Source organism: Trifolium pratense, linkage group LG4, assembly GCF_020283565.1.
Source record: "Trifolium pratense cultivar HEN17-A07 linkage group LG4, ARS_RC_1.1, whole genome shotgun sequence".
In the NCBI taxonomy this organism is placed as follows: Eukaryota; Viridiplantae; Streptophyta; class Magnoliopsida; order Fabales; family Fabaceae; genus Trifolium; species Trifolium pratense.
The window spans coordinates 12,146,864-12,268,759 of NC_060062.1; the positions used below are offsets into that span (position 1 = coordinate 12,146,864).

Sequence of the window (121,896 nt, forward strand, 5' to 3'; positions counted from 1 at the left end):
CTTATAAAGTTATAATTTTCACTAGTGTGAACTTATAAAATTAAATAAAACCTAATTTATATTGTATAAGATGTTTGCATAAGGTCTAAGAAAAGTTGAGTCAAACGGAAATGGGAATATCAATTTATCAATAAATTGTTTAATCTAATAATAGAATTTATTTAATAAAACTTTTTAATTACCAATAATTAATTGGTTCAGTAATGATTATCGCTAAATTTATCGCAACTGCGATTAAATGATATTAATACCTCTTGATGCCACAACTAATTCTTGAACCAAATTAAAATCGACGGTAAAAGCCAAAAAATGAAATAAAGAAACTTGTTAATTATTTGAGCCGATAATAGATTTAGAATAAAATAATATTATTGAAAGATATGATATTTTTATACCTTTTTTATGAAACTTATATCAAAATACGTATAATTGCATATTTAATGGCTTATGTTTATTTTAGGTTTTACATTTGTCTCTAATGTTATTTTTGCAAAATAAGTTCGTCATTTTTGTTAAATTCTTAATTTTTTTTCTAACTTTTTGTCAAAATTTTGAGTTAGTTTCTTCTAAAAATTTCATATAGTACCATCTTAAGTTGCCCGCATAAGCAAATCCAGTAGTCACGACGATTTAAACAAAAATTTGACTAAAATAACCAACTTGAAACTTTTCAAACATAGAAAATCAAATTAAAACCTAAAATAAACATAAGAGACCAAATAAACTCACATAATAATTATTAGTATATTTTAATATTTTTAATAAATGTAATATTTATTTTTTATAATTTGAGACAGCGAGAATGTTTTATTACTAGTATTAATTTTAAATTATGGCTGTGGAGTTATCTAATTCTAATGTGCTACCGTTTCATCGTCGGTTAGGAATTAGGATTAAATAAATGGTGTTTTATTTTGGGTATATCTGTCTGTCTGTATAGAGATTTTACTAGAAAAAAAGAGAGAAAGGGGGTCCACTTTTTGGAATAATCTCGTGGCCCAAAGGTGGTTGTAGTAATTGTTGCGGATGATGTAAACGCAATAATAACTTAACAACAAATTTCAAATATTACTCGTCTCTCGAGAAGTCACTTGGTTGAAAAGTAAATTCTCAATTTCAAGGAACTTGGTTAGAGACCTGACACCGAAAGAAGAAATCAGAAAGGGGAAATTCAAATATTACTTCCATAAGAAAAACAAATTCAAATATTACTCAAAAAAACAAATTTCAAATATAAAATCTCTAGTACTTTTAAAAAGTTCAATAATAACTTTCTAGTACTTTTTTATTGGAGATTTTTAAAGATAATATTGCATTCTTTTATTTTTTTCGATAAAAAATTTCGAGTTGCGTAAAAAAAAATAAAAAATTTCGAGTACTTCAATTTTATTTTTCATACATTTTTTCTAAAACATTCAAAGTTAATAATTGCTGTCTTCGTACCACGATATATGTCACATTGACATTTTTATGCATATTAAGAAATATAATTAATGTTGTATGAAGAAAAAAAATTAAGAGTTAGTTTACAAAATTATCCTTCATTAATTGTATGAGAAAGATAAATTGAAGAATTGAAAGAGAATATAGTAATAAATAATTAATAGTATAATAGGAAAAAGAACATTCAATATTTCATTGATATTGTAAAACAACATATCATCTGGTACACATTTTTTCTTCAAAGTAACATATAATTTTGTACGGAGGGAGTAGTTGTTAGTATTAATTTTCACTTCGTCCAGATTTGAACTTTGGACCTTTACTCCTTTTACATTTTTTCCATACATAATTTCATTATTTGTTCTCGTTAGCATAGTTTGATTAGTAAGAACATCACATTATATATGTAAGAGTCTCGATTTGAACTCGAGATTCTTCAATAATTCATCTCAAAAAATGAATTTCTAGCTAATGAATTACTTGACAAAAAAACCTATTGTCTTCGTGAGAAATAATCTTATTCAAAACACATTAAGGTCCCATTTGGATTAGCTTATTTTTGAGTTTATGCAAACAACTTATGCAATTTTTATATATTATTATAAGTTTGTCAAGGTAGTTTATGATAAAATAGCTTATAAAAATACAATTTTCACTAGTGAGAACTTATAAAATAACATAAAACCTAATTTATATTGCATAAGCTATTTACATAAGATAAAAAATAAGCTAATTCAAACGGGTCCTAAATTGTAGATATATTTTACGAAAGTTTGAATATTAATTTACTACGTTATGAAAATGTAGTTCTATTTGCTAAATTTATCTTTGGCTTAAATGCACTTTTGATCCCCCTATTTTTAAAAAAATGAAGTTTTGGTCCCCCTATTTTAAAAACCAACTTTTTAGTCCCCCAATTTTAACTTTTTTTGAGTTTTGATCCCCCATCCCATTTTAGGGCTGTTGTGAATTCGTCTTAAAATCACACCAATAAAAGAACTTGATGTGTGGAGCAATAGAACGGCAACCAATAATTAAGTGGAATAAACAATAATAATAATAACCGATAAACAAGATAAAGGAGAAGAAAGAACACGATATTTGTTTACCCAGTTCGGTCCAATAATGACCTAGTATGGGGGAGAGAGCAGCCCCTCCGTTCCACTATATCAAACGAGTAACTTTACAAAGAAATTCTCAATTGGGTTACAAGAATTAATCATAATTCTACCCAAATCCCGAATCTCTTCCCGTGGCCAAGAGACTCAATTTGATAAGTGTTTCCCAAGGTGTAATCAATCCTTTTTGCCAACCCTAGAGTTATACCAAGAGACAACCCCTCTTGTTTCTCTCTAAAACCCTAGCCTTGTGTCGGCGGCAAATCCTAATTGAAAACCCTACATTGTTGCTCCCTTTCTCTCTCAATTTTTCTATGAATAAAGCACTCCCTATTTATAGAAAAATAATATGCCAAAAAATTAGTAACAAATCTGTTTTAAAATAAAACAAATCCAAGTCAAAGTATCTTCCAAGAAAATATATTTTTTCCCAAAAAATCTTCAAAACATAAAAGATGCAAAAAGATTCAACAAAGATTTTTCTGACTTCTTGTAACTGAGATTTCAAGACATATTCAACAAGGGCTAATTTTGTTGATGTGGCATTGTCATTAATGCATATCAGCGTCCATGTGGACAAATTTAATATCCATGTCATTATTTATTTTTAATTCAATAAAACTTGAAATTCTGGCACACTAGTATTAAGATGTTGTACTCAACGCTTCACCACTATAGTACACTTTTAATGCGTGAATCAATGATCCAACATCCAACCGCGCATACACAAGGAATAATAAACTAAACAAACTGAAAGAAAATTAACACAGTAATTTGTTAACCCAGTTCAGCATAAGCCTACTCTGGGGGATACCAATCCAGGAGTGAATCCACTATGATAGTATTAGTTTGAAGCCCTCAATAAACCTCTCGTTTATGACTTCTAACCTAATCACCACCCGTGCTATATTCTACCTAAGTCACACCTAGGTATGAGAACCTCCGCTCAACTCCTCTTAATCACAGCCACTGTGATCGTACACGTTACAGTTTACAGATGAAGACACACTTCTTAAAACATCCACCAATTCCGTACTTCAAAGCTTAGGAATGGTTCATACACACTATCTCCTTGCTTAGAAGCTCTGGAGATATTACAACACAGTAACACACAGTCCTTAATCTTGCATCAAGGTACTACAAGAAGAGGAACACAATTAACAACACTAAAACCCTAAACACACGCTTTGTAAAACTCAATTACGGCTTCAGTGAGTTGCACAAGGGTTCAGTCTTCCTTTATATAGCACGAGCTAGGTCTTGAATTGGGCTTCAAAAACGCAGCAGGTCCAGAAGTTACTTTAAGGAATATTCTTGAATCAAATGTTTTGTTTCCATAAATAGTTGATTCATTCTGAAACAAAACTAGGTCATGGTCGCCTTCTAGAACATTAGGAAAGGCGTGCTGCTTGGTGCAAAAGTAAAAAGGCGAGATTTCCATAAATAGAACTCCACGCGAGATTAAAAACATCAGGCCCGGCCCACTGGATGTGGTATCCAATGTTGAAGCATTCCATGCAACATCTTGCTTGAACTTGATGGTGAAGCATTCTGCTCCACATCTGGCTTGAATATTTGTTTTAGCAAAATGCGGCCAACTTGAAACACCAACAATCTCCCCCTTTGGCAATTTTTGGCTAAAACAACCTAAGATCATTTCAACCAATCTAGAGAGATACATCACCTACCTTTCTTCAAATCAACGTAAGCACACAGTCATGAAGTAAAGTAGAACATCTTCAAATGCAGTTTTCAATAGAACTTCTCAGATGAAAATAGCAAATAGACGTATCACACAAGAATAACAGAGGCATGCAACAGCGGAATAGTGAACACAACTTGCCTCACAGGAAAACGCCAATGGAGTGAAAAATATTCTCATAAAAAGAATCACAGGGGAAAAATAAATTCCCTCATGGCTGAGAGAAATAAACTCTCAGGAAGCAAGATGTTCATTTTCAACAGAGCATCAGGTAACATGATTCAACACCGATTAGAACATCTAACATTGCGCCACAGAAGGCAACCCACAACTCATAACACTACTCTTCACAAATTCTGTAGACAATCAGCAGTACATCAGGCACACTTACCTCTCCCCCTTTTTAGCCACAAAATATGCCAAACAGAAGAGTATCAAAGAAATCCATAGTGCAGAGTATCAGAGCATAACTGATCCATATATTAGTATCTAGCAACCCGTAGTCTTGTAATAGCAGAAGCATTACTTCACATACAAAAATGTAGCAGCATTGCTATACGTAACATATACTACACTCCACAACAGGAAGGGCAAATGTCTCAACATTAAGCACCACATCATGAAACATCAGATAACTACTCCCCTTCAAGACATGCATAACAGAGTATCAAAACATCACACACCACTCATGCAAAGCACATTCAGAACATATGCAAAGCACATACATCAGATACATCACATACTGCTACCGTGCCTACAACAGATGTTAGAGCATCTGTTAGCACATCATGCTCACTAAATAATACTACTCCCCCTCAATATCAGAGATGAGCAAAAATTTAATCAAACATTTTTACTCCCCCTCAAAAACAAGGATGAACAAAAATTTAATCTGGCATTTTTACTCTCCCAAAAAAAGAGTGCATATCAGAACAAGGTATCTGAGTACCACATGCATATCAAAACTTACTCCCCCTTAATTCTTGCAGAGCAACCATAAGTACTACGACACATATCAACATCAGATAGCACATCAACATACTGCACACTACTAACTACCAACTACTCCCCCTTTTTTAGACAAAATAGGGTCTTCATAGAAAAAACAGAAAAACCAGAGACATAGTGCAGAATATCACAGTCCAGATGCACACAGGGTGCTTAAATTTAGATCATAGCCCACACATGGAAAATAAATCCAAAAGAAAACATTACACAGAGGCACTGTCTTGGGGAATCATTTCCCTCATCTTCAACCTCAGAGTCTTCTTCCTCATTATCACCACCTGCACCAACACTCAGATTCTCATCAACACCTGCGTCAGTTGCTTCTAATGCAGCTTCTTCAAGCTTCAGATCATGAATCATTCGCTCAAACTACAACTTCTTTTCATCCAGCTAACTAGAGGTTGTAAAAAGCATATCTACTACCTCCATCACAACAAACACATAGTCAACATTCAAAAAATAGACATTTCCCCTTGTTTGCATAATATGACAAGGGCATAAGAAAACATTGTTCCAATCTCCCAAGAACAGTCTTTGGCTGAGGTTCATCCAAGAAGTCAACCTCATCAAGATCAATCATCTCTTGTTCTTCATCTACTATCTTTTCAGACTCAGTATCTTTATCACCAAGAGAGACAACTTTCTCTATACTTTCCTCTGTTTTAGAGTCTTCAATAGCATCAGCAGGAATATCACAGCTATCACCAAAAGACTCAGTGATAGTGGTAGCATTTGGATTAGGCTGGACAGAGGATGTTCCAACATCCTGTGCAACATCAAGGGTAGTAATGTTCTCCTTGATAGAAAAAGTAACAAGCTCAACAACAGAATCAGAGATGGACTTATCAGATGGAGCCACATGATCATTCACAACTACAAATGGTTGTACAGTAGCATCAACAGTATTATCAGAGTTTGACATGGTGGTCTGATTGAAATAAAATAGTTTTTGATTGAATTGAACTTCAAACAGAGCACAATCAGTGGGACAGTAGGTGAAAGAGAGTTGATTGCATGTTATGACACAGTTATGGCAATTTTGATATGATTGCCCGAAATTAGCGTGCATCACTGGTGGGATCGAAGTGAAAAATGTGGTTGCACGCTCAAAACTCCTTAACTGCTACAATTCCTTATGTAGGCAAATTCTTAATTTGCCCCTTAGCCTTTCAAACTCAACAACATCCAATGCTTTACTGAATATGTCAGCCACCTGTTCTTCAATAGCAACATGATCAAGCTTCACAATATTTTCTTCAGCTAAATCCCTGATAAATGGGACTTTGTTGACACGGGCAGGTTCTGATTTAGGATTAGTAGATTCATTGTTAGAACCTGAAACTTCATCAAATACAATATCATATGACTGTTGAATGGATGATTCAACATCTGCTGTTTTGGTTGATGATGCATCATCAACTACCACATTCATTAATTCCACGGTAACTTTAGTTCTTGAGTTATAAACTCTGTAAGCTCTGCTGTTTATGGAGTATCCAAGAAAAATGCCTTCTGATGCACAGGAATCAAATAATTTTGCATTCTCAAATTCTTTGCCACGATCACTTCTTATTCTTACAATAACAACCTCCTTTTCTCTTTGAAGTTGTAAGCATAAGTTTCTAAAAGTTTCAAAGCTGTCTGATTTTTCTCTAAGGAAATCTATCCAAGTGAATCTAGAAAAATCATCTTCCAAAGCAAAAACATACCTTTTAACACCAAGATTTTCAGTCTGCATAGGTCCCATCAGATCTATGTGTAATAGTTCAAGTGCTCTAGATGTAACCGGATGTTGGAGCCTCGAATGTGCCACCATGGTTTGCTTGCCTATTTGGCACTCACCACATATAGTTCCTTCCTCAATCTTGAGCTTTGGATTCCCCCTGATTGCTTCTTCTGCTATGACCTTCTTCAAACCTCTCAGATGTAAGTGACCAATTTCTTGATGCCACGGCTTCACTTTATCCTCTTTGCTTAAGAGACAAGTGGACAAGTGATTTTCTTCTTCAGAGACCCATAAGTAGCAGTTGTCCTTTGACATCACACCCTTCATCAAGAGTTTTCCTTCTTCATTTGTAACAAGACATTCTGACTTTGTGAAGTTTACTTTCATGCCTTGATCACACAATTGACTAATGCTGATCAAGTTTGCTGTAAGTCCCTTCACTAACAAAACATTGTCTAAGTTTGGTAACCCATTGTCAATTAGGTTCCCAATTCCTTTTATTTCTCCCTTAGCTTCATCTCCAAATGTCACAAAACTTGTGGCATAGGATTTTAAGTTGGCAAGATATCCTTCCACTCCAGTCATGTGTCTTGAACATCCACTGTCAAAGTACCAATCTTGTCTAGATGATGCTCGTAGTGATGAGTGAGCTATCAGACATACATCATTCTCCTTTTCTTTCCACTCTTTCTTAGTCTTCACATTTTCTGGCTTTGGTGCAGGTGACCGGAAATTCTTTGGGTAACCATACAATTTATAGCAATAAGGCCTTATGTACCCTTTCCTACCACAATAGTGACATCTCCAGTTCCTTCTCCTAGATTTAGGTCTTGACCAATTATTCCGATGTGGAGGAGGATGTTGAGGCATCGATCCAGTCTGTGCAGGAGGCTTAGGTTTGGGTTTTAACCAAGTGTCGGTTCCCTGGTGTGTGAGAGGATGTGGTGGTAAAAAGCCAGCACTGACAGGAAAAGTCTTCTCGATGGGAGTACTGATTGTAGCTTTGTTGTATCCCATTTGTTGATCAACAATCTCATAGTCAAAGCCAATTGGTTTCTTTCCTGCACTTTGTTTCAACAACATGGCTTGAAATTTTTCTTCTCCTGACCCATAAACTCTGACTTGTTTTCTAGCATGCTCCAAGTCACCATTCAGTTTTTCAATTTCTTTGTTGAGAGTATCAATTGTTACCAGACATTCATTCTTCTCAGCCTGCAGTTGACAATTCGCCTTCTTTTGTTTTTCCAACGCTTTATAAACTTCATTGCTTCTGATGAACAGATCCTTATAGGTGGTAAGCAGTTCCTCATAAGATGTTTCATCACATGATTCAGCATCAGACTCACACAGACCTGTCAGCGCATTGACATGTCTTGCAGATCCACTTTCAGTTTCCTCCTCTGAGTCATCCTCATCTGACCAAGTGATAGCCAGACTTTTCTTTTGTCTCTTCAGAAAGGTAGGACATTCAGCTTTGATGTGTCCATATCCTTCACATTCTTGACACTGGACCCCTTCTGACTGACTGGTTTTCTCATCACTTCTAGCCCTTCTTTGATCATTGGTCTGTTTGTTGATGTCGAGCTTGATGCTTGGCACATTGAACTTAGACTTTTTGTCCATTCTTTTCATGATTCTGTTGAATTGTCTTCCCAGCAAGACCATTGCTTCTGACAAACTTTCATCACTCTCCAAATCTGATTCTTCATCTTCTCCAGTGTTGGAGGCAAAGGCTAAACTTTTATTTTTCTTTTCTTTTCTTTGATTCATGCCTAACTCATAGGTTTGAAGTGAGCCTATTAGTTCATCCACTTGAATGTTGACCAGATCTTGAGATTCTTCAATTGCTGTCACTTTCATGTCAAACCTGTTAGGTAGAGATCTGAGAATTTTGCTCACAAGCTTTTCTTCTGATATGGGTTCTCCCAAGGCATCAAATGAATTTGCAAATTCTAAAATATTCATGTGAAAATCATGAATAGTCTCTTCTTCCTTCATACTCAGATTTTCAAAGTTTGTGCGAAGCATCTGAAGTTTGGACAACTTTACCTTGTTGGTTCCTTCATGTGCTTTCCTAAGTATCTCCCACGCATGTTTAGCCACAGTGCATCGTTTGACAAGTCTGAACATGTTGATGTCCACCCCATTGAATATGGCATTTAAGGCTTTTGAGTTTCCTAGAGCTAAGTCATCCTCGTCTTTAGAATAGTCTTTTGTAGGCTTGATTTCACTGGTTTTCTTTCCATCCTTATCAATGACCACTGGGGGTTCCCAGCCATTTTCTACAGCTTTCCATGTTCTGCTATCAATGGATTTAAGAAAAACCATCATCTTAGCTTTCCAGTAGTCATAGTTCTCAGGCCCTATCAGTAGGGGCGGTCTGGAAATTGTTCCTCCTTCCTTGTCCATTTCACCAGAAAGTATTTTCCCTGGAGCTCACCCTAAATCCAGAACAGGGTGCCTGCTCTGATGCCAATTGAAATTCTGGCACACTAGTATTAAGATGTTGTACTCAACGCTTCACCACTATAGTACACTTTTAATGCGTGAATCAATGATCCAACATCCAACCGCGCATACACAAGGAATAATAAACTAAACAAACTGAAAGAAAATTAACACAGTAATTTGTTAACCCAGTTCAGCATAAGCCTACTCTGGGGGATACCAATCCAGGAGTGAATCCACTATGATAGTATTAGTTTGAAGCCCTCAATAAACCTCTCGTTTATGACTTCTCACCTAATCACCACCCGTGCTATATTCTACCTAAGTAACACCTAGGTATGAGAACCTCCGCTCAACTCCTCTTAATCACAGCCACTGTGATCGTACACGTTACAGTTTACAGATGAAGACACACTTCTTAAAACATCCACCAATTCCGTACTTCAAAGCTTAGGAATGGTTCATACACACTATCTCCTTGCTTAGAAGCTCTGGAGATATTACAACACAGTAACACACAGTCCTTAATCTTGCATCAAGGTACTACAAGAAGAGGAACACAATTAACAACACTAAAACCCTAAACACACGCTTTGTAAAACTCAATTACGGCTTCAGTGAGTTGCACAAGGGTTCAGTCTTCCTTTATATAGCACGAGCTAGGTCTTGAATTGGGCTTCAAAAACGCAGCAGGTCCAGAAGTTACTTTAAGGAATATTCTTGAATCAAATGTTTTGTTTCCATAAATAGTTGATTCATTCTGAAACAAAACTAGGTCATGGCCGCCTTCTAGAACATTAGGAAAGGCGTGCTGCTTGGTGCAAAAGTAAAAAGGCGAGATTTCCATAAATAGAACTCCACGCGAGATTAAAAACATCAGGCCCGGCCCACTGGATGTGGTATCCAATGTTGAAGCATTCCATGCAACATCTTGCTTGAACTTGATGGTGAAGCATTCTGCTCCACATCTGGCTTGAATATTTGTTTTAGCAAAATGCGGCCAACTTGAAACACCAACAAAACTTATTTTATAAAATATCCTAACTGAGTATTCATTCTTTGACCACATGTGATTGGAGCATCCAACGTCCATGACTCAACACTCCACCGAATCTCAACTTCCACTAGCACCTCCGCATAATAAAGTTGTTGTTTCAGAAGTAACCCGAGTATTATTACCACCGCCTCTCCAGGCCGACCGTCTTCGCCATCTCCATTAACTCTTTATCTTCGAGGCACCGGATAACAACACTCCATGTTTTACCCATCATCCCGAACATTAAAATTGCTTCCATCTTCGCTTTCCACAATTCCAAATTGCTTTCGGAAAGTCCCTCGATATCCCACTTAGAAACCATGGTGCTCACTTCAAATTGTTCCGATTGCCCCACGGTTGGCGCCAATTGTTGTGAATTCGTCTTAAAATCACACCAATAAAAGAACTTGATGTGTGGAGCAATAGAACGGCAACCAATAATTAAGTGGAATAAACAATAATAATAATAACCGATAAACAAGATAAAGGAGAAGAAAGAACACGATATTTGTTTACCCAGTTCGGTCCAATAATGACCTAGTCTGGGGGAGAGAGCAGCCCCTCCGTTCCACTATATCAAACGAGTAACTTTACAAAGAAATTCCCAATTGGGTTACAAGAATTAATCATAATTCTACCCAAATCCCGAATCTCTTCCCGTGGCCAAGAGACTCAATTTGATAAGTGTTTCCCAAGGTGTAATCAATCCCCTTTGCCAACCCTAGAGTTATACCAAGAGACAACCCCTCTTGTTTCTCTCTAAAACCCTAGCCTTGTGTCGGCGGCAAATCCTAATTGAAAACCCTACATTGTTGCTCCCTTTCTCTCTCAATTTTTCTATGAATAAAGCACTCCCTATTTATAGAAAAATAATATGCCAAAAAATTAGTAACAAATCTGTTTTAAAATAAAACAAATCCAAGTCAAAGTATCTTCCAAGAAAATATATTTTTTCCCAAAAAATCTTCAAAACATCAAAGATGCAAAAAGATTCAACAAAGATTTTTCTGACTTCAAAACAATTATTATTTCAGTTGAATATATAATTCTAATAATTAAAATATTTTATAAATAAAGTTTTATTGAATTTAAAAATATATAATAATGACATGGATATTAAATTTGTCCACATGAATGTTGCCACATCATTAGTTACAAGGCCACATCAACAAAATTAACCCCAAAATGGAATGGGGGATCAAAACTCAAAAAAATGAAAATAGGGGGACTAAAAAACTGGTTTTTAAAATAGGGGGACCAAAACTTCATTTTTTTGAAAATAGGGGGACCAAAAGTGCATTTAAGCCTTTATCTTTTTTTAGTATGCCAAAAAAGTAAGTGAGATTATCATTTATTTTTAATAATTTAACTATGCTAACGTTTGTTACATAGACAAAATAATAAATTATTGAAAATTCACACATAAAGCGGAGGGATTGAAATTCAAACTCATGTCATGATGTCTGATTTAATAATTTTGACATTTATGCTAGTTAAACTAGAATTTGTAGACTGTAACTTATTTGATTTAGTTGTATCGAGCTTTAGTTGTATCGACCAATGTTAATAATAATTGTTAAGTTGATGATCAGTGGCATATCCATAAATTTTTGCTGGTGGGGGTTAGAAAATAATATAGATACTTGGACTACGAGGATCATGATACATAAAAACCTATATAAATTACAATTAGTTTTCATATTCGGAAAATGTTCGATGATATTTTTACTATCAATATTATAAAATTTATCACATGTAACTAAACCATCATTTAAAGGAAGTAAAAAATAAAAGACAAAAAATGGTTGGGAGAGTAAAAAATTGATACTTCCAGCAATTAAGAGTAAAATTAAGAGAAAAAGTGTGTGAAAATTGAAAAATAGGAGCAGTGGAAAAAAAAAAAAGAGGATAAATTTATGGTGAGTGGAGGCTTAAACATAATATTAATACTTTTTGTGGGCTTAAAAATAATATTAATACTAATTTTAATGTAAACTTATTTCTTTTGTCTAGGTTTGGTTTAAGATGAATAATTCTTTTAACCCATATCTCAAATAATGCTGGTGAAATTAATTAATTTTTAGTTAAATTGAACTATTGAAGTATCTTTAAAATAATCTATTTGAGTAGTATTTTATTTATATAATATTTGAGTCATATTTTCTATTCTTAAGGATCGGTTAGTATTTATTTTATAAAAATTAATAAGACCATCTTCAATAATAGTACATATTTAAATAAGAAATGGTATCTATTAAATACTATAATTGGAGCAAAACATATTTGAGTACTTAATATGTACTAACCTTTATTATTTTTGTATGACAAAATAATTTGGATATATTTTTTTTTTCCTTACTTTTGGCTTCTTTTATTATAATTATATTTCAGTATCTTTAATTGGAATTTTTCGTTTTGAATGTAAATTTAAAATCCAAATTATTTTTGGATAAACTAATGTTTTTCTGAATTTTTTGGTTGACGGTTGTTACCAGAAAATGTTAAGTGTTGTTTTTTTTAATTCAAAGAGGAAGAGGATTTGTATCACATTTTTTTCAGATGTAGCATTGTTAAGCAGGTTTGGAAGAGTATCTTTGTATGGCTAAACACTAACTATATCCACTTTGTGAGAGTACCAGATCACTTCTCTCGGTTTGGAGATATAGCTAAAGGTACTAATAGCAAGCGATTCCGATATATCATTTAGTTGGCGACTATGAGGAGTATTTGACGCACGCGTAATAATATTGTTTTCAGAGGTGATTGTATCAATATATCCTTTTTGAGTCAGGATCCGTTGACACCAACTAGTTTGACACCAAATGTTACACCTCTCAATAACGTTTTAACCGATATAAATTTTATAAAATCCACCGTTGGATTGAAAGTCTACATCATATAGATCATTTGTGTAAAATTTCAGACAAATCCAAAATCATTTGATATGCTATTGAGACACATAAAGATTAACGGCATTTAAAAAAATACAAAAACCGTTAATTTTGATGTATCTCAATAACATATCAAATGATTTTGGATTTATTTGAAATTTTACACAAATGATCTATATGATGTAAACTTTCAATCCAACGGTGGATTTTATAAAATTTATATCGGTTAAAACGTTATTGAGAGGTGTAACATTTGGTGTCAAACTAGTTGGTGTCAACGGATCCTGACTCATCTTTTTTAGTGAACCATATTATTTACATATCTTAGTTATGGTTTATCGGCCGTTTAGGGAGTAACGTTAATTTAGCTTTTCCTGATTGGTGTAATAACTTTTAGTTTGCTTTCATTCCATCTAAAGCAATTTTTTTTTTGAATTGTAAGAATTAACTATCACTTATACTCCTTATAATTGAATTTTTCTTTAATTTTAAATAGCATTTTCACAAATACTAAAAAAACAAAAAAGATTCAGTAATTTTTGTTTTATTTAAGCGCTAACACTATGACCTCCACCAGTCACACTCCAATCACCATTATGTCCACCTACAAACATCATTCTATACACATTTGATCTCCTTACCACCATCAACTACCATTATGACCACTACTCCAACCACGGATAGGGGTTCAGTGAATTCACTAATATACTGACTGCAGTGCAGTCAGCTACATCTAAACCGTCTGATCGAGATCGGACGGTTCAGATTTTACAATCAATTTTATAATTAAAATCTGACCTTAAAATCTGAGCCGTCTGATTTTGATCAGACGATCCAAATCTACTGACTGCATGCAGTCAACTTCACACAATCCAAATCCCTCCAACCACCGTCAATCACCATTTTGACTACCTTTGATCACTACTTCGACCACTGCCAATGAACACTTTTTTTTTTTATAAAACATTAGCGTGCACATGCATCACATGATAACTATGACATCCCAACTATGTTGGCACTCCATAATCATCACATATCATTTGCAGCACCCTAATAAATTTATTAAAAAGAAAGAAAAAAGAGACAAACTTGGGGGGACTAGACCAAAACCCAAGGAAACAAAAAATACAAGGAACCTGCCAGTCAGTGTCTCATTAAAAATCTTTCCTGGAAATCCCCAAGGGATAAAACCAAGGATAAGGGAAAAAGAGTGCAATGAATTTAATGAAATCTAAAAGACGGAATACTCATTAAATTACTAATATAATCTCCTTGAACACTAGGCGGAACATTATCCCACCAATTAAAACCATCAACATTGATGCCTAAAGCAGCCATTTTATCTGCACAACAGTTCTCTTCACGATAAATGTGAGTCACTCTAAAATACATGATTTTAGTCAACTCCAAGTAATTGAACCATCTATTACGGAGCTTTCAAAGGAAAGTGAGGGAGGACTTAAAAGCTAAATTAACACTGCCAATGAACACTTCATCTAACTTGATCACCAATCCAACCACCATCGACTACCACTTTAACCAACACTCAAGCCACCACTCTTACCACTATTCCGACCATCAGAAACCACCACTGATCACCACAAATGATCACAACTTGAATCACTAACACTATCAACTACCGCTCTAAACACTCTAAACTGAACCTTAAGTTTTTATCTATTAGATTTTTGTAATGACTAAGTATCAATGTTTTTTGTGTTGCTAACTGTAGTCATAGTCATCTTTTTTATAAGAAAAAAAATAGTCTTCCTACGAATTTAGAAGATTCACGGATTGGCTTTGTTTCAATAAAATTCAGATACCAACTTATTTTATACCAACTTAATACTTAATTTAATCTCATCCGTGATACCCATGGACTTTTCATTTCATTATCATTTACCAAAAATACATTTCCAAGCAATTTCGTTACAATTGACTTTTCATTTCCAATCCAACCAGGTTGTTTCCTTCGTTGTTCCATTAATCCTACCATCTCATCATCTATTTTGTACCATTAAAAAGAATAGAACAAATAAATGATTAAAAATTAGTAAAAAAAGTAAAATAAAATCGGAACACTTGGTGAGGTTTTTCCGGTGTAATAACCAAACCGAATTATGTTTTCGATATTTTTCATTGAACAAAAGCAAATATTAATCTAGGCGGGCAAAGGTTCATAGATCCTTAAAACAAGTTTATGATCACATCCAATATTAACATCATTTCCAAAAAAATTCGATTAATAATAGACGTGACACATTTTAACCTCTCAATCTATAGTGAATAACCGACAAATTTCTTAAAATAGAAGCTAGCCAAATACACTTCCTACTCTAGTGCTCTTCAAAGTGTATACTATTAATCTAATTCTTATAAATTTTTTTTTTTTTTTTTGAGAAAATATATTAAATCATACTATAAAAGAAACAGATAGAGTAATTTAAAAATGACCTTATATTTTAACACGATTTTTTGTCAAATGTGTGTTTATATCTAGGGATATAGGGACTACTAGGCAACTTCACCATTTTCCCTCATTTTAATTTTGTAGACCCACTTCACATCTATTGGTCTCTTTGCTAACTTGGTTTATGCACGATTTGGATCCTCAGCAGCGGCAACCTCTGCTGCGGTGCCTGCTGCTGGATCCTGGCCCTTCATTTCATCCACCTGTTAGTTCTATATTAGTACATATTAATATATAAAGCAGGTAATTAAACCTTCTTACTCAGACCAGCAACCTCTGGTTTTTGTCTCATTCATGCAATAACATAGATAGATATACAGATAAGAGAAAGCATTTGCAAAGACCACGAAGACCACTCTTGTGCACTTTATATCTTGCTCTCCAATTAATTTCAAGTTTCAACTGTCTTATTGAAGATTGCATGTTATGACATAGTTAGGGTATAGTGTTCTTTAATGGTGCCAAATGCTTAGTTTTCATCCAGCGCCATGTTCTCTTCAAACAATTATGTATAAAAAGCTGGATTTATCTCACTGATATATAAAAAACACATAATTTCATTTTTTTCTTTTCCAATCTTGTAATAAAAATTGTGAAGAGCTTTGGCGGTGAGAATTTTAATTCTTTGCGAAAGAGGATTGGAAAAAAGCATAGATTTAACTGTGATTCCATTAATTATTGGGGTGAAACCAATTATCATAGCATATGTACAACAAATCGGTGCCAAAGAAGATTGGAACAGAGCAGATTGGACTAATAGGTGGATGAAAAGTTGCGGCGTGAGCGTAAAACTTTCCCCGGAATAATTAGTTTAATTACCTGCTTCCTAATAGGTTTAATTACCTGCTTTATATATTAATATGTATTAACAGGTGGATGAAATGAAGGGCCAGGATCCAGCAGCAGGCACCGCAGCAGAGGTTGCCGCTGCTGAGGATCCAAATCGGTTTACGCATTAGTAAATTTGTTAATTGTGAATGTACCAGAAAAAAAAAATGTTAATAGTGATTAATGAAATATTACATTTTTTAATATGATTGATACGTGTAAGTTTAACATTTACGTGACGTAATCCAAAATATAAAAATATAGTCAACTAATATTTTCCTTCCACTAAGAGAGATCACATGCTAGAGCATTATTAGTGAATTTATAATATCATCTATTCAACAAGATAAACAAATCGAAAATATATGTATAAGGCCATTTCCTCATATTACATATAGTACTTGTCTTGCACGATAAGAGTTGACTTTTATTTTTAATCAACAACTTATAAAAGAAAAAACACATATTTAAGAAGGTAAACACTAGCAAACTAATTACAAAGAAAAGAATGGATACCACAAAGGAGTAAGAGTTCAAAATATATTTCATTCCATATTAGATATTAATTATGCTATGGATGTAATTAAGTTACATTTAAACTCTAACTTGTGTCTAATATTTGCAGTCATCAAAATGTTGTTACCTTAGATGTCCATGCTGCCAAAAATTTGTTACATTCATCTGGTTACAATTATCTTGATGTGAGGTAACAAAGGATTTAGTTTCTTCAATTTCCTTATTCAATTTTAATTTTCATATGAACAAGCCTAACAAACCTTTTAAAAGAAGAAATTGAAGTCCTTTTTTTTTTTACCTCTTTACCCCTTTGAATAGGTCAGTGGAGGAATTCAATAAAAGTCATGTTGAGAATGCTATTAATGTCCCCTATATGTTCAACACAGAAGAAGGTAATTATAGGGTGAATTTAATGGTTGGTATACTTCAATTTCTGGTGGAACAATTCTTAACTAGACTTTTCTTACATCGCAGTCGAACTTTGAATTACCGAACACTCTTCGCTTAAAATCCAGAGTCAATACCAAACAAACAAAAAAAATACAATTCTCTCCTCCTAAAAGCAAAGACCACTTTCTCCTCCTCTTAAAATAGGAACACACCTAACATACCTTTATAAGCAAGGTTTTTTTATGGTTTGTTTGTGATTTCTTTAATTTATTCATTTTTGTGGCTTTTCTCCGGTTTTAGATTTTCCACGTTATATTCTTGTGTTGTTGATTGCGGTCTCTTAATTTTCTCTATGCCTATTTTTCTCAACATTCTTACTCATACGAATCATTTCAATCAAATGATCCAACAGGGCGTGTGAAAAATCCGGATTTTGTTAACCAAGTAGAAGCAGTATTTAAGAGTGATGATCATTTAATTGTCGTAAGAACTTTATAATCTTTTTGTTCTGTAAATTATAAAACAATATGCACATATACATCAAGATACATATCAAATTGATTAAAAATTCAGGCTTGCAATTCTGGAGGAAGATCAAGTCGAGCTTGGGTTGATCTCAATAATTTTGTAAGTCTAACCAATTTCAAATTCTCAATCTTGATTAATTATTGTTACCACTTACTTTATTTAGTTCCCCTATTTTATAAGGTTCGCATTCTAGGATGCGATCTATTATTTTTTTTTATTTACACACTCGCATCCTACGTTACAAAGGGGGTAGAATTGGAAGATCAGAAGGCACGTGCAAGACTCAGGGGACGCGAAAAGAAGAAGTCTTATATCTTAATAACCTATAAGAAACATAAGGCCCAACATAAGCCCACAAACAACTATAAGGCCCAATAAAGCCCACAAACATCACATACTAGAAGGAGAAAAGAAGTAGCATTATACAATTCTAATTAGATTCCACTAAAGAAAGAGTAAGGTTAGGTAGTATGAATAGTCATTGGGAATAGTTTAGGTATCGAAAAATATTATTTGATTTATAAATTGTTTATGTTATTAAAAAAAGTCTTAATCTTTTCTGCAACACTTTTGTCTAAAATTAATCTATGGCATGCAAAAATGTAATTACGCAGGGATTTAAACATATTGTTAACATGGGAGGAGGCTACTCTGCATGGGTGGATGCTGGATTTGCAGGTGATGACAAGCCTGCAGAGGAACTTAAAACAGCTTGCATGTTCCGTCCATAATTTTATTTTGTATTTCCCACAAAGCCTACTATATATGGAAATCATGTAATAATTTATATATATAATATCTCTGCCTGTATTTTTTTGTGCTTTTTACAACTAATATTTCTGTATGCAATATAATTTTCGTATTTAATTTATATTTTTTTTTTTATTTTTGGTGGCCAACTCAAACTATTTTCCTGGTTTCGCCACTAGTCATACTATCGAGTTACAACACGAATTTGTAGTCTCTGATCATATCCATTGTAAGTCTACAAATGGTAGTCGGAACAACATGTATTTGCTCCCAAATGTACTCATTTCGTGCAGGCCATATATATGTTCCATAACACAACAACAAAACGAGCACAAGAGACATCATCCAAGCTTGTGAGAACGGACAAAATGATATTTGAGAAGCTACCTACCACTTTTGTCTTTGATGATGCTCCACTTTATGCCATAAATTAGTTTCCTTCCAATCTAAAAATAAGTGCACTTCATCTTCAACCTCGTTGCTACACAATAAACAATCAAGTTATCTAACATGTGGTACTCCTAAGCGGTGAAGGTTGAACCTTGTTGAATGACAATTATGTAGCGTTCTCCAACAAAAGTGCTTCAATTTTGGATACCGATACTCGTCCGATACTTTCCAATACACATATTTGAGAAGTATCGAAAATTAATATTATTTTTTTAAATAAAATATAACCAATACGTGTCGGATACTTCTCCGATACGCGTATCGGAAAAGTATCCGGCAATTAATGTTCTTTGATGATGAAAATGTAGGAGAGAAAACTGATACAAATCGTGTTTCCGCTATAAGTATTGAATGTTAGAGTATGATGTTACCAACTATGTTTTTTTTTTGCGTAAAAAACACTGTCTATTTTTGGTAGTACTAAACTTAAATATGTAATTGTCACTTGTTTGTTCAATTTAAGTAATTTAAATGTTAATTTTTTTATCATTTATCGATTTTAGTTATGTTTATATATTGTGCATTTATATATTTAATTTTAAATTTAATTTTTAAATAACGTATCGCTACCGTATCGTATCGGAAATTTTGAAAATTTTCACGTATCGCCGTATCGGTGTCGTATCGTATCAGTATCGTGTCACGTATCGGGTCTTCATATATTAAAAATATAAAATACGCACTCGTTGGGGAGGTCAACCCCTTAAATAAATCTCAGTTACCTCGATGAAATTAATTTCTGCAATTGCGTGCGGAGTATACCTTTGTTTTAATTTTTTTTTTAAAATATTACGTTAAATCCCAATCAAATTAGCAGAAGTAATTAATTAAATTAAAATAATATAACTATTTATAGGTAATTATATATGAATAAGTGAGAGTGTGAGACGTTGTGGATCTTATATTAGGAGTTGGGATTGGGATCCTCGTAGTCCCTTCGACGTTTTCTCTGCATCTAATAGCAGAAATCTTGATTTCTCCACTTTTCTCTCAAACAAACACAGAGGACTCTGACTCTCGGATTGTTCTTTGGAACGTTCACCATGATGGTGGCGCGTGGATTGGGATCTCGAAGATGGATTCGGATTGTTCTGTTCTATGTGTATGTGTAGAAGGTGAGTTTTGCAGTAATCTTTTAGGCTTAATATTTAAATGTAATAATGTGAAACATATATTCTCATGTACGAAATAGGAAAATGTAAAAATTGTATTTAGACATGTTTTTTTGATAGAATTGTACTCCCTCTCCAATCCTTTTTATAAGAAATAAAAGTGAAAATATTTGTGGTCATTTGTAAATGTATTAGATGTTTAATTTTATTTGTGCCTTTATCAATGAAACACGAAACTCCTCAGATTAGCTATGCCGTGTCAGAGTCACACGACAGTGACACTTAATTATGTTATTTTCTCATACTATTATCGGTGTCAACGTCGTATCGGTGTTCGTTTGTGCCTGATGTCCATGTTTGTGTCCGTGCTTCATAAGCCCTTGTTTATCATGAGATATATCATATAATATTAAAAGTAAGTTAAGGAAATTAAGAGCATTAAATAAGAGTATTTGTGGAATAAATTTAAATTTATAGTAGTATTAAAAGAAAATAACTATTTACAATGTGTTTTCTTGATGTTAATGATTTATATTTTTGTTTCTTATAAAAAAGATCGGATCGAAAGGAGTATTATCTTACGACGACAAAGAGAAAGAGATGGGCCAATGTGCTCTTGGAGGTAGGTAACACAATTCTTATATGATTTTGTTATATAATAAAAGGTCATTATATTTTCTAATTGTTAACTTTGACCTTGCAATGTTGATGTTAGTGTGCAAGTTAATTTCATCTTGGAATATAAAGATGGGAATAACATCCTCAAGAAACAGGTTGCCAAAACAACAAGAACATAGCATTGGTTTGCTCAGCCATCAAGTTGAAGTTGATATTCCTAGCATCAAACAAGAAACATACCAAGAATCTTCATTGGTTAAGGTTGACATTACAGTCAATACAGATGTTACTGTTCTTACTAATGCACCTGACACGAAAACAACTCACATAAGGGAAGAAACTCCGACCATCCAAAATTCCGATGATGAAGTATTCTTTGAAACATTAAAGGTTTCTAATGCATCACAATTGCTGTCTTTGCCGCGCAACTTGCTAAGCCTAAGAATTAAGGGATGTGAATCATTGGATGTCCTTCCAAATGATTTGTTTGATGGATTAACCTTTCTTAAAGAGTTGGAATTGATCGACTGTTCTTCTCTAATATCCATCCCTTACCCTACTTCCTTGACTACACTTAACATACGCAACTGTAGAAATTTTGAATTGCTCCCATCCTTAGAATCAAGGAAGAGGCTTTCCTCTATTCACACTTTGTCCATTGGGAACTCTTGTGATTCCCTCACTACATTGTCTTTAGATTTTTTCCCGAAACTCAAAGATCTTTCTATAAGGCATTGTCCCAATTTTTTATCTTTAAATGTTACAGGGATATATACGGGTGATCTTGCATTAAAGTCTTTACAAATCATAGATTGTCTAGGATTCAATTCTTTCCCAGATGAAGAATTCCACACACCAAACCTAAATTCCATCATCCTTTACGATTGCCAGAATCTTTACAAATTCCCTGATTTTGTTAAATCTCTCGCATCTCTCCTTACATTATATGTAGTTAGATGTCCGCATATTTCGAATGCGGGTTTGCCTTCAAGCTTAACTTTCCTCTCTATTGACAATTGTGACAAACTTACATCACAAAAGGATTGGGGATTGGAAAATCTCAAGTCTCTCACTGCTTTTAAGATTAGAGGTGGATGCATAGGCATGAAGTCATTTCCAGAGGAGAAGCTGCTTCCCAAAACCATCACGTCTCTATGCATCACTGACTTAAAGAGTCTTACAAAGTTGGACGACAAGGGGTTTCAACAACTGAAAGCTCTTCTTAAACTTGAAATTTATTATTGTGATGTGTTGCAGCACTTGCCTGAGCAGGGCCTTCCTTCCACCTTAGTTTGTCTCAATATATATGGATGCCCAATGTTGACTCCAAGCCTTAAACCCGAGACAGGAAAGTACTGGCGCATGGTGGCTCATATCGAAAGTATAATAATTGATAATCAGAGAGTTCGGGAATAAAAAAGCTAAGTGCTTGGGTTTTTGTATTAAAACACCAAAACTAGGCAAAAAAAAATTTGTTACTTATGTATTATGTTATATGTATTTCTTTTCACTGTGATTCTGACACTAAAGAATTGATTATTCTAAAGTTCATTTTCTCTACACAACTATGTTAGTTCATGACAGTATTTTGTGCATTACCTCTCTACGATACCTCTGTTCATTTTCTCTACGCAATTATGTTTGTTCATTTTCTCTAAAGTTCACTTCACTATTCAAATTCAATGGATTCACTACTAAATTTAATGGAGAGGTATCGTTGCATGTGATCTTAGAATAATGTATGTTGTGTAATTATAGAGATAACACCCTTTATTCTATTAAATGTAGTTTCCAAGTGTGCTTTGACACACAACAATATATAGATTATTGTATCTTGCGAAGGTGAAGATAAGCGGGAGTCTTAAGACTGTATGCAAGGGTACGTTCTTAGAGTGACTTTTTACTACAAAAGTTTTAGTTTTCTTGTGTTTTCAGATTTTCCATGTTATTCCTGTTTATAAGCATGTGTAATTCTTTGCTTATAAGTATATGTGATCTGCTATAGCATTCTGATTGTAGAAGGGGTGTAGAGTGCATTTTGAATTTCTTATAGACATAAACATAGTAATGCAAACTAAAACTTTTAAACAGATCTTTAGTGCCTAGGCTATACATATGGTGCCTCTAAAAGTGGTTAGTTCTACAGTTATTCCTTCATATACAGTTCAAAAGCCACAATAAATGTAGTTTTTGGAGTGTCTAGAGATTTATACAGAAGCAATATTATATAATCCATCTATCTTTGTCATATCATTTTAATTTTTCGTCTTTTAAGGATTTCAGAATTTCCAGTTGATGATTTTTTTTGTGTTTTCCTTCACTGTTATGGAAAGTTGTGTCCACTGCTGCAACACACACAGGCAATAAGCTTTAAATAGAGTGAAAAACCTCACTTGACTGCACAAACTTACAAACTAATTGGCATTTGGATCCACTTTGAGAGAGTTTTGAATTGTCTTAAGGTTGGTGCTATCAAAACACATTTCATTTGTTGGTTTTCAAATAGCTCATTGTACAAGCTAGGATTAAGGCACCCTGATTATAGAAATCCTCCATGCTTTTGAATAATTTAAGTTTTTTCAAGTAGACATAGATCTAACCTTTATATGAACTTTTAAAATTATCTTCCAAAAGATATTTACCATCTTCCATTTGGAGAAGGCTGAATGCAGCATGCATTTTGAATATGATATCCTTAACTAGGGTAGGAGCACTTTATAAAAGTTGCCCTACATATGAACTTATATATCTGTTAGTCATCTGTAATTTTCTTAAAAAAATTACATCAAACCTCTAAGTTGGTGCAAGAGATTGAAGTTCACACATTCAACTCATTTAGAAAGAAAAAAATCAATAGAACCTCAAACAGAAAATTCTAACAATAGCATCACAGGTATTGTAAGCAACATTTATTTTTATTTTTTTTTTGGTTTACAATGTTGGCAACGAGGATCGAACCTAAGACCTCATGCATACGACCCAACTTGGCTTTGTAAGCAACAATTTTAAGCCAACCGACTGATAAAATTATTTATCTTATATTCTTTCTGTATATATTTTTTAGTGAAATTACAATGAAAGATATAAAATTTGCAACGTTATTAAAAGTAATAAGGATAATTTAGGAACTTTGGTAGTAATCGATTTTAATATATTAGTAATAGATTTTTTTCAAAAGTTAACATGTTCCAAATGTGGTTTTTTTATGACATGTCATTATTAAAACTTTAAAATCTCATTAGTTTAGTATTTTAACTATTTAATTTTTAATTTAACAACTTAAATTTTAAATTGAAGTTATAGATAATTTTTTTTGAAGAAGCCAAATAAATATATTGAGAATAGGTTAAGCACAAAATGTATCTAACACTATGAAAGTACACAAAGTTTACAAAGTAAAAACACCCAAAACTAAAGTGTAAAACAACACGCTTCTTTAACAATTAACACGATTACCTAAACATACCAAAGGATTAAACCACCATGAATTCATGCAATATTTGCGAGAACTACAATTGGATGCATGAACGACAATTGGAAGGAGTAAATTTTGTGTTGGACTCGAAAAGGATCGTTGATTATTTTCACAAAGGCCAAAATGATGTTCCAAAATCTGTATTTTGAAAGTTCTCTTGTTGAGTTTGATAGGAGACAAACAAATCAGACAGCTCATGCTCTTGCGAGAGTAGCCACATCTTTAGCTAGCTCTAATATTTTTATTGATGTACCGTACAGACATATATCAACCATATTATTATGAATGAAATGCTATAAGCATTTTAAGTCCAAAGAAAAAAAAAACTAAAAATAAACCATATTTTTAAATCATATATTTGAGTACGGAACACATTCTAAAACTATTTTAAATAGAGATATAAATTATAAATCATAATAATATATTTTTTTTATAGAACATAAAAATATCTGATTGATATCTTATTTTTAAATTTAATATATACTTAAATGTAAATTTTTAATAAAGATCTAAACATATTATTTGCGACATATACTCTACCTTTTTCTTTGACAAAAGTCATATCGATCTCCACTTCTTTATTTTGTTTTTGAAAGAAACATGGTCATCTCCACCGATTGCGAAAAACTGGTTTTAATTTTAAATAAATTCCATCACAACCCACAAGAAAATAATAATAAAATCACGGTTTAAATGTAGTTTTGGTTTCCTAAGTTTTATGATAGCTTAATTTTGTCCTTCAAATTTCAATTGCTTGATTTTAATCCTTTAAGTTTTACAATTGTTCGATTTTAGCCTCAAGTTTTAATTGCTCGATTTTGGACTCTCAAATTTATCCTCTTTTGCATTTGTTATCCCTTCGTTAACTTTTTTTTGACTAAAAATTGCTTATGTGAAATTTTAAATTTTTAAAAAAGATATTGTCAAACAATTTATTTTTTTGAACGAGAATATTTTCAAACAATTGATGGTTTTTTGTGTTTGTAAAATTATATGATATAAATTTAAAATTGTAAAAGAAAATAATTTTTTGAATTATATTATTTAAATAAGAAACGAATCTTAAAAATATTCTGAAGAGAAATATAAATTATAAATACTAACAATATCTTTAATGATATGTTATTTTGAATAGAAAATATATTTAGATTTGTTTTTGTTTTTTGAATTTGTATTTTAACTTTGTTATTTTGTTTTTATAAATAGGAATAGTGGACGATGTTTGGCGTTGAAAAAGAAAGTTTGGTTTGGGGAAACCTTTGAGACATGGAACTTGAGCATTTGATTCAAGAAAAAAAGAATGAGTACAACGCACTTCTCCAAGAACTCCAATTTCTTCAAAATTCTATAGACCAATGCCGCATCAAGAGACGAGAAGAAGAAGAACTATTGGAATTGAAGCATAAACAACTAGCTTCCATTCGACACAAGTTGAACTTGAGTTACCAAGATGTCGACTCTAAGAATAGAGAGTTTGATTCTCTAAGAAGGTCCATGAGAGAAACATACAATGAATTTGATAAGAAAGACAGAAGACTTAGAGAAAAGGCTAAAGATATTGAAAATCAAGAGAATGATCTCGAGCGTAAGGAGATGAATTATCAAGTGCGAGTTAAAGTGCTTGAGATAAAAGAAGAACGCTGCAAAGCAATCAAGTCGAAAGAGAAGTTGTTTGAAGAAAGAGTGAAGGATCTTGATTTAAAGGAGGAGCAATATGAAGAAAAAGTGAAGGAACTTTATTTGAAGGAGAAGAAATTTGTAGAAGAACAAGTGAATGTGCATGAAGAGCGAGTAAAGGACCTTGAGTCAAAAGAGAAGCGATTTGAAGAAAGATTGAACGAGCTTTATTCAAAGGAGGAGGAACTAGTAAAGGTGCATGAAGGGCGATTGAAGGATCTCGAGTTGAAAGAGAGGCAGTTTGAACAAAGAGTGAAGGATTTTGATTCAAAGGAGGTGCAACGAGTGAAGGCACATGAAAGACGAGTGAAGGATCTCGAGTTGAAAGAGAAGAAGTTTGTAGAAAGAGTGAAGGATTTTGATTCAAAGGAGGTGCAACGAGTGAAGGCGCATGAAGGACGAGTGAAGGATCTCGAGTTGAAAGAGAAGAAGTTTGTAGAGAGTATGCAGGAGCTTGAATCACAAAAGGAGGGATGTGAAATCGAACGGAAGGAACTCAAATCAAAGGAGGAGCAATTTGAGGGAAGAATGAAGAAGCATGAATCTAATGAGAAGGAGTTTGATGAAAGAGTGAAGGTGCTTGTTTCAATGGAGAAGCAATTTGAAGGACAAATGAAAGATCTCGATTTGAAGGAGCGAATTGATGGAAGAATGAAGGATCTTGATTCAATGGAGAAACAAATTGAGGAACAAATGAAGGATCTCGAGTCTAAAAAGAATCGATATGAAGAGCAAGTGAGGAAACTTGAGTCACAAGTAAAGGAACTTGAGTTAAAAGAGAAGCAGTTAAAACTGCAAGTAAAGGATCTTGAGACAAAACAGAATCAGTTTGAAGACAATATTGAGAATGTACAATTTCTCAACAATCTTGTCGAAAAACATGAGTTGATATGTAGTCAGATTTCTGATGTTCTTCAAACATCGCCTGATCCTGCTAAACTGGTGTTGGATACAATAAAAGGTTTTCGTCCTTCTCAACACGAAAGAACAAAACGAAATCTTTTGGTGGATGAACTAAACAAAACTTCATCAGTAATTAGTTTTCAAGTGAAAGAAGAAGCAATAAAATTTGCAAGTGAGTGGAAGGCAAATTTAGTTGAAGCTGCTAAGGATTGTTTGGAAGTTCTAAATTATTTCAAGTTTGTTGCTACTTATGACATTGGTTCATACTGCCAAGTCCCCCAATTCCTCAGTGGTACAGGTACACAAAAACTACCTCTAGTTTGTTGAAACAATTTTCATCTCAAATTTTTTCTTTCACTATATTTCTATTCACCTAATTTGTGTTTGTTTGAAAAATCTCTTGATGCAAGTTAAAAAGAATTTACGATTTTCCGCTGAACTAACTAGAATCTGTCTTAGTCAAGTTAGTCTCGGCTTGATTTTGAACTTGTTATGTTTTTTTGTGTATTGTGATGTTCGAATTAACTAGAAATTTGCATTTGCTCTCAGAATTGAATGGCAATGGCTTTTTAGTTCATCTGCAAACATCATCAGATCCAGCCGAACTTGTTTTGGAAATGATTCAGAATCCTATGCTTCGACGGGATGAAGGCATAATTATTGATAAGGGCCATATCTGTCTGTTGGATCAGCTGATGAGAATCTCGCCGCAAATTAAACCCCATGTACAAGAAATGGCTATGAAGCTAGCACTTGAGTTGAAAGATATCGCGTCAAGAATTGCTGAAAGTTCTTTGGTGATTTTGGGTTTTCTACTGCTTTTGTTTAATTATAGATTATTTTCTCGTTTTAATTTCGACGAATATCAAGTTTTGAACCTTTTTGAGTTTGTTGCTCATCACAAGGAAGCTGTAGAGCTGTTTCAGACATTTGGTTTTGTTGACAAAATCTCTGGTATGTTCATTAAAGATGTTCTTTTTTTTTGTTGTCATTAGACATGTTTTCATTTTCTAAATAATCTTAGATGTTCTATATTTGACTCGATGAAATTGTACCAGATTTTGTTGAGAATCTTATTACGAAGCAACGGTATATTGGAGCTGTTAGATTCATTTGTGCATTTAAGTTGGCTGACAAGTTCCATCTAGTTAATCTCTTGCTGCGACAACATTTGGAGTATACGAAACTGAAGGTTCGTTTTTCCTATTCAAATTCTACTACATTACATTATTATCATTCTTCATATAGTTTAAAATCATTTATATATCAAATGTAATTCATCAGGTTGTGGCCAGAGATGTGGAAATTGCTAGTCTCGGGGATATTCTTGAGTGCATTTCGGATTACAGCCTTGAATCTCAGGATCTAGTAAATGAGATTAGGGCACGGATTTTTGTGTTAGAACAAGAAAAACAGAAGGAAAATATTGTTGACATTGCATCAAGCAGCACGAGTCAAGTTAGAGTGCAAAAACCTCAAGAAAAGAAACGCGGCTATGAGGCAGTCCTAGCCAACAACAGCAAGCATCCTAGGATAGATGTGCCTTCGTCTTCGTCTTAGGTCCTCAATAAAATATACTAGTTATTTTAAATTTTTCAAGTGTGTATATTTGCCTTATAAATTATTTTATGTTTTCGATAAAATTTTGGGAGCTAACATAAAATTTCAGATGCTCATGCAAGGGATCGGCAACTCAATTTGCTTGTCTCCTACAAAAATGAATCTTATATTTTTTATTTTGAATCAAAAAATTCCTACACTGCCATGAGACAGATACTAACTCTGTTACAAAATTATGGTTTCCGTAGATTCCATCCACCGCCGACTTACAGTATAATTCAATGGTAACTTTATGGAAAACCAACTCTTGCAACCATGTTAGCGCTTATAAAAGTCTCAGCTTCTGCTTCTAGAGGAGTGACAACTCCATGTTGTTGGGACAAGTGTGAGTGGTTAAGTCCCACATTGCTTAGAAAAGTGGAGGTTGAACACTTTATAAGGTTTTGGGTAAGAGTGTGGTGTCCAACTCACTTGTGAGGTTGTTCTTGAGCCCAATGTGGATGATCCCCCAGCTGCCCCCTCGTGATGACCCAACACATGTTTAATCACATTTTAGATTGCACAAATTTCTTGTGTGATTCTTAATATAAATACATGTACCATAGCAATGCTAGTCTGCAAAAATTGTTATGTCTACGTTACATTTTGAGTTCATTTCGATCAGGTTTTACGCACTTCTGCCTGCGCATCTTTGCACCCGAATTACTATTGCGATCTGATCTGATTAGCGATCTGTCGCAATCCTCCAGAATTTTGTTTGCTTGCATAAGAGGGTGGCATCCCTATTAGGCTATTACCTCCTGAATTATATCGCAAATTTCTGCGGGTCTACACCGAGAGACTTAACAGAAGCCGGAAAAATAGTTCATTGAACTCGTCAGCCACTAAAACCGCATCAACAATAACAGTCCAGATTTCAGCTTCTCTACAGATTAATTCAGCATGCTCACAACCAAAAGATAAATGTCACTCGCCCTTATCTTCTATTTGATCACATAAAGTACATCGATTTGGACAATATACGTGCTTACGAATACCATCTGAACTCTTGCTCCAAATCAATCCATGCTCCCCCTCAATATGTAGTGTCAAGTACTGAATAAGCTACACTTGATGATCACTAAAAAGCTCCTCCACTAGGTCCATATTCCAATTCCTCAACCAAGGGTCAATCTACACACTAACAATACCATTGTGAATGTTACATCATACAAATGGTACTCCTCTAGGCTCTAACAATACCTCCAATTCGTGCGAGTTTTCAATAATTTGTCATTTTGTTGAGAAGAAATTTAAATAAAGAAAACAAAGTAAATTTTGTTCAATATTGACCTAGTACAAGGAGAGTTCAACCTATACCTACAAGTCTACAACCCCAACAATAGACATATTCTCGTTGACTAAATAAGTTGCACAAATACGTATTGTACAATGGTTTTGTTAGGAGTCTAAAGTAAATAGTATGATTTTTTCGAAGTTTGAATTCATTATGTTAGAGTGAATTTTAGCCCTTTTAATTAATTGGTCAGAAGTTTGATTTCTAACTCATGTGTGTGAATAAAATTGATTGATATTGATTGTAAAAAAAAAAATTTGATTGAAATTGATTGAAAGGAGAAAATTTATCTTGCATGCCACAAAGATTTGCCGACGGAGTTTAATTACCGCTAAACGGCAGTGGAAACATCATTCTTATTGTTCTGCCGCAAACAAAACTAAATGATTGAGAGAGATGTAGTTCATGTATGGTGAATCACGTTAGCATTCTAATGCTTAAGTCAGTATATGATTGAGAGAAAAAGAGAGAGACGTGAAAAGTTGATGGTTGAATCGTAAAAGGAATAGTCCTGGTTTGGCTTCCTTAATTGTGACTTCTTTCACCGGCCGCCACGCGGCATCATAGATCGGTCACAAAGAAATCTCCCAACGAGGCACCATCGGAGCTCCACCACACACCTCCTCCTGTCCATCATCAAAGTCAAAGGAAAAACCTTCCTCCTCTCCTCACCTCCATTCAATGACAAATTGACAAGGTCTTCACTAGCCATTTTGGAAAATCAAAGACAAGGCAAACTGTTGAATATTTTGGCAAAAGAAAAGCAATTACAACTCAAAATTAAGCTCTCACTAAAGAGAGATACACGCAAGCTCCCAACTAAGAGAGAATTTTTAGAGAGAAAATCTTTATAATCTTTTTCATATTTAAGAGTTAGAAATTTTTATAATCTTTTTTTTAGGAAAATCTTTATAATCTTATTCTCTTAAATTTTTTTATTGACTAATCTTTTTATTATTTCAATTTTTTAATAATTTTTTTACTAAATTCTTATGATTTTTTTATTGTTTTTGTTTTGTTCCTGGACTGGGCAATGGGCTTAAGAAAATATCCAATAAGCCCAATTAGAGTAAAAAGGATGATAAGCCCAAAGCAGGTAAAACACAAGCAGGCGATTAGAAGCTAGGGCGCGACCATCAATTCTAAGACAACGCCAAAAAAGGATTGGATTCTGCGCTACTGAAAATATCTCCTCCTTCCTTGCATCAACCGCTAACTTAAGAAGGAAGAATTAAACTTCTCGCAACTGCCATAGCTTGGAGACCAAGGTCCTCATCCCTATTTTCACGCCACACCACCGAAGAAGATGCTAAGGACCGGATTTTTAGGAACCCTTGCTTGGAGAAGAAGACTAGAAGCTCTATAAATAGCTCCATACTCTCATTTGTAAAAGGATCGAATGCTGAATTATTGAACTCCCAGGGTTGTTGGGAATTGAACTGAGTGTAATCACACCATTTGATCAATAATACAAACCCCCTTGTTTTTTACCAGAACATTTTGGCGCCCACCGTGGGGCTGCGGTAAAATCATTTGATCCCAGCCTATCACAGCAACTAGACGAAAAATCAAACATCTTCACATGGCTGGAGAACACGAAAACAACGACAACTCTAACGTTAACACCCTGCAAGCCGCCGTCGTAGAGATTCGGCGCTTACAAACTCAGATTGCGGCCATCGAAGCCGAAAGAACTAATGAGAAAGAAAAAGCGAAATTGATTTTGGAGGAGGACGAGGGAGAGGGCGTCATGGACGTACAACCCTTAGCACAGCACTTGTGGGATGCCCAAGTGGTGGAAACGATCAAGGTTCCTCACCTTCCTACCTTCGACGGGAAGACGGATCCAAGGGAGCACCTGATGGCAATTGGGACACAAACTGCCATAATCAATGCTCCGGAACATCTAAAGTGTAAATTACTAGCCGGCACCTTCAAGGATGTCGCCCTGCGTTGGTACATGAACCTTCCAAGAAACTCAATTGAGAGTTATGCTGACTTTCATAAAAAATTTATTCACCAGTTCGCTGGATCGAAACACGTGAAAGTCACATCAACCAGTCTTTTCTCCATCCGCCAAAACCATGGCGAGTCATTGCGTAACTTCCTCGCCAGATTTAGCGAAGCCACCATCAAAGTCTCAAATCCAAATCAGGAGATGTTCGTGGCAGCCTTCCACAATGGGCTAAGAGCGGGACATTTCAATGAGTCCTTAGCCCAAAAGCCAGCCTCGTCGATGCAAGAGGTGAAAAAGAGGGCGGAATGTTATATTAAGGGCGAAGAAAGTAACGCCGAGAAAAGGCAAAGAGACGTTAAGGAGAAGGAATACGTGGGCCGTGCCACTAGAGCGCCCGAACACCCACGACCAAAATCGGGGGGCCACCAAGGAGACCCATGGCAAAGGCATCATGGGAAGCCCTACCGCCAACCGCTCAGAAGAGAATTCAGGAATCATCCCGCCAATGAAGACCTCACGCCATTAAACGCCTCAAAGGTTTACGTCTTAAATGAGATTCTGGCCACCGGTTTGGCAAACCTCCCCCCAAGGAGAACCAGTAATATCCCCATGGGGCTGGACGATAACGCCTGGTGCGCATATCACAGGTGCAGAGGTCACTCCACAGAAAAATGCTTCCGCTTAAGAGATTTAATCGAAGAACTAATAAAAAGCGGACACCTTCGCAAATTCATTGACGACGCCGCCCAAGGGCGGGTTGTCGTGCCAAAAGTTCCCCGGCAGGAGCCACGAGACCCTCCTGGGCCAAACAGAGAGCCTCCCAAGGGGAGAATCTCCGTGAATACAATAGCGGGAGGATTCTCAGGCGGGGGCGAATCAAGCTCAGCAAGGAAAAGGTATGTACGCCGAGCCATCTCGGAGATATACCTCGTAAGTCAACCTCAGCCATTAGACGTACCGGATTTGGCATTCACGGCAAAGGATGGTTTGGAAGTAGCACCCCATGACGATGATCCCTTAGTGATACAAGTCCAAATTTTGAATTGTGATGTAAAAAGAGTACTGATAGATTCGGGGAGTTCAGCGGACATTATGTACTGGGAAGCTTTCAAGGCCATGCAGTTAGCAGAGGAGCAATTGCAACCATACTCCGGAACCCTGGTTGGGTTCTCTGGCGAACAAGTGGACGTGATGGGTTACGCCTCCCTTCTTACCACGTTTGGAGAAGGCAGCAACGCCAAAACTATCAAGGTGCGATACCTGGTAGTTAAAACTCCTTTTACCTCCTATAATATTATTATAGGAAGGCCCGCCTTTAACACATTAGGGGCGGCCATGTCCACTCTATACCTAGCAATAAAATACCCCCTTGAGAATGGGGGAGTAGGAACAGTAAGGGGCGACCAGATTCTCGCCAAGAAGTGCTACGAGTCTAGCTTAAAGATACGACACCGAACTTCCAGCGCAAGCGGGAAATTCGAAAGAAGACAAGCCGCAACTCCAGGCGGCATAAACATCATAGAGAGCGCAGATATGGATCCGAGGGAGGAATTCCAAGATCGAAGGGTAAGCCCTATAGAAGACCTAGAACAGGTTCAAATTGGCGATCACCCTCACCAGACAACCAGCTTGGGAACAGCGTTGCCCAGCGAGGAGAGGAGACGAATCATCAAAATCTTGAAGGATAACGCTGACCTATTCGCATGGAAGCCTTCAGATATGCCAGGGATTGACGAAGGGGTGATAACACATAAACTTTCAATATCACCCAGCACAAAACCAGTCTCCCAAAGAAAGAGAAAGGTAGGAGAAGAAAGACGAGTCGCTATAGCGGAAGAAGTGGAGAAGCTAAAGGAGGCTGGATTCATCGAAGAAATAAAATACCCCTCATGGTTGGCAAATGTCGTCATGGTGAAAAAGGCCAACGGAAAGTGGAGAATGTGCGTGGACTTCACAGACTTAAACAAGGCGTGCCCCAAAGATCCATATCCCCTACCCAATATAGACAGGTTAATCGATGGCGCCTCGGGATGCAAGATGCTGAGTTTTATGGACGCCTACTCCGGGTACAATCAAATAAAGATGAACCCCTCCGACGCCTGCCACACAGCCTTTATGTCGAATACCTGCAACTATTTTTACAATGTCATGCCTTTTGGATTGAAGAATGCGGGAGCAACATACCAAAGGTTGATGGACAGGGTTTTTGCTGAACAAATAGGGAAGAATTTAGAGGTATATATCGAGGACATGGTAGTAAAAACCTCCGAGGGAAGTCGCCATGATGATGATCTGTTGGACATCATGGGGTCAGTAAGAAAGTACAACATGAGACTAAACCCAGCGAAATGTTCCTTTGGAGTACAAGCCGGAAAATTCTTAGGATTTATGCTCACCAGCAGAGGAATAGAGGCTAACCCCGAGAAATGCCAGGCCATCATAGACATGAGGAGCCCTACATCCGTGAAAGAAGTACAGACCTTGACAGGCAGAATAGCGGCACTATCCAGATTCCTATCATGTGCGGGCGAAAAGGGTTTCCACTTCTTCGCATCTCTTAGGAAAAATGAGAGATTTTCCTGGACGCCAGAATGCGAAGAAGCCTTCAAACAACTAAAAGAGTTCCTGGCATCACCGCCCATCTTGACACGCCCATTACCAGGTAACACCCTTTACCTATATCTCGCAGTTTCGGATAGAGCTTTGAGTTCAGCTCTAGTTCAAGAAATAGAGGGCGAAGAAAGACCTATATATTTTGTAAGTAGAACCTTAAGGGGAGCAGAAACAAGGTATCAAAGAATAGAGAGGTTATCTCTCGCGGTAGTTGTCACAGCCAGAAAGTTAAGGCAGTATTTTCAAAGCCACCAGGTAGTTGTTAAAACAGATTACCCTATCAAGAACGTCCTCCGAAAGCCAGACTTGGCAGGAAGGATGGTGGCGTGGTCCGTGGAATTATCGGAATTTGACATCACCTTCTTACCTAGAGGGGCCATTAAGTCACAAAGACTAGCTGATTTTGTATTGGAGATGTCTACTCCGCCAACAACAGAGAAAACGGCGTTTTGGACACTCTCAGTTGACGGGGCCTCCAATGTGCGAGGAAGTGGAGCCGGAATAGTACTGGAAGGACCGGATGGCGTGATGATAGAACAATCACTACGTTTCGCCTTCAAAGCTAGCAATAACCAAGCAGAATACGAGGCTTTGATAGCAGGAATGAAGTTGGCAAGCGATATGGAGGTAAAAGAGCTAAAGGCCATGAGTGATTCCCAACTGGTAACCAACCAAGTATCAGGGAAGTTTCAAACGAAGGAGCCGCAGTTAATCAAATACGTGGAGAAGGTGCAAAACCTAGCTAAGCATTTCGATTCGTTCGAATTAGTTTACGTTCCCCGCGAACAAAACATGAGAGCAGATCTATTGTCAAAGCTGGCGAGCACCAAAAAACCAGGAAGCCATAGAACCGTTATCCAAGAAACCATAAAAACTCCCAGCATCAACGGGGAAGAGGTAATGATGGTAATAGAAGAAGAAGACTGGAGATCGCCCATTATCCGGTACCTCCAAAAGGATGAGCTCCCGAAAGAAAGGGAAAAGGCTTTTAAATTGAGGAAAATGGCGGCATGGTATTCAATGGTAGGGGATAAGCTATATAAGAGAGGATTCGCGTCCCCCCTCCTCTTATGCGTCAGTACTGAAGAAGCCAAGCGCATCATGAATGAAGTACACGAAGGATCATGTGGTAGTCATATCGGTTCAAGAGCATTAGCAGGAAAGATATTGAGAGCAGGATTTTATTGGCCAGATATACATGATGATACCGCCATGTATGTAAGAAACTGTGACAAATGTCAAAGACACGCCAACCTGCATCACGTTCCGGGGGAGCCACTAAAGTCAGTATTATCCCCTTGGCCCTTTTTCATGTGGGGTGTAGATATCGTTGGTCCATTTCCGGTTGGCTATAAACAAGCGCGATGGATCATCGTCGCCGTAGACTACTTTACAAAATGGATTGAAGCAGAGCCGGTATCCAGCATCTCGGCGGAACAGGTAAAAATCTTTTATTGGAAGAAAATCATCTGCAGATTTGGATTGCCCAAATACATCGTATCCGACAACGGTACACAGTTCGCCAGCGAAAAGGTCGTTGAATTCTGTCGAAGCAAAGGAATCAAAAACACCTTTATATCAGTGGAGCATCCACAAGCTAACGGACAAGCAGAGTCAGCAAATAAGGTGATACTAAGAGCCTTAAAAAGAAGGCTAGATAGTAAAGGCGAAGCTTGGGTAGCCCACATCTCACCCATCCTCTGGTCGTATCACACCACTCCGCAATCCTCGACAGGAGAAGCGCCATTTACAATGGTCTATGGTTCGGACGCGATGATCCCGGTGGAAATAAATCCTCCTAGTTGGCGCAGAGAAACCACGACGCAGGAAGAGAACGACAGAGCTTTGGAAGAGAACCTAGACATGATCGAGGAAAGAAGAGAAAGAGCGCATTTCAGAGAATTCGCCATAAAGCAAAGAGCCGCTAGGCGTTATAATACGAGAGTCAAACAAAGGAGTTTTCAAGAAGGCGACCTGGTGCTGAAAAGACCTATGGGAAAGGATAAAGGAGGAAAGTTCGCAGCAAACTGGGAAGGCCCCTTCCGGGTGCAAGAAGCTTTCGAAGGAGGAGCATATCGCCTAGAGACCATGGAAGGAAAAATCCTCCCCAGGACGTGGAACGTAGCAAACCTAAAGTTCTATTATAGCTAATCACGGAGCATCACTTTATTGGTGGAAGAATAAGTAAAACCATTCTCTTCTTTTAGCAATATTTTTAAATGATGTATAAGAACCGTTTTCATAAATGAATAAAAAACAATGAGACACTCTTTTCCCCTGTTTTAACTGGGGTTTTTATCGAGGCTCATTGAATTTCAAAATTCTAGTAGTTTATATCTTCCTGCATATTTCAAAATATTTGCATCAACCTGATTAAGTTACGGGATCTGAATCAACAAAAATGGTTATCTCAAACTTGAGCTCTGAATCTTTATGAAAGATCAACTCAGATGTGAGCGCTGAACCAAAAACAAGGTTGAAAGACCTTGGCGTTACCTGTAAGTCTTACGAGTTGGGTACGTCAGAAAAAGCAAAATTAAAAAGGTTGAAAGACCTTGGCGTTACCTGTAAGTCTTACGAGTTGGGTACGTCAGAAAAAGAAAAATTAAAAAGGTTGAAAGACCTTGGCGTTACCTGTAAGTCTTACGAGTTGGGTACGTCAGAAAAAGCAAAATTAAAAAGGTTGAAAGACCTTGGCGTTACCTGTAAGTCTTACGAGTTGGGTACGTCAGAAAAAGAAAAATTAAAAAGGTTGAAAAGCCTCGGCGTTACCTGTAAGTCTTACGAGTTGGGTACGTCAGAAAAAGAAAAATTAAAAAGGTTGAAAAGCCTCGGCGTTACCTGTAAGTCTTACGAGTTGGGTACGTCAGAAAAAGAAAAATTAAAAAGGTTGAAAGACCTTGGCGTTACCTGTAAGTCTTACGAGTTGGGTACGTCAGAAAAAGAAAAATTAAAAAGGTTGAAAAGCCTCGTCGTTACCTGTAAGTCTTACGAGTTGGGTACGTCAGAAAAAGAAAAATTAAAAAGGTTGAAAGACCTTGGCGTTACCTGTAAGTCTTACGAGTTGGGTACGTCAGAAAAAGCAAAATTAAAAAGGTTGAAAGACCTTGGCGTTACCTGTAAGTCTTACGAGTTGGGTACGTCAGAAAAAGCAAAAATTAAACAAGGTTGCAAGGCCTTGGCGTTACCTGTAAGTCTTACGAGTTGGGTACGTCAGAAAAAGAAAAATTAAATAAGGTTGCAAGGCCTTGGCGTTACCTGTAAGTCTTACGAGTTGGGTACGTCAGAAAAAGCAAATTTAAATAAGGTTGAAAGGCCTTGGCGTTACCTGTAAGTCTTACGAGTTGGGTACGTCAGAAAAAGCAAAATTAAATAAGGTTGCAAGGCCTTGGCGTTACCTGTAAGTCTTACGAGTTGGGTACGTCAGAAAAAGAAAAATTACGAGGTTGCAAGGCCTTGGCGTTACCTGTAAGTCTTACGAGTTGGGTACGTCAGAAAAAGATACAGCAAAGAAAGGCGAGATTATCAATACCGCCAGAAGAAGCTTATACACAACCAAAGCAAGGCGATTCATTATAACGCCAAAAGACAAAAGGTATAAAGTTATTTTTATTGATTTACAATTATTATAGAAAACCGAAGATGTCGCAGGTGCAAGGATAAAGTTTCCTAGGCGAGAACGACAAAAGGCGGTACCTCACAACGTAATGCAAATCCATAAAGTTATGAAGAGAAGAAATCAGGCAAATAAAGAAATTTATAAAGGACCCAGCCAAGGGGTAAATTGTTCAAAGCCACAAGAAGGGCATACAAAATAATTACAAAAAGCCACAGAAGGGCAGAAACAAAATCATTACAAAGAGATCATTCACTGAGGAGGAACATAGGGAACGAGCTTGCCGTCAACAATTTGATTCATTGCATCAGCTTCGCCAAGGCGCTTAGCATCGAGATCCGGAAAAAGAAGCTTAACCTGTTCTATAGCAAAAGAAAAGCCCTCGTCATATTGGTTGGCGGCATAGAGCTGAAGCTCTGTGACATCACTCTCCAATCTAGCTTTCTCATCAGCTAAGGTCCCTACAGACTGTACCGCTTCATCCTTCTCCTCGGATAGCTTGGAGAGTTTCTCAGCCTGGGCAGCAGCATTCTCTTTGAGTTTGGCCTCCGAAGCGGCATAGCTTTCTTTAACTTTGGACAGCTTTTCCTCATACTCTTTCTTCAGTCTCTCTGTCTCGCCCTCCTTTTCTTCCTTCAACTTTTTAATGTCACCCTCCAGCTTCGCCTTGGTTTCAGAATACCTCTTCTCAATATCAGCGAGGTTATCATCAACCATCTTCACTTTCTGCCGCGCCTCCATGACCTCTTGCTCCTGGCGGTTTGTCAACAGATAATTAAGAAGAGTACCCTTGACTTCATACTCTAAGGCTTTCTTCCTCAGGTCGTCCGTCGAAGTGTTGGTGAAGCGAGTCATGTCACCCACCATGGTTACCCCTCTCTCAATAAACTCCAGAGGATCGAAGGAGCTCCAGGAAAGAGGCGCAGCGGTTTCAGCGTCTTGAGAAGGAGGCTGAGAAGAACTGGAAGCCGCACCTTTGCCCTTGTCAGCGCCCCCAGCCTTCTGAGTAATCTTCTCAACTTTTTGCTTTTTGGGAGGAGGAGGAGCAACACCCTCAGTCTCCTCTACTCCAGAAGCCGTCTTTCCCGGGATCTCGACACGGATACGCCCCTCATGCTTCTTCTTGCTCCGCCCTTCCTTCATAGCAGCTTCCTCCACTTGCAGCTTTTTCAGTGGATCAGTCACGGCGACAACAGGATTGGCCTTTTGCTGGCGAGCCTTAGCCAAGAATACCAGTCTCTCCTCATTAGAAATAGTCCTCATTCTCTCTGCAAAAGTAAAAAGAGACACAAAAAAAAAACACAAGAGTTAGTAACGAGGCGAGATCAACATTAAACAGAAGTAGAAAAATACCAAATGCGTTACTTACGTAAATACTCTGTCAGGGCTTCACTATTACCCTCAAACCTAAGAATATCGGCGGTATCCATAAGAGCATAGGAGTCAAGGAAGTTGACGGTATCTTGCTCAAAATCGCTTAAGGCTTCAAAGATAGCACCCTTGATAAGCCTAGGGTTATCAGTCCAGTAAAAAGGGAATATAGGATCATCAACCTCATCATACATCAAGTCAGAAAATTCCCCAGCACTACGAACTCGAAAGAAAGAATTCTTAAAGTTCTTGAAGTTGGAGGCATATAAATTCAGAAGGCGACGGTTAGGTTGACTGCTAAGAGAGACCAAAGTTTGCGGCTTCAAGTTCTTTATGTGGTAGAAAGAGAAAAAAACGCCAATTGAAGGCTCCAATTCGAAGCCAGAACACATTACCTCATAGGCTTTGATAAAGGCCCAACTATTAGGATGGAGTTGGGTGGGGGCGACGTTGAGAACCTTCAATATCTCCGCCTCAAAGGAAGTAAAAGGTAACCAAATGTTGAGGGGTTGTATTACGCCGGTATAAAGATAGAAATAATGCGGCGGGTTGTCATTCTTGGAGAATACAAACTCGTCCTCTCTGACGGGTTCGGTTATAATAAGGTCTTCATGAGAGGGGTCTGAAAGCTTGACGGCTTTCCTAAAGCTCCTCACCATTTCCGTGTTGGTATACTTTGAAAAAACTTCCATGGTGACGGGAGTATAACCAGCAACAACCAGATCTCGACAAGGATTCTTCCGCTTTCCTGTGAAAGAGGAAGGGGAGATTATGACGCAATCACTGTCATTACCACTATCAACACTACTACTATCACTATCACTATCACTACTACTACTCCCAACATCAAAACCCCACAATTCCGAGTAAAATCCTCGGCTATTAAGTACACCGTTAGCCCTAGTATAATGGGCGCGAACTTGTTGCGCCCATTCGAGATAACTAGGAGCAGAAATAGGAACCCTCCCCTCATTATCGTCTAACTCTCTCAAAATAACCATCTTTCTAAACCTAAATCAGAAAACTAGGGTTCCTACGCAACACAGGCCAAATCGGCGAAAAGGAATAAGGTATAAAAGAAAGAATACCTCAAAGAAATTGACAAAGCTGGGAGCGTCCTAACACGTAGCGTTGAACAAAGGCTTGCTGGAGAATCGAAGAAGGATGTGCGAAAAAGAGTACGGATTTGCGAGAAGAAACAAGCAAAGGGAAGGAAACAGAGGTACTATTTAAAGAGAAAAACCTTTTCGGTTGTTCGAAGTCCAGAAGTTGAAGCAAGAGGTAACGCACGCGTCGTCGGATTAAATACGTGTCAAAGCGCGTATCTCGAGAATAAACCTTAGAAGATTTATCGTCAGATAACTAAATACGACGCCTACAGGCGGGGAAAGTGGCGCCATTCTTTAAGCGGTCACGCCAGGACTAGTTATCCCGCCAGATAAAAAGTTTGATTCGCCTTAGGGGCGCAACAAAGATATCCAAAACAACGCCAAACGAGAAAAAGCCAAAAATCAAGGAAAGACAAGACATAAAATAATGCATTCTACTCAAAGCAAGAAAGAAAAATCTTTATTATTAGCAGAAAATGGAAAGTACAACGAGGAGAAACCAAGGTTACATGGAGAAATCCTAAAATCCTATCAATCAGACTCCGAATCCTTTTGCACAGGCTCAGGGAAAGTCATCTTGGATTCCACGGTGACCCGGGACCCCCCTTCTTCACTGGACGAGGAAGCACGAAGCTCAGGAGGAACATAGGTCTCCAGAAACGAAACGTAATCCTCATCACCACTACCAGAATCGGAGGTATCCGAGGAAAGAACGATAACCTCCACCTTTTTGACATCCTTAGACCTTCGGGAGCGAGTGGAGTTAGAGGTTGAAACCTCAACTCTTTTCTTCCTCCGCTGAGGCGGAGTACTTCTGGCAACAGGTTTTTTCGCATTTTTATTTTCCATAATAAAGATTCAAAATAAGTTGATGAGAATAACAGTTGATATTTATAGCCAATCTTGCCCAACCCTAACATCGTTATTAACGGCCGTAATTAATGCTTGGACGGTCGCAACTACTTTGGTTTGACTGTCTTGAGAACCGTTATTTTTATCTTTCCAAAGAGTCAATGTTTGACCCATTTAAGTTAATGGAGATTTTAGAGGAGGGCGATGAAGTAGCAAAGTTTTTTCACAAGAAAGGGGGGTTTGAATTGTGAACCTTTAAAAATTGTCCTTTTAAAAAATTAGATATCAAAACATATGTTAGAATGATCTCAGAATAAATAGTATAAGTTAAGAGAATGATCTTAGAACGATCTCTGAGCTGCAAACAAAACAATAAGTGATTTGTGTGTGTTTGTGTTTGCATAAAATTAATGTGAGTTTAAGGGAGAGAAGAGACACAATAATTTTATCCTGGTTCACCCCTTAATAGTATGGGCTACTCCAGTCCCCACGCTCCTGTGAGATTGTCCACTAAGAGATTCTACCGATCTCAAGATACACTTCTTCTTTGATCTAATCCAAGATCACAATCTTCCAAGCTTCACTTGCTTGATCTACCTAAGTCTTTCCTAGACTTTATGAGGTGTCACTCAATCAATAGTTACGTATTGACTTGAGCCAATCTTTACAATTTTGATAATGGTTTGGATCTTAAAGCTTTCTCACTCAAACTAAGTTGAAAAGCTAGTTACAATAAAAACTCTCTTTGTTCACTCAAAATGGATACTGATCCTAGTATGATATTACAATATATGGAGTGAAAGAGATCTTCAAAGAAGAGCTTGAAAAACTTGTATCACAAAGACAAGTAGATAAATTGTTGTAGCTTAAACTCTTGCTCTTCAATGTTGCCAAAGCCTTCCTTTTATAGTTGAACCTTGAGTCTTCAGTTCCTTGGTCCCAAAGGAAGTTCTCCAACGGCTAGTTGATTCAAAATAGACAGCTCATGCTGAGTTGTTGAGTGGATAAGCTCAAACTGATCTTTCTCAGAACGTTCTCCCTGCTGTTCTTCATATTTTCACTTAAAAGGACCAAAATGACAGCTTGCAATGGGCTGTAGATAGTTGTTCATTGCTTCCTCACCAAGTATATCCGTTATAGACTAATTAGGCACGTTTTGGCCAGCTGTAGATGAGCTTGCAACTTCAAAAGCAAAGGACAGTCATTCTCAGCATCATTCTGAGATCGTTCTCCAATCTGGGCGATTTTTGCACTTGATCTTCAAATTGTAGAATGATGCAGACATGTGGCCAGCTGTAGTGTGAAGGGAATGCAGCTGTGATGTCCTTGCATAACTATTCACTTGTCCTTTCCATGTACTTCCTTTTCTTGATTAAGAATTAATCTCTTGGAGAATGTTCATTAAATAATGACATTGAAGGTACATGACAACTATGAGTTGAATGTGTGTTGTCTCATCCTTATTGGTCTATGTAATTCTTGTCCAAATATTCTTGATACACCTGATTAGATGATGCCTTGAGAAATTATCATGTTGCACATGCTTGATCATTAACTTTGTCCAAAGAGGAAAGTCACTTTCTTTCCAACTTATTCCTTGCCTTAATTGTTCATGAACTGTTATGATCTTGTGAGTTAAAACCAAGATAAAGTGCTTCTTTGTCTTGTATATGGTTGACTTAATGAAATAAGTGCTTTTGCATTTATTCTTGTTCATGAGGAGAATGTTGCACTTAAACCAGAGATCATTCTCAGACTGATCCTGAAGCTTCTCTTTTTGCCAAAACATAATGAATATCATTGAGATTAGAAGCTTAATTGTTCCTGACTAATTAAAACACTCAAGAGCACTTGTTAGATAACAATGAGATCAGAATTACATTTAAAATATAATTAAGATGTTTGTTATCTTTAAAACATCAAATTGGGATTTTGCATTTTGCCTCAACAATCTCCCCCTTTTTGATGATGACAAACTTCTTGAATTATGTTTTAAAAATGGGATTCTGATATAATCAATTTAGTAAACATAAATAATTTGTTTAGTGTTTTAATTTTCAAGCTCCCCCTCAATTCAAGCATCCAATTTTCATAATTGCTTAAGCATAAAGAATTGAGCAAAAACACATAATATGAATCAAAATAGATTTCATTAATCATCAAGCTCACAAAGTGAGAATCCAACATGATTTCTAGTTCATGATTAACACATAATGATTCAAGCAAAAGATAAAACATAAATCCTAGTTTAGAAAATAAAAACATAGTAGGAGAAGTTCTTATAGCAGCAAAAGGAACTTCCCAAAATATCTAATCCTCTAAACAGGTAAATTAAAACATGATTAAGCATTCAAAAAGACAAGTTCAATCTCCCCCTCATTTTCTCAAATCATTCTCCCCCTTTGTCATCATTGAAAAGGGTAGAAAAAAGAGGGTTGCAGCAGAAGTTTATTCAGGAATGGTGGGGCTGGAATCATCAGAGGATGTGGAGTTTTCAGGTTGTGGGAATGGCTCAACAGGTGGTGGTGGATTGGGAGGTGGTGGGACAATCTGAAGAGGAGTGCAGACACATTCATTTAGCCAATTTCGCATGATCTGAAACTCAAGCATAATGTACATAAGCATGTCATTTTGCATTGACATTCCTCTTATCAGCTGAGTTAAATCCTTTCTCATCTGTGACACTCTCTTTTCAATTTTGGTACGTTTGGGAGGCCTGGGATCAGTGGAAGTACCAGCCTCATGTTGAAAATTTCCTTCAAAACCAGCAGGCATAGACCAAGTAGCAGCAGCAGCAGCATTTGCAGAGGAGCAAAAAGAGTCCAAAGTTGCAAAAGAATTTGGTAAAGATGGTAGTGTACCAGCAGAGAAGATGGGAACAGGTATTTGTGATGGATCAGGGCTGTTGGAAGTCATTAAATTCCTTACAAAATCAGTGCTAAACATGGATTGCAGACTTCCATGAGATGATGACATAAGTGGTGAAAACACAGAGGTATTGAATGGAGCAGTTGTAGAATGAAATCCTTGGAGAATCTTTCCAGCTTGTTGAGATGAAGTTTCTACTTCATTTGAGAAAGTTGGTCCTAAATTCAATGATGTATTCAAATTGATTGGCTGTGTATCAGAGATGGTGGTGTGAATATCCACATTTTCACCAGTTGGGAGAACATTCTCAGATTGTTCTCCAGATGCTTTAGCAAGCATATCCAAATTGTTATCAGGATCAATTCTCTTTCTTTTGTTTCCAATATCAGTCGAGGTGTTGCCAGGAGTGATTTCCTTTTTCATGTGACTCAGATTTTTTGTTCCAAAAGTAAACCATTGATTATCAAAGAGTTGTTTAGACTCATCCACATGGTTATCTCTAAAAATCCTAGTGAGTAACATTCCATAAGGTAAAGCTATCTTTTTGATTCCAGAATTTGCAATTGTAATCATGTGTTGAAGAATCAAATAAGGTAAATCTAGTGGAATACCTTTAGATAGATGATACATGACAAGTAGATCATTATCAGTTACCTTATCTTTGCTTCCTGTCCTAGGGAAGAAAGAATGTTGGCACATGTTGTGGAAGATTTTAAACTCCTTCTTAAGCAGAGATGATGGTGGTTGTTCCCTGTGAGCTCCTTCATCAGTAAACATCTCAACGATCAAAGCATCTTTGCTTATGTTTTGAGCTGCATACCAGTCTTTCCCATACAGAGTTTCTCCATTTCTCTTCACTTCAAGTAGCTTACTAATTGAGTCTGCTGTAACATGGATTTCAACTCCTTTGATGTTGGAGACGATCAAGTCTTTGTCAGGATGTACCTTGGCATTGAAATAGAATGCTTGTACTAACAGAGGCATTGTGGTATCTTTCATCTGGAAAAATTTTGTCCATCCTTGTGGTTCCACAAACTTCAGCAAGTCTACTCCTCCCTTAGCAATTTCTTCAAAATCATAAACTCTTCCAGAAGCAACAGGTTTGGTTTTCCAATATTGATCAAACTTAGCTTCTTCTTCTTGATGAATGAGTGGAACTTCAAGCAGCTCTCCTTGAGGTCTTTTCCTTTTAGGTAAGCTCTTTTTCTTAGGGGCTTTGACAGCAGTAGCAGAACCCTTTTTGATTGAAACAGGTGAATGTTTTGCAGGTACAGATTTTGATGAGGTGAGAGGTTCAAGCACAATTTTTTCAAGTTCAGAATCTGAGATGGTTTTGTCAGAATCTGAATCATGAATGGTGTGTACAGTGTTGTCAACAACAGGTTTCTTTCCTGTACCAATTCCAGACATAATACGAGATGATCTTCTGATTTTTGAAGAATCATAAGATTTGGCTTTCTTAGATTTGAAAATGATTGGTGGAGTTTCAGCTTGACTTGGTACAACAATGGTAGGTTTAGGAGTGGTGGTACCATCCGTTTTAGGGTTAGGTTTCTGGGTAAGTTGAATGGATTCTTCTTCTGAGGGATCGTTCTCAGAAGGTTCATCAGCTTGTTCTACAGGAGGTTGAACATTTGATTGTGAAGGAGGTTCAATTAATTTGGGTGGAAAAATCTGAGAAAGAGGTTGCAGATCTAAGGGTTCATTTGGATCATAGAAATTGGATTGATCAAAGGTTTGAGGGTTTGAGGAGTCAGATGTTTCTGATGAAGATGAAGAGTTTGATGAGGATGAAGGTAGAGGTGGAAATGGAGCTCGTGTACTTCTTCTTCCTGGATTCTTAGTTCGTGCCATTTTTGAAGAAAGAAGAAAAGATAATTGATTGAAGGTGATGTGATGAAATGATGAGTTTAGGTGAGTATAAAAAGAGGTGGAAGCTTGGGAAGGAGGAAGAGTGTAGTAGGCTAGGTGTACTTGATGGTAGAGATGAATAGTGAGTTTTTGTACTTGATTTTAGAAAAGAAAAGAGGAGAAAGAGAAACCAATCGTGGTAAGCCAATGAGAGGAAGGAGAACATATCTTCTTTAATGCTTATCATAAATTTAAAAAGCAAAAACCAAGGAAAAAGCCGTTTGAGAGTAAATTCAAAAATTTACTTAAACGCAGATCTGAGAACGTTCTCAGAAGGTTGCAAAAAGACTAAGTAATTTAATATTTCAAGTCTGGCTTGGATTTCTGATGATTTTTAACTTTTCCTTGATAAAATTGAATCGTTCCTCAACTAATGGCTTAGTAAAAATATCAGCTAACTGATTTTCAGTATCAATAAAAACTAATTCAACATCATTTTTGTTAACATGATCACGAATAAAGTGATGTTTAATTTCAATGTGTTTTGATCTAGAATGCTGAATGGGATTTTTTGACAAATTAATAGCACTAGTGTTATCACATAAGATTTTAATTTTTGTGTACCTTAATGAGAAGTCTTCAAGTTGATTTTTGATCCATATTACCTGAGAACAACAAGTTGCTGCAGATACATATTCTGCTTCAGTTGTTGAAAGTGCTATGGTGTTTTGTTTTCTGCAACACCAACTTACAAGAGCTTCTCCAAGAAATTGACATGCTCCACTGGTGCTTTTTCTCTCAACTTTGTCACCAGCATAATCAGCATCACAAAATGCTTTTAACTCAAAATGTGATTTATTTTGGTACCAAAGACCAACATCTGGTGTACCAACTAGATATCTGAAGATCCTTTTTACTGCAGTTAGGTGAGATTCCTTTGGTGATGTTTGAAATCTAGCACATAGACCTACTGAGAAGACAATGTCTGGTCTACTTGCAGTTAAATATAGGAGTGATCCAATCATTCCCCTATATTCTTTTTCAGATACATCTTTTCCCTTTTCATCTTTGTCCAAGCTTGTTGATGGATGCATTGGTGTTGACATTATCTTGGCCTCATTCATCTTGTATTTCTTGAGAAGATCCTTTATATATTTTTCTTGACTGATGAAAATTCCATTTTCATGTTGCTTGACTTGTAAGCCAAGAAAGAAACTAAGTTCTCCCATCATGCTCATCTCAAATTCACTTTGCATAAGTTCAGAAAATTCTTCACATAACTTTTCATTAGTAGCACCAAATATAATATCATCAACATATACTTGTACAATAAGCAAATCATGTTTATCAATTTTTCTAAAAAGTGTAGTGTCAATTTTTCCTCTAGAAAAACCATTTTCAAGTAAGAATGAGCTTAATCTTTCATACCAAGCTCTTGGAGCTTGTTTTAGTCCATAAAGAGCTTTGGTTAATTTAAAAACATGATTAGGTTTTTGTTGATCAATAAACCCAGGAGGTTGATGTACATAAACTTCTTCATTTAAAAAACCATTTAGAAAAGCACTTTTCACATCCATTTGAAAAAGTTTAAAACATTTATGTGAAGCATATGCAAGTAAAATTCTAATGGCTTCTAATCTAGCCACTGGAGCAAAAGTCTCATCATAATCAATACCTTCTTGTTGATTATATCCTTGAGCTACAAGTCTTGCTTTATTCCTTATTACCTTACCATTTTCATCAAGTTTGTTTCTGAAGACCCACCTTGTTCCAATGATTGAGTGGTTTTGTGGAAGTGGTACTAGATTCCAAACTTCATTCTTTTCAAATTGCAGGAGTTCTTCTTTCATGGCTTCAGTCCAAGATTCATCAGTGATAGCTTCATTTATTGATCTTGGTTCTATCTGAGAGATCATTGCCAGATTATTCTCCTTGTTTAGTAAAGCTCTTCTAGTTCTTACCCCATCTTCAGTATTTCCTATAATTTGTTCTGGTGGATGATAACCAACAGTTCTCCAAGTCTTTGGAGGTCCTTGAGCTGTAGGTTCTTGATTCTCATCATTTCTTTGTTCATTTCTTACTTCTTCCTCATCATTAAAGATATTGGTATATGATATATCTTCATATTCATCAAACTTGACATGCATGCTTTCTTCTAGAGCTTGTGTTTTCAAATTGTATATTCTATAAGCTTTTGAGGTTAGAGAGTAACCTAAGAATATTCCCTTATCTGATTTTGAATCAAACTTACCTAAGTTGTCTCTGATATTCAAAATATAACAATAACATCCAAAGATATGAAAGTAGGAAATATTTGGTTTAATTCCTTTCCAAAGTTCATAGGGTGTCTTATTTAAAATTTTTCTTATGGTAACTCTGTTCAAGATGTAGCAAGAAGTATTGATGGCTTCAGCCCAAAAATATTTTTCAACATTTGATTCATTTATCATAGTTCTTGCCATTTCTTGTAAAGTTCTATTTTTCCTTTCAACAACTCCATTTTGTTGAGGAGTTCTTGGACAAGAAAAATTATGAGATATACCATTATTGTTTAGGAATGACTCAAAGTGAGAGTTTTCAAATTCTCCTCCATGATCACTTCTTATAGAGACAATATTGGTACTTTTCTCATTTTGAACTTGTAAACAGAATGTTTTAAAAGCTTCAAAAGATTCATCTTTATGTTTTAAAAATAACACCCAAGTAAACCTTGAAAAATCATCAACTATGACAAAACCATAATTTTTGCCACCAAGACTAGTAGTTTTGACTGGTCCAAATAAATCTATGTGAAGTAGTTCAAGAGGTCTTTTTGTTGAAACAAAATCTTTAGGTTTAAAACTACTTTTAACTTGTTTACCTTTTGCACAAGATTCACATACTTTATCTAGGTCAAAATTAATGTCAGGTAAGCCTCTAACTAGATCAAGTTTAGAAAGTTTTGACATAGTCTTCATACTTATATGTCCAGCCCTTTTATGCCAAATCCATTTGTCTCTTTCAAGGGAAACAAAGCAGGATTCAGTAGGTAGTTCATCTAAGTATATGACATATACATTCTTTATTCTTGATCCATAGAAAAGAGTTTTGTCAGATTGTTTTATTTCACATGTATGAGATCTAAAAATAACTTCAAGGCCATTGTCACATAATTGACTAATGCTTATTAAGTTATGTTTAAGTCCTTCTACATAGTGAACATTTTCAATTTTTGCAGAGTTATTCTTACCAATAGTACCTTTACCTTTTATACTAGCTTTTTCATTGTTTCCAAAGGTAACTGTTCCTCCTTCCTTCTCTTCAAATGAGAGAAAGCTTTGTCTATCTCCTGTCATATGTCTTGAGCAACCACTGTCCAAGTACCAAGGCTTTTTCTTCATTGCTAGATGACATTCCTATATTTGAATTTAACAAATTCTTAGGTACCCATAATTTTTTGGGTCCTTGAAGGTTAGTACTCTTATAAGGCATCTTCTTATATTGATAAGATGATCTCTTATAAGGAGGTTTTGAATAAAAATTTTTTTTTAGATTGTTCTGAGAATGTTCTGATCTATAAAGAGATTTCTTTTTAAAACAAAATGGTTCAAGATGTCCATCCTTGTGACAGAATGAGCATTTATATTTTTGAAATCTTTTTTCTTTATGAGGAACAAAAACATTTTCAATTAGTTTCTTATTTTGAAAAGGTTTGTATCCCAATCCAGTTCTATTATATGAATTACCTTGTGATCCTAAAATATTTTCAAAAGTTTCTGTGGTGCTGACAAACTTTGTTAAATCTTTTTCAAGTTTAGACACTTTTTGTTTTAAAGTGATATTCTCTTTTTGAATCATAGAACATTCTTTCATTTTATTATTGTCTCTAAGTTCTTTAATTTGCTTAGAAAGTCCATCATGTGCAAGTTGCATATTTTTGATTATCTGTTTCATTATATCATTATCAGATTTATATTCATCTCTTTCTTTAGTTAACTTAGTGACTTCATCTCTAAGTTGACCATTTTTAGAATTTAGAATTTGAGAGTCATATAAAAGATTATCAAAGAGATGTTCAGTTTTTTGACATGATGAGCAAGGGTCTAGAGTTACCTCTTCAATGTTTGCATTTGTCATGAGACACACATTAGCTTCTTGTTCTTCTTCTGCTTCTTGTACTTCATCCAACTCATCCCAGGTTACCATCATGGATTTGTAAGGAGAGTTCTTTTGTTTAGGACATTCATTCTTGTAGTGTCCAAATTGGTTGCATCCATAGCATTGTATTTTGCTGATATCCACTTCTGGTTTAGGTCCATTTCTTCTTGGTGGAAAGTTCTTCTTAATCTGATTTCTTCTCATCATTAGCTTTTGTATCCTTCTAGATAAAAATGCTAACTCTTCTTCATCATCTTCTTGAAGAAACTTGTTGTCTTCCTCCACTGCTTCTTTGTTCTTAGAACGTTCTTTAGTCTGTGAATCTAATGCAATCATCTTGTTTTTCATAGGTTTGTCTTCCTGAAGAATGGACTCATGAGCTTTTAAAGATCCAATGAGATCTTCTAATTTAACCTCAGTGAGATCTTTTGACTCTGTGATTGCTGTTACTATGTGTCTCCAACTCTTTGGTAAACATCTAAGCACTTTTCTCACTCTTTCATGTATAGAGAATTTCTTCCCTAACGAGTTAAGTTCATTTATGATGATTGTGAATCTTCCATACATTTGATCAATTGATTCATCTTCCTTCATTTCAAATAGCTCAAATTTTCTAACACCAATGTCAATTCTTGTTTCTTTGACACGACTTGTTCCTTCATGGTGAGTTTGGAGTGTTGTCCACATTTCTTTGGCCGTTTTGCATTCCATGATCCTGTCATATTCTTCCCTACACAAAGCACTTTTAATAAATAATTGAGCTTTAGTGTTTAGAAGTACCCTATCTGCTTCTTGAGTTGTCATTTCATCTTTTGTCTTTGGAGTAGTAGAGTCTTTTACTAATGGAAAGTAATCACCAACTTCAATCACTGTCCACATGTGTGTATCTTGTGATCTAAGAAATAGTTCCATCTTGTCTTTCCAATAGTAGTAGTCATCTCCTTCAAATAGTGGTGGCCTATGTGAAGATCCTCCCTCTGATATAAACTTTGCGCTTTTATTCATTACTTCCTTCCTGAATCTTTTCCTCTAGCACTTGTTAGATGCTCAACCTTAGAGGCAGAGCTCTGATGCCAATTGAAGTAGCAAAGTTTTTTCACAAGAAAGGGGGGTTTGAATTGTGAACCTTTAAAAATTGTCCTTTTAAAAAATTAGATATCAAAACATATGTTAGAATGATCTCAGAATAAATAGTATAAGTTAAGAGAATGATCTTAGAACGATCTCTGAGCTGCAAACAAAACAATAAGTGATTTGTGTGTGTTTGTGTTTGCATAAAATTAATGTGAGTTTAAGGGAGAGAAGAGACACAATAATTTTATCCTGGTTCACCCCTTAATAGTATGGGCTACTCCAGTCCCCACGCTCCTGTGAGATTGTCCACTAAGAGATTCTACCGATCTCAAGATACACTTCTTCTTTGATCTAATCCAAGATCACAATCTTCCAAGCTTCACTTGCTTGATCTACCTAAGTCTTTCCTAGACTTTATGAGGTGTCACTCAATCAATAGTTACGTATTGACTTGAGCCAATCTTTACAATTTTGATAATGGTTTGGATCTTAAAGCTTTCTCACTCAAACTAAGTTGAAAAGCTAGTTACAATAAAAACTCTCTTTGTTCACTCAAAATGGATACTGATCCTAGTATGATATTACAATATATGGAGTGAAAGAGATCTTCAAAGAAGAGCTTGAAAAACTTGTATCACAAAGACAAGTAGATAAATTGTTGTAGCTTAAACTCTTGCTCTTCAATGTTGCCAAAGCCTTCCTTTTATAGTTGAACCTTGAGTCTTCAGTTCCTTGGTCCCAAAGGAAGTTCTCCAACGGCTAGTTGATTCAAAATAAACAGCTCATGCTGAGTTGTTGAGTGGATAAGCTCAAACTGATCTTTCTCAGAACGTTCTCCCTGCTGTTCTTCATATTTTCACTTAAAAGGACCAAAATGACAGCTTGCAATGGGCTGTAGATAGTTGTTCATTGCTTCCTCACCAAGTATATCCGTTATAGACTAATTAGGCACGTTTTGGCCAGCTGTAGATGAGCTTGCAACTTCAAAAGCAAAGGACAGTCATTCTCAGCATCATTCTGAGATCGTTCTCCAATCTGGGCGATTTTTGCACTTGATCTTCAAATTGTAGAATGATGCAGACATGTGGCCAGCTGTAGTGTGAAGGGAATGCAGCTGTGATGTCCTTGCATAACTATTCACTTGTCCTTTCCATGTACTTCCTTTTCTTGATTAAGAATTAATCTCTTGGAGAATGTTCATTAAATAATGACATTGAAGGTACATGACAACTATGAGTTGAATGTGTGTTGTCTCATCCTTATTGGTCTATGTAATTCTTGTCCAAATATTCTTGATACACCTGATTAGATGATGCCTTGAGAAATTATCATGTTGCACATGCTTGATCATTAACTTTGTCCAAAGAGGAAAGTCACTTTCTTTCCAACTTATTCCTTGCCTTAATTGTTCATGAACTGTTATGATCTTGTGAGTTAAAACCAAGATAAAGTGCTTCTTTGTCTTGTATATGGTTGACTTAATGAAATAAGTGCTTTTGCATTTATTCTTGTTCATGAGGAGAATGTTGCACTTAAACCAGAGATCATTCTCAGACTGATCCTGAAGCTTCTCTTTTTGCCAAAACATAATGAATATCATTGAGATTAGAAGCTTAATTGTTCCTGACTAATTAAAACACTCAAGAGCACTTGTTAGATAACAATGAGATCAGAATTACATTTAAAATATAATTAAGATGTTTGTTATCTTTAAAACATCAAATTGGGATTTTGCATTTTGCCTCAACAGGCGATACTAGCAGAAATAGAAAACAGCGTATAACGGAAAAGGAAAGATTGAAATTCAAATTACTTAAGGGAAATACAACGAAAGCAAAAGGTATGAAGAACAAACAAGGAATGTCCTAAATGCAAAAGCAAATTACAAACATGCAAAGAAAAAAGCGTAAAGGAAAAAGTTGGCGAGCAGGAACTTCATGGCATGGTGGAACCCCCCAATTCACTGGCATCGGCGACGGCGATACGATGCATCTCCTCCAACGCTCGTTTCACCCTTTTCGCCTTCACCATGTTTTCTTCAATAGGCTTCAAATCCTCTCTCAGTTCGTTCTGCTTGTCCAATAGGTCCACCAGGGAGTGACGCCTAGAAATCAGCTTAGTGACATCGTCCCTGATCTCGCCTTGAAGAGCCCTTTTTCTCTTCACAAGCGGCTTCATCTCCTTGTTCAGCAGCGCCAAACGATTGTCCACTCTCCGCTCCTCGTTGAAGCATATCCCTAAGATCTCCTCCTGCACACCCATGGTTTCTTTCGTGATCTCTATCTGACTGTCGACAGCTTCGACAACTTCGGCGTGGCATTCTTTGACATTCTCCACAGCAATCACGAAGGATGCACTATCCTTTAACTCCTTCTCTAGACGCAGCACACTGTCTAGAAAACGCTTCTCTTCCTTGGTCAGCCTCCAGCAATAGTCATTAAGCTCTTTGACAAATTCCGAGAATTCACCAAAATCGTCCATTAAGTCCTCCGTACTCAGGGTCAACATACGGCGGAGCCGCTTGATGACGGGGGAAGCAGGGGATTGACCACATTCAAAGGGAGGATTTTTGGGAGACATACTGTAAGAAAGAAAACTGTTAGGTAAGCAGGTGAAAAGGTGATGAGCGGATCCTATCGTCGAGTGATCCATTTTATAGAGGAAATATCTGATCGTGTCATCAGTAAATGGAGAAATGGTTGATAGATACGGCATAGGAGAGCGAGATCGTGCATCAGAAAGTGGGGAAAAACGTGATGAAACCGTTCCCGCGCTACAAATTTTAGAGGGAAAATTCGAATCATACTCAAGCACTTCACCCCTTTGGACTTCGTGCTTGGGGGGCTGTGGACTGGGCAATGGGCTTAAGAAAATATCCAATAAGCCCAATTAGAGTAAAAAGGATGATAAGCCCAAAGCAGGTAAAACACAAGCAGGCGATTAGAAGCTAGGGCGCGACCATCAATTCTAAGACAACGCCAAAAAAGGATTGGATTCTGCGCTACTGAAAATATCTCCTCCTTCCTTGCATCAACCGCTAACTTAAGAAGGAAGAATTAAACTTCTCGCAACTGCCATAGCTTGGAGACCAAGGTCCTCATCCCTATTTTCACGCCACACCACCGAAGAAGATGCTAAGGACCGGATTTTTAGGAACCCTTGCTTGGAGAAGAAGACTAGAAGCTCTATAAATAGCTCCATACTCTCATTTGTAAAAGGATCGAATGCTGAATTATTGAACTCCCAGGGTTGTTGGGAATTGAACTGAGTGTAATCACACCATTTGATCAATAATACAAACCCCCTTGTTTTTTACCAGAACAGTTCCTATTTTTATGGATAGATTGATATTTTTATTTTGTTCGTATTTTGATGCATATTTTATTAATCGATTAAAATCTCCTATAATATAAGAAAGGAAATGTATGATTAAAAGCCTTTTTTGTCCAAGTAATCAGTGGATGACAAGTGTTATTTTTTGCATTGTTGCAATGTTGACAAGTGGCAATACTTGGTGCTTACACCTTTGTGTTTTTTAAATGTAACCATGTGATTAGTAATAGAATTTCTTAAAATCATCAATATATATATTTGAATTAATAATACACCTATAAAAAAATTATTTTTTTGGGGTGGGGGAGGGCCGTGGCCAACCTCAGCCCCACCCTAGTACCGCCACTGACATTAGTACAAATGAATATTGTTGGATATCAATACATAGCACCATGGTAGAAATACGCTCAAAGATTGAGTGAAAATGTCAAATATTAAGATTTAGAAATGAGTAGAAAAAGAATGTGGGGTGGTGGTTATAAAGAGTGAGAGTGAACCTATTAGTCACTAAACTTTCTCATTTTATAAGTTATATTTGGAGGAATGTAAAATGATGCATACAATTATGATGATTTTTTTGGTTACTCATACAATTATGATGATGCTAATTTAGTTTTTTTAGATTTAATTTAATAAATTAAAAGAAATAAGTAAAAGATTTTAATAGAGATTAGAAACATTTTCTTAGAGTGACACATCATCAAAATGTTTGCCTATGAGCAATTCAACCTTCCTTTTACTAGTAAAAGATTAGTAATAAAAAATAGTAGTAGTTTCTTAAAAGACATTTCTGTAACTGATATACAAAACTAATAAAAAGAAGATGTAACTACACTCTCCTATTGTAACTTGATGAAGTGACTTTCATATGCAAAAGTACAACAACTTCCAAGAAAAAAACATACTCCGCAATCCGCATAAATCAATTATATCTCATACATGCTTTATTTGGATCTCTTCTTTCTCTTTCTCTTCCAACCGGAGACAACAAGGAAAAAGGAAGAAAGTCCTCTAGGTTTTACTCTTCATCTTCATTTTCATTATTCATCAAGTTCCAATTATTTTCTTCTCTAACTTTGTTTTTCAATTTCATGCAGTTCAAGCTAACGCATATCGACCTACAACTTCAACTTCCAAAATCTGTTTTGGTTAGAGGTTAATTTTCTTTGTATAATCATGAATCTGTATCACTTTTTAAGGTGTTGGTTTGGTAATTTTTTTGGTTTTGAGTTTGTCTGGGTTGGAAACAGGCTACAGAATCAAAGAAATAAAAGGTGGAATTTTTTTTTAGCAAAATAGCTGGAGAATTTTGTTTTTGAGCAAAAAAACTGGAGATTTATTTTTTTAGCAAAGTAGTTTGATTTCATATTTTAATGTTTTTTAAAAATTGGGGATTTCAATACATCCGTGTGACTTGCACTATCATGAGTTGTTTGAATTACCATCTTCAATCATATCAATTGTTCAGTGTATTATCGGTAAATGCATGTGACTTATACTTTCTCCAGTCATATTTATAAGCAAAAAAAACACTTCAATTTTTTGTCACTATTATAAGTAAAAATTAACTATTTTTAACTATTTAATATTCTTATTTCAAATATACCCTTATTTAATTAGACTATTTTTTGTTTAAGCATTTTATTACATTATACTTTTTTTAAAGGTGCATGTTATTTCCAAGTTAAATAGTCTTCTTTTTAAAGATCAATATAGTAAATTTATCATATTTTATATTAATAAAAAAAAATTACACTTAACTAAGTTCTTTAAACATCGCGTAAGTAGTTTTTTTTACCTATAAATGTGACCCAAGAGAGCGAATGTTCGATGCTCTAATTAATGCATGAACAAACTATATATTACCGTAAAAAAAACATGAACAAATTATGTCCCACATTGAATATTAGCTCTCTTAGACGACAGAATAATAATGACCAGCATGTTTGTGTCATATATTGTACTATCAATCACAGCTTTAGTCAAAAATAAAATGACCAGTTCTGGAGATGTACAACTTTAATATATGATTTTACTTCAAAAACACTACAACAAGCAAACTTCAAATCATCAGAAACTCCAATATATATACTAACAAATAATATTTTGTACATTGAGTATTTGATTCTTTACACTTTTATCTACTCATTGATTCCTTACAATTTTAACTACTTCTACACGATATCTAACTACAATTAACTTCTTTTAAAAAAAAATGACTTGACAAGTCACGATAATTTACTCCATCCGGTTTCATATATAAGCAAAAGTAGCTTTTCTAGATTCATTGGAAAATAAATGTATGTAGTCTAAAATAAGACTAAATTTAGATTAAATACATTTATTTTCCAATGAATTTAAAAAAAAAATCTATTTTTACTTATATATGAAATCGGATAAAATACTACATATTGAATACATTGCTTAGTAACTTATCTTATTTTGAACAGATGCAATAATTTAGAAGAAGTCACGCGCGTGACAGCTATCACTATTTAATGCCATTGAAAAGCAATGCTTACAAACTTTATTGTTTCATCTTATAATAGGCATAGCTAAAATTTTGAACCAAGTAAGAATCTTTTCTTACAAACTTCAGCCAACACAACGTTAATTATAAAACTATCACAATTAATACATCCTCCGATCTTAAATATAAGAGAAAATATACTTTTAAGATACTCCCTCCGTCCCAAAAAGAATGACCCATTTTGAATATATGCACTATTCATATATATTGTTTTGACCATATTTTTCTACTAATAAATAAAAATAAATATTAACATATAAGATGTTGTTAGATTCGTCTCGATGAGTATTTTCAAAATATCAATTTTTTATAATTTTTACTATTATACAATTAAAGATATTAGTCGCCAAAGTTATGCATTGGCATGCGTGTTTCGGTCAACTGGGTCATTCTTTTTGGGACGGAGGGAGTATATTGAGAATCTAATGTATTTAGCCTATAATACTGCCTCTAGTCCTAAATACTGATAATGAATAACCCATCTCCCAACAAGTAACAAGCTAAGTAACAATTAAACTGCCACGCTGTCACGTGATTTATTTTATGTTTCAATTTGATCCATTATATTTAAAAAATATTAATTTAGTCCATTATATTTCTACGTTATTTATGTTAGTTTGAATTTCTACACATTTCAATGTGTCCAACTGTAATTTTTTATTATCAATAATTTAAATAATTTATTACTTATGGATATGATCGATACATACATGTGAACTTTTGTTTCTTGGGTTACTTCCATTTCCATCTTCAATATTTTCACTTGCATCTTATCTTTTTCAGACTTGAAAGAATATCAATCATTAAGTGTGTGTTTGGTTTAGCGGTGGCTAAAATTGAGTTCTGTAGAATTGAGTTTGACAAAATTGATTTTAGTTAAAAGTGAGTTGATTAAAATTGATTTATGTTTGGATACATTATCTAAAAGTGATTCTCAACCTTTAATGTTATTTGGTAATTTGAAATTAAAATTGCTTTTAAACTTGGAAATTACCAATAGGGTATAATATACAATATCAAGATAAATATGAAGACCAAGTGAAATTCTATACATGTTTAATTTGATTAAACCTGACAACCACTTTGAGTTTATCTAATTAATTAAAATCAATTTAAAAAAGAAACAAGAATTCTCTATAACCATTAATCAAAAATATAAAAAGAATTCTCTAGATCCCCATATAAAGATGAAGAAGACTATTTGTATCTCTAAATTAATCCGATGCAAAGATGAAGAAAATTATTCTCGGTCTCAAAAATGAATTTTTTTTTTCGGTTTATGTCGTTTGAGTAGTTTGAATCAAAATTGATTTTAAATATATAATTACTAAAATAGATATTAAATTAATATATGTATTTGATTTTATTTATTTTCTGAAAAATATGTATTTAAAATATTAGATTTCATTCTTTTTGTACACCATTTTTAATTAAATTAAAAAATATTATACATAATGGGTTGAATATATGTGACTTTATTAAATAAAATATTGTCAAATAAGTTTTACTTTTTATTACTATTGAGTCGTATCACTCAAATATACTAATTATTTGATAAAAAAATGAAATTATCCAATTTTTATTCTCTTCCCTAACCTTTGGATAAGTACAAAACGCAGTAAGGAAGAAGAGGGTAAAGTAGGAAACTATCATGTGACGTCCCTAAACGTGATTTCAGCCAACGCAAAAGCTACAAGGAGCAGCTTCAACTGGAATCGATTTTAAACGGAAGAATCACGTTTTTAACTAACTGCCAAACATCTTACAATATTGGAAAATCACGTTTAAAAGGGATGGACGTGCGTTAATGGGTTCTCAACGCAGAACCAAACAGAGACTAATACTTTTACAAGAATCTCAAATGTAGAGGATTCCCTCTATTATTTCCATAAAGCTACTCCCTTCGGTCCTTATTATAAGAAGAAATTTTATTTTTAGTTTCATAGAATATTAGATGTATTTGGTCCATATTATTGACTAAATACATGCAACATTCTATGAATCTAATTGAGAAAACGTGATTGTCACTTCACTTCCATAAAGCTACTTTTATCGTATTGTCACTTCACTTGTATAATTACAAGACAAAAATTTTGGTTTTCAAATAGTATTGATATATTCTTATGAATATTTTACTATATAATACTTCTACATAACTACATCAATTCAATATCGCAAAACATTACACAATCCTACGTCATGGTTTTAACAAATTTGTTTGACATGGAACACATAGCAAATGTAACAATTATAAGACTATCATCTCAGGTAATATAAAAATAATGTTTCCACTTTCTCTTTATATGTCAATTTCCTTAAACTATTTTACATCAAATTCAATGTTTAATTTAACTAAACTCTTTTTTCAAGGTTATGTTGAGATTGATCCATCTTTTGTAACATAATATTTTAACCAGCTGAAGAAAAAATGGTTTATCTACAATAACCAAGAATCTTTTGATATTGTTCAGTTCAATAACAACTACGAAAATCCACTTATATCACTTGGTTTGATCAAGCTAGCTCAATCTCTTGAACTTTACCTCTAAATATTGACATAGATTTATCCTACTATGGCAAAAATATGTTTGAAATTGTAGCTATTAGGGAGGCAAGGTCAGCAAGAACAATAAAATCATTTCATAGTCGAAGCCTTCATCCGGTGCTAACAAAAACATTTGACGTTGTCCTCAACACTACTAGAATTGACACTCCAAATTTGGTTAACATACTTAATTTTTAAAATTTAAATATTTTCGTTTTTTTTATTCTGTCATTTTTTTCATCTATAAATAGTATGATAATGTCATTTTTCTTTTTTAAACAGACTCTCTCATCTGCTTTTGGAGATTATCTAAAGGATAATAAATACAATCATTTGTTGCTATGTGGAAATCATAACAAAAAACAACTGTTCACCGTGTTGACAAATGAAAATCCTGTCACAACAAAACTTGGACAGCATCAAGAAGAAACTTGGATGAATTTTTGCAGATACAACAACTTTTTTGAAGGAGATAAAATCCGTTTCAAATTTTTTGTTAATGACTCACATATGAGATGTCATGTTTTCAAGCCTACTCCTTTTTAATAAGCCACTTAAGTATCTTATATTTATTCATCTAACAAAATGCTTCATTTTTTTACAAAACATCAAATTGCCATTAAAATTTTAAACACTACTAAAAACAACTCTAAAGAATAACCCCGACAAATCATAAAGCACGGAACGCGCGACCCAGCACGGGTATGTTACTACTTAGACCAAGTGCAATGGGTATGTTGAATATGAATTCAACACATAAAATGTATGCAATGGGGTGTTGATAGTAGTGTTGAAGGTGAGTTGGAGGAGAGAGGAGATGAATGGATTCAACACAGTTGAAGGATGACAAGGGGGACCACGCGGCTTCAATTTTGTGGCTGAAATGAGGCGCGTGTAACGCACGCGCGCAGGAGGCAAGTGTGGCTGCTTGCACGCGGAGAGAGAAGAGGTGGGTGATAAGATTCAGCCACGTGGCTGACTGTGATTGGCTGGCTGGATTTTTATCCATTTAATACTTTGAACTCAATTATTTCGTTGCAAATTAATTTTTTATTTTTTCACCAAAATTCATGATTTTTTTTTGTCTATAAATAGAGACTTGGTTCATTTGATTTGGACACAGAAAAAAAATCGATTTTTTCACTATATTAATCTTATTATTATCTTTCTATTAGTGTTAATCTTGAAGTATTAGTCTTTTTTTTTTTTGTGAAATGGATCCCAATAATCATTTCAACAGCCAAAATTCTTCTAATTATCCCAACAATTATCAAAATCCCAACAATTCTTCTAATTTTTTGTGTGTTGTATTTTAAATTAAGTTAAGATGATTTATATCGTATAATTTCATTAAATAAATTTTGTTTTTATTATAAAAAACTAAAAAATAAATCATTAAGTGTTAATTATCTTAATTTAATTTTAATCGATAATTGTAATTTTATGTAATCATAAAAACAAAAATATATCTTTCATTCTAAGACCATGTACAATGGTAAACAAAATTCAATATCACTTTTTCACTTCCCAACACTCCACATCATTTTCTCTTTCTTCCACCTAATCATTCAACACACATTCAACTTTTACCCTCTCCAATAGTTTTTTCATTCAACACTCTACCCCACCACTTTCTCTATCCCACCACTTTTTATTTCATATTCTTATTTAAATTTAAATTTTTGTTTTTATGATTACATAAAATTACAATTATCGATTAAAATGAAATTAAGATAATTAACACTTAATGATTTATTTTTTAGTTTTTTATAATAAAGGGTCTTGCTAACGAGTGCCCCCGGGGCACTCTTTAAACATTCCATTGAAAGAAATTTTTTATTCAAAAAATTAAACACTCAAATTTCCAATGCGTTGACTTTACGCATTTTCATAAAAATTCTATAAAAAACTTACTATTTAAGGACTTAAAGAGTGCCCCGGGAGCACTATTTAGCATTTGCCTTTGAAATATTACTAAAATAAATAAGAACAAATTAGTAAATTTAATAGTACTAATAAATTTTATTATATTAGAAATAGGGGGCTCCCTAAAAATAGATACACAAAAATTAATTGTATTTGAAATTACAAATCATGCAACAACAAAAAAAAAACACATAAAAAGAATGCAAATAAATTTTGTACTATATTTCAATCCAAAATATATTGCTTCCAGAATATTGCAATTAAATACGCCAGCAAGAGAAATTTGATAACAAATCTATGATTACATATTCTTTCTTTCCTAACAAAAGTGAAATATGAGTATTAAAACATTCCAGTAAAAAGAAAAGAATAAAAAAAAGAAAAATAGAGTGAATTTAATTTGCAACACTTATAATAATACACATTTCTACAATAAGTTTTTTTTTATTACTATTGAAGTTTTCATTGTCGTAAACAAACAAATCTTCATTGAAGAATGAATTATACAAAATGAATTCTCTCCTTCAAAATAAATTTTCTCATACACATAAGCCATGAATTGAAAATTAAACTATCCATTTCAACCAATCGTTAGTTGGTTCAGTGGTGATTGACGCTGAACTTGATAGAGAAGATCACAACTGCGATCGGGAGAGAACTGAAACTATTGATGTCAGAACTGACCCTAACCATATTAGGCAGTCCGGATATTGGTGGTGAAAACAAACGATAGCAAAAATATATTCATTTCTAAGTTTCTTTTTTAAGCAATTTCTATAATAAGTTTTTTTTTTATTGACGGATTCTATAATAAGTTTTTTTTTTTTGATCAAACGGATTCTATAAGTTTTTTTTTTTATCCTTAACTAGTGTCCCAGAGCATGACCCATAAGTTAATAACAACAAAAAAACAACTTTTAAAACACAGAAGTGAGATTTCTGACATACACACCTAAAGCAGCGTACTCTTCAGACGCCATAACAAAAACCCGACACCGAATAAACTCTGGAAGAAACAACCAAAAACACGTTGCAAAGAAGAATCCAACGGTCAACGGCCCAGACACAAACCTCGGCAACCGCCACCTATCGGTAACAACCTTCTTCAAAACAATCTCCACCGTCAAACAAACTCCATGAAAAACAAAAAAACCAAACATCTTAAACGTTGGTTCCAATCTTCCCAAATAAAACAATATAAGCTCATGCATCAAACCAGAAACCACAAATGTTCCAAACACAGCTACTAGTGTGGCCCACTTAAGACCAACGAGATTCTTTGCTACTTTTAACGTTGGTTCATAAACTGTTGGTCTCATGATGCTTGTGACCATTAGGTTCCATCTTCTTCCCCAGAAATCTTGAAGTGATGTTGAGAGAATTGGATTGTTAAACTGTGGCTCTAATTCTAATCCCAAAATTGTTCTAGCCATTGTTGCAAAAATTACTAAGATTATCTCCAACATAAAATAGATTTGAAAACAATACATAACTAAGATAACTTTTGGGTGAATATTTTCACTGTAATCATAAATCTTAACCAAAATTCCCAAAAGAATAATCTTTATGGGATATTGAAGAAATGGGGTGTTACTATTTGTTTCAAAATTGGATCTTTTTGATCCATTTGTTAGATCTGGAATTGAGGTTTTATTAGTTTTACTATTTTGTTGGATCTTGATTGGAAGACAAGAAAGAACTATAAAACGTGGAAGAGAGATTGATGACTGAGAGGATAAAGGGCCTTTGTTGAAAGATAAGAGTAAGAGTTTGAAATTTGCAAGCCAAGCAAAGAAGAATCCTAAGGTACCTGTTAAATGTACAGAGGTAAAAGTGAGAGGAATGAAGAGATTGAGACAAATTATGGGAAGAAGACAGAGGAGTCTTTTTGTTCCTGGTTGGATAAATGTACGAATCCAATAAGAGTAGGTTAAGGATATGATAATTATGGGACAAATCTTGATCAAATTGAATATGTTACTTTCCATGGTTGTTCAATCTGTTTGATAGAGTAATGTTTGAGATAGTAAATGGAGGTTCATGGAAAATCGGAAATATATAAAGTTAGACACAAACTGTGGGGGTTGGCTTGCTTGACTTTGAACACTTCAAGTGGTGGCAAGGCAATGGCATTGACTTAAGAAAACTAACAGACCCATTAAGTTTTTTTCGTTACAATTTAAATGTACAAAGTGATTTTTATATTTAAATTTATTAAAACGTATACTAGATATATTTAGTATATTTAGATAAATTTTCAAGTGATTTTTAGTATATTTTTTTGTTACAATTTAAATTTACAAGTGATTTTTAGTATATTTAGATAAATTTTCCCAAATCAATTTAATAAAGTTAAATTGTAATCACCATTCACCATTGAATTAAACACACCTTTAAACAACCATACGTGTAACTATAAGGTTCTGGGTTTGATCACTGACTTAGACATTACTCGAGAGTAGGGACGGATCTAGAAATCAATCACACGGGGGGCCGAATTTCTTTTTTAACAATAAATAATAGAGTTAAATATATTTTTTATCCTTATAAAATAACGAGTTTTTATGTTTAGTCCTATTAAATTTTAACTTAAAATATCCTTTAAAATATTGCAGTTTGTTAAGAATAGTCCCCATTTTGAAATATTCTTACAAAAAATTGATACTTTTAGTCCTCAAAATAGTCCTATAAAATACAAATATGGACTAAAAGTAAATTTTTTGAAGGACAAAACTTAAAAACTCATAATTTTATAAAGACTAAAAATATATTTAACTCAAAATTATTAAATAAAATCACAATAATTTATTTAAGAGGTGTCATTAGCAACTATATGTATGTGGGAGGGGGGGTTGAAGCCCCTGCTTGCCCCCCCTTCAGTCCGTCCCTGCTCGAGAGATTAGTCTCTGTCATCGCAACAAGAGATTACACTCAATATGATAAATAAAGAAATGATTGGATATTTTGAGAGTATTCAAATTATATCCGTAACTAAAACAATTATTTATCATCTTATCGAATCTTTGATCACTTGATTAAAAAACCAATACATTTTACCACCGGAACAAATTCATTGATGATGATAATATATTTTTTTGAGTTACCATGTTATAAGTGTTCTTGACTGGGTTAAGACCCAATATACGCCAAACACTTTAGATCCAACCCAATGTTATTCCCCTGCGGAATTCTTCATACGCCAACAGCAACAGACATATGGTAACAACTACTGTACACTACCTTCTCTCTCTCTCTCTCTCTCTCATACAACTTGAAAATTGGAATGCTAACGTGTTTTGCAGGTATTTTCTCCACCGTGATTCACCATACCTGAACTTCATCTCCATGTAACTACCTCAAGTCTCGCCATAAGAATAATCTAGTTTTGTTCGCGGCAGAACAATAAGAATGATGTTTCCACCGCTGTTTAGCGGTAACTAAACTCCATCAACGAATCTTTATGGCACATATAAGATGAGTTGTTTCCTCCCAATCAATTTTGTTCATACACAAGAGTTAGAAATCAAATTTTTTTTTTGGTACATTATAGAAATCAAACTTCTAATCTATTAGTTAAAAGGCCAAAATTCATTGTTAGTATATATCACCTTTATCTTTATTTATCTATGATCAAATGCATGCAATAACCAAAATCATTATGAAAGCCGGTCAATCGTAATGCAGTATAAACCTATTGTAGTGTAAATATTTCACTACAACATAAGCTTATAAAATTCATACTAACAAAACCATTGTACAATATTTGTGTAATTTAGTTAGGCAACGACAATATGTCTATTGTGGGGGTTGTAGTCTTGTAGACTTGTAGGTATAGGTTGAACTCTCCTTGTGGTCAATATTGAAAAAAATTTATTTTGTTTTCTTTATTTGTAAATGATAATTATGGAGCACATGGCTAAGTATTTACTATTTAATACCATCTTCGTCCTGTATAATTGGCAATAATGTCTATTGTGGGGGGTTGTAGTCTTGTAGGTATATATAGTTTGAACTCTCCTTGTGGTCAATATTGAAATTTTTTTATTTTGTTTTCTTTATTTGTAAATGATAATTGTGGAGCACATGGCTAAGTATTTAATACCATCCTCGTCCTGTATAATTGGCAATAATGTCCAGAAATAATAATCACTTTAAATTTTAAATCGCTCCTTTGTTAATTTTATTTTTAATTTATTATTCTCCGCTTTATGTTTACGACAATTAAAATATACCAATGGTTAAAAACTTAAAATATTTTATTTGATTGTCGTAAACATAAAGCGCAGAATAATAAATTAAAAAATATATTATCATCATCAATGAATTTGTTCCGGTGGTAAAATGTATTAGTTTTTTAATCAAGTGATCAAAGGTTCGATAAGATGATAAATAAGTGTTTTAGTTATGGATAAAATTTAAATACTCTCAAAATATCCGATGATTTCTTTATTTATCATATTGAGTGTAATCTCTTGGTGCGATGGCAGAGACTAATCTCTCGAGTAATGTCTAAGTCAGGGATCAAATCCAGAATCTTATAGTTACACTAGAAGTTCGGTTGTTTAAAGGTGTGTTTAATTCAATGGTGAATGGTGATTACAATTTAACTTTATTAAATTGATTTGGGAAAATTTATCTAAATATACTAAAAATCACTTGTAAATTTAAATTGTAACCAAAAAATATACTAAAAATCACTTGAAAATTTATCTAAATATACTAAATATATCTAGTATACGTTTTAATAAATTTAAATATAAAAATCACTTTGTAAATTTAAATTGTAACCAAAAAAACTTAATGAGTCTGTTAGTTTTCTTAAGTCAATGCCATTGCCTTGCCACCACTTGAAGTGTTCAAAGTCAAGCAAGCCAACCCCCACAGTTTGTGTCTAACTTTATATATTTCCGATTTTCCAGAACCTCCATTTACTATCTCAAACATTACTCTATCAAACAGATTCAACAACCATGGAAAGTAACATATTCAATCTGATCAAGATTTGTCCCATAATTATCATATCCTTAACATACTGTTATTGGATTCGTACGTTTATCCAACCAGGAACAAAAAGACTCCTCTGTCTTCTTCCCATAATTTGTCTCAATCTCTTCATTCCTCTCACTTTTACCTCTGTACATTTAACAGGTACCTTAGGATTCTTCTTTGCTTGGCTTGCAAATTTCAAACTTTTACTCTTATCATTCAACAAAGGTCCTTTATCTTCCCATTCATCAATCTCTCTTCCACGTTTTATAGCTCTTTCTTGTCTTCCAATTAAGATCCAACAAAATAGTAAAACTAATAAAACCCCAAATCCAGATATAAAAAATGGATCAAAAGGATCCAATTTTGAAACAAGACCCACTTCAAAAACACCAAATAGTAACACCCCATTTCTTCAATATGCCATAAAGATTATTCTTTTGGGAATTTTGGTTAAGATTTATGATTACAGTGAAAATATTCACCCAAAAATTATATTAATTATGTACTGTTTTCATATCTATTTTATGTTGGAGATAATCTTAGTAATTTTTGCAACAATGGCTAGAACAATTTTGGGATTAGAATTAGAGCCACAGTTTAACAATCCAATTCTCTCAACATCACTTCAAGATTTCTGGGGAAGAAGATGGAACCTAATGGTCACAAGCATCATGAGACCAACAATTTATGAACCAACGTTAAAAGTAGCAAAGAATCTCGTTGGTCTTAAGTGGGCCACACTAGTAGCTGTGTTTGGAACATTTGTGGTTTCTGGTTTGATGCATGAGCTTATATTGTTTTATTTAGGGAGATTGGAACCAACGTTTAAGATGTTTGGTTTTTTTGTTTTTCATGGAGTTTGTTTGACGGTGGAGATTGGTTTGAAGAAGGTTGTTACCGATAGGTGGCAGTTGCCGAGGTTTGTGTCTGGGCCGTTGACAGTTGGATTTTTCTTTGCAACTTGTTTTTGGTTGTTTCTTCCTGAGTTTATAAGGTGTCGGGTTGATGCTATGACGTTTGAAGAGTATGCTGCTTTAGGTGTGTTTGTCAGAAATCTCACTTCTGCGTTATGATGAAAGTTATTTTTTGTTGTTATAACTTATTATAGAGAATTCACTTTTTGTTTTTTCATGTTTTACACTTTTACTATCATAATTCTTGTTAGGAAAGAAAGAATATGTAATCATAGATTTGTTATCAAATTTCTTGTATTTTCTGTGTTTAATTTTGCAATATTCTGAAAGTATTTATTGTAGTAAAATCATGCGACCAAACAGGGTCCGACCAAACAGTGTACTAACGTTAAAACTTAAAAGTAGCATCTTCAGTGGGCCGGTGGGCCCCACTAGTAGCTGTGTTTGTCAGAAATCTAACTTCTGTAAAATGAAAGTTGTTTTTTGTTTGTTTATTAGAAATTAGAAATGGATTTTTTTTTTTTTGAAATTTTTTAAATTAATTAGGAATGGATATTAGTATATAGTAAGTGTTGCAAATTAGAATTCACACTTTGTTTTTGTTTTTTTACTGGAATGTTTTATTATTAAGGATGGAATTTCTAGCCACTTATTCACTTTTATTTGGTTCGAAGGATAAAAGTGGGAGGAAAGAAAATTACGCATATTAATGAATGAATTTGGACTAAAGTTAGTCTAAGTTAATTCATTGGTTTGTATAATTTTTTTTCTTTTCATCGTACCAAACGGATCATAAGGGTGAAATTTCAACCACTAAGCTATCTAAAAAAAAAAAAACTAAGCACAAGGTACTTAAAAAAAATCATGTTATTTCAATTAACTTAACAGAACATGTCTACCAAGTACCAACATTATTATACTCGGAAGATCTCAGTTTTGTTGAATTTTGAAGTTAAACAAATTTAGTTTGATAGATCACACTATAATAAATAAAAACTTAAATGATACTACAATAGATGACTATTAACTGATACTATTAAAAAAAAAATTCTCATATAAAAAATTAGTCAACGAGGAAGCTTCCTAACTAATATTTCATCTCTTCTTATATATAAGAAAAATTATTTAAATCAAATATATCATCCACCATTCTCTTATATTTAGAATTCAAAATTAGTCAACGAGGAAGCTTCCTAACTAATATTTCATCTTTTCTTATATTTAGAATTCTCTTACATTTGGGGGGGGTGGATCAATGTTATTTAATTGTAGGAATATTTAATGTTTGTCTTCTTCCATTTAAGCCAACTAAGACTCACATGATATGGATTAAATTACACCATAAAGGTTACTTTTGTGGTACACAACAAACAAACCTTAGTCATATGTCAAAGTTTAGTCATTTTGATTTTGCAAAAGTAATGCCTATTTTATTGAGTTTTGTTTATTTTGAGTAAACAAATTAAACCTTGGTCAGTATATTGTTGATGCGGACAATTCTAATAGGTCCACAAATAGTATTTTAATATAAAAAAATTAATAAGCACTATTTGTAAACTTATCACAATTGTCCATATAAGCAAATGTACCGGTACACATTAAATAAAATGTGTACCAAAGAATTCACCTTTTAGATATAGGTATTACATAGAGATCTTTTATTAAAACAATCAATTGTTGTGTATGGTACAGTTGATGTTAAATATTTGGCCTATGCTTTGGCATTTGAATATATATTACCAGTTATTATTAAATTAATACACGTACATCATGGTAGATTTGAATCAAAGTGGATCCAAATGCCAATTAATTTCTAAGTTTGTGCAGTCAAGTGAGATTTTCACTCTATTTAAAGCTGCTTGCCTGTGTTGCAGTAGTGTACGTGACCGATCTTCACTTTTCTGGGAGGAATCGTCGTTGTCGTTTTGATTTTTGCGTGGAATCCTCTTTGACAAAGCTTTCCATTTTGATTCAAATACACAAGCTACAATGGCGAAGGAAAACACAACAAAAATATCAACAGGCAGTTCTAAAATCCTTAACAGACCAAATATAAAAAAGATATGACATGTAATTAAACACAGGAAAACAAAGATAGATGGATTATATAATATTACTAGGTATGGGCGTATGACTTCGGGGTGCAAAGGTGCAGAGAGAGATTAGGGCCTGTTTATAATGTAACAGTTACACATGAAAGGCTTCCTAAATTAGCAATCATGTATAATGCTTAACAGATCTAACACTCTGGCACACTAATCATAGAACACTACTGTCAAAATAAGAATAAAAATCAACACGGAATCATCATCTGATTCATCTCATTTGACAGCAATTACCCACAAGATTTTTTTTTGGTGAAGTACCCACAAGATTATTACAATTGGAAAATCCTTTCCACTTAATAAGTATTTATATTCATCAAACTAATTGCACTAAGCCACTTGTTAAACTCAATAATACACTAAGCCACTAGTCAAACTCATTGCATGTGGCGACTAGTCAACACATGAACGTCATACCATTTTAAGAGCAGGAAATCCAGAATGGATAAATAATTAGCTCCCTCTTTGTTTTCTAACTAGTCCTATTCTAAGTCTTATTGAATAGTGGAAGAAAAAGTAATTGGGTTATATGTTCATAGCTCCTAAACAGAACTGAGGTCCTTATCAGTAATAAATAGTTGGATTAGAATATTCTGCAATGATGCCTTCAGGGAATTGCAAAATATGCATCTAGACAGTATCGATAGGGGGAGGAGGGGAGAGATAAATATTTCGGCCCGTGTCTACATGGTAATGTAATATAGGTGCCAGTACTATGCCTAAATTGTGCAGAATAGGTTTCCCAGATTGAGCTGAGTCCCCATCCATCTCAGATGATGATATCAAGAAATAAATTTTGCAGAAATCTCTCAAATAAATTTGCTTTGTAGTAATCAGCCTGCACTCCATATGTCATCTAACCTCATCTTTTATGAGAATCAAACATATCGAATTAGACGGTCATTTTATCATAGAAAATGTGCTTTGTGGTTTATTATGACTAGCTAGTAGCTACCTTAACACCAATGACTACGTAATCCATATTCTTATCAAGTCCCTCAGGAGTCCCTCGATTGGGTTCATTTGTAACAAGAGTTACAAGACTGATACATATAATTTGTAAGCTCCAGGAGTTTTATCTTACAATAGTCTAACGGTAGTGTGGTTGAAGACCCACGTATGTCAGGCTATATACGTGTACTGACACAGCAAAATCCTAGCAGAATGACAACAAGCAGCTAAAAAACAGTAAACCCACATCTATATGAAGCTGAAAATCCTAGCTTCTTATTTCATAGCAAAATAGTGCATTGGAGCGTGGTTTTTTGGGTTGCGGTGGATTGAAACTCGCAGCCAAACACATACATATTACAGTAGAACCCCATCAAGAATATAGCACTCAAATGGACAAATATCACAGAGAAAGGAGAAATAATTAAAAATATATATATCAGATAAGCTACAATAACATAGACCCGTTTGGATTGACTTATTTTTGAGCTTATGCAATACAACTTATGCAAATAAATAAGCTTTTATGTATTATTCATAACCTTGTCAAGGTAGTTTATGAAAATACAATTTTCGCTAGTGGGAACTTATAAATTAACATAAAAGCTTATTTATTTGCATAAACTATTTTTCATAAGCTCAAAAATAAGTTAATTCAAACGGGCTCCATAAGCATATCAAGTTATCAACATTTTACTTTCTCCACTCAAGTTAGCTTGTTAGAATGGAAAAACAATCGGTAGTACGGTAGTACCTTCACTTCGGTTTGTAAAGCCACAAACAATGCATGCACAAATCCACGGCCTTCCAGCACGGGAAGCTTTTGCACCACCTTTAAGTTCACCGTTATGCTCCTTCAAACTAAACCAATGAAAATAAATACAAATCAAACATTAATTTCTTTAGCTCCAGATCTCAAATGGCATCATACATCAACAACATTGTAAAATAAAAGAGAAAAATAACAGCTTCATCAATAATGATAATTTAATTTTACAAAGCACAATCGGTTTCATATAATCACAAAAATGCAGCAACAACAACAACAAAAAGACGAAATTTCAACACGCAATTGAGAGTAGAAGATAATTGAAGTTACCGGCGAGGGAAATTGGTGGTGACGCCAACGTAGGTTTTGATTGGATGATTGGTGGAGAGAATGAGATAAACAGACCATGATTCTGATTTTGGTTTGTCGTTGATTTTTAATTCTGATTTTGTAGGAGACGAAGATAATTTAGGGTTTGGAATTGGGCGTTTGATGGAACGAAATGTTTGTGATAGCGTTTTCATCTTTTCAACTACTTTACCGTTGGACCGGTTCTTTGAATCCCCAACTAGCTGTTGAAATTGAAAGCAATAATTCTCAAAAATTATTTTAGTTTAAAGAAATAAATTTTTCTTCTTTAAAAAATTACCAAATTTTCATTTTTACCTCGATGAAAAAAAAAATGACACTTTTCGTCGAACAACTCTTTTTCAGGAATTAAAAATTGCTTTTATTTTGTTTCATGAACTAAAATAGGTTTTCACCCAATTTTTTATTACATATTATAGATAGAGGCATAGAGCTGTGAAATGGGTCGGCGCAACCCGATCCAGTTCGGTCTAGCCCGATGGACCAGTCAAAATAAATGGGTTAGACTGGCCCGGCCCAGTTATTATTGAGCTAACATTTATCAAGCTCGGCTCGGCCTTTGTGGACCAACTAGGCTAATGGGCCAGCTCGGCCGATTTCATTTTACTTTTTGTCCTTTTCTTTATATTCAATATTTTTTATATTATTTAGGTGTATTAATTCTTCATAATTATCAATTTTATTGAGATATTATTTAATGCAAGTGTAAATAATTTTTACATCAACACTAAATATCAATTAAACTCTAAGGGTTCGTTTGGTGCACAGGATAGGGAGACAGGATATGATAACACTATCCTATCCTATTTAAATTTGTTGTTTGGTGCACCAAAAGGAAAGGATAAATTAAACCTATTACTAATCCTATCATGTCAAACCTTTGTTATTCTAATCCTTAGTTTTAGGTGGGTTACCAACCTGATAGCACAAATTCACGCGGCTTAATTTTCTATTCCACAAAATACCTTCTTCGACTCCCACCGGTTGCAAACTGCATCCTCCTATTTTTTTTTTTATTTCACTCTCTTCTCTGCATCACCCTCTTTCTTTCCTAACCCTTCTTTCTTTTCTCTGTCTCCACCTTCTTTTCACGTAACAATCCAAGATTTATTTGTTTCTAATAATAATCGATTTGCTTATGTAAAGAATTCATGTGCTTCTAATCCCCAATTTTGCCATAATTTTGTTAATTTTGTTTTTCAGTTCCTAATTTTCTTCTTCTCTGTTGATTGAAAAAATTCACGTTTTTCAAATCATGAATAAATTGTATTAGTGTTCCTATTTCTTTGGCATATTGAAAAAAAAAATTGTGTTTGTTCCTAATAATTCTCTTTTTTATATTTAATTTTATAATGAATAATTCTTATTTATTGTTATTTTTTTAACAAATCTTATTTATTATTTCTGTTTTCTATGAAAAGTTAATTTTTTATTTATTACTTAGGTGTATTTATTTATTTCGTTAGGATAATTTGGTCATTTAAATATAATATATTTTTTTTGTTAAAAAAATATAATATATATTTTATCATGTCAATATCAAATGTGCACCAAACACATGATATGATAAATACTTATCCTATCACTATCCTATCATATTCTTATCCAGTTTCTTATCCTATCCTGTCTTTATGCTATCCTGCGCACCAAACGAGCTCTAATTTTAGGTAACTATACCCCTTTTATTAAGCTTACACATTTAAATATATTATTTATAATCATTTATCAATTAAATGATAATTTTTCATTGATATTATTTTTACAAAAATCACAAAAATGTGTTTTTATCAATTAAATGATGGGCTAATGGGCCAACCCAAAGCCTGATGGGCTAGCCCAGCCCAGCCTGATGTCCATATGGGCTAAATGGGCTTGGCCGCCCAAAAAAACCCGATTGCATTTTGGGCTATGTTTTTGAGGCCCAACCCACCCAAGATCGTGGACGAATGGGCCGGCCCATCAGCCCGACCCATTTTTTACAGCTCTAATTATAGATACAAAGTTTGTAAGCCATTTAGAATTTAGGGATGACCAAGCTCTCTATATATATATAGCTTGTTGTGTACATAAGGTGGTTTCTCATCTCATAACTGAATTTTACAATAGTTTGTATGTATTCCATCTGGCTCATAAAATGTAGGACTAACCCAACATATTATGAGAACTATTACCATTCGATCTAAAAGGCCTAGTCCACTTATCTCGTAGGCAATCGGAAGCTACACTATAGATAGCGAGTCTTTCTTCGTATACGATCACACGATCAAATTAATAACATGCTACCTGCTAGCACACTGCCTGCCCCAACTCCTAGGCGTGCGAGAAGCATAATCTACATTAAAGGTAAAATCCTTTTTTGGTATAAGAACATTGGAGTCCATCATGGGGCCTCATTAAATTTACCTAGGCCTCACCAAACATGGTGAGAACCAGAAACCAGTCCAACCGGAAGAATCACAAAATGATCCAAGTCAACAAAAAAAAAAAAATGCACGAGGAAGAGGGTCGAAAAAAACCGCCAACAATGGCGAAAGAGCACAACAAACAAAGACAATCTCTATTCTGAGACAAGAAGAAAGATGTTCAGACTCTTTTCCTCCTTTGCGACTCCACACCAAGTTGTGATGACGCTAAAGAATCAAGGTGTTACAAAACTCCATCAAGATAACATCACAATTGTTGTCGCAACTGCAACTACAATCACATTTGTATTTAGAGTCGCATATAGATTTGTAGTTGTGGCATAATTCAGATGTAAGTGCAAGTCAGGAGTCAAAGAAGGTTTATAGCGGATTAAAGGAGGAAAATCATCATTCCCTATAGTAGAATCATAACTACCATGGTTACAAAAGCGTTGCAAGTTTGAGATTATAAACTTGTGTTTCCTTGCAAGGCCCACTTCAAAGGAAAAGACAAAAGGGCAATGTAACCCAACTCCATTTCACAAAGAAAAATTAAATAACGTAATTTTTACATAATTAAATCATATATGGTTTTATGTGAGTGCATCGAAATAATTTAGTTGTTATTTAGTTTTTCATTTGTATCTTTTTGCGATTTTGTCGTGTTAACACAACGTTGTTTGTTTTGACTTTTCGTGTTCGTGCAATATTTTTTGTTTTCCTTTTTTTAGCAACCGTGAATTTCTATTGTATCAATGTACTTTATCGATTAAATAAATATGATTTATTTTTAATAAAATAAAAAAGTATAGACATTAGATCCGACTCCTCTAAAATGAATATTATTAACCATCAATAATAAATAAAAAATAAATATTATAAATACAAATTAATACTAAGTCATCATGAATTTATTAAAATAGCAACTCTTAATTTTTTTGGTCAAAAAAACAAAAGCTAACTCTTAATTTTTTTTCTTCATATAAAAAACTTTACACTTTATTCATTTGTAGAGATCCAAATCGAGAGACATTATTGGTAGATACATAACTCTCTATCTGACTGGTCAATATACTGCTACTAAAAACAATAGTAATATAATTATTAAAAATTAAAAAGAGAAACATGTGCCCATGCCATGCCCATAAAAAAAAAAAAAAAAAAAGATTTTGAATCAATTATTGCTTGCATTACACCTTATATTGGATTAGGTAGAACGCAAAATAGTTACATTGAAAGATATGAACAAGAAAAGAGGAAAGTGAATCTACACATCAAACATCATCATCATTATCCTCGAAAACCCAAAAAAACATCAACAATGGTATCCACTGATTCCGATTCATCTCTTCTTCTACCATCATCATCAACAAAAAAACCACCACAAGACAAATACCATTTAGCTTACATAACCTATTTCATTCTCGGTTTTGGTTATTTACTACCTTGGAACGCATTCATCACAGCCGTTGATTATTTCTCTTACCTTTACCCACAAGCAAGTGTTGATCGAATCTTTGCTGTTGTTTATATGCTTGTTGGTTTATTTGGTCTTACAATTATTATTCTTTATAGACATAAATCTCATGCTTATGTTAGGATTAATTTGGGTCTTGCTCTTTTTGTTGTTTCTTTACTTATTGTTCCTTTGATTGATGTTTTTTATGTTAAGGGGAGAGTTGGGTTTTATGGTGGGTTTTATGTTACTGTTGGGTCGGTTGGGTTGAGTGGTGTTGCTGATGCTTTGGTTCAAGGTTCTATTGTTGGATCTGCTGGTGAATTGCCTGAGAGGTATATGCAAGCTGTCATTGCTGGCACTGCTGCTTCTGGTATTGCTTTTGACTTTCTTACATTTTTGTTACTATTTTCGGTTTTGTTTTGGTTTTTTACTGTTGTTTCTATTTGGGGTTTTGTTAATGTTTTGTTTTTTTTAATAAATGTTGAGACTTTATGGATAGATTGTTTGCTATCATTATTTACTTTGTGGCACTGACACAACTTCTGATCTTTGGTACCATCTTAGAATTTTGGAGTTTTGTTAATGTTTAATTTTTTTTTTTTATATAAATGTTGAGACTTTATGGATGCATTGTTTGCTTTTTGTGTGATTTGATTTTATATCATTATTTACTTTGTGGCACCGACACAACTTCAGAGCTCTGGTACCATCTTAGAATATTGAGCTTTTGGGTTGGGCCTAGCTTAACTCTACAAAACTGGCTTGTAATGTGAGAATTGTCTTTTCTTATAAACCCATGTTTAGGCAATCTGACATCTAATGCGAGACTCTTAACAATATCTGACATGTGTAGTGTCAGTGTTAGACATTGGTTGTGTATGTTTTTCATAGATCATATATGTCGGTGTTAGGTATATGGTTATATTCAATAACTCTCATTTTGTCAAATTATTATCGGTGTCAATATGTCAGTGTTCATTGGTTGTGTATGTGTTTGTGTTAGATGGTCCTCTTATTGTAGATCATATATGATGTGAAAATGAGAATGTGAAAACTACAGGTAGTGGGAAAACTATAGGCAGTCCTCTTACTGTAGTTAGCATTCAGTCTTCAGTTTTCAGTCATTCTCTTCTTCTGGGATATGTTAAATAGATTGATAATCTGTGTGTGTGATAAAGGTGCCTGATAATCTTGGATACTTGGTACGCTTTTAGCTGCCTAGGTATGTGATGCTTAGTCATATTTGGGTATCACACATTCCTCCTTTGCCTAAGCATTTCTTTTATTGTTGTAATAAGGTAATTAAGAATAACCACAGAGACTAATGGAGCTTGATTCTGAGTTGAAAAATTGTGTTGTTGGTCTGTTAAGTGGCTTCTTAGTTTGGCAATACCAACCAATTAGCAGTGTCCATCTGATATCAGGTGTTTTTGTTATCATTTTTTTTTTGTTTCTAAAACTTGAGCCAATGAATATATTGGATTTAGGTTTGTAAGGAAAATAATGTGTAAAGAATTGTTGATACTGGATATATTCTCTTGTTTATTGAACTTCGGGAAGATAAATGGTTTTCTCTTCACATTATGTATTTTTTTTTTTTAATTGCAGGGGTGCTTGTTTCATTCCTGAGGATATTTACCAAAGCTGTTTACACACAAGATGTCCACGGTCTGCAAAAGAGTGCAAATCTCTATTTTGGTGTATCAATTGTGATTATGTTCATTTGCATGGTTTTGTACAATCTAGCAGACAAACTTCCCATTATGAAGTACTATGATGAAGCTAAGATTCAGGCCGTTGCTGCGGAAGAAGACAACGGTCCTCTGACTGGATCTGTCTGGAGATCAACTGTATGGGATACCGTGGGAACAATCAAGTGGTATGGGTTTGGCATGGTGATCATTTATGTTGTGACACTTGCAATATTTCCCGGTTACATTACAGAGGATGTTCACTCTGAACTTCTTAAGGATTGGTATCCAATTCTCCTCATTACTTGCTTTAATGTGTTCGACCTTGTTGGAAAATCACTGACTGCAGTATACCTTCTAGAGAATGCAAAAATCGCTATAGGCAGTTGCATAGCTAGACTGTTGTTTTTCCCTCTCTTCTTAGGATGCTTACACGGTCCGAAATTCTTCCGGACAGAGATTCCTGTGACAATACTGACTTGTATTTTAGGGCTTACAAATGGATATCTGACGAGTGTGCTGATGATTTTGGCACCTAAAACTGTGAAGTTGCAGCATGCAGAGACTGCAGGGATTGTGAGTGTCTTGTTCTTAGTTGTTGGTCTGGCTGCTGGGTCTATTATAGCTTGGTTTTGGGTCATATGATCTAAAAATCTGTATATAGCTTGATTTTGGCATGTAAAAATCTGTATTGCGCCTTTATTCAACCAGAAGTTAAAACTGGGATTGGTTTCTTTAATTTATTTCTTGAACATGTGAAAATTTGTAAGTTACCTTTGAAATGTATATAGGAAGAACTCTGTCTCTTTCTTTCCTTAACTGTAAAATCACTTTTACAGGAACCATGTCGACTTTATCTTTGTTCCATTCATGGTTTGCTTATAGATGCGCCAACAAAATTTAAAGCCTAGAAAATAGAAATGGAACCGACATATCGGTTTGGAAAAACATGTAATTTTTTTAAATGTAGAGTAAATCAAATGAAAATAATGAAACAATCTTCTCCAATTTTTTTGATTCTTTGCCTATAAAATTGCAGCTGCTTCTCTGGTGAGCACACTGCTATACACAACAACCTCCAAATAGTTGACACTCCCTTAATTGCTAATAGTTTTTGTGAGGTTTATGATTGAAATGGATGACAAATGTTATTTTTTTTAGTAATGGAACCTCAAACTCAACACAATCTACAATTTTTATAATTTGTTTTTTGAGATTTGACAATTTATATAAAAAAGTTGAAATCTACAATTATTTATCCACCTAATATTTGCTTGAAAAACATAGAACATTTGAGGCCTTATTTGAGGGATTGTGATCCATTTGAATTCTCTTGTGGAAATTGATTAGGTGTGGGTAGTGTATGGTGCAGCATTATCATCAAAAGGTTATGCCTCAAATACCAATCAATTTGAAAGTTCAAACAAGTCAAGTAATGTATAATGACAAAATCCTTCAAACTATGACAAGATAAATTGTCAATAATACATAAACATAAATAGAAGCAACGACAATATGAATATCCTTCAATCTATGAACTAAGAGAAGTTACTATTATTGTAAAAGAGTTAATGTGAATGAAATATCATTTCCCTTGATCAATTAATGAGAGTAGAGTACATGAGTTATTTATAGTACATGTATGTGATCTACTATAGCATATTGTAGAAGATTGTAGCTTGTGCTCCAAGTAACTAATCAAACTAACACTTTAACTAATTTTACTAGTCTCCAACTGTCTCGATTTAACCTCTTGGTGTAATAACTAGACTCTAGAAAAAATAAGCATATAATGTATCAACTGTTAACTCATATTCAAATCAGTAATATAACATCATAGAAAAACTAATATATTGAAATGACACTGTCAATTTGCAAACAAAAGCCGAGCTCTGTACATCTCAAGAAACTTAACGTAAACGCATTATAATGTATCCAACAGATGAGTTTTAGGACTCTCGATGTTTAGTCAGATCAAATGAGAGAGTTCTCGAACAGCCTCTTTCAGAGTCTCTATAAACCCCAACTAACGCTTCAGCTTTGTAGTAAATACTGTCTTTCTGTGATATTTGAATTATTTGAAAACCACTTCCACCATCAGCATCCTGATTAGCCCTCGCTCCTTCACAAGATTTTGAACGAATAAAGCCAGCAACATTGGCAACATTCAAATTATCCAATGCAGCATCAACTTCATCCAGTATGAAAAATGGCGAAGGTTTGTATCTGAAAAAATAATAAAGTGGGAACAAAGTTAATGGACAGTACGCGGACAAAATCTCTGTGAAACTTTCGTTGAACTTGTTAAAATTTAAATAAGAATCATATAAAACATTCCTGTCTACCTTTTTTATTTGTTTCGTGTTTTCATATGCAAATCTTTTAAACAGGAAACAAAGTAACAACAATGTGGACAGTTTTATAATTAAAAGTACAAAACAGAATATAGTTTCTCAAATGAAATATGTTTATATAGAAAGATATATAAATTTTATAAGTACGAAAAACTCTACCAACCTATGAATGGTGAATAGCAACGCAAGCGCAGCAACAGTCTTTTCACCACCAGATAGTAGTTCCATGTCACGGTAACGTTGTCCTGGAGGCATAGCATTGTACCTGATTCCATGTAGAAATGGATCGTCTTCATTTTCCAAATAGAGGTATGCTTGTCCACCAAGAGGATGTGTGTTACTCTTTGTAAGTTCTTTGTAAGTTTTGTCTATATTACCAGATATATTGTTGAAAGCATCCATGAACAAATCATATCTCTTCTTCCTAACGTTTTTGAATCTATCTATTTTGTACTTCTCTTCTTCTCTGACAGCTTTAAACTCTTCAGTTACAGCTCTTTCTTTTTCAACCAAAGCCTCATACTGGTCCGATGCCTTAAAATTTGGCGTTGTTCTTTTGATACCAGACATCAATGCATCCATATTTTGCTTAAATTCTACCTCTATTTTATCCTTGTCAGAGTGACTCCTATTTTGTAGTCTCCTACTGAGATTACCAAAGTCAAAAACTGGACCTGTCAATGAGCTATCGGTATCCATAGGATCTGATATGATTGGAAGGCTAATCTGCTCAAGTTCACACTTCCGTAATATTTCATGTTTTTGCTCCATTAACCGCTTATTCCGTGCCTCTTTTGATGATGCTACAGAAGCCTTCTCCTTCCATTCATGGATTTCCTTTTCACAATTCTCTGACTTTGATTTCAACACTTTAGCTTCATTCTTCAACTGATTGATATCTTCCGTAGCAGTTTTCGCTTCTAACTTTGCTTCAGCCTCTTCGTTCTATACCCGTATTAAATCATTCTTTAAAGCACTCACCGAAGATTCCAATTCTTGAATTCGTGAACTCATGTCCCGATTTTGCTCATACTCCAACTGATATTTTAATTTCGAAAGTTGGTTACTAAGGTTCAGCTTCTCCTCTGCTAAATTCTGAGCAGTCTTGAGTCGATTTTCTTCATAATCGCAAATATTTGCAACCCCGACTGACTTGCTGAAGTCTTTGTACATCCCATCAGTGATTTCATTTATACTCTTCTCAAGCTTGCGTATTTTAGTTTTCCTGTTTTCAACAGCATCTCTTAACTTGTTCAGTTCTGGACTAATCCGTTCAATTTCTTTTTTTATGGTCTCCTTTTCGCCGCTCAATTCTAAAAGCTTTTCTTCAATGCTTTGCTTTTCAATCTCAGCATATTGAATTCTCTTCCGTAGTTCGATAATTTTTCCTTCTGCATCAGACAGCACATCTCTAATCGAACCTACCTCCTTCAACTAAAATTCAAACCACTCTTTCTTCTTAACAGAATCTTCAAATTTCTTGGCATCCCACTTTTTTGCTCTTGTTGCCATCCAATCACTAGTGCCACCAGTCATTGTGCCAGATTTCGTCAGCATAATGCCATCCAAAGTTACAACTTTAAGCCTCTCACCACTCCAGCTTAAAATTTTAGCCTCCTCAAGATCTTCACAAACAAGAGTGTTCCCAACAGCAAAGAGTACCGCCTTCTCCAAAGAAGGATCAACTTGAATCACATCAAAAACCAGTTTTGTTGAACCCCCTAACGAGCGTAATCTTTCAATTATTTGCTTCACACGGATAGATTTTAGAGGAATAAATGTCCGTGGAGGAAGCATCATCCATTTTAAATAACTGATGCATTCCTTCGCGGTTTTTTCATCCACAACAACAACTGCATCCATGAATTTGCCCATAGCAACAGTAACGGCTAGGTTATACTTCTTCTGCGTTGGACTACAAAGATTAGGATCAGTCATGCGACCATGGACTCCTTGAAACAAATATTTCAGTTTTGCCACAGTATCAGAAAATCTAGCATCTCTCTCATTTTCATATTTATCAGCCTTCAATTCATTTAGTTCATTTTCTGCATCGTCAATTTGTTTCTTCAATTCAGCATATTTTCTATCGAAATCACTTTGTTTTTCCTTCATTACAGGAAGTTCTGTCATCTTCAAGTTCTGACACTTTGTTTTTCCTTTCTCGCATTTGTTTTTCCTTTGAATCCAGCTCAGAATACCGGTTTTCTAATTGTTTAAGAGTTTCTTCCAAATAATTTTGTGCTTCAATATCAGCATGTTGCAGCCTATCAAAAAGTTCTTTTTCCTCTCTAAGATTTGCAGTTTTCATCCCAACTTCCGCTTTTATTCTAAAATATTCTTCCAAGTCATTGCCATCTAACTTAATCTGACCGCCAACATTTCGACCCTTTTCCTCAAGGTCTTTCATTTTCTCTGTAAGATCCTTAATTCCAGTCTGTAGCATTGCTATATCATCGGCATGTCTACTTCGTTCTTCCCATTTTTTGACAAGCTCGTTCTTCACCTTTTCAATTTTAGAATTGATAAGAGAAATTTCCTCCTTTAACTTGATATGCTCGGGCAGCTCGGCTACTAGAGCCTCGTCAAGTTTGTTGCTTTTCTTAATTATTTTCTTCTCAAGTTGCACAATCTCCTTAAGATATTTGGCTTGCTCTTCTTTCTTTTTCTCGGCTTCATGTTTAAACTTTTTTACTATCACAAGTTCCTCAGTTGTTTTAACAATATCATTTTCTATATCGAACAACTTCCACAAGAAACGTTCTTTCTTCAAAGATTTCAATTGATCTTGCAGATCGAGATGTTTCTCTGCCTCTTTCTTTTGTTCTTTCTTCTGCTCTTTCTCCATAACAATGTACCTCATCTTCTGATAAACAAGTGCTGATTTTTCAACAGCAGAAGCTTTTTCTTCTTCAAACTTCTCGTAGTCTCTCTTGAATTCGTCAGAGCCAGATATCTGCTCGATGAGGAGAGTAAGTTCCTTTGGATTTTTCGATGCAATGGATTCAACATCACCCTGAAAGACCAAGAAATTGCGTGCATTGACCAGAATGCCAAGGGATTTGAGTTTGGCATTGTAATCATTCCATGTAACGAAGTTTCCATCGATGCGATACTCACTTGCACCAGTGGCAGTTATGGTTCTTGTGAAATCAATCTCGCAATTGTTGGCCATTCGATAAACCAAGCGAACAAAGGCACTGTGTTCGTTCTTCTCTTTATCTCTGTCATCAAAAGCGTAGATTAGGTCCTTCAGTTACGAACCACGGAGCTGGATGGTTCGAACACCGAGGACAAAACTAATGGCATCCATTAAGTTAGATTTTCCGGTGCCATTAGGGCCAACGATGGCTGTGAAATCGGAGAATGGACCGATTACTTGGAAACCTTTGTATGATTTGAAGTTATCTACTTCAAGCTGATGTATTTTCCCTGCGAGCGACATGGTTCGATGTATAACAGTTAACACTTATAGCAACTATTTTAAAATTTTTAAAGAAAAGATCAATGTCATTTCAAAAGCTTTCAAAAAAATGATCTAACAATACACTTATAACAACTGTTCTATTTCAAATATAGTGAATGAGTGAAAACTCCATGGCATCAACTATAACAATGAAATTCTATTTAAATTTTTAACAGAATTTCTTTCTCTACTTGCAAGAACAAAGAGGACCAATAACAAAAAGTATAGTTTTGAAAAGGAATAATACCTTGATCATGATTCATGAGTAGTAGTGGTGGCGCTGGGTTGCTCGCCAGCAGTTGAGGGGCAGTGAGGTTCAGTCATGATGGCGAGACGGTGGCGAAATGGTGAAACCAGGAAGAAAAAAATGCCGCAGGCCCACTAAAATAATTAACAACAATCAATCAACTAATATAATTCAGTGTAATCATAAGTGTCGGTGTCGGTCGTGTCCGACACCGGGACACGCCTAGTCTAAGGAGTGTCCATACTTCATAAAGACTAATCTTTTTTATTACTTGTTAAAGATTACTTCCTCTTTAAGTTATTTCTTAGTTAAATTCATCTACTTTTCTTATCGAGAGAACTAAAGAATAAAAAAAAGAAACAAAGTTATATTAACAAACAACGATTATAGAAAATGCCTAACACACTTTGTGTTGTGTGGCAGTGAAATCAATAAAAATCAATTCTTTAAGAACAATTGTAATCAATTTGGCCTCAAATGTGATTCTCAATATCAACCAACATATTTTAAAATCATTCATTCAAAATTAACAATGAACAATCTGCTTAACACTTACCTTCCAAAAACAGTGTCACGGAGAGGGAGAAGGAGGGTGTCGCGTTTCAATGCTTCATAGAGGGGAGAAGGAGGTTGATTGAGGCGGAGTAGGAGATGAAGTAATGAAGAACAGTGAAACTGTTTTACGCAGAAAGAAAGAAAAAAAGAAGAGGGAAACAGGGTTTTCGCCCTTTTTTTTTTTTTTATAATAATCTTTGGTTTGTTTTTTTAGATCAAAACGAGTCTAATTAAATTTCATCTTCTGCTCCCACCATCTCAAAATAATTGTCAATTTGACTGTGTGTATTTTTTACTAGTCCTATTTGAAGTCTTACTGAATAGCGTATTGACGATTTTAGCTTCTGGGTCTATTATAGCTTGGTTTTGGGTCATCTGACTCCAAAAATTACATGTATGCAATCAGAATTTCGTTAATTTGTAAGGTTCGAAAATACGAAAATTTGTATATGAAAGAATAATTTTGTACTAAATAACTGTCGAACCACCGTTAGAGGCACTATATGTAACAATTTGGTCTCTTAATCACTGTTTCTTCCTAGGCACTAAAGATCTGTTTGAAAATCTTAGTTTGCATTACTATGTTTATGTTTATATGAAATATGAAGTTGAAGACACTTTTGCTATAATTATATCAGTCAGTTGGCTTAAAATTGTTGCTTACAAAGCCAAGTTGGGTCGTATGCATGAGGTCTTAGGTTCGATCCTCATTGCCAACATTGTAAACCAAAAAAATAAAAAAAATAAATGTTGCTTACAATACCTGTGATGCTATTGTTAGAATTTTCTGTTTGAGGTTCTATTGATTTTTTTCTTTCTAAATGAGTTGAATGTGTGAACTTCAATCTCTTGCACCAACTTAGAGGTTTGATGTAATTTTTTAAGAAAATTACAGATGACTAACAGATATATAAGTTCATATGTAGGGCAACTTTTATAAAGTGCTCCTACCCTAGTTAAGGATATCATATTCAAAATGCATGCTGCATTCAGCCTTCTCCAAATGGAAGATGGTAAATATCTTTTGGAAGATAATTTTAAAAGTTCATATAAAGGTTAGATCTATGTCTACTTGAAAAAACTTAAATTATTCAAAAGCATGGAGGATTTCTATAATCAGGGTGCCTTAATCCTAGCTTGTACAATGAGCTATTTGAAAACCAACAAATGAAATGTGTTTTGATAGCACCAACCTTAAGACAATTCAAAACTCTCTCAAAGTGGATCCAAATGCCAATTAGTTTGTAAGTTTGTGCAGTCAAGTGAGGTTTTTCACTCTATTTAAAGCTTATTGCCTGTGTTGCAGCAGTGGACACAACTTTCCATAACAGTGAAGGAAAACACAAAAAAAATCATCAACTGGAAATTCTGAAATCCTTAAAAGACGAAAAATTAAAATGATATGACAAAGATAGATGGATTATATAATATTGCTTCTGTATAAATCTCTAGACACTCCAAAAACTACATTTATTGTGGCTTTTGAACTGTATATGAAGGAATAACTGTAGAACTAACCACTTTTAGAGGCACCATATGTATAGCCTAGGCACTAAAGATCTGTTTAAAAGTTTTAGTTTGCATTACTATGTTTATGTCTATAAGAAATTCAAAATGCACTCTACACCCCTTCTCCAATCAGAATGCTATAGCAGATCACATATACTTATAAGCAAAGAATTACACATGCTTATAAACAGGAATAACATGGAAAATCTGAAAACACAAGAAAACTAAAACTTTTGTAGTAAAATGTCACTCTAAGAACGTACCCTTGCATACAGTCTTAAGACTCCCGCTTATCTTCACCTTCGCAAGATACAATAATCTATATATTGTTGTGTGTCAAAGCACACTTGGAAACTACATTTAATAGAATAAAGGGTGTTATCTCTATAATTACACAACATACATTATTCTAAGATCACATGCAACGATACCTCTCCATTAAATTTAGTAGTGAATCCATTGAATTTGAATAGTGAAGTGAACTTTAGAGAAAATGAACAAACATAATTGCGTAGAGAAAATGAACAGAGGTATCGTAGAGAGGTAATGCACAAAATACTGTCATGAACTAACATAGTTGTGTAGAGAAAATGAACTTTAGAATAATCAATTCTTTAGTGTCAGAATCACAGTGAAAAGAAATACATATAACATAATACATAAGTAACAATTTTTTTTTTGCCTAGTTTTGGTGTTTTAATACAAAAACCCAAGCACTTAGCTTTTTTATTCCCGAACTCTCTGATTATCAATTATTATACTTTTGATATGAGCCACCATGCGCCAGTACTTTCCTGTCTCGGGTTTAAGGCTTGGAGTCAACATTGGGCATCCATATATATCGAGACAAACTAAGGTGGAAGGAAGGCCCTGCTCAGGCAAGTGCTGCAACACATCACAATAATAAATTTCAAGTTTAAGAAGAGCTTTCAGTTGTTGAAACCCCTTGTCGTCCAACTTTGTAAGACTCTTTAAGTCAGTGATGCATAGAGACGTGATGGTTTTGGGAAGCAGCTTCTCCTCTGGAAATGACTTCATGCCTATGCATCCACCTCTAATCTTAAAAGCAGTGAGAGACTTGAGATTTTCCAATCCCCAATCCTTTTGTGATGTAAGTTTGTCACAATTGTCAATAGAGAGGAAAGTTAAGCTTGAAGGCAAACCCCCATTTGAAAAAGATTCAATATGCGGACATCTAACTACATATAATGTAAGGAGAGATGCTAGAGATTTAACAAAATCAGGGAATTTGTAAAGATTCTGGCATTCGTAAAGGATGATGGAATTTAGGTTTGGTGTGTGGAATTCTTCATCTGGGAAAGAATTGAATCCTAGACAATCTATGATTTGTAAAGACTTTAATGCAAGATCACCCGTATATATCCCTGTAACATTTAAAGATAAAAAATTGGGACAATGCCTTATAGAAAGATCTTTGAGTTTCGGGAAAAAATCTAAAGACAATGTAGTGAGGGAATCACAAGAGTTCCCAATGGACAAAGTGTGAATAGAGGAAAGCCTCTTCCTTGATTCTAAGGATGGGAGCAATTCAAAATTTCTACAGTTGCGTATGTTAAGTGTAGTCAAGGAAGTAGGGTAAGGGATGGATATTAGAGAAGAACAGTCGATCAATTCCAACTCTTTAAGAAAGGTTAATCCATCAAACAAATCATTTGGAAGGACATCCAATGATTCACATCCCTTAATTCTTAGGCTTAGCAAGTTGCGCGGCAAAGACAACAATTGTGATGCATTAGAAACCTTTAATGTTTCAAAGAATACTTCATAATCAGAATTTTGGATGGTCGGAGTTTCTTCAACTTGATGGCTGACCAGTTGTTTTGGCAGCATGTTTCTTGATAATATTGTTCCTATCTTTTTATCCCAAGCTGCATGGTCGGTCCCAAACATTTTGAGGCCTAAGGTGGACTCAAAAATGAGGCCTTTAAAAATAAATAAATAAAAAAATTAGTAAAATTAACTAATGCTTAATCATGCCTAACAAATATTTTAGAAATATATAACAAGTTGAAAACTAAAGGGAAGGGTTGTGTTGCCCTTGCTTAGGACGCCCCTGCCAAGATGCAATCAACTTGCACACTAATATAGCAACATTCCAAGGGTCAATAAAAAATAAAAATAAAAACCTTTCGTACTAAATTGGCGGAACCACCTACCTTTTGTGTCACCTCCATCATCAGCACGTTGGCCCATCTCTTTCTCCTTGACTCTGTAAGATAATGCATAACATAAATAATAAATTATTTCACAACCCTAATCAACCAAACCAATAATTTATCAAAAAACATGATCAGGATAAACATAGAGCCTAAAAGAACATTATAATAATTAAGCTAGCCAACAAAGAGAAACTAGTATTATCAGAAAAAATGAACAATATACATTCAAAAAAGGCTCAAATTATGCAACTGCTACTCACCCAACATCTCCATGTGAACGAGTATCATCATCATCATCCGTGGCTGGTGGTGTTGCCATTTGTCTGTCTGGAGATTAAGACAAACTCACCCTCTTCGCATACAACAGAACAATCCGCGAGTCAGAGTCCTCTCGTCACCGCGTTCAAAACCTTTGATTTGTTTAATCAACCGTTGTTAACCAAATGGAAGTGGAGACAATTTGCCACGGTGGGGGTTCTCTGGACCACGATTCCCCGGGAATTTGCCACGGTTTCCCACAGTAATCAATCTCAGCCATTAGATTCAGATCGGACGGTCCTGATTGAATACACAATTACAACAGAAAATCTATCTTATCAGTTGATTCAGATTGAACGGTCTACAACTGTAACTGCGTCACACGGTTACCGCATGAAATCCATTTTCGGGTTCTCTCACGTGACATTTTATGTCTAGTGGAATCTAATCCACCCATTTCCCTTAACACAAAATTTAAATTATTAAAAAAAACATGATAAAAAACATATATTTCAATTAATGTCAAAGCTGAAATAGTCGAAAGAAACTATGGATAAGCCATTAGGTTTTCTATCATTCATAAAATTGAATGTTTTGATTTTTTTTCTTCTCTCAATTAAAGAAGGCAAGTGGTAGAAGAAAAAAAAACTTGTCTTACACATATATTATTCAATGAATTTGAAAGAAATGTCATATTAATGAATCATCTTCTCAAGAAAAGAAAAAAAAAACTTTTAAAAACAAACATGTGCAAAATTGTTACCAAACATTGCTTAAATGTAAAATAACTAAATTACTACTTTAACCAACAATTTGCAAATATCTCTTTCAAGTTCTAATATGATAATACGGCTGCTTCTATTATGCACAAGTTCATCAAGTGGTGCACGGTGCACCACTTATCAATAACCCGATAACGAATACGAATTTTACAAAATTCACCGTTGGATAGAAATTTTATATCGTATAGATCATCCATATAAATTTTAAAAAAAATTGAAAATCATTTGATGTGTTATTGAGACCTATCAAAATTAACGGTATTTAATAAAATTCAGAAACCGTTAATTTTGATGAGTCTCAATAACATATCAAATGATTTTCAATTTTTTTATAAGTTTATATAGATGATCTATACGATATAAACTTTCTATCCAACGGTAGATTTTATAAAATTCGTATTCGTTATAGAGTTATTGACAACTGGTGCACCGTGCACCACTTGTCTTACTCTTTCACTTTAGCCCAAGCCTGATAATACTAGTCCTATAGTTTATACAAATTTCATTCCAACAAACATGGTGAAACTACAATACAACAACAACACTATTGTAGCAGAAGAATCCACCATTCCTCTTCTACCTTCAAATTCACCAACAAACAAACCACCAAAAGACAAATGGCACTTAGCATACATAATCTACTTAACACTTGGCATAGGTTACTTGTTCCAATGGAACGCATTCATCACAGCCGTTGATTATTTCTCTTATCTTTACCCTGATGCCAGTGTTGACCGAATCTTTGCTTTTGTTTCCTCACTAGCTAGTTTTATTGGTCTCATCCTCATAATCCTTAATGGACACAAATCTTATGCTTATGTTAGGATCAATGTTGGATTAGCTTTGTTTATTGTTTCACTTCTTGTTGTTCCTTTGCTTGATGCTGTTTATGTTAAGGGTCGTGTTGGATTGTATAATGGGTTTTATGTTACTGTTGCTGTTGTTGGTGTTTCTGGTTTGGCTAATGCTTTGGTTCAAGGATCTATTCTTGGGTCTGCTGGTGAATTGCCGGAGAGGTACACACAGGCTGTCATCGTTGGGAGTGCTGCTTCTGGTATTGCATATAATTTCAGTTTTTAATTATTTTGAATTATTTATTTTTTTACTTTTTCCATTTGGGGTTTTGCAATTGTTTATAAAGATTGAAACTTTATAGAGACATTGTTTGCTTTGTGTGTGATTTGATATTTGTGGCACCATCACTTCAAATCTTTATAGCACTTAGTACGGACACTTCTGATCGAAGGCATGTCAGGTTTTCAACATGTGTCAGTGTCAGACACACACCACCACATGTGATTATTCCCAATTATGTCATTTTCTCAAATAATTACCACTGCTGACGTGTCACTGTGCAGAGTCTGTATTGTCCAATGTCTGGTATATTGGTGCTTCATAGCTTTAGATTGAAGGAGTGTTTGGTGTCTTGATACTGACACAAATACAACAGTGATACATGTCGTGGTTATATTCAACCATTTCTATTTTTTAAAATTATTATAGGTGTATACATATTGGTATCAATGTCGTGTCTGATGGTCGTTTTATTATATATTATGTGAGAATGGGAGTGTGAAACCTATTAGGTATTGTTATTGTAATCAGCTTTTGGTCATTCCCTTCTTCTGGGATATGTTAGATACTGATAGATTTATACTGTGTGATAAAGGTACCTTCCCTAAAACTAATATCAGATATGTGTAACTTTTTCATTTGAACCTGAAGATTTTATAAAATCACATTTTTATTGTGTACTTAACCTGCCAATCTTGGATACTTAAGCATTTTTGTGTTGTGGCTACCTAGATATGTGAATCTTAGTAGTACTACTCGGGTATCTCATGTTTCTCCTTTGTTGCCTAAGCATTTCTTTTATTTCTATGAAGGTAATTATGAATAATCTAGGATACAAAATGGAGCTTATTTCTGAGTTGAAACTTTATGTTCTTTGTCTGTAAAGTGACCTCTTGGCAATGCCGACCAATTAGACAGAATCCATTCTGATATCATGTTTTCTTTTGTTATTGCATTTTTGTCTGTTAAAACCTTGTGCCAATTATTAATACACTTGAATTAGTTTTGTATGGAAATTAATGTGCAAGTAGTTGTTGATACTTGATATGCTCGTTTCTTATTTCAGGGGTGCTCGTTTCTTTCTTGAGGATATTTACAAAAGCTGTTTACACACAAGATGCCTCTGGCCTGCAAAAGAGTGCATATCTCTACTTTGCTTCATCAATTGTGATTATGTTCATATGCATGGTTTCATACAATCTAGCACACAAACTTCCCATTATGAAGTACTATAACGAACTAAAAATTCAAGCAGTCGCTGTGGAAAAAGACAATGGCCCTTTGACTGGATCTGTCTGGAGATCAACTGTATGGGATACCGTCGGAACAATCAAGTGGCACGGGTTTGGCATCATGCTGATTTATGTTGTGACGCTTGCAATATATCCCGGTTACATTACTGAGGATGTCCACTCTCAACAACTTAATGATTGGTATCCAATTCTCCTTATTACTTGCTATAATGTGTTTGATCTTACCGGCAAATCCTTGACAGCAGTATACCTCCTAGAGAATGCAAAAATTGCTATAGGTTGTTGCGTAGCAAGACTGTTGTTTTTCCCTCTCTTCTTAGGATGCTTGCACGGTCCGAATTTCTTCCGGACAGAGATTCCGGTGACAATATTGACTTGTCTCTTAGGGCTTACAAATGGATACTTGACCAGTGTATTGATGATTTTGGCACCTAAAGCTGTGAAGTTACATCATGCAGAGACTGCAGGGATTGTGAGCGTCTTGTTCTTAGCTTTAGGTCTGGCTGCTGGGTCTATTATAGCTTGGTTTTGGGTCGTCTGACTCAAAAAATTACATGTATTGTGGCTTTACTTAATCAGAAGTCAAAACTGGGACATGTTTCATTAATTTGTAAGCTTCGCAAATACAAAAATTTGTATATGAAAGAATAATTTTCTACTAAATAACTGTCGAACCACTGTTAGAGGCGCTATATGTAACAATTTGGTCCCTTAATCACTGTTTCTTCATAGGCACTAAAGATCTGTTTCTTGCACCAACTTAGAGGTTTGATGTAATATTTTAAGGAAATTACAGATGACTAACATATATATAAGTTCATATGTAGGGCAACTGTTATAATTTTGGTTTGTCAATTAGAGGTATCTTACATTATGTTTCATTATTATCATCGAAGGTTGTTAAACTCCCGTTTTAATTTGTAAAATCGTACAACTCCGAGATTTTAGGTATCAGTTTCAAGTCGGCTTGTTAGTAAACTCAATTTTGGCAAGCCATGGCACTGCAATATTGGTTTAAAATTATTATGTGCTTATTAGTTATAGTTTTTTTTGTTGTTAACAGTTACTGATAAGCTTTTGTTTCTCTAATCATTACTAACCTAAAATTGTTAACATTCATCAGTTTATTTGAAAGCGCTATAATGCTGCTAAACAGATCTAACACTCCGGCGCACAAATCACAGAACACTACTGTCAAAATAAGTATAAAAATCAACACAGAATCATCATCTTATTTGACAGCAATTAGGCACAAGATTATTACACTAAGCCACTAACTCAGTACCATTTTAAGAGCAGGTAATCCAGATTTGATCAATAATTAGCTCCTTCTTTGGTTTTTTACTAGTCCTATTCGAAGTCTTACTGAATAGTGTATTGATGATTTTAGCTCCTAAAACCGTAAAGTTGCAGCTCGCAGAGGCTGCAGGGATCATGAGTGTGTTAATCTTATATTTTGGTCTGGCTTTTGGGTCTATTATAACCAAATCTGTCAAGGAACTGTATAAATCTCTAGACACTCCTAAAACTACAATTATTGTGGCTTTTGAACTGTATATATATATATATATATATATATATATATATATATATATATATATATATATATATATATATATATATATATATATATATGAAGGAATACCTGTAGAACCACCAACCAGGTTTAAAGGCACCATATGTAACAATTTGGTCCCTTGATTTGCTAATAGATGGGCAGACAAAATGTATACCTAGGCACTAAAGATCTGTTTCAAAATTTTAGTTTGCATTGCATTGCATTGCTATGTTTATGTCTATAAGAAATTCAAAATGCACTCTACACCCCTTCTCCAATCAGAATGCCATAGCAGATCACATATACTTATAAGCAAAGAATTATACATGTTTATAAACAAGAATAACATAAACAAGAATAACATGGAAAATATGAAAACACAAGAAAACTAAAACTTTTGTAGTAAAAAGTCACTCTAAGAACATACCCTTGCATACAGTCTTAAGTTTCCCGCTTATCTTCACCTTTGCAAGATAGAATTATTTATATACTGTTGTGTTGTGTGTCAAAGCACACATTGAATAGTGAAGTGAACTTTAGGAAAATGAACAGAGGTATAGTAGCGAGGTAATGCACAAAATACTGTCATAAGCTAATATAGTTGTGTAGAGAAAATGAACTTTAGAGTAATCAATTCTTCATTTAATGTCAGAATCACAGGGAAAAAAAACATAACATAATACATAAGTAACAATTACTTTTGGCCTAGTTTTGGTGTTTTAGTACCAAAACCCAAACTAATATCCATAAGAAGATTCCCGAACTCTGTGATTATCAATTTCTATATATTCGATGCAAGCCACCATGCGCCAATACTCTCCTGTCTTGGGTTTAAGTGTTGGAGTCAACATTGGGCATTGATTGATATGGAGATAATCTACGGTGGAAGGAAGGCCCTGCTTAGGCAAGTGCTGCAACACATCTAATGATTCACATCCCTTAATTGTTAGGCTTTGCAAGTTGCGCGGCAAAGACAACAATTGTGATGCATTAGAAATGTTTAATGTTTCAAAGAATACTTCATCATCGGAATTTTGGATGGTCGGAGTTTCTTCCCTTATGTGAGTTGTTTTCGTGTCAGGTGCATTAGTAAGAACATTAATTTTTGTATTGACTGTAATGTCAACCTTAACCAATGAAGATTTTTGGTATGTTTCTTGTTTGATGCTAGGAAATAGGAATATCAACTTCAACTTGATGGCTGACCAAACCAATGCTATGTTCTTGTTGTTTTGGCAACCTGTTCTTGTTGTTTTTATATGCCAAGATGCAATTAACTTGTTCACTAACAACAACATTGCAAAGTCAAAGTTAATGATTAGAAAAGATATTGAGCTTTTATTACATAACAAAATCATATAAGGATTTTGCCTCTGTAAGATAATTATCTGCATTTCTAAATGAGTTTAAATGCTTCTTTTTTTTTTGACGAAAAGTTGAAATGCTAAAGTTAACTGAAATAAAAATAGTATATCTTCATTTAGTACAGAGTTCTAAATTTGCAAAAATTCAGGTTGTCCCGTACATATGTTTCAAAGCAACACATTCAATCACGTCTTTCTCCTTGAGTATCCAAAATGTTACTCCCTCCGTTCCTTTTTAACTGTCTTTTTAGAATAATAACACCAAATTAGCGAAATGTATTTTTGTAGATTTTAAAAAGTATAATTACTTATTTTCCAAATATTTTTTCTTACAGTATATGGTATGCAATGTGATCCTGTCATGTAGAGCAAAGTGTATAGTAATGTTATTAGTCCTTTATGCAGCTACTACCATACTATTAATGTTCCATTACTGTTCCATTGGGTACTGCTCTTATTAATATGTATTCTAGATATGGGTCTATTGATCATTTTGTCAAGGTGTTTGATGAAATGCCAAATAAAAATGTAGTTACGTGTGGACTGCATTGATTATTGGGCTTGCTGTTCATGGACGTAGTAGGGAGGCTTTGAAAGCGTTGTATGACATGTAGGAGTCTGGATTTGACGCCTGACGGGATGTCATTTATAGGCTTCTAGTCATGATGGATGGCGGGTGTTTGAAAGCATGAAAAATGAGTTTGGAATTGAACCTATGCTTAAGTATTATGGTTGTATGGTTGATGTTCTTGGTCGTGCAGGGCTTTGCTTGGGGCGTGTGTAAATCATAATCATCTTTTGTTGGCCTAATTTTTTTTTTTTTTGACTAATTAAATATCATGTTTAGTTTCTAGGCCTGCATTAATCTTGTCTTAGTCTTTTACTACTACTACTACTACTACTAAGTGTGCAATTTGGCCATTATAATCTTATGTACAAAAACTTAGGTGCAATTTTGTATAGTTGTTGAAATAAAAATACAGTTTATGAAACTGATAAACTGATTTTATTTATGAAACTGAAAATAATAACAAAGTACAAGCAAGGAAAAGAAAGAGGACACAACCCTCCCAATCCCAATCCAGAATACTAAAATGTAAGTCAGACAAAATGAAGTACATGATGAGGAAGTCACAAGTTTTGGTCTCAGTACTGTAGGGTGTTGTTGCTACTGAGAGAGAGAGAGAGAGAGAGAGAGAGAGAGAGAGCTGCAATTAGAAGTATCAGCAGAAAGAGCAACAAACAAGACATGCATATTGAGTCAACATTAACATGAACTACTGGTTTAGCTCTTAGTTGAAACCAATGGAGCTGCTACCCAAGCCGCACCAGATGGAAGCTTTATCTTTCTCAATGATGGCCTTAATAATAGCATTGAGTCAACATTAACATGAAGTACTAGTCTAGGACAATGTTTCAAATTGATCTCTCTGAGTTGTTTGCAATTTCGTAGCACACGCTTGACTCCCTTGTATCCGACAGCATGACAATGTTTGAGTGAGAGTTTCAAAATCCCAGTACAACTCTTTGTAATAACATAGAGTGTTTTATCGTCAACGGATGAACGTGACAAATTCAAAACCTTTAATTTAGGAACTTGAAAGTTCATGATTATATCTTCAGTGAAAATAGAACAATCAGTTAAGTTCAAATGTGTAATATTTTCACGACATCCCTTGAAAAGAAGATGGAGACTGTCTGGATATATGTCTTTGCAATGACTCAAATCAATGCGCTGCAACTCAGCGAAACAATTGCCAACGAGGAACATGTGAGTTGAATGGAGAAAATTAGTGTGGGAACTGGGAACATGTGAAGGAGTTTAAAGTTGAAGTTATAGAGAAAGCTAGTAAGCCAGAAGCAGGAATGGTGGATATTTTGTCGAGTTTGAGTGAAGTGAGTCTAAATGGGAAAGTAGAGAGTCGGGGGAGAATGTAATCGAGGTCGCGACGGCCAGAGAAGTTGAGGGAGGTGAGTTTGGGGAATCTTGGAATGAGATTGAGAGCTTGTTCCGTTGTTAGATTGGATTTGATAGTGAGAGAGGATCGAAGACGGTTGGTGATGGAGAGAAATTGTTTGGAGACGAGGGAGAGAGAGTTGTAGTGTTGATCATCTATTAGGATTATGCAATGGAACAAGACTTATTATTACGAGATTGGGAAAACGTGCTCTTGAAGGAAAATTTATTTCAGGAAGTAATATTGGTGATCGGGTTTTCATACCTAGATTTTCTCTGACACCATCTGACGTGAGAATTTCTTTTAAATTTCAACGGAGACAATTTCCTATAATAATTTATTTTGCGATGACTTTTAATAAGAGTCAAGGACAATCTTTAATGCATGTTGGGATATATCTTCCGTCGCCAGTGTTTTCACATGGTCAGTTGTATGTTGCAATTTCAAGAGTTACTTCTAGAAAATGATTAAAAATATTGATCATCGATGACGACGGTGAAGATACGACTAAGACTTCAAATGTGGTCTATAAGGAAGTCTTCCGTAATATAACATAATTTTCTTTGTATGAATATTTATCCAAAATTATTGTTGAACTATCGTTTAATGTTACTCAACTTTTTTCATATACATTACATTATTGGAATTATCATATCTTATTTAATCATTGTATATCTTATTGGAATTATAACCTATTTTTTATAAATTATCTTGAAAAATTTATAATAATACATAAATATTTTTTTATTTTCTTGTTCTACTTTATAACAAGTTATTCCAAACTGATCTTTAATTCAACTTAATTTATTTTATTAATCAAATTGTTACAATATAAAGAGGAATCGAATAAAAAATATAACAATTAGACATAGAATAGTTCGTCTTACTAAAGAAAGACTTGACAAACATTTTTTTTTGCTTTCACCACAAGTTTAATCTGGTTCGGGGGTCAGTTCTGGTATCAAGTGGTTCCAACCCCTCCTCATCGCATTTGCTGGGAATCGAACCGCGGTCCTCTTTACCAAGTTAAGCGTCAATCACCTAACGATTGGTTGACTTGACAAACTTAATCTAAAGTTACAAACTATCAATAAAGACCTAATATGAGATATTAAAATAAATAGCATCAACAACAATTTATTTTTAAAAATTCACCACATCACAAATTACTTCTTTAAAAGACATACATTCTTCTTTCATTTCAAAATATTGAGCCTCCCATGAGATGAATCCTACATGAACAAATCGACCCCATTGGTCGCATAAACATCATTCTCTTCCATGTCAACTAACTAGGCTAAGACCCGTGCTTCGCACAGGTGGACATTCTCATGGCTAGCATAATTTGCTTATAAAAATTACATACGGTTATTTTTAGAAATCTAGAAAATAAAAAAGCAATAAAATAAAACCGATACATATATCAAAACCATTCAAAAATCACACACTGACGTAGAAGAGAGGTGTCTAATGTGAGATAGTAGTTTATCCAAAATTTGTATTTTATGATGTGTGTAAAAAATAACAATGAACTATAAGCTATAAACTATAAGATATTAGATAGCTTGTCAACCATTTGCTATTTTTACCAAACAAAACGTAAAAACTAACACCCAAAATATCTACAAACTTGGATTTGAAATTGTATGTGCTGAAAGTTTTGGTTTTGTTTAATGAGATGATGAGTGTTGGGTGATGGTGGCTTTGCAAGTGCACAAAATTGCAACCTAGTAATAAAGTGATAAGTTATCATTCTACACAGGAATTGTATAAAAAATATATTTTTTTTCTATTTTTTCTACAGTAATATTTGCGGTCCTTTTTATTTTATAGTATAGTAATACTATAGTATATTGATTTAGTAACATATAACGGATCATGCTTAAAATGTTTTTAAACCTAAAATAAATATAAGAGACTAAATATGCAATTAAGTCAATATAATGCAACAGTTAAATTTTCAGAGTATTGAACCCCAAAAACAAAAATTCAGAGTAAATAAAAATTAAATTAATAATAAATGGGAAACATATGAAATTAAGAATACTTGTATTAAAAACATTGTTTATATAAATTTTACTACGTATAATTTAATTTGTATATGATATGATAAAATCCAATCGGACATTTTCTACCAAAAAAAAAAAAAAAGAAATCCAATCGGACATTTATTGTTAAATTTTATTGCATGTTTAACTTATAGTCAAGGGTGAAAATTACAACACTATTCAATCTTCGTTTTAATTTTTAATATTTTACATTTATTTTTCTCCTTGTAACCAAAGGATAATGAACATTTGATGGAAGTTTTTCAGAATGATGTGTATGTGGTACGATCTTCCTAATCCTTCATAATCATAATTCATAACGGCCAACACTTCAATTAGAATATTCTAATTTATAATCAGATATATAGAGTCATATGGCAAAGAAAAATGACATTATTTTGTGTAAAAGATTTCACTTGGTGGTGCACATCTCAATTTTTATTAACAAAAAAGTTACACAAAAAATCAAGTATTTTAAAGTTAGACTTCACATCTCATTTTGTGACAAATATCATAACCATATTGTATAGATTTGTTGCCTTGAAGTTAAATGACTACTAGAGTACACAATATTCACAATAAAGCCTAGCAAATAATTATTGTTGTTTAATTCTAGCATTAAAATTGCAATTTTATCTTAATTCTAATTCTCACAAAAATTTGAATTGATAGTAGCATAGCATGCTTATATTTTTCATCAAGATGTTATGATTGTAGCATTAAAATTGCAATTTTTTTAAGTACCAAATGCAAGCAAGGTTTTGAGAGAGAATTAGAAAGACAAAGATTATAACAAATTTTATTCATATCCATGAGATTTATTCAGATAAACTTAACGACAAAAGCAATGCTTTTCAAAACATAAATTAAAAATTCGACAGACATAACATAAAAATCACCATAACAACATTAAGACAACATTAATTATTAGATAAATTGAGCTGAACAAGCTTGTTCTCAATCTCTTTCAGATTTTTCTCAACTATCTTATCCAAATCATGAAGATCCGGAATGGATAAATTATCAGGCAACTTATTGTTTTGAATGCAGTCAAGCATACGAATGCCCGTCTCCTTCTCATGATTGTCATGTCTCAGCCTTTCAAGTTTCTCTCTGCCTTTAGTAATCCTCTGCAAGAGGAAGCTCTGTTGGTTAACATTTTTTGACTCGTCCTTCATAGCTGTATTACGATATCTCTCAATCACCTGCATAGCTCCCTCTCGATCTGGAAACACCGCTGTTTCATCAGAATTAAAAGGATTTGAAATTATAATACATCCCGGAACATCACAAAGAACGGTGAGTTCTCTCACCTTCTTGATGATGCCCCTCTTTCTTTTGTTATAGCTTGCCTTCCTTGCCGAATTACTGGAGATAAAGGCAAGTTTAACCTTCCTCCTAGTCATGGCCTTACAACCTAGCTAATTGCAAACAAAGAAGCAAGCTATCAAAATAGTGTTTGTTTGTTTTTTTTTCCAATGCCTTGTGGGATTTTATAATGACCTTGGTTTTTAATGTAGATTTTTTTAATTGTTTGACCAACTACAAAAAAGGTTAAAAAATTAATTATGTTGACTGTATTTTCAAAAAGAAACGGTTACTTAACCAAAAAAAAGAAACGGTTCAATGTATTGTTCAAAAAAATTATAGTCAATGTATATAAATGGAAAGTTAAAATTATAAAAGTACTTGTATAAAAAAATTAAATCTTTCTTTTGACTGCTTATAAAAAAAAAATCTTTCTTTTGACTAAAAATTAAAAACCTTTTACATAATTTTTTTAATTTTATTTATACATAAAAATGTTTGCAAACATATTTTAAATAACCATTTTTTATTGATTTTGTTCAGGGAAAAAAAGTGACTTTTATTAAGCGCATTTTACTAATTCATTAGGGTGAGGCAATTTAATGTTCAAAGAACACTTACAAAGCTTGACCAAAAAAAAAAAAAACTTACAAATACTAATGTATTTACATTTACCTCACTCAAAAAAATATTAGCTAGACTCTCCTTAAAAAAAATAAAAAATTAACTAGACTCAAACTCATAATTTTTCGAATTTAAAACCTATCTTTCTACTACCGGAACAAACCACTAAAGTTGTTAGATTGATCATTTAAGCAAGAATCCATGATTCATTTTTCGAAAAGATCTATGTATATGAAAGTAAATCAACTTTTGCATCACCAGTTCCAATTTTCACAAATGATTAGATCTAGTCCAAAATACTACCACGTACAATTGATAGATTATAAGTTAAAAATTTATTATAAATTTCCAACTTCATATTGATGGGTTTATCTGACCTATATCAAATATATATATATATATATATATATATATATATATATATATATATATATATATATATATATATATATAATTTAAATTTTATCGATCTAATGAAAAAATAAACTAGATCTAATTAACAGCCACCCATTTGGAATTGGATTTAATGCTATTGAAAATGATATAGTTTTCACACAGTTTTAGATCCGGATCGTTTGATCTAAAATGTGTGGCTGAGATTGTTTATAACAATTTTATAACTGCATCAATCCAAACCGTCCAACTCTGATCAATGACTATGATTTGAAACTGCGTGGAACTGTGTGCTGTGATTACATAAAGGCAATCCAGGTCCCACCCATTTTAAACATGACCTATAGGTTTAAATGTACTTTCACTTATAAATTATTTAACCTTCAATTTTTTAAATAATGTTGGACTTAACTCACCTCATATTTTCCACCAATTATATTGGGTTTCAAATTTAGTTTGAACCTTTTTAATTGTTAATTGATTGTCTAACTCCGACAAAACTGAAACTATATTCACATACCATAAGATTCATCAATCTTGATGTAATCCCTAGTATACTTGCATGGTCACCAACATTTGATCACCTCATTTGATGATTCACATATGTTTGATAAAGAGTTGAATAAGAAAATAATTAAATAATATATATTTTTGAAATAATAAAACAATATATATTTTTACGTAATTTTTTTTTAATATAAAATATTTTGTATATATATTTCCAAAATAATTACACATGAGTGAAATGCATGTTGGTAACAATGATCCAATGCTTAATAATCATAATGTCAAGTGCCTTATACAAGCTTACAACAAATGCGACAATGGGCCATAACCAACTAAGCCCAAACTAACTAGGCCCAAAGTAAAACACATCCTAACATACCCTCTCTTAAGCTGATCTTTCATTGAATAATCAACTTAAGCTTACAGAACACAAGACAACATAGAGACAAACACATAGGCTACATGCGCGGTCATGAGCACAAAAACTGTAAGATACAAACACAAAAACTGTAAGATACAAACTCAACACAAACTGCATTCAACTAGGAGAGTCACTCATTCCAATTCCCCCCCTTAATTTGCAGAAACTTTCAAACTTTAGGGCCTTTGTCATAATATCTGCTAACTGTTCCTGTGACTTGCAGTATTGCAGCTAAACTATTCCATCCTTGCTTAGATCCTTGAGAAAGTGATATCTCACATCGATATGCTTACACCTACCATGCATGATAGGATTTTTAGACAATTTGATAGAGGAACTGTTATCAAAGTTGATAACAATGCAGCCAGGTTGCTTGATGAGCAAGTGATCCAGTATGCTCTTCAACCATAAACATTGATCGGCACAAGAAGCTGCAGATACAAACTCAGCTTCAGTTGTTGATAGAATAACTATGGGCCGCTTCTTTGATGAGCAACAGATGGCACTTCCATCCAAAGTGAATACATAGCCTAAGGTTTTCTTTCTATTATCATGATCTCCTGCATAGTCAGAGTCACTCCATCCTTTTACAGTCAAATCATTATTTCCCTTGCATTTGTACAACATTCCAAACTTCAGTGTCCCTTTCAAGTATCTCATTATTCTTTTAACCAATGCTACATGCATTTCAATGGATCTTTCCATGTATCTAGCAGCTAAACAATCTGCAAAAGGTCAAGTCATGCCTAGTAGCTAAGAGATACATCAAGCATCCTATCATTTTCTTGTATGTAGTAGTATCAACAACTCTACCATTTTCATCCTTTATCAGCTTACATTCAGTGACAATGGGACTGCAAACCTTATTGCAATCTTCCATTCCAAATCTCTTTAGAAATTCAGCAGCATATTTTTGTTGATGTATGAAGATCCCTTGTTTACTCTGATTAACTTCTACTCCCAAGAAATACTGCATTTTATCAAGATCTGTCATTTTACCAAGAAATACTTCATTAACTTGTCTTTCATAGATGCTAGGAACTCATTCATCATTGAAGTATCATTTCCAGTGTAGATAAAATCATCTACATAGATGCTTACTATTAAAATCTTCTGATTGTTGCCTTGCTTTACAAACAAAGTAAGACTCTATCTTACTATACCATGCTCTGAGGGCCTGCTTTAAACCATAGAGAGCTTTTTTGAGTTTGTAAACTTGATCACCCTTTCCCTTCTGATATCCCAATGGTTGCATCACATATACATCTTCCATTAATTCTTCATGAAGGAAGACACTTTTGACATCAAGTTGATACACATACCACTTCTCATAAGCAGCAAAACATACAATGGTTCTTATTGTATGTCATCTTGCTACAGGAGCATAATCTTCTCCATAATCAACTCCATGTTTATGTGAATACTCTTTGGCCACTGTAGTCTGGCTTTATTCTTTTCTACCTTGCCCTTCTCATTATATTTGGTTTTGAATATCCACTTAACTCGCCTTTGCCCCTTGTGGAAGAGTAGTCAGATGCCAAGTATCATTGGATTCAATAGCATTTATTTCTGACTCCATTGCTTCTCTCCAAATTTTTAACTTTGCTGCTTCTTCATAAGTGGTGGGATCTTCACTTGTACTGAACATAGCTATTGCAAGGTTTTGCAATTGATCAATGTTATTTATTTCTTTAGTTCAGTCACATAGTCACCGATATATCCTGGAGGCCTTCTTGGTCTAGGTGAGAGTTGATTTGATTCATCACTATTATTTCCAAGGTCCATATCACTGTCATGATTTTCATTCTCACTAGCATTTGAGTGATTCTCATTCAAATTCTCTTCATTCAACTCAGCAACATTAGTATCATTGTGATTTCCATCTTCATTTTCCACTTCAATATCATTGTTGTCCTCACTATCACTAACTTGATCAACAATTTTTGCTTCATCCTTCTTGTTCCAATTCCAGCATTTATTTTCTTCAAACACAACATCTCTACTGACAATATCCTTTTCTCACTTGGATTATACAGTTTGTATGCTTTGGGCTCCTCACTAACACCAAGATGAATTCATTTGATACTTTTTCCATCCAATTTCTTTCTCTGAGCATCTGGTATGTGAACATGAGCTACACATCCATATATTCTAAAGTGAAGAAAGCTTCCGCTTGAGGGGGACCATATCCAAGAATGGATGGATTCACACTTGAGGGGAAGATTTTTGTGGCAAGTGTGTGTGGTTAAGTCTCACATTGCTTAGAAAAGTGGAGGTTGAACACTTTATAAGTGAGAGGACCCATAAACCTAACACCTTAAGGTTTTGGGTATAAGAGTGTGGTGTCCAACTCACATGTAGAGTTGTTCTTGAGCCCAATGTGGATGATCCCCCCGGCTGCCCCTCGTACCCAACAAGGTAAACGGGCAACAAGTTGCGCCGCTAATTCTTTTTGGATGGCAAAGCCAATCCTTTTGAAAATTACACATCCATAGACCTAGGAGAGACAATAATGCTATGCATGATCCTTTGAACTCATTTTAAAAGATCAGCAGTATCTGGTGTTAGGAAGACAAAAGTGTCAAACGCGAATGATATAAAAGCGTGTTGATTGTTAGAACACGCTTTCTCATGTTTGGCCACTTTGCTTGAAGCGGCTTTAAGGGTTGCTTGTCCCACAATAAAATCCCATGGTCTCAATCCCACAAGTGGAGAAACACCAGTCAAGTCCACACAAGCATGCTTCCCTCCTGTCCAACCGTACACTAGAACATCTGTGGGTCTAAGCGTCGATCTCCCTTCTTGTGGGTCAGTCAAAAAATTCATAGGCGCCTCTTTCTTTGATTTTATGCAAGTGTAATCAAATAATGGATCTAAATAGTGGTGACCATATAAGTATTTTTCATAAAAATTAGACACACATTAATATATGAGTAAAAATATAAGCCTCTATTGAAATTATAAAATATAAAATATAGATACACATAATAGTATTTGAGTAAAAAATAGGTCTGATAAGCTACTAGGTTTGATCTAGTGGTGAGGGGTTTGAGTAGTACGCATAGGTCATGAGTTCAATCTCCAGTTGATTGTAAATAAAAAAAATAAAAAATAGGCCCCCATAGATTACTACATCCGTTCCTACATTCATTCAAATTTTTAAGGATATTAATTTCCGCATAGAAATTATATAAAATAGACACACGTATTAATACATAAGTAGAAATATAAGTCCCCGTAAAAATTACTACTATAAAAAATAGGCATGCGTCTTAATATATGAGTAAAAATATAGCTCCCCTAGAAATTTATAAAAAAAAATAAATAAAAAATACACTTACGCCTCTTTCCTACTGCTACTTACATCTCTGGATTTTTTAAAACTTGGACTTCAACAAACCAAGTGAGTGTAGAACACATATATAAGAAGAAGCCAATTGAAGGGTATCCAGAAAATACTACTGCTATATTTCGTTGAATTGTAAAACTTGGACCCAACTAACCAAGTTGGTTGATAAGTCCTACTTTACTTAACTATTTCCTTCATTACAAGTCATAAGAAACTTCCTAAGTCAACTACTATCCCAAAGTCTAAGTCAACTACTCTCAAGTCTATACAATGTATAGCCTTTTCCTGTGTCTCAACAAAGAAACACTGACACACCAATCATTATAGAATCATGGTTGATATGCTAAGTTCATTTATCTCTGCTATCTTGCAAGTACTATTGGATAGGATAGCTAATCCTGATCTCGTAGATTTCTTTCGAGGAAACCATCTTGATGAGGCACTTCTAGAGAAGTTGAAGATGCTTTTACTATCTGTCATTACAGTTCTTAATGATGCTGAGGAGAAACAGTTTGTTGATCCATTGGTGAAGGAGTGGGTTGATAGGCTTAAGAATGTTGCTTATGATGCTGATGATGTCTTGGATGAGATTGCCACCAAAGCCATACAAGACAAGATGGATCCTAGGTTTCAGACAACCTTAAATCAGGTAAAAGATTATGCTTCTTCTCTTAATCCTTTTTCCGAAAGAGTTCAATCAAAAATTGGTAGGATAGTTGAGAGGTTGAAGTCTATATTAGAGCATAAAAATATTCTTGGTCTTAAGGAAGGAGGTGTAGGTAAATCACTATCGTTCGGTTCAGCTACGACTTCTTTGGTCAATGAACATCGTGTGTATGGTAGAGATGGTGATAGGGAGAAGATTATTGACTTTTTGTTAGCAGGAGATTCCAGTGGAGAGGGGGTGCCGGTTGTTGCGATTGTTGGGATGGGAGGGATAGGTAAGACTACTCTTGCTCAAATTTTGTACAATGACGAACGGGTGAGAAACCATTTTCAATCTAGATCATGGGCATTTGTTTCAGACACTTCAAATGTGTATGAAATGACCAAAAAAGTTTTCGAGTCTTTTACTTTGTCGCATTCTAATATCTCAGACTTGAATATACTCCAAATCAAACTTAAGGTTAGATTGGCGAGAAAACGGTTTCTACTTGTTTTAGATGGTTTTCAAAATGAGAACTTTCTAGACTGGGACATCCTGCAAAGACCCTTTTTATCGGGAAACTATGGGAGTAGAATCATTGTCACCACACGTAGTCAAAGTGTTGCTACGTTGATTCGTGCTGATTTAACTCATTCTCTCTCGCTTTTATCTCATGATGATACTTGGAAGTTATTCGCAAGTCATGCATTCAAATCAGGGAACCCGAATGATGAGCTTCCTATCTTGGCTCAAATTGGCCAAAAAATAGTGAAAAAGTGCAACGGTCTCCCTCTAGCCGCAAAAGCACTAGGGAGTCTCTTACGTACTAAAGTAGATGAAGAGAAATGGAAATGTGTATGTTATAGTAGGATATGGGAGTTACCAAGTGATAAGTGTAGCATTCTTCCTGCTTTAAGATTGAGTTATAGTCATCTACCTTCTCATTTAAAGCGATGTTTTAGTTATTGTTCCATATTTCCGAAAGGTTTTGAAATACAAAAACAGAACTTGATCTATTTATGGATGGCGGAAGGTATCCTACCACCACAAAAAACAAAGAAGAGAATGGAAGATGTAGGAGAAGAATGCTTTCAAGAGTTACTATCTAGGTCATTCTTTTATCGGTCAACATACCACATATCACATTATATGATGCATGACCTTATCCATGATGTAGCACAGTTTGTTGCAGGCGAATTCTATTACAACTTAGATGATAATAATCCTAGAAAAGTGACGATTATTGTTCGCCATTTATCTTATTTACAAGGCATATATGATGATCCTGAAAAGTTCGAGATCTTCTCTGAATTTAAGCAGCTTAGGACCTTCATACCATTCAAATTCTCATATTTTGTTTACTCTTCTTCAATTACTAGCATGGTTTCTATTTTGTTACCAAAATTGAAACGCTTGCGTGTGCTCTCTTTATCTCATTATCCAATTACAAAGTTGCCAGATTCAATTGGAAACTTGTTGCATTTGCGATATTTAGATCTTTCTTACACTGGAATTGAGTGTTTGCCTGATTCTATTAGCACTTTGTATAATTTGGAGACATTGTTGTTGTCAAGTTGTCGTAGCCTCATTATGTTACCAGAAAACATGTCCAACCTTGTCAACTTGCGCCAACTTGATATTAGTGGATGCACCGTGACACAAATGCCTGCAAATTTTGGTAAATTGAAGTCTCTTCAAGTGTTGACAAGTTTTGTAATAGGCAACAAAAGGGGATCGAAAATCAGTGAGTTAGGGGAGCTTTCAAACCTCCATGGAGCACTTTTGATCGGGGGCCTGCAGAATGTTATCGATCCAACAGAAGCTTCCGATGCCAGGTTAAAGAGAAAGAAATATCTCCGTGAAGTAGAATTCAAGTGGACAACTATAACTCATGACCAAGAGAGTGAAACTAATGTCCTCGACATGCTAGAGCCACATAAGAATGTGGAAAGTCTTAAAATTCAAAATTTTGGCGGAAATAAATTGCCAAATTGGTTAGGGAGCTCTTCATTCTCTAATATGGTGTTTCTACATCTTGCTAATTGTGAAAATTGCAAGTCATTGCCGTCGCTTGGACAATTGTCTTCCCTCACAGAACTTTGTATATCAAATATGAAAAGCCTGCAAAAAGTTGGTCAAGAATTCTATGGAAATGGAATTGAGTCGTTCAAATTATTGAAAATTTTGAAGTTTGAAGACATGCCCAATTGGGAAGAATGGTCACCCAACAGATTTGAAGAAAATGGACAATTCCCTTCGCTGCGCGAACTTTACATAGAGAGATGTCCTAAATTGACTACAAAGTTACCTGATCACCTTCCTTCCTTGGATAAATTGGTGATAACTGCATGTCAAGCTCTCACAAATCCAATGCCATGCGTTCCACGATTGAGAGAATTAATGTTAACTGGTTGCGATGCATTATCGTCATTATCCGAGAAAATGATGCAGGGAAATAAATGTCTTCAATTCATGGTCATAAGTAATTGCTCATCTCTCGTCAACATCTCCATGGATAGTCTACCAAGTACGCTAAGATCTCTTGAAATCTACGAATGCAGAAATTTACAACTATTTCACTCTGAAAGTTCGATGCAACAATCTCAATGTTATTCCGCCCTTGAAAAATTACACTTAAAATGTAGTTGTGATTCTCTCATCTCATTTCCGTTATTACTCTTCAACAAGCTCGAAGATCTACATATACAAGATTGTAGCAACCTCGAGTTTATTTCATCTGCTCCAAATAGTCTCCCATGTTTTCGAAAGTTAAAACTAAAGCAATGCTCGAAACTGGCTCAATTTCCTGAAGGAGGATTCCATGCTCCCAAACTAGAATCACTTTCTATCAGCAAATGTGTCGATTTCTCATCTGAGATTTCATGGGGTCTTCAAACAATGACATCACTAACTTCTCTTTGTATCAGCGGTCTTCCTAGTCTTACTTCATTGGAGCATACAGGAGTTCAATACCTAACATCTCTCAAAAGTTTGAAGATTAAAGATTGTGCTAATCTTGGATCTCTTCCTTTAGACAAACTAGTTATCTCTCTTTCTCATCTTACTATTAGAGCATGTCCATTGTTAAAAGTGCTATGTGAAAAGGATATTGGACAATATTGGAGTATGGTTTCTCTCATACCTTTCAGAATCATTGAAGACTAGATCACATGCATTTGTTGGATATGTCAAATATCTGCTCCATATTTCAGTGTACATTCAACATATATTTGTATTGTAATAACATTAAAGTTTAGTAATTTAATGAAAGCAAACTATATACTGTATACAAGATCCTTTAACTTGTGTTACTGATTTTATCTATCAATAAATGTTGTAGCTCCCTAATTTAAAGCTCATTCATTAACCTGTGATGTATTATCCACAATAGGAAAAATATGCTATTGGATTTGGATTTCTGAATCTGAGTTTTCTTGGATTGCAAGTGTTAATTCTTTAGTTTCATACCACATGATTTTTCTATAATCTTTTGATTTTCTTATTTAGTGTTTCCTTGATTCCAAGCTTTTTCTAAATTTGAAAGTGGTGGAAATTTGAATATGATCCCCCCTGGATTTATAAACTGTGATTATTCAAAAATATTTAAAAGCACATTAAATTATCTATTTTATGTGTGTTTTCACTTTGGTTGAGTACTTAACGATGCGTGAAAAACATGTCTACTTCTGCTAATGATACCAATAAGTTTTCTTAGGTTTCATTAGATTGATTAAGAAGCAATACTTACTATTGATGTTTTGATTATAACAAAGCAAGAGAATAATTACCAAGTTAGATCTAGATTAAAATCCTATCTGTTGAGAGTATTTAGAACTTGTTGTAAATCAACCAAGTTGATATAGAATTTAAATTGTTATATTCTTTATATGATAGGTAGAATCTTAGAAACAATTGTGTCATATTAGATGAAAACTCAATCTTTGGTATGTCGCATCTAGATTCTTATTGACGAATGACGAGAGAGGTAGGTGTCGTCTAGGTCAAACCAATGTTTGTCTCATTTTTAATGGTGCTCCTAAGGCTTTGTTTCAAAAGAAATAGCAAATAGTTGATAAGGTAGCTTATAGAGGATGAGTGTATTGCTTATAGCTTGTAGCAATCAAACAAAGTTAATTGAATTTGTAGTAATTTGGTAAAATTAGCGGTCGAACTATCTTATAAATATCAAAAGACCTAAAAAAGATATGCTTAATTAATATATATTTTTCAAGTAAGATGACAAGGATAAAATTGGAAAAAAAATATAAGCTATAGGCTAGGATATTCTTTGGCCTAGGAAATTCTTGGATCTGATCACTCTTGAAAAGTCAACAAAAGAAACTAAACTAATTGCAATGGTAATGTAAACATTTAGCAGTAATCAAATTCCTAGTTGATAATCTATCACATACTCCATAATGACTTAGAAAGTCAACCACACAAGCAAACTACTGCCAATTCCATCTATCATCTCAAAACTAAACAAAAGAAACAAATTTACAACACAAGTTTTTTCCTCTCTGCTGTATATGCAATTTTGAAGTTTCAAATTTCAACTATGGGGAGAGCCTTACTCTCTACTTTCCTTCATGACCTATTACACAACCTTCTCCTCCTCACTTCCAAACCATTCATCATAAAACCACCTAAATATCAGCGTAAACTCATCGCTACACTTCGGATGCTTGATACTTTCATCGATGACACGGAAGAGAAGCAGTTTGCTACAAAAACCGGCCAAGTCCAATTGGTAAAGGACTGGCTTAAAAAATTACAATATGCTGTTTATAGTTTAGAAGAGATTATATGTCAGTGGCAGGTTACAACCACCACAACCACATATACCAATTTGTTTGGAGTATTCTCGAAAGTAATCAAGCCAAACTCGGACTTAAAAATTGAAATCTGCGACATCATGAATTTGTTAGTAGATCTTGTTAAAATGACTGATGTTCTTGGCTTAACTCGACGTGTTACATGGAAGGAATCATTACGCGGTATGTTTTCGTGTTCTATTGTTTTGGATAACTATTTCTATGGAAACTATCCAAAAGACTATTTCTATGGAAGAGAACAAGAAGAAAAATCTATGTTGGAAGTCTTGTTATCAACAACTAGTGAACAGCATGTCAAAGTGATTAACATAGAAGCCAAAGGTGGAGCTGGTAAAACTGCTTTTACTGATGTAATTTACTTCAATCATAAGGTGAGGGAGTGTTTTGAACTTAGAGCTTGGGTCAATGTTCCTTACAAAGCTAAAGTTAGCTTTATAGCTAAGAAGATTCTTGAGGCAGTCACTGAGGAGTTTGTTCCGGGGAATGATTTACATGAGCTGAGTAAGAAGTTGAAGGAAAGCTTTGAAGGGAAAAAATTTCTGCTCGTGTTGGATGATATCAGGTACTCCTCCGTCCATAATTTTAAGATTGGTTTTGAATATTTTTTTGTCTCTGAATATAAGACCCTTTGGAAATTTTCAATATATTTATTATTCTTTTTCCATATATATCCCTTATTAATACTACCAATTTGTTATAGAATATGAAGTGAGCAATGAAATGCATCTATACGCAAAGAGTAATTTAGTAATAGTCGTAGAAAAATTATACACATTAAGACCTTGTTTGGATAAACAACGTAATTAAGTGCTTACAACAAAAGCGTGTATCATATAAGTTCTGATGTATAAGTTATTCTTTTATCTTTTAATCAATCCATATGAAATATAAGGATTTTTTCGCTCTGTCAAGTTCTCAAGCTTATTTTTCCTATATAATGAATATTCATCTTTTTAATCATGTGATTTGTAACATAGGATTGAAGATGAGGATGCAACAAAGAATTGGAACATGCTTGTTGATTCTTTATTTGAAGCAGCAACAGGAGGGAGTGCCATAATCTTGACCTTGAATCCTGATGACGATTCATTGCTTGTGCCACAAGCTAATCATACCATCCATTTAGGTATGCTATCATCAGAGAATTCATGGTCAATTTTTTTGGTGCATGCTTTTGGTCAAATGGATCTTAATGAGTATCCAGAACTAGTTGCAGTTGGAAAGGAAATAGTCAACAGATTGGGAAATCTTCCCTTGGCAGCAAAAATGATAGGGAGCTTGTTGCAAGATAAGGTACATCTTAGTGAATGGGTTGATATATTGAGGAGCAAATTAATCGATGAAGGTGATGTGAATCTACCAATTCCTGCTTTTCTTGTGCTTTGTTACCTTGATCTTCCCGCGGAGCTTAAACGTTGCTTTGCCTATTTGTCATTGTTTCCAAAGGGTTATGAATTCAAGCAGCAAGAGGTGGTTCTCTTGTGGATGGCACAAGGCTTTCTGCAGAACTTAAACTCCAAATCCAATCACAAAAGCATGGAAGACATTGGTGATGAGTATTTTGGTTATCTAATGATGAGGTCATTCTTGCAACCTTTTGCTTCTGGTATAAGTTTTACAATGCATAATCTGGTTCATGATTTGGCTACCTATGTGTTTGGAGAATCATATAATCATCATTTGTCGTATTCTAGAACCACACACGATTTCCCGGAATCACTTTCGTATAGAAAAGGAAAATTGTTGAAAACCATTTTGCCAGTATGTTTGCCTCTTGAGCGAGCTCCTAGCCATATCCGCCCTTCGGTGTTGGAGGATATTACGTTGCAGTTGAATCCTCAATTCTTCCGAACCCTCTCTTTGTCTCACTATGATATAACCAACTTGCCTAATTCAGTTGGAAGATTAAGTCATCTTTGTTACCTCGACCTTTCTCACACTGCATTGCAGACACTTCCAGATTCCATTTGCAATCTCCTTAATTTGCAGACACTTAGGTTGACAAACTGCAGTTCTCTCAAGAGTTTTCCTCCGAGAATATGCAATTTGACAAACTTGCGTTGCCTTGATGTCAGAGATAGTGGTGTGCAAGAGATGCCTTTGCAAATGAACAAAATGACAAGTCTTAGGACATTGACTGATTTCGTTGTATCTGAAAAAGAGACAAGACTTGAAGGTTTATCGAGTCTTTCCAATCTCAAAACATTGACCATTTCGAAGCTAAAAAATGTGGCGTTTGCTATGGATGCTTCAAATGTCAAACTGAAAGAGAAAAAGAGCCTAGATGATCTTATGCTTCAATTTGGAAATGTCGAAGATGTCAATGGAAATGAAACGAAAGTGCTTGAGAATCTAGAACCACATAGAGGCTTAACAAGACTAACAGTTGAATATTACGGAGGTGTGAGATTCCCAAATTGGTTAGGTGATCCATCTTATTGGTCATTACAATTAGTAGATCTCCGGCATTGTAAAAATTGCGACTCATTACCAACACTTGGTCAGCTTCCACTTCTTAAAGATCTCTTTATTGAGGGTTTCACTAAAGTTAGTACCATAGGCCATGAGTTTTACGGAACTATGAGTGCTTCGCATAAGCCATTTCAGTCTTTAGAGACTTTGCAGTTTTGGGATATGTTGGAATGGACAGAATGGAATATATTTGAAGGTGTTGAATTCCCTTATCTCATTGAGCTTTATATTATAAGGTGTCCCAAGCTAGAGAGAAATTTACCGAAACAACTTCCTTCTTTACAGAAGTTGGAGATTTCCGGATGCCATGACCTTGTTGCTCCACTTCCAAAAGTTTCGAATACATGTGAAGTGTTTGTTCATGACAGTAATGAAGCATTGATGAGAAATGTTGCTAAAACTCACTCTCAAGCATCATTGCGCCGACATGTTGTAATTTCTGAAGAAGTACAGGAAATCACCCCACAATCTTATTCTGGTTTTCCCAGCAATAAGTACACTATTGGCTCTTCTTTAGGTGAAATCGAAGAAATTGCTCATGAGGAAAGGATGGAAATTGAATTCCCGCGCAATAGATTACCTCCTAGCGTGCTCCGTCATCAAGTTGAAACCGATGATATTTCTAGAATCAAAGAACAAACAGATCCACAGTCTTCATTGACTAAAGATAAAATTCCAATGACCACACAAGCTGATACATCAAACACCACAACAGCTGAAGACCATCGTCGATCACAAGATATTGATGATGAGCGCTCATCTTTTGAAATATTAAAAGTTACAACTGTATCGCAGTTGAGGTTATTGCCGCACAATCTGCATAGCCTAAAAATTGAAGGATGTGAATTATTAGAGGTCCTTCCAAGTGACTTGCTAGGTCGGTTACCTGTTCTTCGAGAGCTATATCTGGTCAGTTGTTCTTCTCTTAGATCCTTCCCTTACCCTACTTCTTTGGAAACACTTTACATCCGTAAGTGTAGAACATTGGAACTTGTTCCATCATTAGAGAAGATTGCCTTTCTCCAGCATTTGTTCATAGGGAATAGTTGTGATTCACTCACTACCTTGAACCTAAATTTGTTCCCTAAACTCAAAATTCTTTGTATATGGGATTGTCACAATCTTTTATCATTAGGTGAATTTAGTTGTGATCTAGCATCACTCGAGTCCATAGAAATTAGAGATTGTACAGGATTGCGATCTTTTCCAGATGAAGGACTACATACACCAAATCTAGCATCCATGTTCCTTTCCAATAGCAACAATCTTACCAAATTGCCTAATTCTATGAACTCTCTCACATCTCTAAAGTCATTATATATACATAGATGTCCACTCATTGAATCATTTCCACTTGGCGGCTTGCCTTCAAGTTTAACTCTACTCTCCATTTCTCATTGCGACAAACTTACACCACGAAAGAATTGGGGATTGGAAAATCTAGAATCTCTCACTCATTTTGAGATTGAAGGTGGATGCATAGGCATGGAAACCTTTCCAGCCGAGAAAATACTTCCTCGAAATATCATTTCTCTGCGCATCAGCAAATTAAAGTGTCTGCGGAAACTTGACTACAATGGCTTTCAACACCTGAATGCACTTCATACACTCGAAATTAATAGTTGTGAGATACTACGGTCCTTGCCGGAACAAGGGTTTCCTTCCTCCTTAGAGCAATTCAGTATCCAAGAATGTCCAATGTTGACTCCAAGGCTTAAACCCAAAATAGGAAAGGAATGGCACAAGGTGGCTTGTATCCTGCACATACAAATTGATGGCCAAGTACTATCTTGAGCTGATCTGTGCCTAAGCTAGGCATTCTGGTTGGTGGATTAAATAATCAGTACATGTGTAATTTGGTTCTAACCATTTGTTATAGTGAGCAACTCTTAGTATAAAATGAGTTTCTGATTAAGCTTCCTTCAGAATCTATTTTTTTATTTTTTGGTCGTCATTTTAGTAAAGAGAAAGAAAAAAATATGGTCTTGTTCTTCATATCATATATTCATATTTTGTTCACCTAGATTGTGCATAATGGTAAACAACATTTTCATCATTTGATTTACATTGTTATATTAGAGAGCATTGTACATAATATTATCACATGTTATACAATTGATTAAAATTTCTTTGTTCTCTGTGATTTAATTTGGTTTTTATGTTAGGTACTGTCTCACAAAAAGTAGGGGTGGCGAAGCGGGCAAGCCCGCCCTATTTAGGCTAGTCTTGTTTAAACCCGTCTAAAAGTAGGACGAGACAAGACGGGCCAACTTAGGTGGCTGAGTCTAAAATCACATCCGTCCCGTTTATTGGCGGACAAGTGAGTTGGCGGGCTGATCCGTCAAACAAAAAGTTTTTTTTTTTATTTTGACAATTGTGTCGTTAAAAAAAAACTTCTTAAAATGCATATGTGTATCTGTATCATAGCTTGCTGGTGGCTGAAGACTCGTAAAAAAGATTTTAATTTTGATTTGAATATGTGGTGGTTGAACTCTTTGGCTTGTTTAGGGTTGTGCCTCGGTTAAGATGGTGATTACATGTCTTTATTTTTATATGTTAAACTTTTGTTTTTGTTTTTATTTGATAAACTTCTTGTATTTATTTTGGTTAGGTACACCTTGTGTTTAACTTGTTTTTAGCTATTGTTTGAACTAACTTTTTTTCCTCTTCTTTTTCCTTAGAAGTAAGAAGTTGGGTCAAACAATAATTTTTAAAAGCTTTAATAAGAAGGAAAAAAAAACAGCTTGACACATATTTAATGGCGGAACAGTGGTAGTGTCGTTTGATTCTAACACTCTTTCTATATATAGGAGTTGGTAACTTACACCCACTTAAAAATATCCGGAAGTAAGTTAGCAATTCTACTCCTACTTGCTCTTTACTAAAAATCCTTTTTTTAAAAAAAATAAAATAATAATAACTACTTTAAATAAAGGATATTGTGGTAAATTTGATTAAATTTGTTTTCCGAAAATAAAACAAAATCGTAAAATTGTATTTAGATATTGTGGTAAATTTGATTAAATTTGTTTTCCGAAAATAAGACAAAATCATAAAATTGTATTTAGATATGTTAGTAAGCACGCTAACACAAGATTACAATGACAGAAACAAAACATGTTGTAATGTTGTTAGTGTGACGGAGATACCTTTGAAAAAAAATTAGAAATGATCCATGTCGTGGAAGACGGTGATGTGATGATATTTACTGCTACATTGTTGTATGTAACACGTTTATTGTTTCTAATATTTTATTTAAAAAATAGAATGAAATACAATTTATAAATTTATCCTTTTATATAGGAGTATATATTTGTGTGTGTGATTGTGACAAATTAAAACACAATTCATGCAACCTTAAATAAATTCGTCAAAAAAAATAAATTCTTGACACATATTTAATGGCTGAGGTCAGCCACAAAATACAAAACCACAAATATAAAACTGATAAAAGATCAAAAAATGCAAGATGCAACTTTCACGTGTGCAATTTACTAGTTTTGTGTGGCCTAACTGAATTCTCAAAGATATTTTAATTGGAATGTTTCAAAAAAAAAAAAAATTTAATTGGAAGGAACTTAAAGATATTTATATATTGCGTAAAAAAAAATTATATATTAAAATAACGATTAGTTTGTTTCCTATTAGAGTTGTCAATTTGCATCCGGTAGAGCGGATCCCCGTGGAGATTGCCCCGTTCGGAGCTCCGAAAACAAAGATTTTATTTCCGTGGGGATGGAGGCAAAAATTATCCTGCAGGCACTTTGGGTTGGGGATCGAGGACGAAGCATCCGTCCCTGCGGATTCCCCGAATCCGTTCATATATACACTATATATAATTATTAGTATGATTATTAGTAGCCAAATATTTTTGCAATATTTTTAGTATGATTATTAGTCCATTCCCGGAACTGTCATACTTTGCTATGAAATATTTTGACTGTTAGGTTTTGTATGATTATTAGTAGCCAAATATTTTTTGGTTATGAATGCATTATGTGTTGTTTATATATAACACGTATTTTAATAACAATAACACTTTTTTTTTAATTCTCTTTTTCATTGGAAAAAAGGAAACTTCTTTTTTTAATGCCTAAAAAACATGTAACACGTCTTTTTTTTTAGATTGTAACACGTCTTTTTATTAAATAATAAATAATAATGGCTTTTTTAATATTATTTTTTTTGAAGAAGCCAAATAATAACAATATTAAAAACAAGTTAAGCACATGTGTACCTAACCACAAATAAATACAAGAAGTTTATATTAGTAAAAGTAAAGACACAAGCGACAAAAAGCAACACGTAATCATTATCTTAACCGAGGCACAACCCTAAACAAGTTAAAGGGTTCAATCACCACATATTCAAATCAAAATTAAAATCTTTTTAACAAGTCTTCAGCCACCACCAAACTATGATTTTCACCTTATTGACTAAATTCTCAACGGTGAAACCTTTTTGGAGAAACAACTGGCTATTTCTTTTTTTCCAAAGATTCCAACAAGTAGCCAATCAAATCACCTGTAAACCATATCGAACAACTTTACGAAGGACGAAACTGATTTTGAGGTTGAAGAACAAACGATAGAATATGTGAGAGTTAAGGTTTTGTGAGTGATTAAGGTGGTTGGAGGTTGAAGATGGTAATGATGAACGAACGGCTGAATCTGTGAGAGTTAGGGTTTTGTGAGAAAAAAAAAGTGGGAAATTCTAAAGAAGAAAAGAGGGAATGGGAATGAAACAAGTCCATGAGTTATTTTAGAAGTCGGGACTGTTTCGAACTAATAACGGCCGCAAATGCTTCAAAATATAATAGCGGCGACGATTTGAAAGCAACGGTCGCTATTGTTCTATCGCAAATCCACAATTTTTTTTGTAGTGTCGATGTTTCTATATGAACCAAGTGAATGTTGCAACAATACAATAAATAAATAATTGCACCAAGACAACAAACAACACAACGACGCACTTTAAGACGACGAGCAAACACAAAAATAAAAAACAACTAAAAACTCAATCTATATAGAAGCCAACTTAGTTGGCTAGGATGTCTTCTATTCTCTTTGATGTTATTAATTTACTCATAAAAAAATTGTTTAGATTAAAATATGGAGTACATATGCATATGGGTGATTTTAAACCAAAAATTATTCAAAACCACCCTCTCTAATGAGTGAAGAAGAAAAAATACTTAGAAAAAATGTGAAACTTAGATAATCGTACAATAAAATAGATCCAAGTGAAAAACAAAAATTAACGTTAACACTAGAGTTGTCAAAACGGTTATTCAGTCTTAAACGAGCAAACTTGAGAACATGCTACAGGTTTTATCTAATTAGGCTAACAAACCCTATTTAAGAATAGGCTTCAAAATGAAAACACTACCCGTGCCTAGCCCTATACGGGCTTCGGGCTTGACGGGCTGCCCATATTATTATTATTATTATTATTATTATATTGACAATATTTTTTTTTCAATACTATAAAATAGTTTATCAAAATAAAATTTAAAATCATTATAAAAATAAAAAATTTAAAATATAATTAGGTGTAGCTTGTTTTCCGTTTGCCTTCCATTCAAGTATAATTATCTTAAATATATTTAAAATTAATTTACAAGACTTTGAAAGAAGAAACACACAAGGAAGAATGATTAACATAGCACAATTATTAAGTCAAAAAAACATAGCACAATTACATATTGTTCTAGACTGTACTTTTGGGTTGGATCAAGCCCAATGCATGTCACATTCACCAGTCCAACGCCACATCAATTGGCCTCTATATATGCAACATTTCACAACCTCACAAGGTATGTCTCACTATAACCCTGACCTCTACCTCAAGCTTATATGGACTTGGACGTCGGAGCATTTTGTGCAGGTACCCCCCCTCTTTCGCTATGGTTGTTCGTCTCAAACGCTTGGATTCTGACCTCCAGGTCGAAGCATCCTTCCATTGATCTACTACTATGAGTCATCTACCTCTATCTAACTCATAAGCTAAACTCGAGTTCTGTTACGAACATGCGGCGCCGCTGATCTTACCTGATCAGAATTGACGTAGCTAGCGATGGTTCTCGGTTGTATGGTTGCACCAAAGAAGGGGGTTGTTCTTGCAAACACTCCAACGTTCAAGTCAATATTTGCGTGAAGTGAATGTTTTAGACAATTAGGATAGAATCCCTGATCCTTTTGCAATGGTGGTTATGGCTATTAATGGTTGTGAGAGAATAACCACTACTAGAAAACTCGGCTTTAGCGACCGATTTAGAGACCGATTTTCATCAAAATCGGTCTCTAAATCCGTTAGCGACCGATTTTGCGACCATAAAAAATCAGTATCTACGACCCTGGTCGCTACTCTGTTGTGACCAACCCAGCGACCGATTTGATAGCGACCGAAATAGTGACCGATTTTAGAGACCGAAATAGTGACCGATTTTAGAGACTGGCTTAGAGACTGAATTTGTGTCACTGGTTGCGACGCGTTTTACGACGCGTTTTACGACGCGTTTTACGACGCTATAGCGACTGATTTAGTGACTAATTTTAGCGACCGATTTTAAACTGATTTCTCATTTCGTTGCGACCGAATTAGCGACGCTGTTTTTAAAGTTCAGTCTATAATTCAGTCACTAATGATTTTTTTTTTAATAATGATTATCATTATTATTAATTTACAATCCCATGAAAGCAATTTTTGAATCTAATTTAATATCTATCATACACACCAAGCAATTAAACATGATAAATTTAATATCTCAAACTATTTCATGCTGACAACAATATGAACATAATAAATTTATATTTAAGTATTTACTACTTCCAAAAATACATAATCAACCAAAACTTACCAAGATTAAGACTAAGTTATCACTACTACCTACATTTGCGAGTATCATAAGTGAATATCTTAACTATCATAGACACATACAAAAGGGAGACTAAATCCCTTTCAATTCTTGCATACAAGACTTGCATACAAAAAGTCAATATCCTAACTCAAAAAACTACAAAAAGTAAGCCACACTACTACACTTGTTATTCTTGATCTAATTCTTCACCATCATCAAACATATCATCAAAATCATCAGCCACATCATCTTCGTGAACTTGATCTCTACTCTCTAGTATATGGCTTGGGCTGAAAGTTTAAGCTTTCCATCAGTTGTTTTACCAAATCATGAAGTTCATCCCTTTCCCTATTGACACAAATATAAGGCTAATTAATACTTTAAAATTAAGGAAAATTAAGTAAAATAAAATGAAATCAACATGAAAAAAAATTACTGTTTATAGTTGAAAACTCATTACATAGACATATTCTGATCTTCGATCAACCCAAGCCTTATTCTTGGGATGTTGGTGTGTGTGAACAAACTCTGAAGGAGCGGGTTGGAGTGCCATTTAGTTTCGTCTATAACAAAACAAAGAATAAGAATTAAAACTAGAAGCCAAAGAAAATTTGAGACACAAAGCTTGGAAATACAATTTCAGGTTTGAAAAGATACAATGAATGGTTATAAAAAATGGGACAATATTTATTCTTATGGTGTTGGTTCTCCTATACTCCTATGCCCTACTAAAGTAGGACATCTGAATAGAGAGTTGATTTTATACTACTTTGATTGTGTGAATAAATACTTTGCACCATAACAAGAACACGAACATCACCAAAATATGATGAATATGAATAATAAACACAAATAGCACCATAGTATGATGAATAATCAACACAAACATAACCATTGTAGGATCAAATAAACAATACCAACACCATATAACACCATATCACAACCACACAAAATCTATTAGACAGGTATGAACAAAATATATGAATAAATATCTCAATAATGACCAACTTAAAACAATACCATATAAGATGCAACCTCTATCTTCATTTTTACTTTACCTTCAGAAATTGTGCTATGTAAGTGATTTTCCTTCTTTGTGCATTCCACTTGATTAAGCAATTGATAGCATATGTGAAGCAGCCCTTATAAATTATAATGACTCTTTCCAGTCTTTATCTCCTGCAATTGAATCATACAAAAGTAATTGAATTTCAGACTGAATTCAACACCAAAATTGCAAGAATAAGATAAAAATATAACAATAACCTTATTAGTAGCTTCAAATTCTTTGATTTGTAGATAAAGAGAAGAAAATTAAAAAGAGCAACTCAGTTCTCCCATTATTAAGTTAATAGACTACCTTTTTAAACTTAAATTTAACCACCAATCTAATGCTCTCCCAATATCGATAGCTCTCTTCATTACATAAACCATTTAATAAAATCAAACATTAGTGATAATATAATTAAAAGATCATAAATAACATACCATTATTAGTGTTATCGTGTCACATCATAACATTGTAACCTTAAAATAACAATGTAATGGGGGCCTTTGCATTTCAACAATAACTACCCAAAAGGCAAATCCCACATGTATAGATATATTAAATTCTGCTTTACAAGAAACCAATCAAGCATACAAAGTTTCTTGCATATTTTCCAATTTTCAAATTTTAATCGAACTATATACAGCTCCAAAACACTTAGCATATTAAGAGTCCAAACCCAGCATCATAATGAACAAACACACTAGCTTGTAGAGATAAAAGTGGATACAAATAGAAGCATTTAATATCCTGCTCAATATGTTTTTCACATTTCACATACTACCAAGATGTCACTATAGGCTGCACACCGAAGAAAGAACCACTTCAGCCCTTGCAAAAGCACTAATAAACAACTTTCTTCATGCACACCTGCAAATCTAGCACCTTAAACAAAACAGGACACAAGAAGCTAATACACACAGGTATTCAATTCCAAAGATATAAATTATAAAACCTCAGATCTATGTTATTAGCTGTTTTAGTCTAAAGGCGAGTTTTCTAGTAGTGTTGATATGAGAACATTTAGGAAAAAATATCACAACTAATATAGTGAGAATACAATACCAATAAATAAAATAAGATGCATGAGTAGAAATCAACGAAAAAAAATGGTTCAAAAGATAAATTTAACTTCCTGAAGAAGTAACATACATTCAGGACAATCTATCCTCAAAGGTACAACAATTTGCAGCAAGACAACTTATCATGCCAATGAGAATTCTCGTCAAGAAACTTCCCAAATGCCACGATTTTCTGGGGAATTCCTTTTATCATATCAATACGATTAACACCCAACATTACCTGTCCATTTGAGTATAAGAACAAAGTGATTCAAATGATGCACATTTATCAAAAACAGGCACATGCAGAACAGAAGCAAGAAACTATGGAATGATATCAAATTCTTAATG

At 34.4% G+C, this 121,896-nt stretch overlaps 13 protein-coding genes, 1 long non-coding RNA gene and 1 pseudogene across 14 annotated transcripts; 9 read left to right on the forward strand and 6 right to left on the reverse strand.

The window, feature by feature from the left end:
- Positions 1-17,153: 17,153 nt before the first annotated feature.
- On the forward strand, positions 17,154-18,936 carry LOC123920763 (protein HIGH ARSENIC CONTENT 1, mitochondrial). The gene is made up of 6 exons (XM_045973077.1): positions 17,154-17,195; positions 17,296-17,376; positions 17,505-17,578; positions 17,989-18,059; positions 18,150-18,203; positions 18,719-18,936. Exons 1-6 carry the CDS (start codon positions 17,179-17,181, stop codon positions 18,833-18,835), a joined length of 414 nt encoding a protein of 137 aa, XP_045829033.1. The 5' UTR covers positions 17,154-17,178; the 3' UTR covers positions 18,836-18,936.
- A 1,240-nt stretch (positions 18,937-20,176) lies between these two features.
- LOC123881738 (putative disease resistance protein At3g14460) lies at positions 20,177-22,632 on the forward strand. Its single transcript, XM_045930470.1, has 3 exons — positions 20,177-20,419; positions 20,972-21,038; positions 21,132-22,632. Exons 2-3 carry the CDS (start codon positions 21,017-21,019, stop codon positions 22,448-22,450), a joined length of 1,341 nt encoding a protein of 446 aa, XP_045786426.1. The 5' UTR covers positions 20,177-20,419; positions 20,972-21,016; the 3' UTR covers positions 22,451-22,632.
- A 3,143-nt stretch (positions 22,633-25,775) lies between these two features.
- Positions 25,776-28,775, forward strand: LOC123922119 (interaptin-like). Its single transcript, XM_045974865.1, has 4 exons — positions 25,776-27,387; positions 27,639-28,043; positions 28,148-28,281; positions 28,374-28,775. Exons 1-4 carry the CDS (start codon positions 25,776-25,778, stop codon positions 28,647-28,649), a joined length of 2,427 nt encoding a protein of 808 aa, XP_045830821.1. The 3' UTR covers positions 28,650-28,775.
- Positions 28,776-32,551: 3,776 nt separating this feature from the next.
- On the forward strand, positions 32,552-33,269 carry LOC123922120. The gene is made up of 2 exons (XM_045974866.1): positions 32,552-33,193; positions 33,246-33,269. Exons 1-2 carry the CDS (start codon positions 32,552-32,554, stop codon positions 33,267-33,269), a joined length of 666 nt encoding a protein of 221 aa, XP_045830822.1.
- Positions 33,270-62,213: 28,944 nt separating this feature from the next.
- LOC123921949 (acyl-CoA--sterol O-acyltransferase 1-like) lies at positions 62,214-63,801 on the reverse strand. Its single transcript, XM_045974694.1, has 2 exons — positions 62,661-63,801; positions 62,214-62,582 (listed from the first exon to the last, which is right to left on the reverse strand). Exon 1 carries the CDS (start codon positions 63,753-63,755, stop codon positions 62,685-62,687), a length of 1,071 nt encoding a protein of 356 aa, XP_045830650.1. The 5' UTR covers positions 63,756-63,801; the 3' UTR covers positions 62,214-62,582; positions 62,661-62,684.
- Positions 63,802-66,625: 2,824 nt separating this feature from the next.
- Positions 66,626-68,230, forward strand: LOC123881956 (acyl-CoA--sterol O-acyltransferase 1-like). The gene has a single exon (XM_045930729.1). It carries the CDS (start codon positions 66,738-66,740, stop codon positions 67,827-67,829), a length of 1,092 nt encoding a protein of 363 aa, XP_045786685.1. The 5' UTR covers positions 66,626-66,737; the 3' UTR covers positions 67,830-68,230.
- A 755-nt stretch (positions 68,231-68,985) lies between these two features.
- Positions 68,986-72,066, reverse strand: LOC123881957 (structure-specific endonuclease subunit slx1). The gene is made up of 3 exons (XM_045930731.1): positions 71,826-72,066; positions 71,481-71,587; positions 68,986-69,654 (listed from the first exon to the last, which is right to left on the reverse strand). Exons 1-3 carry the CDS (start codon positions 72,017-72,019, stop codon positions 69,455-69,457), a joined length of 501 nt encoding a protein of 166 aa, XP_045786687.1. The 5' UTR covers positions 72,020-72,066; the 3' UTR covers positions 68,986-69,454.
- Positions 72,067-75,417: 3,351 nt separating this feature from the next.
- Positions 75,418-78,235, forward strand: LOC123920448 (equilibrative nucleotide transporter 1-like). Its single transcript, XM_045972702.1, has 2 exons — positions 75,418-76,095; positions 77,334-78,235. Exons 1-2 carry the CDS (start codon positions 75,588-75,590, stop codon positions 78,059-78,061), a joined length of 1,236 nt encoding a protein of 411 aa, XP_045828658.1. The 5' UTR covers positions 75,418-75,587; the 3' UTR covers positions 78,062-78,235.
- A 783-nt stretch (positions 78,236-79,018) lies between these two features.
- LOC123920449 lies at positions 79,019-83,617 on the reverse strand (annotated as a pseudogene).
- A 2,474-nt stretch (positions 83,618-86,091) lies between these two features.
- LOC123920450 (putative disease resistance protein At3g14460) lies at positions 86,092-88,427 on the reverse strand. The gene is made up of 3 exons (XM_045972703.1): positions 87,988-88,427; positions 87,725-87,777; positions 86,092-87,490 (listed from the first exon to the last, which is right to left on the reverse strand). The coding sequence occupies exons 1-3, from the start codon at positions 88,044-88,046 to the stop codon at positions 86,274-86,276; spliced, it is 1,329 nt and encodes a 442-aa protein (XP_045828659.1). The 5' UTR covers positions 88,047-88,427; the 3' UTR covers positions 86,092-86,273.
- A 262-nt stretch (positions 88,428-88,689) lies between these two features.
- Positions 88,690-91,809, forward strand: LOC123920451 (equilibrative nucleotide transporter 1-like). The gene is made up of 3 exons (XM_045972704.1): positions 88,690-88,826; positions 89,238-89,821; positions 90,908-91,809. Exons 2-3 carry the CDS (start codon positions 89,284-89,286, stop codon positions 91,633-91,635), a joined length of 1,266 nt encoding a protein of 421 aa, XP_045828660.1. The 5' UTR covers positions 88,690-88,826; positions 89,238-89,283; the 3' UTR covers positions 91,636-91,809.
- A 7,000-nt stretch (positions 91,810-98,809) lies between these two features.
- Positions 98,810-99,484, reverse strand: LOC123924055 (agamous-like MADS-box protein AGL80). Its single transcript, XM_045976820.1, has one exon. It carries the CDS (start codon positions 99,426-99,428, stop codon positions 98,943-98,945), a length of 486 nt encoding a protein of 161 aa, XP_045832776.1. The 5' UTR covers positions 99,429-99,484; the 3' UTR covers positions 98,810-98,942.
- Positions 99,485-104,674: 5,190 nt separating this feature from the next.
- On the forward strand, positions 104,675-108,557 carry LOC123923423 (putative disease resistance RPP13-like protein 1). The gene has a single exon (XM_045976112.1). The coding sequence runs from the start codon at positions 104,956-104,958 to the stop codon at positions 108,433-108,435; it is 3,480 nt and encodes a 1,159-aa protein (XP_045832068.1). The 5' UTR covers positions 104,675-104,955; the 3' UTR covers positions 108,436-108,557.
- A 1,017-nt stretch (positions 108,558-109,574) lies between these two features.
- On the forward strand, positions 109,575-115,215 carry LOC123921439 (putative disease resistance protein At3g14460). The gene is made up of 2 exons (XM_045973981.1): positions 109,575-110,667; positions 111,083-115,215. Exons 1-2 carry the CDS (start codon positions 109,829-109,831, stop codon positions 114,369-114,371), a joined length of 4,128 nt encoding a protein of 1,375 aa, XP_045829937.1. The 5' UTR covers positions 109,575-109,828; the 3' UTR covers positions 114,372-115,215.
- Positions 115,216-119,758: 4,543 nt separating this feature from the next.
- LOC123923094 lies at positions 119,759-120,721 on the reverse strand. Its single transcript, XR_006814264.1, has 4 exons — positions 120,703-120,721; positions 120,495-120,615; positions 119,897-119,999; positions 119,759-119,784 (listed from the first exon to the last, which is right to left on the reverse strand). It is a non-coding gene; the product is annotated as an uncharacterized LOC123923094 (long non-coding RNA).
- Positions 120,722-121,896: the final 1,175 nt, after the last annotated feature.

Excerpts from the sequence above, each read along its gene's own strand:
- LOC123923423 (XM_045976112.1), top strand. The coding sequence starts at position 104,956 with ATGGTTGATATGCTAAGTTCATTTATCTCTGCTATCTTGCAAGTACTA.
- LOC123920450 (XM_045972703.1), bottom strand. The coding sequence starts at position 88,046 with ATGGCAACACCACCAGCCACGGATGATGATGATGATACTCGTTCACAT. Across the intron at positions 87,778-87,987 it reads CGTTCACATGGAGATGTTGG|AGTCAAGGAGAAAGAGATGG; the intron begins GTGAGTAGCAGT and ends ATTATCTTACAG. Across the intron at positions 87,491-87,724 it reads TGATGGAGGTGACACAAAAG|GCCTCATTTTTGAGTCCACC; the intron begins GTAGGTGGTTCC and ends TTATTTTTAAAG.
- LOC123921439 (XM_045973981.1), top strand. The coding sequence starts at position 109,829 with ATGGGGAGAGCCTTACTCTCTACTTTCCTTCATGACCTATTACACAAC. Across the intron at positions 110,668-111,082 it reads CTCGTGTTGGATGATATCAG|GATTGAAGATGAGGATGCAA; the intron begins GTACTCCTCCGT and ends TTTGTAACATAG.
- LOC123921949 (XM_045974694.1), bottom strand. The coding sequence starts at position 63,755 with ATGGAAAGTAACATATTCAATTTGATCAAGATTTGTCCCATAATTATC.
- LOC123922119 (XM_045974865.1), top strand. The coding sequence starts at position 25,776 with ATGGAACTTGAGCATTTGATTCAAGAAAAAAAGAATGAGTACAACGCA. Across the intron at positions 27,388-27,638 it reads CCAATTCCTCAGTGGTACAG|AATTGAATGGCAATGGCTTT; the intron begins GTACACAAAAAC and ends ATTTGCTCTCAG. Across the intron at positions 28,044-28,147 it reads TTTTGTTGACAAAATCTCTG|ATTTTGTTGAGAATCTTATT; the intron begins GTATGTTCATTA and ends AAATTGTACCAG.
- LOC123881956 (XM_045930729.1), top strand. The coding sequence starts at position 66,738 with ATGGAAAGTAACATATTCAATCTGATCAAGATTTGTCCCATAATTATC.
- LOC123881957 (XM_045930731.1), bottom strand. The coding sequence starts at position 72,019 with ATGAAAACGCTATCACAAACATTTCGTTCCATCAAACGCCCAATTCCA. Across the intron at positions 71,588-71,825 it reads ACCACCAATTTCCCTCGCCG|TTTGAAGGAGCATAACGGTG; the intron begins GTAACTTCAATT and ends TCATTGGTTTAG. Across the intron at positions 69,655-71,480 it reads CTTTACAAACCGAAGTGAAG|CTTGTGTATTTGAATCAAAA; the intron begins GTACTACCGTAC and ends TCGCCATTGTAG.
- LOC123924055 (XM_045976820.1), bottom strand. The coding sequence starts at position 99,428 with ATGACTAGGAGGAAGGTTAAACTTGCCTTTATCTCCAGTAATTCGGCA.
- LOC123920451 (XM_045972704.1), top strand. The coding sequence starts at position 89,284 with ATGGTGAAACTACAATACAACAACAACACTATTGTAGCAGAAGAATCC. Across the intron at positions 89,822-90,907 it reads CGTTGGGAGTGCTGCTTCTG|GGGTGCTCGTTTCTTTCTTG; the intron begins GTATTGCATATA and ends TTCTTATTTCAG.
- LOC123922120 (XM_045974866.1), top strand. The coding sequence starts at position 32,552 with ATGGGGCTGGACGATAACGCCTGGTGCGCATATCACAGGTGCAGAGGT. Across the intron at positions 33,194-33,245 it reads GCAACGCCAAAACTATCAAG|GAAGGCCCGCCTTTAACACA; the intron begins GTGCGATACCTG and ends ATATTATTATAG.
- LOC123920448 (XM_045972702.1), top strand. The coding sequence starts at position 75,588 with ATGGTATCCACTGATTCCGATTCATCTCTTCTTCTACCATCATCATCA. Across the intron at positions 76,096-77,333 it reads TGCTGGCACTGCTGCTTCTG|GGGTGCTTGTTTCATTCCTG; the intron begins GTATTGCTTTTG and ends TTTTAATTGCAG.
- LOC123920763 (XM_045973077.1), top strand. Across the intron at positions 17,579-17,988 it reads TATGTTCAACACAGAAGAAG|GGCGTGTGAAAAATCCGGAT; the intron begins GTAATTATAGGG and ends ATGATCCAACAG. Across the intron at positions 18,060-18,149 it reads GTGATGATCATTTAATTGTC|GCTTGCAATTCTGGAGGAAG; the intron begins GTAAGAACTTTA and ends TTAAAAATTCAG.
- LOC123881738 (XM_045930470.1), top strand. The coding sequence starts at position 21,017 with ATGGGCCAATGTGCTCTTGGAG. Across the intron at positions 21,039-21,131 it reads GGGCCAATGTGCTCTTGGAG|TGTGCAAGTTAATTTCATCT; the intron begins GTAGGTAACACA and ends TGTTGATGTTAG.